The sequence below is a fragment of the Artemia franciscana genome, chromosome 10 (genome assembly GCF_032884065.1).
Source record: "Artemia franciscana chromosome 10, ASM3288406v1, whole genome shotgun sequence".
Classification (NCBI taxonomy): domain Eukaryota; kingdom Metazoa; phylum Arthropoda; class Branchiopoda; order Anostraca; family Artemiidae; genus Artemia; species Artemia franciscana.
The window spans coordinates 22,604,250-22,735,370 of NC_088872.1; the positions used below are offsets into that span (position 1 = coordinate 22,604,250).

General features: G+C 35.7%; 4 protein-coding genes across 7 annotated transcripts in view; 2 read left to right on the plus strand and 2 right to left on the minus strand.

Annotated features, from left to right (window-relative positions):
* Positions 1-7,131: 7,131 nt before the first annotated feature.
* Positions 7,132-29,104, minus strand: LOC136031923 (chromobox protein homolog 1-like). 2 transcript variants are annotated; one of them, XM_065711914.1, is made up of 5 exons: positions 29,009-29,104; positions 18,863-19,010; positions 15,886-16,147; positions 12,356-12,532; positions 7,132-7,317 (listed from the first exon to the last, which is right to left on the minus strand). In XM_065711914.1, the coding sequence occupies exons 2-4, from the start codon at positions 19,000-19,002 to the stop codon at positions 12,371-12,373; spliced, it is 564 nt and encodes a 187-aa protein (XP_065567986.1). In that variant the 5' UTR covers positions 19,003-19,010; positions 29,009-29,104; the 3' UTR covers positions 7,132-7,317; positions 12,356-12,370. The 2 variants fall into 2 exon arrangements, with proteins under 2 accessions (XP_065567986.1, XP_065567985.1); XM_065711913.1 differs by having other exon boundaries at positions 28,916-29,072.
* Positions 29,105-29,220: 116 nt separating this feature from the next.
* On the plus strand, positions 29,221-78,386 carry LOC136031924 (zinc finger CCHC domain-containing protein 24-like). Of its 3 annotated transcripts, none has more exons than XM_065711916.1 (4): positions 29,221-29,347; positions 72,034-72,176; positions 74,160-74,324; positions 76,302-78,386. In XM_065711916.1, the coding sequence occupies exons 2-4, from the start codon at positions 72,108-72,110 to the stop codon at positions 76,410-76,412; spliced, it is 345 nt and encodes a 114-aa protein (XP_065567988.1). In that variant the 5' UTR covers positions 29,221-29,347; positions 72,034-72,107; the 3' UTR covers positions 76,413-78,386. The 3 variants fall into 3 exon arrangements, with proteins under 3 accessions (XP_065567988.1, XP_065567989.1, XP_065567987.1); XM_065711917.1 differs by having other exon boundaries at positions 29,289-29,310; XM_065711915.1 differs by lacking the exon at positions 29,221-29,347 and adding an exon at positions 40,047-40,174.
* Positions 78,387-87,910: 9,524 nt separating this feature from the next.
* LOC136032419 (uncharacterized) lies at positions 87,911-88,414 on the minus strand. The gene has a single exon (XM_065712729.1). The coding sequence runs from the start codon at positions 88,412-88,414 to the stop codon at positions 87,911-87,913; it is 504 nt and encodes a 167-aa protein (XP_065568801.1).
* Positions 88,415-111,158: 22,744 nt separating this feature from the next.
* LOC136032420 (carboxypeptidase A1-like) overlaps positions 111,159-131,121 on the plus strand; it is a 49,184-nt gene continuing 29,221 nt past the window's right edge. Inside the window, exons 1-6 of the mRNA XM_065712730.1 lie at positions 111,159-111,308; positions 112,964-113,173; positions 120,990-121,086; positions 122,831-122,981; positions 124,830-124,987; positions 126,044-126,168. Of these exons, the coding sequence (XP_065568802.1) occupies positions 111,226-111,308; positions 112,964-113,173; positions 120,990-121,086; positions 122,831-122,981; positions 124,830-124,987; positions 126,044-126,168 (824 nt within the window). The 5' untranslated portion in view covers positions 111,159-111,225. The remainder of the gene's footprint in view (positions 111,309-112,963; positions 113,174-120,989; positions 121,087-122,830; positions 122,982-124,829; positions 124,988-126,043; positions 126,169-131,121) is intronic.

The following is a 131,121-nucleotide window of genomic DNA, read 5'->3' on the forward strand; positions in this document are numbered from 1 at the left end:
AGACTGGAAAGCATAAAATGGGTACCTTTATATTCCTCATGGTCGAAAACCCTCAACTGCCGACTTTGAGCACTATGTCTTGAAAAACCTAGGAAACCAGTAGGATGTGTTGACCGCAGTAAGTTTCGTGATTATTTATAAGCTATCTACTGACTAGCAGAACTAACAGATTACTGCAACATCGCAGAGATATTCGATGGCTGAATTCTAGGCTCTTGACCATATCTACGTGCTTTTTATAAATTTGTCTTAATAATCCCATCACAACATGCCATATTGTGTCAAAAATGACACTTTTTTGGTACGATTTCTGAAATTAAAAGCTAGGGGGCATAAAAAGTGCCATTATAATCTTCAAGGTCAAACACCCTAACTCAAGGCACAAATCCTCCACTATCGTGTGTTTCTTCTCCCTGCCCCTATATCAAGTAAAAATAAGAATGAGCTTTTCAGAAAAAAACTACAGATGAAAAAATGGTTTCACTCAAATTCAAAAGTTATTCACAAATAATAGTACAAATTATTTATATTTATCCTACCACTAGAACTTAATTACGCAAGAAAAGCTTCCGAAAATTTGAAAAAGAGCTTGAAATCCTGTTGTGATGTTAGAAATTAATATTTAATCCCTGTTGATTTCTGGAAATATTTCTGGTCTACGCTGTTATTATGAAAGTAAACATTAAATCCCAAAATCAGTAGAATTTATTCTGTATATGAAGGGGGATGTTCGTTCCTCATCCTCCCCCTCGTGGTCGTAAAAACTTTGGAGGAGGCTCTTTAGATCGGGAATTGAGAGTCCTAGTCCTGGAGAAAGAGCTTGAAATCTTGTTGCGCCAATTTTTATTTTTTCTCTCCAGCGAAGCGGGGCACTGAGACATCGTAGGAGTGTCCAACTGTGTAATCAATTGAAGTTTTTGGAACTAAGGGTCCATTTCCCCAACCCTATCAACATGTTTATGAGCTGGTCACTGGTTTTGACATGGCACACAGACCTGTTAACCAGGGCCATTACTTTTTATTTCTTTTTTCGTTTTAACCTTATACTCCTCTTAATACGATTTCAATGATAAGTTTTGCTAAAGTGTTAATTTCCATGAGACAAAACAACGAAAGTATGCTTTCTTATAAAAAGTTCAAAATTCTTTGGAGCATTACTGCAGAAAAATTGAATAAAAATTAGAGTAATTTGCGTTTTTATATTATGTACAATTCTAAAAAAAATTAACGTCCTTAAGTTTTCAAAGTCTCTATATATTTCATATGCAACAATGCTCCGTAAAAAATTGTTTTATTATAAATTCTCAAAGATACCACGGATAATATACTTCTTGGGTTCTGTGTGTGAAAAGTAAAACCAAAACTAATAGACAAACTGAAAAAAACTAAACGGCCCCAACCCACATAATGTGAAAAATGAATTTTACAGAATTATTTCCGTGAGTTATCTTGGTTTTGTGTTTTCATAAAAAGCTAGTCTTTCAGAATTCTACAAATATAGGAGATTGTCATTAGTTGGTTTATTTGAATCACTTTTGCAGACGTATGCTGTACAAACTGCGAAGCAAAAGTTTATTTTTTGCTTCAAGTTTTAGTTTTGTTCTTTAATCTCCATTTATTAATTTCTAATTAATCAAGATCAAGAGAGCAGCAAGGTTCGAATCCAAACACCCAAGTATAGTTGAGCTACTTGAAGCATATGACAAACTAGCGGTTTTATTTATTCGTCAGTTTTTATTTAATTATTTATCGTTCTTATGTTTCAATACCTCTACTCTATTAAATAATAATAATAATTTATTTATAACCCACAAAATACCTTAAACCGTGGAGTAAACATACAAAAAAAAACATAACAGCATAACAACATACAACATAAATAAATTATCTTAATTAAAAAAAAACAGCCAAAGAGGGTCAAAACACCAATCATTTGCTGAGTTTTAAGAAATATATCATTAGATACATGTTTCAGTCGCGAGGGCGCATCAACGATGTCGAATTTAGAAACGATTGTATGATTCCGATACCACTGAGGCAGACGCAGCAAATACTTGCAGTATTTAAAATATCCTGAGCGTATTTTCTTTGTATCCTTCTTGCGAAGGAGGAAAGCAAAACCCGAAAGATAAAAAACAGCAGGGGCACAAAAACTAGAATAAAGACGGCATAGTCCTTTTCGGTTATACCGACCACGATTTGGTGAAATTTTTCCGTAGCCAACCCGCATACTTTTCAGCACGCTGGACGTAATAGCGGAGCAAGTAGACGAAAGTGACGTGGAAAAAGAGAGACCCAACCATTTAATACTTGCTGAACATGGTATAGTTGAAGAACTCAAGGAAAGAGGTGATGCTGGTGGAGGACTCCCAAAACACAAAAACTCACATTTGGAGGCATTAACTGAAAGGCCTACTGTGGATAGTGCGGCTAAAAGCCGGTCAAAGTTGGTAATTAGACTATGTTTTGTCCGGCTAAGATGCAGAACATCATCAGCATATGCAACGTGACTAATGCCTAAATTATCATTGTAAAAAATTGACGGTTGAAGACGTTGGAGACACGAAGCTAAAACACATTCAAATATGCTCGGGGATAACACGGCACCTTGCCTAACGCCTTTTTTAACAGGAATATGCTCCCCTACAGTACCATTCCACTTCACCCTAACTGAAGAATTAGCATACCAATACTTAAGCACGGAAACAATAGAAGGGTTAACACCTGAGGCTGCTACAGAAAACAAAGCATTTGAATGAATTACATTGTCAAAAGCACTAGATATGTCAACAGTCAAACAATACAGGGGACTTATTTGAGCAACAGCTTGTTTCATTAGCCGACCCACAATATCGTGAGCTTGAACGCAGCCCATACCTTTTCTAAAACCAAGCTGGAAGGGCGTAAAATTGCACTTGGAGTTAATGGCCGGTAGCAGTACATATTCAAATAGCTTACTAACAAAACAAGACACAGTGATAGGACGGTAATTAGACCAAGCCCTGGGGTCCTTACCCCTCTTGACTATGGGAGATATACAACCGGACAAAAAACTATCTGGCACAACGGACTGTGCCAAACACATCTGAAACAATAACTGCAAATGCTTCAGCAGTTCAGGACTATCATAAGCAAAAAACTTGAAGCAAAGACCATCACTATCGAGAGACTCAGACTTATTCACTTGCATAAGAGCTCGGAGTATAACACCAGATTCCACCGACAACGCTTGAGATTGGTTAATACGAATTGGGAGGATTGAGTTGACAAGCTTTGTAAAATGATTTTGGAGATTAATATAAAATGAAAGCAAAATATTTTTATAATGAGAAACGAAACCACATAGCCGAAGAGACAAATTAATTGGAGGTGAACACTTTACACTGTTTTTAACATAATCCCAGGATTTCTTGTCACAAGGACCATCCCAGGCATTCAGTCTCGCTCTACGCAGGGAATAATTGTACTCTCGTTTGGGTTTCTGCTTTATTTGATGTACTGAACCAGAAGGAGCACGATCACAGGCTATCCACATACGGAGCCAGAACTTGGCTTTTTGTTTAGCCATCTTCACTTTAGGATCAATTTTCCAAAAGAGATTGCGAGTACCCGTTCGCACGCGCTCAGAGGGGACAGCTTTTTTAGCGGCATAATTTAGACAGAATACTATTTGCTGATAATACGAGTTGATATCTATCCGAGTTGAAGTTGTACGTACAGATGTTTGCAATAAGTGGAAAAGCACCTTAATAGATGATAATAACTGGGACAATATCAATACATAAAGTGGAACATTGGTATTTTCCCAATTTAACTTTGAGAACCACTTGGGAGTTATGTTGTACAGAGCTCGCCATGGAGCAAGATAGTTGGCACGTGATAGGTAAATGATCGTTGTCGATTTTAGAGTCGTCCACATGATCTATTGATGAAAGTAGAGGTGAATCTGACACAATTACATGATCAAGGTTGGAAGTAAGACCACCACGATTGTGAATATAAGTAGATAGAAGATCTTTATCAGCAAGATGGAATCCTCCGGGTAGTGAATCGAGAAAGATTTCAGATCGGTCAGAATTAGATAATAAGTCAGTGTTCATGTCGCAGGCGAAAACCTATTTGGTATTTTGTTTTGAAAGGTCGCTAAGTAGTGTTCGTAGGCGATTACATGCTTGTGAAAAACTAGACGATGACTGCACAGTCTTTTTATTACAGGGGAAATAAATGTTTATAAATGCGGTATCACCACATTTTGCAATAATATCGGCTGAGTCTTATGTCTAAAATAGATGGCCAGACCTCCTGATGGTCTACCACGGGTTTTCTGGGCGGCTCTCAAGAAGGTATAATGGGTCCGAAAACGGTTTAGGCTATCAACATCCACTTTACAGAGAAGGTGCTCCTGTAAACACCCAATATCATTTTCAAGCAACTCATTAATTAGTAGATCCTTGTCTTTTGTACCATTAATATTAAGGGACACAAAGCTAAACGGAGTTTGAGCATTCATTTATTAGCATTGTTGAGAGCCGATCGGAGAACTTTGCATTTCAGACTAAAATTTACGTGTTCCATAGTGTAATTTGCACATTTTGGTGAGGCTTGGCAAGGGTTTTCCTTGGAATTCACATGAGGGCCAGAACATCTGGAACACTTGGGATGTGCTGGTGAGCGGGGACAAGCTCCAATCAGGTGATCCGTACTTTGACAGCGAAAGCATCGAACATGAACACTATTTGTTTAATGAAACATCGGTTCTTCTTTCTTCTTCTTCTCAAAAGCAAAAAGCCGAGGCATAATATCTGCAACTGAGTCAAACCTGGGTTTTGGAAAGCTAGTTTTTCTTTTTTTAAAAATTTTCTTATCAGATTTTATCCATCTTGCATGCATTAATCCATTTACAACGATCGTTCAACGGTTGCAGATTCATATATTAAAACACCAAATAGAGCCGACTCATGAAAAGTGCTGAGAAGGATGACGTGTTGCTTTCGTAAAAAAATTTTAGAATAAGGATTCTGAATTTATATTCAGCCATTTTAGTTCGACTTTTGTTATCAAATTGCTTTCTTTTGGGTACTGTAGAAGCGTAGAAATAATAGTATGTGCTACTAGTATATATAGTATATAGTATATATAATATATATAGTATATAGCTAATAGTATAGGCAGTAGTCATGCACTGGACCCGGATAAGTATCGTTAGAACTTTTGACATCTTTTAGATCTTTTGTTACCACCGAGACCTATTACTTTTTACTTATGCTACCTTGAACTGTGTGTTCGACCGAAATTACGAAAAAAGCTTTAGGTTTAACGCTTTTTACGTTATTTTCCCTTAAGAGGGTAGAGGTTAGTCTGATTTCATGAATTAGGTTTCGCTCTTGTTTCGTTTCTTACTTTTGTCTATAGTTTTTCTGTAATGTGCAAGATTGCCTCATTCTCAGCTCTCAGAGCTTAAATCTGGCTATATTGACATAAAAGACGTGCCTGGATTGTAAATTTGATTGGAAATGTTTGGAAAAGGTTATTTTTTTATTGCAAAACAGTACTAGTTGGCGCTTGTCCTTTACATATTTCATAAATATCGGCTATTACACCTAATTTGGCTACTATGCTCATTTTGCGCCGAAACAACAATAATATGTATTTATTTATTTTTAGCTCGATTCTACTGCATCGTATTAATACAAACAACTTTGTTCATGGTATATAAAACGGACATGACAAGATTAGTGAAGTATAGTGCCAAAGCATTGGCTTTAAGGTGAAAACGAAAATTCCATGTAGACATTTCAGAGTTATATTAGCGACTATTTTGAGAACAAACTTCGGGGATTATAGGCCACCACTATCTCCAATATTTTCAACATATTTAGAACAAATTTGGTTCTAAAAAATCTCCCAAAAATTAACGATTTGTATTTCATGTATTAGCGAATGCTTATTTTTGAAGTGATTCTAGAAAATCTAATTTTCTTTCAGGGAAATTCACTGGAAGCACTGGCATTTATAACCTGTATGGTTTGATCTAGCATATTCACGGCTATTTGTCATTAGGACCACCCACCCAGTGAGACTGTACACAGGGCCATTCAATCAAATCTGGATGGCGCAGTAGTGCCAACATAAAGGTTATAACTGCATCTTCAATTTCATATTACTGTTTAAATCTGAGAAACACTTGAATATTTAGCACGAAAATTTATTGTAGACTTTATTCTACCGAGCTTAAAATAAAGTAATGAGGAACAGAATTTTATCCTCGTCTATATATTATTTATATTTACTACGATTCAAAGTAAAGAAAAACTTCCTCCAAAAAAATAACAATTTTCACGTACAAGGTGTACAGGAGGACTGCATTATTTAGGGCAGGGGTTATTTTCAGAATATAAATGTTCCTTTGGTAAAAAAGGTCTTTAACGCGAGCCCAATTTGACACAAAACAAAGAAAATGACACTAGAGTGAACACAAATAATATTTGTCAGGGCTTTATATAATTGCCCATACGATTTTGAAGGATAACGCTAGATGAATTTGTTTTAATCTGAAACGAATTCGATTTTCCCGTCTTACCAGTTTTCTATGCTATTATTTGTTTACTGTTTCCGACAGTGGCAAGCTCCAAGTATACTTGTCACACATTTTAAGATAATAGCTTAAAATTAGCAGGGGATGGGAAGTAAATGAGTGCTAAAATATTTCCGAACAAAGTATTCTCTTTTTGCATAAGCTTCGAGTTTCTATGATTATTAGTTCTAGTTCGGCGATATTTGGATTCAACAGAATTTAAAACCCCTTTAATGTTGCGAAATAGGATATTATAATCTTTAAAATCAATGCTACAAACTTGTCTTATTGTTACCCTGTTTAAGACATAAACATTGCACAAGTTCAAGTTTTTTACAAAGTTTAATTCAAAGATTTAAATTAACTAAACAAGCTGTTTCATTACAATAGATTTATCTTATAAAAAAATGGCGTTTGTTTATAATTGTGGGAAGAATCCAAATTATTTATACCTTCTCCCTTGTCAAGTCATGAAGAATAACATAAAGAGAGGAGTCTTATATAAAAATTAAAAATAATTGCATTAGCCATAAAAGGATTAAAGGTAGAAAAGGTGATTGATTTTCAAATATATTTTCTTAAAAAATGAAACAGTACTACAACAATGTAATAATCAACTTCACGAGAAATCACACTTTCAGATAAATGCGCATGGCTTTTTTTTAAGAATACACAAAATTACACTGATGATAATAGAGAAGACAAGAAACACTTGGAATGCAAGACGTTCTCATTCGTAGATTCTATAAAAATAAAAACGAAGTAAATGAGTGGCAACTGAGCAAGCAAGCAAATAAGCGAAATGGACGAGAAGAACGAGAGAGAATAAGGAGAAGCAAAAAGAGCAAAAATGTAAACAAATAGTATAGTACACGTCTACTTTAAAGATAACAAACTGTGAAAGTATTACCTACAATTTCTGAATAACATATTGTTATTTTAAATCCTGCATATGCTGATTATTGGGCAAATTTGTTGATATATGCGGTAATATCTACCTTATGTTTTAAAATATGATAAAGTATTTAATAAGAACACAAGTACAAATCATGTATCTTATGACTGAACCTGATGACTGATTTTCTGGGAGTCATATTATTATGTTGAAATCCTTCTTCATACAACATTATGTACACAGAATCTAAGCTATTTACAGAGTATATCGTTGTATGCCGAACAAAATACAGCATGTGAGGTTTTTTCTTTAAACTGAGTAAAAACAATTTCTCTAGTGGGTCTCCTTCCGCTGGTAAAATCTTCTACAAGAGACAGTCCCTAATTAGGACAAAAAGGTCTGGGTTCTTCAAACTGAAGGACTACCTAATGCAGTTGTAGGCAGAATCGCAGCATTGCTAACATTATCCAGTTTTGTTTATATTGTCTGCTTTAACATAAACGGAGAAAACAGAGCTACAACGGTATCAAACAAACACAGAGTAGGAACAATAGGTATTTTTTTTTTCTAAGACAGTGGAATTCAATTCAGTATATATTTTGGCCCTATGTCCATGGACCGTCTTTAGCACAAAACCAGAAAAAAAAAATATATAACTATATATAAACTTACATTCAAATGTGAGAATTAAAACGAATAATGTTTTTAAAAACTTTTTAAAACAGCCCTAGCATCCTTACTTCAATGAAGTTCAACCAGGACTGATAAATAAAATGAGGCAAGCTGCCAAAAAAGCAAAAATCGTTTTGTTCTGTTTTGTTTGAATGAATTTATCCTCTCATATCATTTTATTAATCGGTCCTGGCTGAACTCCGTTGAAATAAGGATGCTAGAGCTGTTTTAAAAAGTTTTTAAAAAGCTTTATTAGTTTTAACTTTCATATTTTGATGTAAGCTTATATATATATATATATATATATATATATATATATATATATATATATATATATATATATATATTTCTGGTGTTGTGCTGAAGACGGCCCTTGGACATAGGGCCGAAATATCCACTGAATTAAATTCCACTGTCTTTAAAAAAAAAAAAAATCCCTATAGTTTCTACTCTGTTTTTGTTTGATATGGAAAGGCAGTGTGGTCTTCGTCGCTATTTTTACTACAGTGGTAGGGAATAATCTTTGTAATGGATGCTATTCTTCAAGGCGCATATACAATATTTGAAAGCAGCCGGCAAACCATTATGACGAATGAGCTTGCAATGAAAGATGGATGAAGAATGAAGCAAATAAGACTGTGAGCTATGAAATCCCAGGGTCAATTGACTACCAATTTGTATTATCCGGGTTTCCTTGAAAGTTGTACATGCTGGATAGATACAGAATTTTTCTTTGCACTGCTGCAATGAGCTGGCTACGACACAACCGACGTGCGCGAACGACGAGTTAGGTTTTCCATAGAAGAAGTGGGGTTTTCTGAGCAAATATTTTAAATTTACGAAGCAGAAATGTTAAAGAAATAAAATTTGTTTTGCCAGACGATCTGAAATATGTTCAGTGAAATTGAATGAACTTAACATTTATAACTAATGTTATCACAAATCCACCATTTCAAATAACAGGTTTTATCAGTTAAGTTCACAAACTTAAATAACTCGAAGTAACAAGAGCTACGAGCTCATATGGCACTTGTGACCAGGCCAGACGAGCTAAGAGCCAAGAGCTCATATGGTATGAGCTCTAACAAAATTCTAAGAATCAATAGATTGATTCAAAAGGAAAATCAGAGGCTTAATGCCGGTCGGGATTTAAAATAAGAGCTCCGAGTCATAATGTCCTTCTAAATGTCAAAGTTAAGATCCGATCACCCACTCATAAGTTATAAATACCTCATTTTTTCTAGTTTTTCCTCCCTCTTTAGCCCCCCAGATGGTCGAATCTGGGAAAACGACTTTATCAAGTCAATTTGTGCAGCTCCCTGATAGGCCTACCAATTTTAATCGTCCTAGCACGTCCGGGAGCACCAAACTCGCCAAAGCGCTGAACCCCGTCACCTAACTCCCCCACAAAGAGCGGATAAAGTCCGGTTACGTCAATCACGTATCTACGACATTTATAAGCGTTTTCCAAGATTTTAGGTATCCCCCTCCCAACTCCCCCCCATGTCACCAGATCCGGTCGGGATTTAAAATAAGAGCCCTGAGATACGATATCCTTCCAAACATCAAATTTCATTAAGATCTGATCAACCGTTCATAAGTTAAAAATACTTAATTTTTTCCGAATTAACCGACCCCCAACTGTCCCCCCCAGATGGTCAAATCGGAAAAACGACTATTTCTAATTTAATCTGGTCCGGTCCCTGATACGCCTGCCAAATTTCATCGTCCTAGCTTACCTGGAAGTGCCTAAAGTAGCAAAACCGGGACTGACAGACAGACAGACCGACAGAATTTGCGATTGCTATATGTCACTTGGTTAATACCAAGTGCCATAAAAACTCAAAACTGTGCATCAATCTACAGTAAATTCCTAAACCAAAAGTAGACGTAAAATGTGCCAGAATTGATTAACGTCATTTTTAGCTTCGTAAACGCTACGTATATCCAATCCTAATATCGGAACACACACCTAAAATCCATGCAGATCATGACCTCACTGAGCAACAATTATAACAGCTAGATCCAGCATAGAAGCCAAACGAATAACACATTAGTCTGTTTAAATCTTTTAAAAGACTTGCTTTAAGAGCTAATATAAAATAACAATGTATAAATAAATGTGGCTATTGTCTACAGTTATTTTAATATGGCGTTTCAAATAAAGTAGAATAGGATACTACCAGCTATAGAGAATGCATACTATTTTTTTTATGTCTTGCCTGTCTTTTATTTAGTTGCTTTCTTGTCTGTAATTAAAAGGAAAACTTTTAATTCTTAGGTTTTTTTTTTAAATCAGCTTATCTTTGTTTTGTTGAATTTGGACATTTTTTCAGGTTTTGAAGAATAATATATTATATAGGACCTTACCATCTATAAAGAACATATTTTCTTCTTTAGAACTTGACACATTTTTGCGTACTCCGATGTTAAAGGGGTGGTGATGTCAATTTCTTACTTGGTTCTGTATCAGCATCTCTTATTTTTTCTTGTTTTTTTGGGGGGGAGGGGGGAGAGGGGACAAAGATTCTTCCGTGCAGGAAGCCATCCCTCCTCAGGATAGTCATCTGAGAAAAAGGCACGATGCCTCTTCTTAATAAATACAGATCCTTCCATGGATCCCCCCATGGCCTCAGAGGACCAAGGATAGTCCTCTGAGAGAAAAGCCAGCGGACTTCTTAAAGCGTTCTATTTCAACCTCTGGGATTTTTTCGTACATTTTTTGGGGGGAGAGGGAAGAAAATTGAGGCTTTTGAGATTTTTGAAATCTTATCAAAATAAACATCCTTCTCTACTTTTATATCTCAAGATATCTTAAATTTTTGATAATTTTACAAGCATCTTTATGGATCCAGGTGCATGCTAACTGTCTACCATTCAGCAGAGGTTCTTATGATAGCTGTTAGAAAAATGAACTGTGTGTCCACTGCTTTGCCATGGTTCATAGGATGGTGTATATTTTCTTTTAAAATGTAGCTGGTTTGAGCATTTAAGGAAAACCTTATTTAATAGCCTGAACTGCCAATGAACTGTTCGTAAGAACGCTTACATCAGGACATATACAAACACAGCTGCAATAGGTAATTTTGCATTGAACACTGTATTTTCGTAAAAACTAGTGAAAGGTATATACTCATGTTGTCTACATGTAATCAAAATAGGAAGCACTTTTTGGATTTTTCTTCCATTAATAAAATCTTTTTTTCGTTGAATTTGGCAATCCATTTCTACATTAAATATTTCAAAACTGATTCAAGTTAATTATTAATACCTCGAGTGAAATCAGATGATGATTCATTTTGCATAAACTGCTTGACGACAGAATCACCAAAATTTATGCGTCTCAAAATTATCGTGAGTTTTATTTTACATAAAATCTTGAGAAAATGGACAAATAAATGATAAAAGGAAGTAACAAATGTGGATTGTTTAGGTTTAGTGATGTGTTTAATCCATCATGTTTATTTATATACTTTTCATCTATAAGTTAAATATCTTTTTATTCTTTTGTTTTTAGAAGTGATATTTTTTTTGTTCGATCCAACCTCTGGAGTGGTCTCCAAAATCAGTTAATTGAAGCACTTGTTATGACCAGAGACAAACGATTTAAATATTTTTTAATGTTAATTTAAAACTAATTCGTCTGTACTGATTGAGTCTAGACCGTTCCTTGAAGAGTAATATATACTAGATATGATAGAAGTAATTTTTTATTTATTTTAACCAGAGAATAAGCAATATACGAACTTTCTAATAAAAAATATTTGCCCCAGGTTTTACTAACTTCTCTTTTTGTCAATTTTTTTCGCTTTCTCTTTATTAAACCTATTCAAAATTTACCTCTTTGAATTGGCTTTCATCCCCTAGCTAAAAAATTTCATTGTGGTTGCCAAATTTTACTTAACCAGTTAAACAAGTGTCTTGAGGCCAAATATTTGGTTTAGTTTTGCTTCGAATTAGGATTAAAATCTTTTTCTGACCAGCAAAAATGTCTCTTTTGATATTATTTTTTTAGATAAGCATTCAGACCTTTAGGAAACTTAGCTTATAATCAGACCAGAATTCACATAGTGATGTTGCTTAGTCATTTTTGCCCGACAAAATTCCTCTTCTTTTGTCAGAACTTGTTTTAATGAAAAAAAAATATTAAAATGAAGCAAGAGAAAATAAAATGCAGCGATGAATAAGTGAGAACAATGGAAGTTAATATTTACCAATCACATGATGTGTCAGGCAACCTGTGTAATTCCGTCCCCTTCTTCAGTTTGCGTATCCCATTTCAGTCTTTCCTCGTAAAATTGTATGATCACTTGAGGACATTTTAAATTGGCCATTCGTGCGGGAACCAAGTCGGCTTCATCGCAACCTCTCCATTTCATCAAAAACATCAACTAAAATTATTACCCAAATCATGACAAAGAAGATTTTTAAGAATAAGGTTAGAATCTACTCTCATTAAAAGAATAGAATATAATTTGTCTCAAACTGTCATTACACTACATTCCAAATACCCCGATGGAGTGTCAAGAACAGAGTAAAGCTCAGTCGTTTACCCATAAACAACAACGCAAAGACATCAGCACATAATTCAAAGACAACAAAAATCAAGATGCATACGAGGGTCGTTCAGAAAGTTAAAAACGTTTTGAAAAGAACGCAATGACTGATATATAACAGTAATGCTCTAATTTCATTCTATATGATGCTTAGGTTACTTCTTAACCTAGCCGTCATTAAAACGTGAGCACTTGTCAAAACTTTGTCCACGTTCTTCTAGTAAAAAGTTTTCTTTCTGTAAACATAGTTGATGCAAAGATATTACTACCACTATGCTTATATTATCAGCACAATCTTAGTACAGAAGAGTTTTTCCCCCTATTTGATTCCGTGGTCTCGGCATTAGGTCCATCACTACTTATCATTATTAGTCTTTCAAGAGGTGAATTCTCTGAACGCATGACATCAGCTTTTATGCAATACCCTCACCAGTTGCATAATCCCATGAAATACATCACTAGGTGGCGACACACAACTTGATCTCTTAAAGAGAACCATTAGCTAGTCTCATCTGTAGCTATTTTTTCCTTAACTGTTTGTAGTTTCGTCCTATTCAAGAACAAAGTGAGCTTCACCTATATCTTCAATAACGCTCTGTTTATAGTGTGGGTGACGTGCATCAGGTATCAAGTACATGGCTTTCTTCGCACTCATCGAAATCCCGGGTGGTAGCTTACCATAGAACATGGCTTAAAAGAAATCAAGGATTCCGTCACATAAAGTTGCAGATATAGAAGCTTGCAAGGAGTTGAATACCCTGATGATTTCTGCTTTGTATGCAGCATCTTTGTCATGAAATTTCTGATTGGGACTGTTGCCTAGCAGATACACACTATGATAGAGGTAGCAGATTGAGACGGATCGTGACCTTTTTCTAGTGCTCGTCCAATAAAGCATGCTGTTTCAAAGCGCAGACGCCTTTGGGAAAGCTAAGGTTTTTACTGCATTTATTACAGGAAATAGAAAACTCAATCACCAATCCTACATCATTCGTTTATCTTTCTGCCACTCGTGCCTTCTTTATTTAACTGGGAGGGGCAAAATGTACAGTTACTCATTGTCTTTCTTAAATAGATTTAGAAGACTTGAAAAACAAGTGGGTCTAAACACAACAGAAAAAACACTGAGTACAAGTTTTTGCCATCAGAATATTTCACCCATGGTATTCTCCTCTTCTCACTCAACATGCTATTAGTTTATTAACTAGCCTTTAAAGAGAAAGAATATATAGGTTGTACCATTGGAATACAAGTTCGAACAAATTCATACTGGTATGGTTCATTTTATGAAGCTACGGGAAATTACCTATCCTTGAACGCTACCACAATATAACCAATCCAACCCGCCCACTCTACAGACAAAGGTTACTCTCTATCCTTGAATGGTGGCACAATTTTGTGCTGTTATTAGCTGCCTATGTTTGAAACAGTTAAAAGACACTTAGGCCAAAGGCAAAGTTCCCGCTGTTTTATTGCTTCTTTCTGAACTGCAACAGCATAGCCAAGAGATCAGTATAATCGAACTTGTGGAGAAGCTATATTATATAAAGAGGGTGTCAAATATATCATGCTTCAGTTTTCAAATACACCCTGCTTCCAAACAGGGAATTTTAGAGACTTTTTGGGGACTCAAGGGACTTGGAAGGGACTTCAGCAAAAACGGACCTTAGGGATTTTTAGGGACTAGTTCCGAGCCCTGCAATAATTTAACTATGGGAAGCTTAATTCATTTTTCCGTTGATAAAGGCTTCCGGATGTGAAGTCGAAATGTATTCTGATTTCTTATTATTTACAGGTTGTTCATTTTTTTTGTCCACTGGTTTGTTTTAAAATATTATTCTACCCGTTTTCTCTATAGTTTTATCTGTTAAATTTGGTAAATGGAATAATAGTATGGGGTAAGAAATTATATAGACACAATTTAAACATTTTCTTCCGTAACACAAAAAGGAGAAGCCAAAATCGTGTATATTTTGAATTATATACCGTCTGATTTATTAAAATCAGACAGCATATAATTCTAGGCCTGTATTTGAAACTTTTCCCGGTGAGGTGGAGAGAGTTCTTTGGACTAATTGCAAAAAAATAAATCCCGTCACCCTTTCTGTGAGCTGATATATCATTATTTGCTCCAGCAGCGTCTGCATTTCCAAAAATAACCTATCTCTTTCGTATCTCCTTTGATTTTTCCAAGTCAAACTATTTTCTACTCGGTGGCTCGGCTTCAAGAAAGAATCATATTTAAGGCAGTTCTTAGAGATCTGGCTATCAGAGTATTTGAGAATGCGACTAAATGATGCCAGTTACTACTTTTAACTACTGTCAAAATTAGAAGACCGTCTTCAAAGATCATCCTGAGCCGTAGACTAGATATTTGGTCAAATAGGTCGATTCTTAGGTGGTACTTCTGGTGTTTGTGTAAGAAATTCTAAGTAATTTTTCATTATTAGATTTAGGGGCTCTGTTTTCCACCCATAAAGGAGGAAACACAGTATCACGGCATCGCAAATCCTCAGCTTAGTCTTCACAGATACTTCAATGTGGTCCCAAAGCATGTAATAAAGATGGAGGAGGACCGTACTCCCCTCGAAATATCATTTTTTTTTAATTTATCCTGAGCATGCTTGCATTTCAAACATGCTTTGTTCTTTTTATGTTTTAACGTATATATCTGTCCTCAAAATTTCCCCTTCCACGAAACAAAATGCTGCACATGTACCTGTTATAGCCTATCAATTATATGAAGAAAAATTTGGATTCTGCAGTAAACTACTACTTTCCTCTACAAACATTGAATATTATTTTCCTTAACCATTCAAAGTGCCAACGTTTCAGGTTGGGTTTCTATGTTATTGCTTCAGACATTAACTATCGTCACAACGATGGCTTTCAGTATTCTCATCTTAGACCGCAGATTTATTTTCCCGTTCCTTTCAATTTATTTCATTTCCGAAAAAGAAACCTTGCACCGTGGCTATTTTAATTTTTACATCTTTACTCCATTCTCCAGTCTCATTAGAATTGTATGCACCTGTGGTAGTAACAATAATGTTACAACACAAAATAATAATAGTGATTATTGTCTAAGCTATAATAAATCGCTTTTATAATTTGGTTTCTACAAAAAAGAATGACTAAACTAAATAAAACCAAAAAAAAGCTTAAAAAGGAAGACAAGCTAGATTTACCTCTCCAGAAGAATCGGTGGCACCAACAACCTTCTCAGCTTCGAGGCCTCGGTCAAACCCTCTCGGCTTTCCATTTTCTTCCGGTACCTTTTTAGGCTTCTTTTTGTCTTCATCTTTCTCTACAGCAATGGATTTCCTTTTCCTTGAAGTTTCTTTTACAGGCAATTCCTCTTTTTTCTTTCGAGTTTCTTCATATTGACTGATGAGTTCGGGACAATCTAGATTCTCAACTGGTTCCCAAGTATTGTCTTCATCCCCAAACCTACATAAAACACATGACAAATGTGTTATCTATACTCCGAAGAAACAAAAAGGTAAAAAAAAAATGGCTATAAGACCCATCATCGTCATTCCTTAACTGTAAATGATACACATAATTTTTCGAATTTAGTAATAATGAAAATTGACTTAGAAGCGTCTTAAAGAGTAGTATATTCAACAAGAGTAAAATCTATCTAATTACTTTCTTTACTTTATATTTCCCAATGATGTTTGGGATACGTGATTCCCCGCTCCTTTTCAAGAAAAATAAAACACAAAAGTCACCCAAAACCCGCTTCAATTCTGTCCATTTCTAGTTTAGGGACCACGTAACATCCCCAGTCTTCGCCGATTACCAGACTCGCAATGAAATTGCGCATTCTTGGAGAAGGCTAAAAAAAATTACATTTGCCTACGTTTTGTTAAGTCTTGCATAACAAAGTCCTGTTTTAAGTACTTTTTTCTCCTCATCTTCGGTATGCCGGTTACCTTAATGTTTCCCAATAAACCTCATTTGAAAGTTTCATTTTATTAACTAGGTCAAATTTCTAGTCAAATATATCCGGAAGCTTCACCTTCATTGCAGAGCCTCTTAGTATATATTTTTTTGTGTGTGTTCTCTGTTTCCTTTCTTTCCCTGTTGGCCAATTCTTCGTTTTAATTGACCATTAACTACGTTCAAAATCCCAGTAAGTTTTACTGACTAAGAACTATATTACATTTCATGTTACTAATTGTTGTCTTGTACTTGCAACTATATATGACATAAAATGCGAATTTGGATTACACAGCGTATAGCCAACAAAGGCCATTTTAATATAAATCTGGTTTTCTTACTAAGCAGCTTTCAAAACCTTACTAATAAATTTCCGCTGGGAAATATAACAAAACTTGGCAATTTCTCTGAGAAACGTAGCTACAAGTAATGAATGAATGGATGAGATGTATTTACCCTTTTTAAACAACATAGAATAATAATGAAGAAGAAAAAAACATAGTAAAATGTGTATACTTCTAAAATATACGTAATAACAAGAAAAGAAATAGTAACCTCAAATAAATCGACTAGAATAAAACAAATAGATTGCACTTCAAGAAAATAACACAAAAAAGTCATGGTACAGATCAAGCTAACTTCCAAATTTTTATTCTGTTTCTCAATAACGGCATATTGACAAGGAGCCCCACATTTTTCTGTTACTCTAAAATCTCTGGCCCAAGCTGAGAGATTAAGAATATACTTACAATACACATAGTAATAAGAACAGATAGCTCTTTTATCCCCTTCCAGTAGAATAGGTCATAAGGGATATAACGACAGAATGTGCAGGATAACAGAAACGCTATGAATGCGTGGAAGTGAAGACAGTTAAGCAACAACTTACTGCCATCAAGGGATCCATAAATCCGCCGAACTTCATCTGCAGAATGTTGAACAAGAACCAAACGAATTGATTCGAGATTTCACTCAAACAGAAGACCCATGTAAGTAATATTATTAGAAGCAATACAATCTTGATTATCAGGCCAAACAGAAGCAGCAGAAGGTTGTTGAAAAATGGTTCAAACAAAAGCATTTTTCTTTTACTCTCAGTAAATGAAAGACAAATCTTAGAACAAGTATTTGACAGTCAAGAAACATTATCCTCAAGACAAGAAAATAATCTGATGGAATTCAGGATATCATCAGCATAATACAGGGGAGAAAGATCTATTCTATAAAAGTAACATCTCTGTAATACAACCTGCTTTAGCTCAACAAAACTATTATTGTACTATCAGATGAATCTAGGAGACGATAGCTCCCTGCCTAATGTCTTTAACTAATGCCCAAAATGACGTTTGATTTTTACCAAAGCAATTACTTACAAACTATTCAGCTTATTGATTACATATCTGTGGCTACTGAAGCAATATAGAACTCCAAAATCCAAATAAGGTAAGTAAGCAACATATTTCAAGAATAGTTTTTAATTTCCAATCTAGTGTTAATGTTGCAATAATGAGGTCCAAAACTAAAGTAAGATAACTATAGAGTCCAACAAATGATGTCAGATTTTTACTTCCATGAGAATTCACCTTTACTGACTATATTTAACGTCACTTAGTATTAGGATCCAGAGGAAACCAAACAGGATTGCAGGGTTGATTTGCATGAAAAAATGAAGAAAACCAAAAACAAGAAATTCAATTTTTATGGAAGTGACCTGGAGGACAATATTATTGAGGCCAGAGCAAACAATCCCAACTGATTATTGAAGTCTTTGAACATTATCAGTCAGTAACACTAGGCCTATGCCAACAATACAACATTTCCAGTTGTTTTAGATTTGACAAGATAATTAAGGTGTTGATTCTAAACTGATTTTCACTACACTCCAAACCAGAGGTTACCCCCCCCCAAAAAAAAAAAAAAAAACTGTGGACAACAGATAGTAAAATGCCAAAAAGACAGTGCCAATGAAATGGTAGCTGGATCTTCACCATTATATTATCTTAGACTAATCTCTGCACATTTTACATTTGCTCTTTGCTTTCTGAATAAAATATTGTTTTTTTTTATTATACTTTTTTAAAAAGCAACTTCTAAAAGGACTCAGAATTGCAGACTAATCTACATTAATAAGGAATAAACTAAAAAGTTCCTAGTGTAATTACAAGATAACAACTAATAACAAATAAACAATGTATCCATACTATCAGTCTGGGAACCTACCCTTTCCATTTGAGTAAGTATTCAACCTTCCCAGCCACTATTCTTCTGTCAACTATCTTTTCAACCGAATAATCCTCTTCTTCAGCTTCAGCTACAGGTGGTTCAACAGGGGGATCTTGAGTACTCTTAGATTTACCCATGGTACTTGCTAAAAATAGAATTCAATATTACTTAACACGTTTTACGCTAATATTCATACATAGATAGTATTTAACCAATAAATATCTTTTCTTTTTTAATTGTGGACTTAGGGTTTGGAGTTGGGTTTAGCTACACCCCATTCTAATTATATTACTATCCTTTCCTAGCCTGAAACCTCTTTTCTGCTCTCCTCTTTAAATTCATTCACGCTTGCACCTCTGCATAGTAGAAGAAGAATTATTCACAAGATTCCGCCTAAAGTTCAATTGACTCCAGACAAATTGGGGCCATAAAATAAACCTTTGGTCGCTGATCCCATCAATCCCTCTGACAACTCCTTATGAATCCTGCCCCTCCTCCCTTTCCCAGTTTAAACTTTACAAGGATGCTATGATTTACACCTTTTCTTTTACTCTTGTCCATGATTACAGTAGCACATTTATCTAACAAGACTGGTACATTTGCTGAAACAGTTGTAATATATTTGAAACAGTGCTATTTTTTTTTTCAAAGAAATATCAGTTGACTCATTAAGACACTCTATTCATCAGTAAACATGAACAGTTCCTATGGGTTTTGATTAACAATTAAATATCAAAATATGACTGCAAATAAAGTTAGCAACTGAAAAGAAAATTCAAATCAAGTGTTCAGAAAACTTTATTATGACCATAGCCTCTTCCATTTCCAAGTGGTTGTTAGGACTGCAGCTCAGTATATCCACCATCAGACTAACAAACGTTGTTCAAGTGCTGTAGCAAAACCCTCAATGATGTCACTTACTTTTACCATTTAAGTGAAAAGACTCTACGCAGGGGACAGCAATGAATGGAAGTCATTCTTTGAACAATTAAATACAAAGCAAGTTTTCTTTACTAAAAGCAAGGAGCAACATTAAATCTTAAAATGAAAAGAAATTATTCTTTATATGAGGGGGATGTCCCCGCCTCAATATCAAAAATATCCAAAAACAAGAAGAGCAATAGGGAATCTTTTTCGTAAGAGAGTGGGATTCTAATTTGAATGCATATTTCAAACACTATGTCCAAGGGCTGTCCTCAGCAAAACCTAAATAAAACAGTTTGTGGTAACAAATCAAACAGTTTGTGGTAACAAACTGTAGTAAGGAGCGACCCTGCTCAATAGTAAACAAAACTTTAAAAAACGGAATTTTGATACCAATAGTTACATCAAAAGAATCGAATTTTTATGTTGATTTTAAATATATACGTTTTATCAAATTTAGTCTTAACCATCAAAAGTTAAGAGCCTGAGAAAATTTGCCTTAATTTGGTGAATAGGGGGGAAACAACCCCCTAAAAGTCACAGAATATTAACGAAAATCACACCATTGCATTCACCACATCAGAGAACCCTACTGTAGAAGTTTCAAGACAGATTACGTGTGTGTGTGTTTTTTTCCAGGAGTGATCGTATCAACCCAAAAGTGAACAAAAAATTGGAGGGCACCTAGGCCCCCTCCCATGCTCATTTTTCCCAAAGTCAATGGGTCAAAATTTTGAGATAGCAATTTTGTTCAGCATAGTCAAAAAACCTAATAACTATGTCGTTGAGGACAATTTACTCCCTCAACGTCCCTGGGGGGGGGGCTGCAAGTTACAAACTTTGACCAGTGTTTACATATAGTGATGATTATTGGGAAGTGTACAGACGTTTTCAGGGGTATTTTTTTTATTGAGGGGGGGTTGAGGGAATGGGATTACTTGGGTTGATCTTTCCATGGGGGAAGAGATTTCATGGATTTCCATGAAGGGGCACAGAATTTTCTAGCATTATTTAAAACGAAAAAAAAAATAAAAAAATGAATATGAAAAAGTTTTTTCAACTGAAAGTAAGGAGCAGCATTAAAACTTAAAACAAAAAGAAATTATGACGCATATGAGGGGGTTCATTTCCTCTTAAATACCTTGCTCTTTGCGTTAAAGTTTTTTCATTGTTTTAAAAAGTAGAGTTATGAGAAAGAGTCCAAATTTAGCCTAAAGAGCAAGGCATCGAGGAGAGAACAACTCCTTTCATATACGGATTAATTTCTGTTCGTTTTAAGTTTTAATGTTGCTCCTTACTTTCAGTTGAAAAAATTTGTTTTTTTTAATATAATCTCTGAACAACATACGACCATTAAAACTAAAATGAAAATCTTTCAAACAGTCCCAGCATCCTTACTTCAGCAAAGTTCAACCACCACTGATAAATACAGTGAGGTGGAACAAGCCAATTCATTGAAATGCAAAAAAAAAACAGAACTGATTAATGACCAATGTTAGAGGTTTTGCAAAAAAATATAGCATATTCACACAAAAGTTTTACTGACAACTCACCAGGATAGGAACCACAGTTATTTTGCAGTTTCCATATCTCCCTGTGAACTTTGTACTCAGAAACTTGCTTGATTTCATTGCATTTGCAGTCTTCTATCAGAGTATTCAACTCAACTTCACTCAATGATTCATATGTGGTACAGATCTTGATAAAGAAAGAATTGACTTCTTGTGCTGATATCTAAATCCCGTCTGTTTTCAGCATCCATAGCTCAGTAATAACAGATTGTCAGGTCATCTTTTTGCAAATCACTATCAAGCAGGGCAGGGGGAGGGCAATTTTCTCAATAGCATGCTTCTTTTTAGCATGTCTACAGACACTGACAAAGTAAAATTCAAAACACACATATATATATATATATATATATATATATATATATATATATATATATATATATATATATATATATATATATTCCAACTTTCTTGTATCCTACACAGAAGGTTACAAGAAAAGGACTCCACAGTGAATAAATGCAGAGTTGAAGGGTCCCAATGACTTGTAAATGACACTTGTGTGTTATTTACAATTTGTTGGCATTCAAGATTGTGATGGTGTTGTTATTCTAGCATAATATTTTTTTTTCTTCTGTACTTTCATTTTTGACTTGTTCTGATTCTTGCTTTCCTTTGTGTTGACAAACAACACAGTTCTTTGTTCTTCACTATCATTTTTTACCCTTTCTGATACTTGCTTTAGCATTTCTACTAACTATACAATTCTTTGTCCTTTACTCTTTTCTTTGACATGTTCTGATTCCTACTATTGCTTGTAATTCTTGCTGCTGATTACCTTCTACCTGCATATTTCTTTGTTCTCTTGGTTGTATATCTTCTAACCATCTTCTAACCACATATTTCTCTGTTCTTCATTTTCATTTTGATTCATTCTCATCCACATTGTTTTATGTCTTGTAACTGCATTTTTTGTTATCTTTATTTTCGTTTTTGGCTTGTTCTAATTGTCATTTTTGCTAATATTCTAACTACATGTCTCTTTGATCTTTGTTTTGGATTATCATTGCTTTAGTGCCTTCTACCTTAGCTGCTTGGATTGGTCTTGCCACTTTTGATGGTCTAGGTTGTTCATGATCACCCATTGTACATTAATATTTCTCAGGCTCTTCTCTTGATCTTGTCTCATTCAATGGTCCAGCTTTTTCATTTTGAGCTTACAGTTTTGTCCCTTTTTGTAGTGTTTTTTTCTTTAGTCTATGTAGAATTCCTAAGTCTCAAGTTGATTTAGCTCTTTATTAAGACCCAAGCACCTTTCAATTTTATCAATCAAGTTGATCAAATCAACTTGAGACTTAGAAATTCTACATGGTGTCAGAAGTGGGATCTTGAACAGCAAAGATGGATGGAGTAACCCCTCCAGCAATCAACTGGGAATCTGAAAATCTTGATGAAGAATGGTCAAAGTTTGAAGAACATGCAAGACTTATGTTTCTAGGCCCTCTCTCTGGTAAATTGGAGAAGATTCAATGTGCCTATCTACTTATATGGATTGGCGAAAAAGGAAGAGACATCTTTAAAACTTTTGACATTGAAGCAGACGATGCAAATAAAATCGAGCCTTACCTTCTGAAATTTCGTGAGTATGCTGCTCCAAAGAAGAACAAAGTATTTTCCAGATATATCTTCCAGAAACGTGACCAGCGTGATGGAGAGACACTTGAGAAATACATCACAGAACTGAAGTTGCTAGTCAAGCCATGCGAATACCATGATCCAAAAGAGATGACCAGAGACAAAATCGTCTGTGGAATCAGAAATCCAAGAATACGAGAGAAACTTCTAGCTGACGGCAACAGCCTAACACTTGAAAGAGCAGTAGAAGTTTGTAGGATCTATGAGACGACCCAAGCACAGCTGAAATCATTTGACAACAATTCCCACCATCCCCCAATCAAACAGGAAGTGGATGTGGTATACCGGAAACAACCAAAACCAGCAGACGCAAGATTAAGAACAAAAGGCACAGAGTGCTACTTCTGTGGAGGAATCTATGGCCCTGGACACAGCTGTCCTGCCAAAGGGAAAACATGCTCAAAGTGCGGAAAATTAAACCACTTTGCAAAAGTGTGCTGCACCAAAGTCGTGAATGCTATCGAAAATGACAAACAGAGCCGAATAGCAGAAACTGCTGAAGAAGATGAAATACTGCTATATGCTGTACAGCAAGATGGGAGTAAGGATGAGGCGTTTGTTCCACTGAAGATCAACAATCAGACTATTGTAAGCTTCAAAATTGATACCGGTGCTCAGGCAAACATCATACCAAAACACTACTTTGATCTCCTTGCTCCAAAACCACTCATACAGCCAACAAAGCAAAAACTCACCAGTTTCTGTGGCTCAACGATCCCAACAGCTGGAACCTGCCTCCTGTCATGCAGCTATAATGGAGCTCCTGAACAGAAACATAGGTTTTTCATAGCTGGAGGAAATTCTGTTCCTATCCTTGGATTCAAGTCTAGCAAAAACATGAACCTGGTGAAACTTGTCCTTAATATAGATGCCTTAGATGACAGCAAGTCAACGCCAGATTTGGAGCCACTCCTTGAACAGTACAAAGAGTTGTTCTCTGGCATTGGGAAAATACAAGGCAAGTACAAGATTCACCTCAAGAAAGGAGTTGTGCCAACAGCATATCCCGCCAGAAAAGTGCCTATTGCATAGCGTGAGAAATTGAAACAAGAGCTGAACAGATTGGAAAGCTTGGGGATAATAGAAAAGGTAAAAGAGCCTATGGAATGGGTCAACTCGATGGTGCTAGTTGAAAAGAAGGATGGCAGTGTGAGACTTTGTATTGATCCAGTAGACCTGAACAAAGCCATAAAGCACCCTCATTACCCAATCCTGACTTTTGAAGATGCCATTGCTGATTTGAGCAGTGCAAAATATTTCTCAAAGCTTGATGCCACCTCAGGGTACTGGTTGCTTGTGCTCTCAAAATCAGCTTCAGACCTCATGACCTTTAATACAATTTATGGCAGATACCATTGGAGATATCCCTCTGGGCTGATATCTGCCCAGGACGAGTTCCAGCGGAAGATGGAAGAGATATGTCAAGGTCTTAAAATACTTGTCAATGACCTACTTATCTATGGAGCCACACAAGAAGAGCACAACAGAAGACTTGCGGACTTGCTCAAAAGAGCTAGACAGAAGGGGGTGAAATTTAATAGATCAAAGTGCCAGATTGCAGTCCAGTCAGTCTGCTACTTTGGCCACATCATCAGCAATGCTGGCATCAAACCAGACCCCGAGAAACTCCGTGCTATCAACGAGATGCCTACTCCAAAATCGAAGGAGGAACTGCAGACTCTCCTTGGAATGCTAAACTTTCTCTCAAGGTACATCCCAAACCTGGCAACACAGAACCAACCATTAAGGGATCTGATTAAAGCTAACAAGTTCGAATGGAAAGAGCTCCACACTACATGTCTCAACCAGCTCAAAGAGTCCATAGTAACCAACCTGGCTTTCTTTGACAGCTCCAGCCCAACCCTTGAGCTAAAAGTTGATGCCTCAAAACATGGACTAGGGGCACAAATATCCGCGAATGGCAAAATCTTTGCTTACACATTAAGATTACTGAGTAAATCCAAACAGAACTACTCACAGCTAGAAAAGGAACTCTTTGCCATAGTCTATGGCTGCCCTCATTACCACCACTACCTATACGGAAGGAAAGTACAAGTCATCACAGATCATTGACCACTCGAATCTATACTAATCAAACCCCCCATACAGCACCACCAAGGATTCAACGCCTGATGATGTACATAGAGCTGTATGACTTGACTTTCAAGTACCAAGCCAGTACAGAAATCCCTGTCACAGATGCACTCTCAAGACTACATCTTCCAGACATTGATGAAGAATTACACAAAGAGATCGAAATCTTTGTACATTCGTTTGTAAAATCCATACCCGCCACGGGCAGCAGACTGGAGGAGATCAAACAGGAGACCTTGACAGATCACAGACTCCAAGTGCTGAAGAGGGTCATCTTGGAGGGATGGCCTGACAACAAGAGACAATGCCCAAACACCATAGTCCAATACTGGAGTATTCGCCAAGATCTCTCAATGCATGATGACCTGATCTTCAAAGGTTCAAGAATTGTCATTCCTACCAGTCTAAGAGACAACGTATTAAAGGGACTGCATTCCACTCATTTGGGCACTGAAAAAAAAAACAAGCAAAGAGCCCAATGATCATTTACTGGCCAGGTATCAGAAAAGACACTGAAAGGTTTATCCAAAGATGTGATGCCTGCACTAACACAATGTTGAACAATCAAAAAGAGCCAATGATTCCCACGCCGATCCCATCACTACCATGGCAGCATGTGGGATGTGATTTGTTTGAATGGAATGGGAAGCAATATGCAATAACAGTTGACTATTACAGCCACTATTTTGAGGTGGACAACCTAACCTCCACCACCACTTCTCATGTGGTCACAAAACTGAAAGGACACTTTGCTTGCCATGGAATACCAGCAATTCTCACTTCTGATAACAGGCCACAGTTCAGTTCCAGCAAATTCAGGCTATTCACAGAAAACTGGGGCATTGAACAACAAACGTCTAGCCCTTATCACCCTACAGCAAACGGGCTTGTTGAGAAATGCGTGCAAACCTGTAAGAGAATCTTGAACAAGTCCAAGATCAGTGGACAGGACCCATACATCAGTATCCTAGAATACCAGAACACGCCCGTAGATGGTATGGCAGTACCAGCCCAGCTGCTCATGAGCCGACAGCTGCAATCAGTCCTCCCTGTCACGCAGAAGCATCTAGAGAAGAACATCGTGTCCAAAGCAACCTTTCAGACACACAGAGAGAAATCAAGAGTGCAACAGAAGGAGTACTACAACAGGACCGCTAAATCCCTACCCAAAATTCAGGTAGGGTCAAGAGTGAGTGTCCAAATGACACCCAGCAGTCCTTGGAAGAGGAACCATTGTTGAAGTGTGCCTGCAGCTGCAATCCTACACAATTGCTACTGACAACAGATCAATGCTCCAATGCTACAGGGTCAGACTCTCCCATAGGAATTCTACAGTCTATCCTGATTAATTGTTGCTTTCACATAGTTTTTTTTTATATTGATTTTAGCTTGGAAAATGATCACTCTCCACAAGCAGTGTTTACTGAAACTGTTAATAACATTTCACAATTTTGAAAATCAATTGTACATTTTGATGCTGGTGCTGGGCCTTTCAAATATGGGGCCTAATTGTTCCAATTGCATTTGCAGAAAAGAGGGCTTTGAGGGAGAAGGGGGGCTAGTTGCTCTTCATCACTCTTGACTCTTAAAAGGGAGTTAAAACTTTCAACTTCAATCAAATGAGTCTCCATTAAGGTTTTTACAACCACCTCTTCGATAAAAACATTATATGCCCTCAGTGCATAACTTACAAACCCTACCCCTAGGCTATTGAGGTTTGTTTCAACCCCAAAGGCCTTTCTATATGATCTTTGGACTATTTTAAATAGAATGACTATCTCAAAATTTCAGTTACACACATTTTGGGAAAAGGGCAGTTGAGGGAGAGGGACTAGTGTGCTAGTTACCCTCCAATCACTTTTGACTATTAAAAAGGGAACAGAACTTCCAATTTCCAATCAAATGTATTCCCTACAAAGTTTATACAACTATAGCTTCCATAAAAACCTTATAGAACAATAATGGGCAACTAGTACAACTTATAGCCCTTGTTCTGAAGGCTGTGGATGGTTCTTCTCTAGACATAATCACCAGACATTTCAAATATGCTGAACAAAGTGGCTCTATCAAAATTTTGATTAGATCTCTTTGGGGAAATGATGGGTGTGGGTGAAAAGGCTGGTTGCCCTCCAATCACTTTTGACTCTTAAAAAGGGCACTTAAACTTTCAATTAATTGAACCCTTTTCAAAGTTTCTACAGCAACTACTTCTATACAAAAGTCCCTTAGTCAAAAGAAGAAAAAACCAAATAAATAGATACTACATTGTAACCTTATTGCTCTATAATTAGGCAGTGCTATTGCACAGCCTGTGATAAGACAAGACAGGATCTGTTCTCTGTAATTTGTCTATAAGCTTCTTAAATATATAAAAGCCTTATGGTTCCTGCTGCTCTATTTATGGCATGGCTAAACATAAATTTAGGTATTGAAATTAAAATCAAAAGGGTAAGACAAATTGGTGAATTGTGTAAACTGGCAACATAAAATCTAGCCCTAGTGAGAATAAGAACCTTTACCCATTTTGATGATTATTGGGGGTGTATGTACATACTATTTTTTTCTTGCACAATACTTAAGATTTTTTCTTTCCAATGGTTCAAATAAAGTCTTTGCATTCATATTCATTCCTGAAAGGAGCATTGGATTTGTAAAAATAAAAAAAAAATCCAATTTTGGTATTTCTGATTAAATAGTAGGCACATAGTTGAGTTTTATATTATTAAACCAAAAAAAAAAAAAACTGAAACTAAGGATTAATATCAAATAGTAACAAAAGCTCTAAAAAACATAATTTTTATAACAATAGCTACAACAAAAGAATTAGCTTTCTATATTGATTTCAAATTAATAAACATCATTAAGTTTAAAGGTACCCATCAAAAGCTACAAGTCTGAGAAAACTTTCTTGATTTTTAAAACAGTTTTGCATAGATATTTTGGCTTCAATTCACTAAAAATTAGGGAGGAGATACAAGGTACTTTTGAAAATTTAAGGGGAGGGGATTAGTTTTTTTTTCTTTATTTTTCTAATATATATCAAAAATAAGCTTCAATGGAAACAGTTTGGAAGAGTGAAATTGGGTGAACAATCAGCAAAAAATGAATTGAAAACAAGGTACTAAACAATTAAAACCTAAAAAAATTCTACATACAAGAGAAACTGTCTGCAGGGGGGGGTGGGGGGGGGGGGTAAGGCATCAAAATTTAAATCTCACCTTAAGCAAAAACATATCCTAGATCTGGCTCTATTGTGAATTAAGAATTGTTATTTTAAAATATTTTGTTCTCAGCACTCCCAATTTCAGAATTATACAAAATGTATCCTTTAAATCAAGCACTAAACTAATAGACAAACCATCAGTCCAGCAATCATAGGCTTGTAGATCACATCCAAGTTTAGGAATTTAATATTTTCTGATGGAATGTTGGTTTGAATTGAAATATGTGTCTATGGTTAGGCACAGCCCAAGTACTTGGCATAAGCCTACTAGGCCTACCCTGTATAGTCTGAATACTTTGAAATTTTTCTAGGTCTTACAAGGCCTAGTTAAGAAGCATAGGAGCAGAGTTGTTCCTAGGGTTGGTGGCATCCAAATAAAAATTAATTTCAGCCCCCCTCCCAACTCAAATAGGCTATGAGTAAAAAATCAAATCAAAGGTAAAATTTGTTCAAAGTAGGCAATACCCCAGCCACAGTGCCGGGGGCAGCTTCCCCTCTTAGCTCAGACTGAACTAAGCTATACCACAGTTGTAACTGAGCCATTCAAACAAGAAAAATTACTGTAGCCTACTTTCAGCAATTAACCTAGGATTAGACAAGAATTACAATTGGTGCTGTGGTTCCACTTCACTAAAGAAAGACAGATAAGCAGGAATGGGGAAAAGAGTAGGTTGAGATTTGAAAAGAATAAAATTTCACGTTATTGAATGTAGATCTTTAGTTTTTGTTGAAGCCTTTAGAATTTATTCAAATAATGATAATGTAGAAAAATCCCCGTGTTCTTTTACTTGTCCGATTACTTATCTGATTAATCCAAATGTTTTATGAGACCGTACATGACGTCAGAGGTTACTCGGATTACCCCCTCGAACACTCAGGATTACTTGTCCGTGGGCTTGCACTTTCTAATCCCGAAAAAAAACTAGTGACTCAATGTTACATATTTTTTTAAATGGATAAACATGTGAAATCGTTAAGTCTAAAGAAAAGACAAGGAAACTGTAAATAGTGGCAATAATCTTAGCTTTTCAGTGACCTGTAATTAATCTTATGCATATTCCTTAGGATCTAAAGGGTTTTTGGTGTTTTAGGCCCGTCTTGCATAGGCTAAGCTTCATAAGGAGTCAGAAGAAAGTTTTTTGGTTATTAAAAAGGTTGGTTCTTAGGAAGGTAGCTATCACACTAGTGAGTTAGTCAAATATTACTATATCTAACAGGCCTAGTTTCTAAACCATCCTATAATTTTTAGTTGAAAAAAATTTAGAATGATTAGGCCAATACCTATAGCCTTTTGTATAATCTATATTTGTTGAGATTGCCATTTAAACTGGACTTTTTAGGTAAAGTAGGGGTAAAATTTTACTTTGGCTACTTTTGGCTATCTTGGAAAGAGGTTAGGCTAGGAAAATGAAACTTTCAGGGATGTGTCTACAGGCTAAAGTATGTCACGGGAAGGCATTTTGAAGTACCTACTTCTACTTCTTTTCTCTCTAGAGGGTGCTGAAATTTTTGGGTGCCTTATTTTTTGGTTATCAGTTTCTTTTTCTCTGGCCTTAGTTCTGAAAAGACAATTCCTGTTGATTGAGCAGAACTTTAAGCCATAACACTATTTTTTTCTAATTTTAGAAATAATCTTTTATGCCACCTCATTATAGGTTAAATATATGGCTTATATTATTTATTCTCCATGAATTTTTGTTGTATTTGATTTCATTGATGTCAGTTGCTTTCTGTTAAAAATACATTTATTTTTTTACATCAAGCTTCTTCTTTTGTGAAAAAATTTGAACTTTTTTTTCTTCTTACATGTTGTATAAATGTAAAGGAATACCTGGCCCTTCATTTCATAGATTCAACTAAAAGTCTTTGAGGCATCTTATATCAAAATACATCTGACACATTTTAATTGTTTTTTTTTTTTAGATGACATAGGACACCATTAAAGTTTTGCATTTGCTTTACTAAAAATTGTCCTAAAAAGTGCCAAGTTTAGAGAAATATGTTAATATTCTTCTTGCTGATCAGTATAATTGTTTTAAAATTCCTTCTGTATAAAGCATTTTAGAGATATTCTGAGCCAACCATGGGTATATTGTTGTCACATATGATTTTTCTCAAAAGGGCTGGTGAAAAACAAATAGAACATATAATTTCTCTTTTTTTTTATTATTTCAAGACTAGAATATCACATAACTAAGCATTCATATTGCTGATTGTATATTAAGTAAATATAATCCCTGATGGAGTTTTGTTGATACCGGTCTTAAAATTTATTTGTCTAAGTAAAATACATATTGTTTGTGGGACAGCAGTGAAAAATGAGAGCAACTATGACTTGAGTTGTTTTTTTTTTAATATTTTCTTTTTCCAAATAATTTTAGTTTTCTGATGACATTTGTGTTCCTTCCTAAGTGGCTGACACTCTAGTTTGAGAATCCTTTATCCAAAATGCATAGGTTTAATTCCTGGCATTAACAGTTTTTTGGTTTGGGACAAAGGTCATTGATGTGACTCTGTAAGTTCAGCCAGAATTGGCCCAAACTTAACTGGTTACCTAGAGAAATCTGGGGTCAGTAAGCAGGAAGGGTATGCAAAAGCATAGGATGACTGGCCCCTAGCTTCCTATTGCACTTCCTGGCTAAAGGATCACCTGGTCCTTTACTGGGCTTCTGACTTAGCCATAGAAGCTTTCTTTTAAACCCATTAAATATAAGTACAAAGGGAGAAATGCCAGTAAGGTGGTCCTTCCTTTTCAATGAATTGATGATGTAAAGACAAGAGTGTAGGTCTTAATAGGTGGCTGGTGAATGTTTTGCAAGGTTTAAAAACTTAGGGCAATTGCTCAGGTATATTCGTCGTTATAATTAATTTTAGAGGTCTGTGTGGCTGAATTCCACATTTGGTTACAGTACATTTCCAAGCAGCACACGGGCGCTGAAACTGCGTTTTACTAAGAATATTCGACCGCTGTGCTGCCAAAACCCACATTTTTTCTTATGCAACACGAAGTGATTCGGGGGGGGGGGGCAAGATGGAGTTCATGCCCACCCCAAAATTTGGCCCAAATGGCGCGTCTGGGTCAAAGAGTATAGATAATTTTTTTGAGGATAAGTTAAACACTACTATATGTGTCCAGATGAATTATCAGAACTGGCAGCCTATTGCTAGGTCACACTACTGTGAATCCTTGACTAATAGATTAAGTGAGAAGTATTTCAGATCAAAATAGAAGGGGGGGGGGGGCACATCTCCTAATCCTCCTATATTTATGCTCCAATATGGGTGTTGCATGGGTGGAAGCTCTGGTTTCATTTCTTCGCCATCAATTAAACTTCATGTTTGTTGATTTGGGAACACTTTCAAAATGGTTTGTTAAAAGAAGAATTAAAGAAAAAAAACTTGCTCCTTAAAGACAGTATTGAGACGCTGTTTCTGCTTAAAACTGCAATTTCCCCTCGACAAATCAATGTTTTACTTTAAGTTCGCCATGTATACGCTTTGGGTCAAAACGCTAGTTACCTTCGGCTTACCTGCCTACGATTAGGTCTGTATCATTGACTGATCCAGCTGTTTAAAGTTGTTTAATTTTAATTTTGTTACATTAGCTGTTGAGTCATCGTCAGGTCATTAGTTTTTATTTTTGCGGTGCATTTTCTTATGCCCCCTTTATCCTGGTCTCTTCTCTTATTTTTTGTAACTGGGCTATAAATGAATATATGTATATAATGCCTATTATTATTATTTGCTATAAGAATTTGACTCTGTCAATCATCAAGGGATTGGCAAAAATACATTGCTAATGATGGCGAAATTTTGTCACGACATTGAATTATTACTTATCATTATCGATGAAATGAGCATGCCTTACGGTGTTGTTGCTTACAAATCACTTTCCAGGACAGAAAATAAATTTCCATTCAATGAAACTTGTGGCATGCACTATAAAGATCAACGTCCTAAAATTTCATGTTTTCAATCTCCTTATTTGTTTGCACTGGTTTATCAGAATTCAAGTGAATCCGGACACTACGGTAGGTAGTTGAAAATCCATTCCCTATGTTCCCTTAGGCCAATTTACTTAACACGTTAAATATCAAGCAGATCTTAGCACTTTGTGTAAAATTCCGAGAAGGTGAGTATCCTACTACTACTACTAACAACTCACCATAGCACCAAGTTGCAAAAGGCCAACACAGCTACGTACGCTCTTCCTCCATCCCAACCTATTGAAAGCCTCCCTCTTTACACCCTCCCAAGAAGTTCCCAATTCAAGAAATTATTCTTGCCTAAGGAAAAGCAATGATCCCGGATACTCTTCTCAAGTCTACACCGAAGTGTTTAAGCCGGCTTAGAACCAGACAGCAAGAAGTCCTTGGGACCTCCAGTATGAATGGAGGTTTTGTGCAATCCTGGGCCAATCTTTGTCACAACATGGTTTCCAGCAGTAAGCGTTGCTCTTCTATCAATAAGAGTTGAAATACTGCACAGACAGACCCAAACCTATTACCTCCGACTCATTATATACACCCAAGCCCAGAGGAATTATCCATTAATCAAGATCCCTGTGCGAATGATGTGTCATTTCTAGGCTATAATTTCCTCGAGAGACACCATTCCTCAAAAGGGAATAGAGTTAACCACAAGGTCCCCAGTCTTGCAGGTACCCTGCAAGGGTCGAAGCAGCCCTTTGCAGAGGGCGTTGTCCATAGATCTGGTTCTTATGCCCTTCCGCAGTTGTTCTCCTGTAGAGAATCCTCCAACGATGGTGTTCTGCATCACCATGCAATTTAACCCATTACTGGGAGAAGGTTTGTAACTCATGGGACGCGTGGACACGCTGGTGGGCCCTGTTGAGTGTATATTTGAGGGGTATTCTTCCTCCTCCGCCTGTATTTATAGCCCCGGGCGAAGGTGTCTCAGTTTCTATTATGGACCCGCAGGGACAAGGCCCCCCTTGGTCACTGCCTCCTATTGAGGTACCCTACATATCTGTCGGATGGTCCACTATCGCCACTTGGGGATATACTGAGTAGCTTGGGGGTGGCCCCTGAAATCTACGGTTCACTGGCTCACTTAAAGCTATAAGATTTGACCATTGGTATTTTCGAGGCTTTCAAAAACCGATGTTGTCATGTCGAATTCTAGAATTTTATAATTCATAATCATAATAATAATAAAAAAAATTCATTTTAACTTTTCAAAAGAAGACTGAACTAAATTTGTCCATAAGATTTCGCATTCCCCGTCGTTATTATTAGTAGTTTATTTTGTTACGTGGAACTTTTTAGGATGTTTATTATTCAGCAGTCTTTCATTTTTAATGTTTAACCCTAAAACGACAATTCAACTATCGTTCGAAAGCTTTAGCTTTATTCATCCATCCCATTTATTCATCATCAAGCTTTAGCTTTACTCTTCAAGAAGATTTTGCTTTATTCATCCATCGAATTTCATTTTTGAAATTCTTTTTTTAGATTAAACAATATTTCGAGAATAAGTCGAAAATAATTGAAAAAATTTCCTAATTTTTAAGTATTTTTAGAACACTTGAAGCTTATGTTCCAAGTCTTTGTCTATTTTACTTAGACTTGAATAATCTCTACCATACATATTTCATTTTACTGAAGGACACCACAGATTTTTTTAAGAAAAAGGGCAAAACTAAGAAATTCTGTAGAATTCTGTGCACCCACGCTGTTTATTCTTGACTAGCTTCTTCTAAATAAAGTAACTAAAGTTTGTTTATACAGCAGTATAATAATTATACCAAACAAGGCAATTTGATAACAGCGGCGGTTGGAATTTTAATGATGAATAAAAAAAAATCTAATCAGGGACATGACTAATACCCCACAAGTTGTGCAGTATTTATCCTACTTGCCTTATCAGCAGACGAAATATTTTTTAAGAGTCACGATGTCCTTCTAAATATCAAAATTTTTTACCTAATTTTTTATAATTTTTCCTCTCCCTTTAGCCCCCCAGATGGTTGAATCTGGGAAAACGACTATATCGAGTCAAATTGTGCAGCTCTCTTACACGCCTACCAATTTTCATCGTCCTAGCACGTCCAGAAGCACCAAACTCGCCAAATCACTGAACCCCTCCCCCCAATTCCCCTAAAGAGAGCAAATCCAGTACGGGTCTGTCAATCACATATCAAGGACATTTGCTTATACCAAGCTTCATCGCGATTTCTCCACTCCGAGTGTTTTCCAAGATTTCCCCCTCTAATTCCCTCCAATGTCAAAAGATCTGGTCGGGATTTGAAATAAGAGCTCTGAGACATGAATTCCTTCTAAATATCAAATTTCATTAAGATCCGATCACCTATTCGTAAGATAAAAATACCCCAATTTTCACGTTTTCCAAGAATTCCGGTTTCCCCCTCCAACTCCCCCCAATGTTACAGGATCTGGTTGGAGTTTAAAATTAGAGCTTTAAAGCACAAGATCCTTCTAAATATCAAATTTCATTAAGATCCGGTCACCCTTTCGTAAGTTACAAATACCTCATTTTTCAAAATTACCCCCCCCCCAACTCCACCAAAGAGAGCAAATCAAGTCCGGTTATGTCAGTCACGTATCTTAGACAGGTTTCTATTCTTCCCATCCAGTTTCATCCTGATCTCACCGCTTTAAGTATTTTCTAATATTTCAGGTCCCCCTCCCCAACTGCCCCCCCCCCAATTACGCTTGATCCGGTTGAGCTTTAAAATAAGAGATCTGAGGTACGTTGTCCTTCCAAATATGGAATTTCATGAAGATCTGATCACTCCTTCGTAAGTTAAAATACGTCATTTTTTCTAATTTTTCAGAATTAACCCCCCCCCCCAATAGAGCGCATCCGTTCCAATTATGTAAATCACGTATCTAAGACTTCTGCTTGTTTTTCCCACTAAGTTTAATCCCGACCCCTCCAATCTAGCTTTCCATGATTTTAGGTTCCCCGACCCCAAACTCCCCCCAATGTCACCAGATCCGGTCGGGATTTAAAGTAAGAGCTTTGAGACACAATATCCTTTGTTGATATTGTTGGTTAAATTCAAACAAGCAAAGGACATTTCCTTTTCAGTTTTCTCATCTGTCTCTTTTATGGACTTAGACAAATTGACCTCTGAGAAGGTGAGTATGCCTCTGAAAACCGTCATTGTCGTTGTTCTTTTCATCCTTTCAAACAGAGCATGGAAAAAGAGATACTGTCGTCCTTTCTACGGAAATATTCGTAGTGTAGCATATTGTCTGGAGGGACCATAGGTTCTCTTTGTGCCTTAAAAACTCATACAAATTTCACATGGTCCCGCTTCAAGCAAGGTGCAACTTGCCAACGTTTCTGCTAAAAAAAGAAGAAAATGTGTGGCTGGCAAGTACATACGGAGGATTTTTTTTTGGTGAGATCCACTAACAGTTTTTTCTTGATTATTTGAATAAGAAATATATATATATATATTGATGAAAATTTAGACTTAGGGGGGCAGAACCCCCTTTTGTGTATCAATGGCGGTGAGAGTATAAGGGGAACATATTGTTATTTACCTTAAAGCTTGTAGATTGAAAGTCAACAATTTTGGTTTAGACAAAGTGAAATATTTCTATATTTCCCCTTAAAAGTAAGAAATGCGAGGGAAACAGAGAGTCTATTGTCCACTTTTGTCTTTGAGTCATAGAGGTTACAAGTCCTTGCATGATTTTGGTTGAAACAGGATGCAACATACCTGACAGTAATAAAAAGCTGACGGGGGTTTTAAAGGGCTTCTGGGTCCTTTTGGTTCTCTATTCATGCCAATTGTGAATCCTCCTTTGATTCCAGCTGGAAGAAAGTAACCATGCCTATGTTTTTTTATGAAAAAGTTTGCTGGGGGATCAATGAATATTTATATTTAACTATTGAATGACGTTACAAGTGGCGAACGAAATCTTGAATCTGTTCTTTGTCTAAAAGCAAAGACTAGTAAGATAAATAAGGGTCACTCAACATAGGCAAACATGATAGTTATAAAATGAAAGGGAAATATCCTACGGTACTCTGCCGGTCGAAAAAACATTAATATTGTAAACTGTAGTAGAGCAGCCCTGAGAATTGGAATTTTGCCAACTTCGTTTTCAAATCCAATAATTGATGTACAAAATATAAATATGGATGTACAAAGTTGCCTGCAGTTGTAAAAAAGACTATGCAGTAATAAAATTCATAACTCATTCCCAAAATAAATAGTCAAAGACCCCAAAGCTTAGGATATTATAAAGGACAATTTTCTTGCAGAATAGTTTAAAAGGAAGCCTGAATACTAATGATGATACTTATGTATATTATCCACCACAATGTTGTTCTGATCCGTTGTAAAACCGGTTTCTCTGTGTGCATTCGGAGATAATTAGCTTAGCTCCAGTAAGACGTATGAAAACAAAGAAAGGGAATAAAAAATGAAAAGAGAAAAACAAATAGGTGAAAAAACGAGGATCTTATCAGCCAGTAGCTAAATATGAAAAACAAGCAAATATTTCAACAAGGAACTCCGCCAAGTCGTCCTCAGTGCTCAAAAAAAAGAACAAAGAAAAAAACAACAGCAAAATCTAACCTTTTTAAGTGAACTACACGAGAGGAAGAAAGACACTGACTCAACCAACAAAAACCAAGTTTAAATCAATGAAAGAGAAGTTACCAATTAGATTGAATAAGTATCCTTTGCCTTGCAACAGATTTCGCTTGTCTACAATTTCGGTTTTCATTAGATATGCGGACAGGTTGCCTTAAATTAGACTGGGCGAAAGTATTCATAGAGTCTTTTAATATAAAATTATTATAAATTGGGCTTAAGGAAATATCTCCCGTGTCTCTATTTATAGCCAAATTTCTGTTTATATGTTTTTTTTTATCTCAATTGCCTCTTTAAAAGATTGCGGTAGACCATTTACGGTAGATATTAAATTTGCCTCTTCAAAAAGAACTAAATGGGCAGGATTTTCGTATATATGCTGGGCCAGAGCTTAATCAAAGTTGTCATTTTTATTTTCCAATCTCAGGGACTTATCTATTGAAATTTTGTGTTCTTGCAACCGTTCCCCTAGTTGTTGATTGGTCCTTCCAATGTAAAATTTTCCACATGAACAGGGGACTCTGTAGACACCACTACCTAGTATAGGGTCCGTTTATCCTTTCCCGAGTTGAAAAAATGTTCAACTTTTTGTTCAGTTTTGAAAGAAACAGAGAGATTATGTTTTTTTTTAATTTTTCCAAGTTTGTCGCTGAGTTTCCAGACGTACGGTAATGTAGTGAAAGTTTTTTTCTCAATTGCCAGTGTACCTGAATCAAGGGGGACGGGCTTCCTGTTTTCCTGTTTTATCTTTTTTAATCGTCTATCTATTATATTTTCAATGAGGTTGATTGGGTAGCCATTGCAGAATAGAATATCTTTAACATAATCTAACTCGGATTTTACATGATTACGTGAACATATTTTTAGAACCCTGTCGACTAAAGAAATTACTACCCCTCTTTTTACACAAGGAGGGTGATTTGACGAGAAATGTAGATACCGATCATTATGGGTTGGCTTTCTATATATAGAAAAATCCAGACAAGGAATATTTTTTATAATTAAAACATCCAAGAAAGGGAGCTTTCCTGAATCTTCCAGTTCTATTGTAAATTGAAGATTTGAATCAAAAGAATTCAAATGTGCCAAAAAATCTTTTAGAGAGTCCTGACCATGTTCCCAAACAGCAAGACTATCATCAACGAAACGAAACCAGAGAGAGTGTTTTAAGGGGAAACTATTCAAAGCAGACTGTTCTATGAAATTTCATGTAAAAATTTGCCAAAAAAAGAGACAAAAAAGTGCCCATGGGCAGGCCCTTGACCTGAAGGGAAATTTTTTCTCGAAACCTAAAATATAAAGAGAACTTGTTGCAAAGACATACAAGCGTCATTATTGTGTCAATTTCCAAGGTTTCTGCCCAAGTAGAATGTTCCTCTAATTTTCTTTGTAAGGCCTGTTCATATTTATGGACATCGCATGAAGTGTACATGGAAATTGCATCAAAACTAGATAAGACAGTTTTTTCTGTTATACTATGATTTTTCAGCTTCTCAACAAGATCTATGGAATTTTTTATATAAGATTTCTGTGTTGTTAGAAGGTACTTGAAAATTGTAGCTAAGAATTTTCCTACGCCTGTAGCTGGAGAGCTATAACATGCTACAATAGGACGCAACGGAGTATCCTTCTTATGAATTTTGGGTAGACCATAAAATTTTGGGGCTGAACAACCTTTTGGGTAAAATTTTCTGTACATTTCAGGGGTAATTAGTCTATTGTCTTTTAAAATTTCTAATTCTTTTCTCAACTGCTTGGTGTATTTATCTGTGGGATCAGTTTTTATTTCTTTATAAGTATTTTTATCCAATAAAAGGCTATTTATTTTATTTTGATAATCTGCTGAATCCATAATCACAACTGTGTTTCCTTTGTCCACTCTTGTAATTACTGTATTTTTATCTTTTTTCAATTTTTGGAGGATTTTAATTTCATCCTTTGATTGAGTTGTAAGCGACAATGACGGCTTATAATCAAGAATACTCTTTACTATTTCTCCTCTTAGTAGGTCTGGATTTTCAACTTCACCATGAGAACTAAAAATACCGGACTCCACACTCGTAATAATTTCTGATATATTTACGTGTGTCTGAGCCATTGCAAATTTAGGTCCTTTTGATAGAATACTTAGCTCCTTGGGTGTGAAAATCTTGGAGGATAGATTTTCCAAAGGAGAGCTAGGACAAAATCTAGTAAGGAAAATCCGTGTTTGTTGAAAATGTTGAAATTCGAGTTTCGAAAATTTTTCTTATAAGTGGGTTTTCGCTAAATTAAAAACGTGTCGGAAAGACCTTTGTGAGACATCTAAAATTTGGAGAAAATCCGGAACGGATAAAGTCTGATGTAATAAAGATTTGAAATTAGATATTTTATTACTAAGGACATATCTTTTGAGTCTATAGTCTTTTAAAATATGTGTTAGAGTTTTGAAACTCATTCAAAAAAACCCATATTTTTTTTGTTTTTTATAGCAAGTTTTAGGTGCTTGTCTTCAGGACCGAGTCGGGCGCTAACTCTGTCATTAGTTCCAAGCCATTGACAGAGGGTCACGATTTTTTTTTTTTTTTAATGTAATTGTGAAGAAATTTAGAACTCTGAAAAAAAACATAGAAATTATTAGGGTACGTGCGTATTGCATCGACCACACTCAAGATGTGAAGTTAGAATTATACAAAAAATATGATGAAAGCATAATACTTAAGTAACAAAGGTATGGGAACTAGAATAGAGAATTATGGAAATCAGGCTGCCCAGAACGCATTATATTAAAAATCAAACCTAACCAACTCTATATATTAAGTATTTAATTAAATAGACCTGCATAGTAGTTATCTTACTCGAGCTTGACGTAAATACGTTCTGAGACCATACTGGCTATGCATGACGTATAAATATTGACGTAAATATTGCAACACACATAATTTCAAATTTTTTCTAGGATAACGAAATTTCATATAAAACTCCATTTCCCCCTTCTCTCATGCTTCAAAAACAAAAAAGTTATTAAATTACTTCAACTAAAGGTAAAAGCAGCACCTGATAAAAGTTGTCATCCCCTCGTAGATAATTTTCTGTTTTAGTTTCAGATTTCACGTTCACAAAATGGTGATACAGGAAATGCAAGGTTTGATAAATGTTACGACTTAAAATAAGTCGTCATCGAAATAAGCGTAGCAATCTATTTGTTTGTTGTAGTTGGAGTATAGAATTTTAAATTTAGTAACTTTAGTTGATAACGAGACTCCGAGGTATTTATTTGTCTGAAAAAGGTAGGATGTTCGAAATTGAAACAAATTGTACAAAGAAGTAGGCTTATGTCCCTTGGAATAGGCTACATATAAATTTTCATAGGCAGCGTAATAGCTTTGCCTAAGTAAAGAGCGATGGTGGCACAATGTGTTATTATTATTATTTTTTTTTACACCAGGAAACTTCGTATCGAAAGAGCTATCGCACAAACTTCGAAAAGGGCTTATTCGACTAGACATTGAAAGGGCCAGTGCCCTTTTTAATAGTTGAAAGTGATTGGAGGGTGACTAAACCCCTCCCACGTCAACCATTTCCTGAACACATCCAGTGAAAAATTTGAGATTGCGAACGAAACTGAACGAAATTCAACGAAACTGAAAGATCTGGAAATTATACATTTGAGAATGACACCCCCCCCCGCCTTTGCTCTCAGGGCAAGGGCTGTAAGTTATACCCTGGGGGCACATAAGGTATATATAGAAGGGGTGGTCGTATAACCCTTGGAGGGAGCACATTGGATTGGTGATCAGAAGTTCTAGTCTTTTGTTTAAGATTCATAGTGATCAGAGGGTAGATATCCCCTCCCCACACCTCGTATTTTCTCGAAATAATCTGATTATAAAGTTGAGATAGCCATTTTTTGTCGTAGAAACTTCGAAAAGGGCTCACTCAATTGAAAATTGAAAGGGCCAGTTCCCGTTCGAATAGTCTAAACTGACTGGAGGGCAACTAATCCCCTTCCCACGCCCACCATTTTCGCAAACACATCCAATAAAAATTTTGAGGTAGCCATTTTTTTCGACGTAATTGAAAGACCCGGAAATTAATTCTTTGAAGATGGCAATCCCCCCCCCCCCCCGCAGCCCTCAGGGCAAGAGTTGTAAGTTATGCCCTTGGGGCAAATAAAGTATATGTAGAAGGGTTATCGTATGAACTTCGGATGGGACTCATTGGATTCGTAATCCTAAGTTCTAGTGTCCTTTTTAAGACTCGAAGCGATCGGAAGGTGGATATCCCCCATCACATCTCGTAGCTTCCCGAAATGCATCAGATATAAATTTTGAGTTGGAAATTTGTTGTCTTAGAAACTTCAAAAACAGCTCATTCGATTGGATATTGAATTGTGAGATAGGCATTTGTTCAACATAATTGAAGGGACCGGAAATTATGTTTTTAAGGATTACAACCCCTACCCCCCAACAGCCCTCCGGGAAAGATAAGCTATAACCTGGGGCCATATAAGGTATGTTTAGAAATGAGGATTTTATAAAAACTTCGGAGGGGGCTCGTTGAACTGATAATCAGAAGTTCTAGTGCCCTTTTTACGATTCAGAGTGATCGGAGGGTGGATAACCCCACCCATCCCAACCTTATGTTTTCCCGTAATGCATCTGATAGAATTTTTGAGATAGCCATATGCTGTCAATGAAACTTCGAAAAAAGCTCATCCGATTGGAAATTGAAAAGGCTAGTGCCCTCTTTATTGGTCAATTTGATTGACAGGGCAACAAGCCCCCCCTCCACGCCCACCAATTCCCAAAACATATCTAATCAAAACATCGAGATAGCCATTTTGTTCATTGCAGTTGAAAGGTATGGAAATTATGTCTTTGACAACCCCCATACCTTCTCAAAACTAGAACACAATTTGCACTTAACTGAAAAAAAAAAATGGCCGTGGATATTGAGTTAGTATTCATATACTAATATATATTCGTTAAAGTTTTAATAATTTGTAATTTACTAAAGTTAAAATAACTAAATATTTTAAATGTATTTTGTTTATTTAAATCATAAAATAAATAATTGATTAAACACAAAACGAGCAAAAATTAACATGAGTAGGGCTGACAACCCCCATACCTTCTCAAAACTAGAACACATTTTGCACTTTTCTGAAAAAAAATGGCCGTGGATTGTCAGTTAAGTATACATATACTGATATATATTCCTTAAAGTTTTAATAATTTTTAATTTATTAAAGTTAAAAAATTAAAACATTTTAAATATATTTTGTTTATTTAAATCATAAAATAAATAACCGATTTAAACACAAAACGAGCAAAAATTAGCATGAGTAGGCCTGACTTCTCAAGACCAGAACATAATTTGCACTTTACTGAAAGCAAAATAAATTTAAAATGCTTTCGCTTTGTTTGTACTTGTTTAAAATGTGTTTATTATATATATGAAGGGATAAGTTCTCCCTCTTGCGCTACAATTCCAGCGAAAGTTTATGATGCCTTTTTTAAAAGTAACAAGAGATGGAGGGCAAGTAGCCCTTCTCCCAAGCCCATTCCTATTCCAAACGCGTCCAGTCAAAATTTTGAGGCATCCGTTTTGTTCAGCATAATAAAAAAGTCCAGCAACTGCGTTTTTAGGGATATTAGGCATGTCAGCCCCCCCCCCAATTATGCAATTGGCCCATTATACTTTAAAAATAAATGTTTATTTAAAAATAAATCGAAATTCATTGTTTTATAATGTTTGCTAATAAGATACTTTAGCAATATATCGAGAACTAGGGGGGGGGGAGGTTAACTTAAAAATTTTGGGGATACTACTATTAGTACTTCTGCTCTTACAGTTTAAATAAATATAAAAAGTGTAAGTGTGTCCAGGTTTTAACAGCATAGAATATTTTGGGAATGATTCTAAGTTTTATTTTTCAGGTCAATTTCAGAAGCTATAAAATTAAATTAAAAAATACTGTTTGTGTCAGGATTATAAATTGTTGAAAAAGTCTCTCCAACATGCAAATAGCCACCCATTCTATGGATTCTTATAGAAGAAAGCTGAAAAGATATACAATATTTTTTATTCCATGAAGAAGACCATGTGAATAAAAGACGAACAGAAATTAATTTAAAAACTTCTTCCGCGAGACAAGTTTTTCAAAGAAAAGTAAAGAGCTCCTTTAAGCCAAGAATGAGTTAAAATTAAATCAAATAATCTTCCAAGCGTAAAATTACCACAAATCACTATCAATAAATAAATGAAACTCAAAACGAACAGAAACTACAATAAATAGCCGAGTAAAACTCAAAACGAGCAAAAATTAACATGAGTAGGGCTGGTAACCCCTATGCCTTCTCAAGACCAGAACACAATTTGCGCTTTACTGAAAATAAAATACGTATGGAATGTTTTCACCTTTCTTACTCTCATTAATAAAAATAAACAAAAACCTTAACGAAGAAATGTAAAAAGGTGTTTTTTTTTAATTGACCATACTTCCGTTGTCGTAATCAATTTATACGTATCAGCCACTTTTAATAATTGGTCTCAATAATTATCTTGCATAATTGGGGGGGGGGAGGTAAACAAAGTGGAGCTGCATTCAAAATGTATAAACTACAATTATTCTGCAAAGTATGAATCAAGGATTGCTTTCTTAATATGTTTCCTTCTCAGCGGTACCTAATCTAGGGTTATGCCAAAATGTCTCCCCAAAAGGGGAGATAAAGCAATTGATTTAAATTTTGAGATAGCCAGTCTGTTTAAAATTATTGGAATTAAGTCTATTGACCTTCCCAGCCTTAGAGGTAGTGATGCCGCACGGTGGCACATTCGATCTTAAGAATATGCAGAGCCCATACAAAATGAACGGGTAGAATGGAAATTATCTGTAAATTTTCTGATTAACTCACTAGTGAGAAAGCTAAGAATTAGGCATACCCTTAGAATAAGAATTTTATCCTGATTCCAAATGTAACATTCACTTGAGTTGGAGAAGAACTTTACTCCAACCATCCAAATATGCATATATATATATATATATATATATATATATATATATATATATATATATATATATATATAAACTGAGATGTATATACGTACTGAATCTCCGTAAGACACTCTTTTCTTCAAATTGATTTAACAGTTTGTCAAAATAGTAGAAAATTCATTATATATGAATAATTCAGGGAATATATTTTGCAAATTAGGGTGGGGGAGATACAGCAATTTCCCAAAGCAAGTGAATGCTATATTTGGATTCAGGATGAAATTCTGATTCAAAAGATATATCTATTCTTATGGCACTAGGTATCAACCAAGTGACATATAGCAATCCCAAATTCTGTCGGTTTGTCGGTCTGTCTGTCGGTCCCGGTTTTGCTACTTTAGGCACTTCCAGGTAAGCTAGGACGATGAAATTTGGCAGGCGTATCAGGGACCGAACCAGATTCAATTAGAAATAGTCGTTTTCCCGATTTGACTACCTGGGGGGGGAGTGGGGGTCCTGTTGATTCGGAAAAAATAGAAAAATTGAAGTATTTTTAACTTACGAACGGTTGATCAGATCTTAATGAAATTCGATATTTGGAAGAATATCGCGTCTCAAAGCTGTTATTTTAAATCCCGACCGGATCTGGTGATATTGGGGGTGGGGTGGGGATGGGGAAACCTAAAATCTTAACTTGTGCTAAAAGCACAAGTCCTAGATACATGATTGACATAACCGGAACGGATCCGCTCTCTTTGGGGTAGTTGGGGGGGGGTTAATTCTGAAAAATTAGAAAAAATGAGGTATTTTTAACTTACGAACGGGTGATCGGATCTCAATAAAATTTGATATTTAGTAGGATATCGTGTCTCAAAGCTCTTTTTTAAATCCCGACCGGATCTAGTGACATTGGGGGGGAGTTTGGGGTAGGGGAACCAAAAATCGTGGAAAACGCTTAGATTGGAGGGATCGGGATGAAACGTGGCGGGAAAATTAAGCAGAAGTGTTAGATACGTGACTTACATAATTGGAACGAATCCGCTCAATGGGGGGGGGGGGTTAATTATGAAAAAAATAGAAAAAATGCCGTATTTTTAACTTACGAAGGAGTGATCGGATCTTCACGAAACTCCACATTTAGAAGGACCTCGTAACTCAGATCTCTTATTTTAAATCTCAACCGGATCCAGCGTCATCGGTGGAGGGCAGTTGGGGAGGGGTCGGAAATCTTAGAAAGTACTTAAAGCGGAGAGATCAGGATGAAACTGGATGGGAAGAATAAAAACCTGTCTAAGATCCGTGACTGACATAACCGGACCGGATCTGCTCTCTTTGGTGGAGTTTGTAATTTTGAATATTGAGGTATTTGTAACTTACGAACGGGTGACCAGATCTTAATGAAATTTGATATTTAGAAGGATCTTGTACTTTAAAGCCGTAATTAAAATTCTGACCAGATCCTGTGACGTTGGGGGGAGTTGGAGGGGGAAACCTGAATTCTTGAAAAACGTGAAAATTGGGGTATTTTTATCTTACGAATAGGTGATCGGATCTTAATGAAACTTGATATAATGAAAAGAGAAATCACCAATGCTACAGCACAAACACACACAGAAAAAAAAAAAAAAAAAAAAAAAAAAAAAAAAAAAAGGAGACAGAAGGAGAAAAGGAAGACTGTTTTCCTAAATTAGTGATTAATATAGACCAGCACTTGAATGAGGCCTTAACCCTACTCATCCATACAATCACATAGGTCAAACAGCATAGCCACACACAATCAACCATAAAGAATAATCCATGGACAGGCAGTCATGTCGTCAATAAGTATAAGTCGTCATTTACCAAACAATAGAAAAAATAATATAGACAAATAATTCAGAGGCAACACCCAACATAAGGGCTCATCAGGAGAATACACTGGCCTATATAGGGTTTCGCCACTCTAAATTCTCTACCCAGCACAGTGTTGTGGCTACCACAGAATATCGATGGCATCCCCGTGTCAGGTATCACCCCCAAAATACATGCCTATGAAAAAAAGAAAAAAACAGCAAATGTAAAACAACCAAGTAAAACCAAAAACAAGCTTATCCTGTTAATATATCCCTCCTTTTAGCAACAATAGGTAAACTAAATATTATAAATTTTACCAAATCACAAATATTAACACATTGCAAAAAACCTGATAGAAGGATCTTATGTCTCAGGTACTCCATTTTCGACTCGAATTGGATCCGGGGACATAGGGGGTTGGAGGAGGGAAACAGAAATCTTGGAAAACATTTAGGGTGGAGAGATCGGGATAAAACTTGATGGGAAAAATAAGCACAAGTTCTAGATACGTGATTGACATAATTGGAACGGATCCGTTCTCTTTGGAGGAGCTGGGGGGTGTTAATTTGGAAAAATTGGAAAACTTGAGGTATTTTGAACTTAAGAACGGGTGACCGGATTTTAATGAAATTCGATATTTAGAAGGATTTCATTTCTCAGAGCTATTATTTCAAATCCTGGCCAGATCTGTTGACATTTGGGGGAGTTGGAGGGGGAAATCGGAAATCTTGGAAAAGGCTTGGAGTGGAGGAATCGGGATGAAGCTTGGTGAATAGAATAATCAAATGTACTTGATATGTGATTGACGTAACCGTACTGGATTTGCTCTCTTTGGGGGAGTTGGGAGAAGGGGTTCAGTGATTTGGCGAGTTTGGTGCTTCTGGACTTGCTAGGACAATGAAAATCGGTAGGCGGGTCAGGGAGCTGCACAAATTGACTTGATAAAGTCGTTTTCCCAGATTCGACCATCTAGGGGGGGGGGGCTAAAAGGAGAGGAAAAATTAGAAAAAATGAGGTATTCATAACTTACGATTGAGTGACATGATCTTAATGAATTTTGATGTTTAGAAGGACATCGTGACTAATAGCTCTTATTCTAAATCCTGACCGGCATTAAGCCTCTGATCTTCCTTTTAAATCAATCTATTGATTCTTAGAATTTTGTTTTGGTGGGTCATGGGCAGGACGTGCAACCTTCAGCTAACTACACTTTAGAGCCTGAATAAAATTGAAATAAATATTTTTAAAAAAATCTATGTGAATGACATAACACTCAAATGCATCTATAGAGCAAAAAAAAATATAGTACAGTATAGCAGTGACGTTATACACTGTATAAAATATGTTGTATTCAGTCACTTTCATTAGTATAAATTCAGTCATTTCATTAGTATAAATAGGCAAAGAAGAAGATCAAAAAGAAAATACCAAGTTGGTGGTATTTTACTAGCACCAATTCACAAAAATGGATGGGGGGGGGGAGTAATTTTAATTTTCCAATTTTTATGAAGATACAAACAACAGAACAAGATTGAGCAAACATAATAAAAGTAGTGGGTACCGTCAATTTTCCTGTTTCAATAAACTGTCGACTAAATCATCCAAATCCAGTGTCTCCTCATTTTCAATGGCCATGATCATGCGATTACTGAGTCTGTCATTTCCCATTGTCGATCCCAGATAATCCTTCAGACGCTTTAATGCCGAGAAAAATCGTGCGTTACTGGCAGTCTCACTGGTAAAATAACTACTAGCCTCTTTAGTTTTGGCCCTGCGGTATAGGCAATTGGGCGGTCGGATAAAATTCCGATATCTTGAAGTATATCCATTTTAAAAGTGTCCCATTTTAAAAGATGCAGTTTTACAAGAGAAATCTGGGATTCTAGGGCATGATGGTCAACATGAAATATGATACTGACATACTACCCTTTCAACTCTTGAAAATTCGAGAAAATCAGGATTTGAAGATTAAAAGGCTGATAAAGCGTTTAGCAAAAGCCTATAATGCATGAAGCGTTCTTGTGAAATGGAAAATCACCTCAATGTATAGAAATTTACCGGATTCTGATTGAACTGGCTCGTTAAATTTGCGTTCAACCCTTGTTGAATTTGAAAGAGTCGTTGAGACGAGTAAAAATGGCTTAACTTATCTTGTTCTGAGCACTAGTTTTGATTTTCGGAGACTCTGATTCCTGGATATCGTGTAATGTCGAGAGTTCTTAATCTTTTTGCTGAAGTTTTATTTTTTATCTTTTCTCAGCTCTTGGAGTGTTGCATTTGTCCCAGAAATCGTTGTAAGCGCCTTATATTAGACAAATATCTGTTTTAAGTTGTTCTTACAAACAGTATAAAATAATATAGAAAGTAATATAGGAAACACAGGTTTTGGACCTTCTAACTCATCCATTCAATTTACATAATTTTCAGTCTTTTTTCCATCATTTTAATATCAATTATTGCACATTTTTACAATTTTCCATCCTCCATTCAACAAGAAAACAGGTCCTTGGAAATCAAATTTGGTCTTATTTTCAAACATTTCACAATGTGAATACGGGTTCTAGATCATCTTATCAATTTACCCTCTTTTCAATTGAATTCACACAATTTTAAATTAAAATTTTCGTCCTTTTTATTGTTTCCCATCCTGAGCTATAAGATCAAAACACGTCTTATGAAATAATCGTTTAATTATATTCCATTTTCCCTAGACTACCGATAAAATCTAATAATTTAATATTTAGTGGATAGTTCGATATCAATGTCTAAATATTCTATTTTACTTTTTTTCTTTTAATAACCTTTAAAATCCTACCTTTATCTAATTTCTTAATTTCTATTCAAGATCAGCTGCTTCAGAATCAAAACACTTAGGGGCAAATGGATTAACCATTTCACCTTTAAAATCAATAGTAATAACGAGCTTATTTCCATATTTAGTTGTAACATATTTAATTATGCAAACGTGTATTCCATTCCAATGTCTAAATCATCTTTCCTAATTGTTTGATTATGTTTAATTGCCATTTTCATTTCGCTTAAAAGTTTCTTCATTTACTAATAGCTAATTCTATTAAACAAAATTTCAAATTGAAAACAATTTATATATTAACATATAATTTGTTATCAATGACTTCCATGATTTGATTTCCTTTCTTTTAATCAATTCTGGCTTCATTCCCAAGAGATTCTGTTATTCAGAGTTCTGGGAACAAATCCAAACACGAATTACCATGAAACATCACCAGCAGACTTTCAAATGTAACACTAAAAGAATAAATAAAGTTTCTCTGCAGCCCGAGAATGGCCAAGCTGGCTAAGTGGTCGAATAATCAATGGTTGCTATCCAACAATTCGACTCTCACATTTGCTTTGTGTAGCAGTTGACGATGTCAAAACGATCGAACCAGAGGGGCCCAGATCAAGTAGTAAGAAGCAGCCATTTGGGGTTTCCTCAGACCCCAGGCTGAGATCACCAACACAAAAAAGATTTATAACAGCCTGAGAAAGGGGTTTTGCAAAAACTTAAAATTTTATTTTTATTTAATTATAATTTAATTATAATATTTTTATTGAAAATGTAAAGAATTTATTGAAATAAAAAATGAAAATGTATAACAGCCTGTTTTTTTTTTGCAGAGAAGCATACTAAATGTGCCATCTTTGTTTGAGCTGTGAAAAGAAACTAGCCTTATTTATTTACCCATAGTGTTTTTGTTGTTTGGTCAGGCAATTATATTCAATTGCTGCTTGGTTTGTTTGAGTGAATAAATTTTTCTTTTACTTCTCAGTTGTTGGTTAGTACCCCTCGTTGGCAGTTCAAATTTGTTCGGATTTTGTGAAAATCACGGATATTAGCGATAAACTAACATTATTGTTTGTTAGGTATTTTATTTGGATTCTTTTAACTTTTTTCTTTTATTTAATTTTTTGGCGGTTTTCTTTCCTTGATTTTTTTGTACTTTCTACGCTTGTTTTTTGGTTTTTATCTTTTTTTTCCTTGAACATATTATTTTTTTTTTGCGTTGAAGAAGAGAAGCTGTTGGTCTCTCAAAATATTCGCTTTCTGTGTTTTCTTCAGTATTTTCATTTGTCCGTTAAAAATCCCATTTTTGAACATTTTTTTTTTCTGTACGTTATGGCAAGCCAATGTGGTTTAAGAAATTATTTTCCATGGTCTTTCCAAAACAACTATTATTCATAGGTTGAAAGAAATCTTTATCGAAATCATTTGTTCCGTTATGTCGTATTTTTGTATTATGATTGATATTTTCTTTAAAAGTGGGTGACTCATTAAATGCTAGTATTCTATGTGTTTTTTTTCCAGCACTAAGCCATGTTTTCAGTAAGATTGTAAATGCTTATAATACACAGCATAATTTATTTTATTATTTAAAGTTGCACTTCGTTTATATTGAATATGTTCAGGAGTTAGATGTAAAGTTCTATGTAAATTGTGTAACTTTCTTGGATATGCTAGATTAGCTTCGTATATAGCTCCTACACTATCCTTATTCATTTCTGAATAAACGTAATCTTCTAACTGTTGGTAAGAGTCTGAGGTGCTGTTTTCTTTTAGATGAATGGATATATTAATAAAGGTAAATTCTGTGACCTTGCCAAACCATATAATTATTAGCATCTAAATACATAAAATACTTTGACGGAGATATGTATTTCTTGATTGAAAAACGAATAAAATGCGGTGTATCTCAGTGTATGAAAAGATGTGCAAAAGAAAATCGTAAATAAATGAAAAACTTAAAAAAAACTTTAGATTATTTGATGTATTTAGATGCCAATAATTTATATGGCTGGGCAATGTCACAAAGTTTACCTGAAAAAGACTTAGCATTTGTTAACATATCCGACTCTGTAGGAGAAAATATTTCCTCAGATTATTACTAACACATGTCCAATAAGAAATTAATAAGGATTATGTGGGATTTAATTTATGAAGTTAATTTAGAATACCCAAGGCAATTAAATGCTCTTTAATGAAGATTTATTTCTAGGCTCCGAATATTATGAGTACAAACTATTTAGAACTCTACAAAAAAAAAGAATTATATTTTTCACTCTTAAAAGACTATTTAAAAGAAAATATATCCTTAGATTACTTCCAACCATTAAAACAACTTGTCCAATCAGAAATGAAAAAGGATAATGTGGGAGTAATTTATTAAGTTGATTTAGAATACCCAAGGCTATTACATACCCTACACAAAGATTTACTTCTAGCTTCTGAGTGTTATGAGTACAAATTATGTACAACTATACACAAAAAAACACTCAAAATATTACTTTCATTTATTTCTTAGAGAATTAGTACCTGATAACGGTATTTTTGATTCAGCGGATAATTTTATATCATTTTATAAAGCAATAACTGTCAATGAAACCCAATACGAAATGCATTTCATAGATTCACTCAGTTTTATGGCTTCATCGTTAGATCGGCTTTCTAAATTTAGTTAAATGTGAATATAAAATAAACTGCAATTGTTCAAGAAATAGATTCAATTAGCCTCCTGATGTATTTCAAAATACTGAAGAATTCAAAGAAATAATACAGAAAGGGATATACCCCTATAAATGTATTGATCGCTATTAAAGAATAAAAGACGCAAATTTACCTTCAATAGACAAGTTTTATTCTACATTAACAGGAACAAATATTTCTAAAGAACAATATGAAAGAGCACACACTATTTTGAAGCTATTTAAACGTAAAACACTGTTAGATTTTACACTAAATTAAACCTAAAAAGTGATGTTTTAATTTTATCAGATGCCATACAAAATTTTAGTAATGTATGTTTAAACAGTTATAAACTACATTCTCTGCACTTCTTCTCAGCACAAAGAATAACATTAGAAGCTTTTCTCAAACACTCTAAAGCTAAATTCTATTATTTTGGGACGAAGATATGTATTTCTTGATTGAAAAACGAATAAAATGCGGTGTATCTCAGTGTATGAAAAGACGTGCAAAAGAAAATCGTAAATAAATAAAAAACTTCAAAAAAAACTTTAGATTATTTGATGTATTTAGATGCCAATAATTTATATGGCTGGGCAATGTCACAAAGTTTCCCTGAAAAAGACTTAGCATTTGTTAATATATCCGACTCTTTAGAAGAAAATATTTCCTTAGATTATTACTAACACATGTCCCATTAGAAATGAATAAGGATTATGTGGGATTTAATTTATGAAGTTAATTTAGAATACCCAAGGCAATTAAATGCTCTTGAATAAAGATTTATTTCTAGGCTCCCAGCATTATGAGTACAAATTATTTAGAACTCTACAAAAAAAGAATTATGTTTTTCACTCTTAAAAGACTATTTAAAAGAAAATATTTCCTTAGATTACTTCCAACCATTAAAACAACTTGTCCAATCAGAAATGAAAAAGGATAATGTGGGAGTAGTTTATTAAGTTGATATAGAATACCCAAGGCAATTATACCCTACGAAAATGATTTACTTCTAGCTTCTGAGTATTGTGAGTACAAATTATGTTCAACTCTACACAAAAAAAAAACGAATTATGTTGTTCACCTAAAAAATTTAGTTTTATCTAAAGCAAGGTTTAGTACTGAGAAAATGTATATAGACTACTAGCATTCACAGAAGAAGACTATTTAAAAGGTTTTGTCAATCATAATCCTAAAATAGGTCAAAAAGAAAGGAATGATTTTGAAAAAGACTTATTTAAACTTATAAATTATGCATGTTTTGGAAAGAATATGGAAAATGTCAGAAAAAGACCAAATATTGAAATAATTACAAGTGATGAACAAAGACAAAAAAGTGTTAAAAAACCAAAATTTATTTCTGAAATCATGTTTGGCGATACATTTGCAATAGCTGGAAGGGGTAATTCAAAAATAAAATTAGATAAACCTATTTACATTGGATTTACACATGGACACTGACAGGCTTTTCTATCATTCAAGATCCGAATACTTTTACCAAGATATAAAACATGATTTAAATGGTCAATTTGATAGTTCAGATTATAAGAATGATAAACCCTATGCATTTCTTCAATAAAATATAAAAATCATAGGACTAATGAAGGATGTGATGGATGTTAAGATATTATCTCAGTTTGTTGATTTAAGATCCAAGGTATATGCCTATCTAAAAGAATATATTGACGACACCAAAGCAAACAAAAGACTATAAGGTATTAAAACTAGAATCGTAAATAGTAAAATAACATTGCAAAACTATATGGACGTACTATTTGGAAAGATGGAAAGCTTGTCGGAAATCTTGTATAATTTAAGAGCAAACAAGCATATAATGATCCTAGAAAAACTGAATAAAAAAGCTGTAGATCCAAATGTCACGAAAAAAAATGCCAGAAGATAAAGTAAGCACAGTACCTGGGAGTTTAAACCCTTGAAGCTATAAACAAGTTAAAGTATTATTAAGCTAATTACGGTAGTACAGTTCAGCTAGTTAGGTATAAAAGTTAAGCTTAATAATTAAACTTATGCTATAAGCTTCAAATCCATAAGCTTTTTGTAACAGTAAAAGATCAGAAACAATTGAAGATTTATTCGTGAAAGGTAGGAAACTAGATACATCAATGATATACATATCCCACAGCTATTTAGATACACCTTAAGTTATACGATTAAACTGTAACTATTTTGCACTTTTAATTGATGTAATCCAAAAGAAATTTATAGAATCATACAAAACCCTGAATCTGACTTGAAAAAAGTAAAATTTATCAACTACTTTAATGAAGTGACAAAGAATCATGGATTTTTGCTAATTGATTTGAAAACAAAAGACGAATCTCTCAAGTCCAGAAAAAACTTAGTCATTCACTTAATAAAGTTTGCGCATACTAAATGAATACGTTTGGCAGCTTAGGTAGTAAATATCAGAAATATACAAGAAACAAAGTCAGATTACTGGAAGATAACAATAATATCATTTACAGGGTAAGCGCTTAATTATTTTAGGTAATGCAAAATCAGACAATGACGGTATTACTTTACAAATTGTGCAAATTATTTTAAATTATTTCAAGGGTGAAGTTTTTAACCAACAAATTAGTATTTAATTGGATATCTCAAAAGATTAACTGAAATTTATCAATCACCTGATAATATGTTGACTAGATTCGGGGGTGAAGGATCATTCATAAGAAATAGTTTAAATATAACAAAAGATGTAAATATGGAAAATAGAAGAATTAAGAATGTTGCAAACCCAGAAAATAGTGCAGATGCATTTAATTTTTCAACATTAAACGATTTCAAACAAGAAATTATTAAAGATCAAATTCTGAACAATCTGAAATTAAGCGAAGATATTAGCAAGTATACTAAAATTTATCCATCACCATACAATATACTGACAAAAAACTACTAATAAAAATACCTTAAAAGTAGCAAAAGAAAATATTAGAGCACAAAATAAAAGAATTAGAAACATCAAAAACCCAAAAATGTGCAGATGCAGTTAATTTTTCAACGTTTCGAAGGGCTTTATGCAGTTATCTCATCGTTTTGACGATTTCGAAAACGTTATAATAAATATACTTGAAAAGCATCCCGATGAAGTATTTTAAAAGAGAATGGAAGGAAGGTTGAAGTAAAATAAATCATATTAAATTTTGGCCCTTTTTAAGAACATCCTGAACAACACTTAAGACTGAAAGCAAAATCAGCGTCCCCTAGTTACCACACTTTGGGATGCCTTGACAGGGTGTGTCTTTTTTAGACACATGGGAACTAGTACATTTAAGACATTTTATAGCTTGGTTGCAATTTTCTGCTATGTGAAGCGGTGATTGACACTTGTGACAGCAACGAGGAGACCATATATATTCAGTTACTTTGAATATCGTATCCCATTTTCAAGCCCAACCTACTAATAAAATTGCATTAATTTAATTTAAATTGCATTAAAGAGTGCAATAGTGTCTTGGAAAGATATTTACACTGAAGTCGAGCTGTTAATCCTTTTTGCATCAACAACAACATTGTAACCAATAAACAGCTCCTCTTCCCAAGGTTTGTCTACGCCTTTCACAATTCCAAGGAATTTTTAGTCCTTAAGTCTGGCGTCACAGTTAGTTAGCACAAAAGAAGTAGCATCACAAAAATCTTTTGCTGCAGTAGTGTCAATCCGAACGAAAAGTATATCACCCGAGGCCTTGACACTATGAAAAGCTTCAGAACCGCGTATTTTGGTAATTGAATCCTTACGCTTAATTTGATTGTCCAAATAAATCAGGATTTTCGAAATGACGAAAGTAGCTTGATTTTCAACGGGTTTGCCGCGACTTTTTCTCTAATAAACGTTAACGTGCTATCAAATTTGGATATTTTGGATGCAAGCTGAGAACAAGCATTGACTGGAAGAAGTTGATTTTCAGTAGGTGAAATAACTACAAAAGTTGGAACCAGAGAATCACCGCTACTGTCACATCTACGAAACAAGTCAATCGTGTTCTTTAAGTGTCTATGAGAAGTATTTTCACAAACTCTCCTGGACGCTATTTTTCTCTTTGCCCCTAGGCCCTGAAGTTCAAGCTTTGCGTCTTTTCTCAGCTTTTCCGATAAAAAAAAAACCCGTGACATGGGTACAAATCAAATCTTCTTTAATTATTTTCTTTAAGTTGTTCTGCAGAAAGTTCAGAACAGGAGAATGAATCAATAAACAGGAAATACCATCATTCATTATACACCACCATGGAAATCCTCACAGACACAGGTATATAAAATTTCTTGTAATGAAGTTTCTCCATTTTCCTTCCAAATTTTGACCACAAAAAAGACTAAACTTTGTGGTTGCTTTTTACTTGTTGTTTAGTTACGGATTCACAACAACAAAAAAGATAAACTGACTAGCTGACACTTAGTTTTGACTGAATCCCAGGTTGTTTCTTCAGGCATCGGGTTTAAAGCGCATATTCAGCGGGTTCATTTTTTTCGACAAAACATGTTTTCAGGTTCTCTGTGTTCAACCCATTAAAACTTTAAAGAGTTTTCATCTTATATGTTCTGATGACATCATTAGAGACGTGGTCAGAGAGATGCAGGCCAAGAATAAAGCGCAGACACTTGTGGTGGAAGACGTTCAGGTCATTAGCTTCTCCAGCTCTGAAGGGTCACTTTTTGCAACCATAAAGAAGTATAGAGACGACCAACGTATTATGTATCCGGAGTTTTGTTTGAAGAGAGATTTCATTTCGTAGCCAGAGAAACTTCCGAAGTTGAATGAATGATGCCCAGACTGTGGAGATGCAGCTTTGTATATCATTCAGAGCTTCGCCTTAGGGATTTAAAAGGAAGTCTAGATTTTTGAAATTCTGGACCTCCGCGATTGGGATGCGCTTTAATGTGATCAGACTTTCATCTAGCCCAGAGGTGTGCATTGATTTTATTTTCGATTGGCTGATTTTTAGTCCAGTAGCAAGGGATTTAGCAACAATGTCGTCTTTTAGTAGCTGTCCTTCTGTTACAGACTCAGCCAAGATATCTACATCATCGGTGTAATCAAGGTATGTTACTGGTAGTGTCGGACTGATTGCCACACCTTTGTATTTGTCAAGGGTCTTCATGATTTGGTCGATGACAAAAATAAAATGGGTGATAAGCACAATCCTGTCGCACTTCTTTGCTAATTGATAGTCCTTTAGAGATTTCTCCGTCTGCTCTGAAAATTGCCCCCGTTTCCTTGTAATAACCCTTAACTAAACGGACAGTTTTTTTCCGGCACTCCATCATTCCTCATCACATCCCAGATAGCGTTTCTCTCCACCGAGCTAAATGCCGTTACAAAGTCGATAAAAACTTTTATTGTTTCCTGCTGGTGTACAAGGCGGTGTTCCGGGATCTGTCTCAGGCTAAAAATATCGTTTCTAACATTTCTGAGCCTGTTTATTACTATCATTGTTAAAAATTTTGCAGAAATCGGTATCAAGGAAATTCGTCTATAATTTGTAAAATTAGCTCAATCCTCTTTCTTAAATACAGGAATTATTAGAGGGGTCTTTCACTCCTCAGGAATGTATTCATTGACCCAGACATCCGTGAGTAAGTTGTGGTGCTCATCGATAGCCGCTTCTGGAAGGGGTTTGAGAAATTCAGCTGGTAATTCCTCAATGCCAGGGATTTTATTAATTTTAATAGTTTTATGGCATGGATATTTTACTTTCTGCTTGGGGGGGGGATATTGCAATCTTCATACACGGATGGTTACTCGGAATTGTCGTGGGATGGATTAGGTTGTCAGTGATAATTTTCTAGTGGGTGAAGGAGCTCTTGAAAGTGAGTACGCCATTTTTCAATACGATCTTCTTTGCACGTTAGGAGCTTATTGTCCTTACTAAATAGCGTGGGGGTAGATCTTTGCTTCTTTTTCTTGGTTGATTCACCTTGGAGCTGGTAGAGTTTCCGTGAATTATTGCGTGTAGCAGCTTTTTCTATTTCATAGGCTATATTAGACCAATATGCTTGTTTATCTGCCTTACAAATGTGTGAAAATCTCTGCGGAGTGCTTTAAAAGAAGCAGGGTGTATGTCGGTAATTTGTTTCTTCCTTAAAGAGAGTTCTATTGTCTTTTGTGAAATCCATCTTTTGGGTTTTTATCCCTTACTCCGAGAATTTTTGTGGCTGCCTCTTTCACTTGATTTCGGACCTTGTTCCAGCACTTTTCTTTATTTAGCAATAGTTTAAAATATTCTGCCTTGGTCATGGCTCTTGTCTCGGTCTCAGAAATTGCTTTATTGATCTGAAGTTCTCAGTCATTATCTTGCAACGCCGAAAAAAAAGTTTGCAAGTTTGAGCATAAAGGTCTTTTTCAATTTCAAGGAGTTTGAGTTTCTCTATGTCTAGGATCCGTCTAGGTGCAGATATATTTTTGGAGCTGAGTCTGAATCTAACTTTTGATTTTAGTAAAAAATGGTCGGATTCACTTTTTGATCCAGTTTCCGCCCCTCTGTATTTTCTCAAGTCTTCAATCATTGACTTCCAGCGACGAGAACGAGTAAATAGTCACTTTGGGTGCGAGTTTAACCATCCCGAGATCTCCGAGTATAAGTGTGGAGCGGATTTTATTAAAACCATGTATTAGCCACACGGAGACTATTTAGCATAGCAAACATGAAACGTCTAACTCCGTTAATAAAACGGTCACCCAAACCGTGGTTGCTAATGGCCCATTCAGAATTGTTTAATCTCGTGCCAATCGTGGCATTGAAGTTACCATCGATTACGAGGATGTCTTAGTGAGGAATTTTGTTCAGAGTCGATTGGAGGTCGGCATAGAATTTGTCTTTCAAATGGTCAGGGGTATGACGAATAGGGGCATATACAGATAGTATTGTCAGATTACTATTCTGACCTTTAAACGGGCCATCACAATTCTGTCAGACACTGCTTCATAGTCTATGAGTCCTGATGCGATCTTAGGTGTCATGATTATTCCCACTCCTGCGAGGCCAAATCCATCCACTGGGCCAGAATTGAACAAATTGCCCTTATACTCGAAGGGGCTATTAAGTCAATTATTGTACGTCCATTTAATCTTGTCCCTAAAGCACAGAGTATGTATGGGTTATACAAAAAAAAATCTTCAGCTACGTTAGTGAACATTTGATGGTACAGAGGTTCCAGCAGCCAACATTCAGGCCTTGCCTCCTTGATAAGGTAGTTGGTAGCTCTGTTTTCGACGAGGTTGACAGCCTTGACGCATCGCTGTAAGCTGGGAATGCCGTAGCCAAATTCTGTCTCATATTAGGCATATTCGACATAGTTTTGTATGTTTCTTGGGTATGATTAACCGCAGGGGCCCCAGTCCTACGGACCACCTAGGGCATCGCTTCGCTTATATATATATATATATATATATATATATATATATATATATATTCCTTAATGTTTCGATAATGTTTAATTTATCAGGGTTAAAAAAGTTAAATCATTTTAAACATTTTTTAAATTTTATTTAAATCAAACAATATATAATCGAGTCAAACTCAAAATGAGTAAAAATTAACATGAGTTGGGTTGAAAACATATATATATATATATATATATATATATATATATATATATATATATATATATATATATATATATATATATATATATGTAAACATATATATATATATATATATATATATATATATATATATATATATATATATATATATATATATATTCAAAATGAAACTCAAAATGAGTAAAAATTAACATGAGTTGGGTTGAAAACATATATATATATATATATATATATATATATATATATATATATATATATATATATTCATTAATGTTTCGATAATGTTTAATTTATCAGGGTTAAAAAAGTTAAATCATTTTAAACATTTTTTAAATTTTATTTAAATCAAACAATATATAATCGAGTCAAACTCAAAATGAGTAAAAATTAACATGAGTTGGGTTGAAAACCCCCATACCTTCTTCAGACCAGAATATAATTTGCATTTTATTGACAAAAATACATTTCAGTGTTTTCAATTTTTATTTACTTGTTTAAATCGTTTTTACTAGATATATGAAGGGGAAAGTCCTCCCCCTTGCTCTCCAATTACAGTGCGAGTATCTGATACCCTTTTTAAGAGTAACAAGAGATCGGAGGGCAAGCAGTACTTCTCTCAAGTCTGTTCATTTTCTAAGCGCATCCAGTCAAACTTTTGTGACACCCATTTTGTTCAGAATATTAGAATAATAGTCTTAGAGATATTAGGCATGTCAATCGCTAATAGTACTGATTCTTATAGACAAAAACTGAAAAGATAGACCTCAGTTTTACTGGCCATCACGAGCTATTGGTCTTCGTTCGCTGTATTTTCTATTTTCAGGGCAGTAGACGGAGCAATGATGCCTATCTGATCTACATACGGCACATCTCATTTTCTTTGGACAGGGAGAAGCCTTCGGACTATCATGCCCCACCACCCCACAATGGGAGCAAACTTTAGAGTTTGGACAATTCTTTGCCAGGTGACCATCAGCTTGTTGGCATTGATAGCATATACGCGGAATAACAAGATATAATTCGATTAGGAGCCTTTCGTACCCCAGCTTAGGGGGATTTGTTAAAGCACATTGTAAGTCTGCGTCCGAAGGGAAATATAGCCTAAAAGGTCGACTTATCCCGCAGTGTTCGGATTTCTAACAATTCTTCACTAAATCTGTGAGCGAGACTTCGAATGCCTCGGGAACGCATTTAATAATGCCCACAAATTCTTTGGCCTTCACTTTGACTGACATATTCGCGTCAATATTTTCAGCGAACCTGCAATCCTTTCAGCTTTATTTGAGCAGTTAACTAGAACACGAAGCTCAGACTTTCCTCGGCGGATATTAATATCACCAGATTGTCCCAGACCAGCCGCCTATTCGATTACATTTTTACTTGTTTCGTGAGATGATCAGGCTTTCGGTGGATTTCTTACTATTACTGCATATAACGGGGGAGCAGGTACAGGCTTCTCATCAGTAGAAAGAGATGGGAGGGCTGAGCAGTTGCACAATCCATAAAATTGTCCAGCCTTCAGCATATTTTGTTAGCCGCAGAAGTATGCAAGCTCCAACTAACTCAGACGGTGCTGGGACTTCTTGTGGGTCATAAATAAGAAACTTTGGGAGCTGCTGCTTTTCCTTGCTACACTTGTGCAGCATTTTGCCAATATATATAACATTATCTTCATGGTTTACATGCTTGATGCATCGCTCGTCAGGTACTTCCTCCTAATGCAACGTATTTTTGGCGACATTAATATCATCGTGACTGAAAAATTCGCAACATGATTTCACTATCTTTTCGAATTTCACTCCAACTTTCATAGATCGTTCAACAAAATTCAAAACAGGACTGTGTAAGAATCAAATTGACATTTGACTGACACAGAGCCCTGCCTCGGGGCAAACAATATCCTTTGCCCTAGATGAGCACTCGTCAGAGATGGTTTAATGATGTTCATAAATCCCGGTTTTATATGTTTTCACTTGAACTCTGAAACGACTATAAATCCCGCAGCAAATAAAATCTGTGGGAAGTGCGTATGCTCGAATCACCAATCCCAAGCAATATAAGGATTTAAAAAAAAATCCAGCCGGTATTACGGCACTTGATGTTCGCTGTCGCTCCCTTCTGCACAGTCTATCTCATGACAATGCAAGAGAAACGGCTTGGTACACCAAAATTGAATCCGATTTAAATGGATTAACTAATTATTCAAGATATAAATAAATGTTCTGAAACTAGGACAGTGGACCACAAAACGTTTAATCCGTATCAAATGGTCTTTAAATTGTCACTTAAGGTGGATCTCCGAGGTTTGAAGCCAATGCTATTTTCCTATAGCAGTGGAATGCGTATTAACAACAGACACGAGCAGATTCTTTGATGAAAAAATTACTGTGGCTTCATTGAAAGCTTTAACATGAATAGGCCGAACAAATTTGCATTTTTTTTCTTTAGAGCTTCATAAGAAATTAATTAGTGGGGACACCTCTAATTTTTAAAAGTAGCAATAAAATTACTTTTAGAAGATGTAGAGAATTGTAAAGTAGCCTCTCGATTTGCCACAAGATTTCAAAATTTTTGGCCGTGAATTTTTTTTTTTATTATCATCAGTTTCGTTTAAAATTTGCCATTTAAGATATTCTTCCTTTACTGTTTAAAAGGGTTGTACTAATCATATAGCCTTGATTTTTGTGTCATTTTGTAGATCTTATGCCGACAAATAATCCCAAAGATTCTTAAGTTTGTAGTTATAACAGATGATTTTTAGCAATAATTCTTAGTATTCAAGATTTCCTCTTTTCTCATTGGCTTAAGCACTCCTTGAGGGGTTATCCAGAATATCATTAAGAATGTTGACATCTCCATAGCATTAAGACCAGATTTAAAAACAAGTTGAAAACATGTATAATTGGCAACAACACCTTGAGGCAATATCATTTTAACACCATACGAATTGGAATTTGTTAGGTTACAAAGCAGATAACAGTTTGGCTTTAAAAGTAAAGAAACACCAATTGTAGGCCTATAAAATGTATGAACATTATTTTTAAAAAGAATATTATTCTTAAAAACACATCATTTTAAACATTATTGGCCTTTCAAAGTAAAGAAATACCGATTGTAGACCTATAAAATGTATGAACATTATTCTTAAAAACACATTATTTTAAACATTATTGGCCTTTAAAAGTAAGGAAACACTGATTGTAGGCCTATAAAATGTATGAACATAATTTTTAAAAAGAACATTATTCTTAAAAACACATTATTTTAAACATTATTGGCCTATAAAAGTAAAGAAACATCGATTGTAGGCCTATAAAATGTATGAATATTATTTTTAAAAAGAACGTTATTCTTTAAAACACATTATTTTAGACATTATTGGCTCTTAAAAGTAAAGAAACGCTGATTGTAGGCCTATAAAACATACGAACATTATTTTTTTTAATCTAAAGTTGCAGGATATTCGTCCATTTTAGTTCCACGGGATCTCATTTTATTCCTAATAGTGCCGTATCTGAGAATATTTTGGTTTTTCCCCATCATCTCATATAGTTGATGATTTATAGGCTCGTTCAAAAATGACTGATTACCCCGATTTGGAACCGGGGTAATCATATACTTTGCTTTACGGAGTAATGCATATACTTATGAAATTAATGTAATTTAAAGTGATATGTTCCTGAAGGTACATAATAAACATTAGGCACCCTTGCCCTGGGGTCATAAATACAGGCAAGGGAGGAAGGAAACCCCTTAGGGGTATTTAATAAATTTTTGAAACTACTTACATTTATATACTATTCATACATATGGCACTTGTGACAAGGTCAAGAAGAGCCAAGAGCTCATATGATATGAGCTCTAGCAAAATTCTAAGAATCAATAGATTGCTTTAAAAGGAAAATCAGAGGCTTAATGCTGGTCGGGATTTAAAATAAGAGCTTTGAGATACAAGGTACTTCTAAATATCAAAATTCATTAAGATCCGATCGCCCACTCGTAAGTTAAAAATACCTCAATTTTTCAAATTTTTCCTCTCCCTTCAGCCCTCCAGATGGTCAAATCGGAGAAAACAACTGTAGCAAGTCAATTAGTGCAGCTCCCTGACATGCCTACCAATTGTATCGTCCTAGCACGTCCAGAAGCACTAAACTCACCAAAGCACTGAACCACACCACCTAACTCCCCCAAAGAAAACGGATCCAGTCCGGTTACGTCAATTACGTATCTACGCCGTTTATAAGCGTTTTCCAAGATTTCCAGTTTCCCCCTCCAATTCCGCCCCAATGTCAAAAGATCTGGTCGGGATTTGAAAGAAGAGCTCTGAGACCTGAGTTTCTTCTAATTATAAAATTTTATTAAGGTCTGGTCAACCATTCTTAAGTTAAAAACACCTCAATTTTACTAAATTTTCCACATTAACAACTTCTAGCTCCCTCAAAGAGAACGGATCCGTACCAGTAATGCCGGTGCCCCCCCCCCTAATGACACTGAATCTGGTAGGGATTTAAAATGAGAGGTCTGAGTTTCGAGGTCCTTCTAAATATGAAATTTCATAAAGGTACGATCACTCTTTCATAAGTTAAAATACCTAATTTTTCTATTTTTTTAGAATTAACCCTCCCTCCCCAACTCCCCCAAAGAGAGTAAATCTGTTCCGGTTATGTCAATCAGGTTTCTTGGACTTGTACTTATTTTTACCACCAAGTTTTATTCCGACCCCTGTACTCTAAGCATTTTCCAAGATTTTAGGTCCCCCCCCAACTTCCGCATCACCGGATCCGGTCGGTATTTAAAATAAGAGCTCTGAGACGTGATATCCTTCCAAATATCAAATTTCTATAAGATCCAATCTCTCCTTCGTCAGTTGAAAATACCTTATTTTTTTAAATTTTTCAGAATTAACCATCCTCCTCCCAACTCCCCCGAAGAGATCAGATCCGTTCCAGTTATGTCAATCTCATATCTAGGATTTATGATTATTTTTACCACCAAGTTTCATCCCGATCCTTCCACTCTAAGCGTTTTCCATGATTTTAGGTTCCCCTCCCATCTTCCCCCCAATGTCACCAGATCCGGTCAGAATTTAAAATAAGAGCTATGAGACACGATATCGTTCCAAACATCAAATTTCATTGGTGTCTGATGACTCTTTCCTAAGTTAAAAATGCCTCATTTTTTCTATTTTTTCAGATTTAACCCCCCCCCCCCCAACTCCCCCAAAGAGAGCGGATCCATTCTGGTTATGTCAAGCGCGTATCTAGGACTTGTGATTACTTTTCCCATCAGGTTTCATCCTGATCCCTCGACTCTAAGCGTTTTCCAAGATTTTAGGTTCCCCCCTCAATTCCCCCAATGTCACCGGATCCAGTTGGGATTTGAAATAAAAACTCTGAGAAGCAACATTATTTCAAGCATCGAATTTCGTTAAGATCCCGTCACCCGTTCGTAAGTTAAAAATATTTCATTTTTCTATTAACCGAAATTTTTCTGAAATATTACCGACCCCTGAAAAAATATTATTTTTCCGAATTAGCCGGTCCCCATTCCCCCCCCCCCCCCAGATGGTCAGATCGGGAAAATGACTATTTCCAATTTAATCTGGTCCGCTCCCTGATACGCCTGCCAAATTTAGCTGTCCTAGCTTACCTGGAAGTGCCTAAAGTAGCAAATAAATCTCAACGTAATTAGAGTTTATTTATCAACATGGTTTGGACTTCGACAGAATGCTGAAATTTCTCAAGTAGAATTTACTTACTAATATTTATATGCTATTCACCAACACTAATAGTTAACCTATAATAGTCTACTATTCAAACAACCCTAATAGGTTAAGGTTAACAATACTGCTACTGATACATTATGACCCCTAAACAATCTCTATACTATTCGCATGTCAATGCTCTTCACATGTCAATGGAAAATCCACTTTCAGTGTCGGACCAAGTAATTTTCTCACACCACTGTCTTCTGGCTCCAAAGTCCGTTTCATTCCGCGATTTGCTGCAGCCCGGACTAAGGCAGGCTCTCTAAGTGGCATGTTCCTAATCAATCGCGAGTCTAGTATCTCCGGAAGTAAACAATAGCTCCAAAACTCCTGAAGCTTTGGTAATATGGACAAAAAATACTCTTTTGATCTCGGAATAGTTAAAATTTCCACATCATGCTCATGGTGATATACCACCAAGTGACATTCTTCTTGATTGGTGATTTCTAGCTGACCTTGAATTTGAGCATAGTATTTGTGATTTTTCTTTAACTCCAATTTTGAATTGTGTGACCAAAGGAAAAAGTTCTTTACCAATCCTTTTTGGGATGCCACTTCCCTTATGGTCATTCCTCTGGGAATATTATGGACAGTCTTCACTTCAACTGGTGTGCCGTTTTCTAAGCGACCATCAAGAGAAGCTCCAAGAAACTGGATATTTGGATGAATGAGTAGTCCCATTTGATCTCCTTTTATTAATGATACTCCCTCTCTCTGCTCGTACGCCGTCAGTGCAATAGCCTCCAGTTGAATTCCCCTAAGCATTGGAATAGATTTGAAATTAGAATTAATTCGGATATTCTTGACTATTGGTGCGGTTGGAGTATTTTTTTTTGCGAGAAGCTATTCTATGAAAATAAGTGGCAGTAATCCTTTTGCTCCTCTCAAATATCCAGTTATCATTTTGCCCCTTTGTGTTTACGTAGATCTCCTGCAGTTTGTCTCCATCCAGATTCATATTTTTTGCAACATAATCAGCCTTTGCGATTTCAAATTCCTCTGGATTCATATCAGGCTTGTTGAAATTTGGTCCGTAATTTTGATCGCCTTTAGGCAAACTCTGATTCTCTTTCTTTTTGGCCAGATATCTCCCACCCATGGTTGCGTAATATCTTTTCTGATTTTTTTTTGTCCGTTTCCGAAGATTAGAAGTTTTCACCGTGTATTCTTTTGTTATTTTGCAAGGACTGTAGCCAAATGTTTTTTTCCATGTAGAAGATTGTCATTTCGGGCCCAAGGAGTAGGATAGGCTTGCTCCACTTATTCTAGCATGGTATGACCAACGTTTCGAGCGGCTTATTTGTTTTTCGCCGAGGAATTTCACTGCAACAGACATATAATTCTCGGCAAGATTGGTCGTTGTATCGTTTCTTAATAAGTCCGCTTTTTTACAAATATTTTCCACGCCAGCTTTTACATCCTCCAAAATAGTTTTCGGAAGGTTATTATAGCGGTTCTCCACAGTTTCTAAGACCCCATTCTTTTTGGCACAGCCAGAATCACACTGTTTATGATTACCAAACACATGTTCTGGGCCTCTTCGTAAGAGTTGTCTTAGATTTTCGGCAGACCCACCATCAGCCGAGTTTTTTTTTATTGCACCTCGTAGATTTTTGGCTAGCTTTAGAATTATGTCATTTGAAAGAAATTTGCTGTGCATCCCTTTTTTTGTCTTCACAACATTATGGAGGTATTTCGTATAGTTCTTGGTCACGTGATTGGCACATTCTTCTTTTTGGATATATGACCCGTATGAAACACTTTGTCTTAGCTTGTAAAAAACACTAGAATCGCCGTCTCCGATGTATTGTAAATACTGAAGGTTATACATGGCTTCACTTTGGCGAAAACCTTCAACAAGAATGTCGGTTTCCATGCTCTTTGAGGGACCATTGTAGTGCATAAAGCAAACATGATCTTTCACTTTCTGGTTTGCCTTCTTTGAGCTGAAGCAGAGGTAACAATATTTGTTTCTTATTCCTACATATAATAATTTTTTTGTAAAGGCATCAATGATTACCCCAACACAACCTTTTGCAGTATAATCGTGTCTTTTGCTGCGTTTATTCCAGCCGCCATTACAGATGACCTTAGTTCAGAAAAAATCGTTGATAAACCTGTCCTCTTGAATGGCTAATTTCAGGGATTCACGACCATTTTCTTCTAAGACATCTGATAGTGCATCCATCCATGCGTTACCAACTAAGCGTTCTAAATTCATAAACGTTTTCGGATTCATATTTTTTATTCCTAATACACTTAATAATTCGTTCAAAGATGCGTAGCCTCCTCCGGTCCCCATGATACCCCATACAGCTTTCACGTTCACGTTGCCTCGTAAATTGTTGATCTTCTCTTTTTTGTTACCTAATATCTGTTCACTGAAATTTGTTAGGTATTCTTTTACAGTAGTGAGGGGGGCTTCCGGCTCACCCTCTACTCGCCTTTTCCAGCCACAATCTTGGCAGATAATGACGAGCTTTGTTTGGAGTCCAGTGTTTTTAATTTCTTTCACGCGAAGCTTTGATTTCCCGTCCTTGCAATTGAACTGATGTTTTATTGCTTCTATAAACTCACTAAGCAGATGACGCAAGTTGACTATACAATTTACATCTGGAATTCCAGACAAATCGATTCCAAAGCTTTCTCCTGGCGAACCAAAATCGCAAGAGCTACCAGATGCCGCATTTTTACTAACCGTAGAATCATCTATAATAGTTAAAGCCGGATTCGGAGTTTCGGAAAGCCTGGAACAATTTGGAGACACTGGAAATTTTTCTTGTCCTGGTAAACTTTCTCGTTCGGGCAAGTTTTTCTTCCTGAAAAAAAAGAGTCAAGAGCTCATATGGCACTTATGACGAGGTCGGAAGAGCCAAGAGCTCATATGGTATGAGCTCTAGCAAAATTCTAAGAATCAATGGATTGATTGAAAAGGAAAATCAGAGAATTAATGCCGGTCGGGATTTAAAATAAGAGCTCTAAGACACCAGGTCCTTCTAAATATCAAATTTCATTAAGATCTCATCACCCACTGGTAAGTTAAACATACCTCATTTTTTTTTATTTTTCCTCTCCCTTCAGCCCCCCAGATGGTCAAATCGGGGGGAAAACGACTTTATCAAGTCAGTTTGTGCAGGTCCCTGACATGCCAGCCAATCTTTATTGCCCTAGCACGTCCAGAAGCACCGAACTCGCCAAAGCACTAGATCCCCCTAACTCCCCCAAAGAGAGTGGATCCAGTCCGGTTACGTCAATCACGTATCTACGATATTTGCTTATTCTACCCACCAAGTTTTATCCCGATCTCTTCACTATAATCATTTTCCAAGATTTTCGGTTTCCCCCTACAACTCCGCCTACTGTCATCGGATCTGGTCGGGATTCGTAATAAGAGTGCTGAAGCACAAGATCCTTCTAAATATCAAGTTTCATTAAGATCTGATCACCAGTTCATAAATTACAAATACCTCATTTTTCTAATTTTTTAGAATTACCCCCCCCCCAACTCTCCCAAAGAGTGCGGATCCGGTTCAGTTATGTCAGTCACGTATCTTAAATGTGTGCTTATTCTTTTCACCAAATTTCATCGTGACCTTTCCACTCTAAGTGATTTCCAAGATTTCCGGTCCCCCCCACAACTCCTCCCAATGAAACTGGATTCAGCCAGATCTAAAATAAAAGATCTGAGTTGCAAGATCCTTCTAAATATAAGATTTCATTAAGATTCGATCACTCCTTCGTAACTTAAAAATACCTGATTTTTTTGAATTAACCGTCCCTCCCCCCCCCACAGATGGTCGAATCGGATAAATGACTATTTCTAATTTAATCTTGTCCGGTTATCATTTTTTAAAATTAACCCTCCCCCCAACTTCTCCAAAGAGAGCGGACCCGTTCCAGTTATGTCAATCACGTATCTAGGATTTGTGCTCATTTTCCCACCAAGTTTCATCCCGTCTTTTTTTCCGAATTAACCGTCTTCCCACTCCCCCAGATGATCGAATTGGGGAAACGACTATTTCTAATTTAATCTAGTCTGGTTCCTGATACGCCTGCCAAATTTCATCGTCCTAGCTTATCTAGAAGTGCCAAACTAGCAAAACAGGGAAAGACAGACAGACCGACAGAATTTGCGATCACTATATGTAACTTCATGAATACAAAGTGCCACAAAAGCTTGCCAATACCACAGAAATTTACGAAACTTTTTCTAAGACCTTTTAAGCCCTGAAAGCAAGAGATAAATTAGGGTCTAACTCGGTGTCTTCAAGTATCGCCCCGATGTACGAACAATTAGCTACAACTGAAGCCCAGCTGGAGAAAATAAAAGTCATCTGCTGGAAAATTTAACCAAAAAAGTTACTGAAAAGTTAAATGACCCAAATTCATTGAACAAAGAAGGTACTGAAATGATAATCAGCCAGGTTTATGAATCAATCACGCTCGAGTTTAATCCAAAGTTAGCAAAATTGAGCAGGCTCTTGTTAGTCTGAGATTTCAAATTGAAAATTTGGAGGAGAGAATCGGTCGAATAGAAAAAAAGCTTGATAATTATGATCAGGAGTCCATGCTTGACAGCCTTGTATTTCATGGGGTAAAGTAGTTACCTGGTGTAGACACTCATACGACAATATCTAACATTATAAATAGCAAAATGTCTGTGCTGGGCCCTTTACTTTATTTAGTTTATGTGAACAAGATGCGCGTTTATCTAAAGGATACATATATTGCTAACAGTATTTGCAAAATCCGCAGATGATTTAATAGTAAAAGCTCATATTACTCTCAAAAGATTAGAGATGTTTACAAGTTTAAGTTTGCTGTGCGTGAACGTAAAGAAAAATTCTTACTGACATTCTGTGGAGTGGGTGATTCTGTTGATGTAAGTAGTAAAGTTCTATTAGGTGAAAAGCCTATTTTACAAGTTGAGTCACTGCGGTACCTCGGCTTCCATATTGATTCAAATCTATCGTGGAAGCATCATAGCGATATTATCTCCACCAAAGTTGCACGTGGAGTTGGCATCATCAAAAGATTGAAGCATATTCTGCCGGAATGTACTCTTTGCACGACATATTTTGCAATAATCTACCCATATATCATACGGATGTTTAGTTTGGAGCAGCAATTTTATGTTAATTACAAGCTAAATGGCTTTCTCATAGTTTTGATTGGACGATTTCGCTAAAAAAAAGGGGGTGGGAAAGGAGGCATAGTTACCTCCAAATTTTTGGTTACTTAAAAATACAACAAGATTTTTTTATTTTATTTTTACAAACGGTTTTGTTAGTAATAAACATACGTACCTTACGAATTAGCTTATGTAACGAACTTATATATTTGTGTATTTTTATTACGTATATGAAGGAGTTTGCCCCCTCGTCAATACCTTGTTCCTTACACTAAATTTTGTTGCTTGAATTTTGTCCCAGATCTTTCAGAATGACCCTTGAATCACAAAGGCCGTAGAATAACTAATTGAAGTTACGAAAAATACTTTAGCGTAAAGAGCAAGGTATTGTGGAAGAGACAAACCCCCTTATTTAAGTAATATTTTATGTTCGTTTTAAGTTTTAATGTTGATCATTACTTCCAGTTGAAAAAAAAATATTTTCTCATTTTCTTTTTAGATGCTAGAAAATCCTGCGACCCAGTCATGGAAATTCTCTTCCCTCATGAAAAATTCCTCCATGGAAAGATCCTCCCACGTAACCTGCCCCTCGCCCCGACCCACCTTAACCCCAACACAAAAAAGTCCCCCTGAAAACGTCTGTACACTTCATAATAACAACTACTATGCGTAAACAATGGTCTAAGTTTATAAGTTGCCGCCCCTCCCCCGGGAACTGAGGTGGATTTAGTCACCCCCAAAGACATATTTATTAGGTTTTTGACTGAGTTAAACAGAATGGTTATCTCAAAATTTTTATCCGGTGATCTTGGAGAAAAATGTGCGTTGGAGGGGGCCATGGTGCCCTTCAGTTTTTCAGTCACTTGAAAAGGACACTATAACTTTTAATTTACGTTAGAATGAACCCTCTTGCGACATTCTAGGACAACTAGGTCGATACAATCACCCCTGAGGAAAAAAACTACAAAGAAAAAACAAAAAATACGCACCCGTTATCTGTCTTCTGGCAAAAATACAAAATTCCACCTTTTTTATGATTGGGGCTTGAAACTTCTACAGTAGGGTTCTCGGATACGCTGACTCTGATGGTGTGATTTTGTTAAGATTATGTGACTTTTAGAGGGTATTTCCGCCTATTTTCTAAAATAAGGCACATTTTCTCAGGTTCGTAACTTTTGACCGGTAAGACTAAACTTGATGAAACTTATATATTTAAAATCAGCATTAAAATGCAATTCTTTTGATGTAACTATTTGTATCAAAACTTCTTTTTTTAGAGTTCAGGTTACTATTGAGCCCCTTCGCTCTATACTACAGTTCGTTACCACGAACTGTTTGAAAATGTAACTTGTACATGAATAAAAGTAATATATTCTACTATAATGTTGGAATAGAACTTACCAATGTCTTAGGTTTCCCCATCCTTTATTTGTTCTTATTTTTTTTCTGCCCATTGTGAAAATTCAAATGCTAAACTGTTATCTGACTGGTAACCAAATTTCAATGGTCAGCTGCTACCAATTAGACATGTGAAAAAAATTTAAATTCCCTTTAAATCCGGTCGCAATATCTCAAAGAAGTCAACAGAGTTTAAATATTCTGGTACAACCCTCAAGAGAGCAATTAAGCCAATGAGAAAGGAGAAAATCTCATTGCGTATTTCAATGCTACAGGAAATAGAATTTGCTTTCAACCTCGGAGAATGACCTTAAATAAAGTCCAGGGACGGTTGTTCGACCAATTATGTATTGGTGACGTGACACAGTAAATTGTATAGGTCAGGACCTATAATCCTTTGCCAAAGATTGTGAAATTTGACAAACCAAGATTAAATCAACTTAAAAAGCTTACTGGTTTGCTAATGGAATATCCAATTCAGTAAAAGTGTTTTCACTTTGAACTCTGAATCAAGACTGCATATTATTATATTATTACTGGATATTCTTGTTCATTTGATTAAGATACTGTAACATCTTTTAATTATATATTTGTAATTTAATAAGGGCAGGAGGATAATTGGTAGTTTTGTTGGATAAATGCGAGGTAAGGTTGTTTCTGAGAGTAGGAGCAGTGGCCACACTGCGTATTATGTTTAAAAGGTAACAATTGAGGATCTCAGCGTCCAGGAATAAATTGAGTATTGTTGTCATTTGTAATTTAGTTTCTGAATTGATAATAAATCCATTAATTGATTGATTGAAAAAATAGATAAATGAAACTCAAAATGAACAGAAATTTCAATAAATAGCTCAGTCAAACTCAAAGCGAGCAAAAAGTAACGCGAATAAGGCTGACAATCCCTATGCCTTCTCAAGACCAGAACACAATTAGCGTCAAGGCTATCAAAATTTGTGATTACATCTTTTCCATTTCAGTCTGGACTCAGAGGACGGTATTCTGCTGAAAAGCACTAACAGCTTAACTGCAAAGAAGAGAATACATCTTGAATATGACTCAGAGAGCCGAGAACGATACTATTGAATCAATTATTTCGGGTACAAGTAACTTGGATCTTGGGGTTAGCTTTTTGACACTATTATATTAATTTTTTCTTAAGAATTGTGCTTTTTAAATTTAATTATTTTCAAAAACTGTTTTTCGGAAAGTTTTCTAAAAAAAGAAGTTTATAAAGTACAATATTATTTCAAACAGTGTATCTTTATTTTTGTATTTACATCGTTTCCATTATTATTTAAATTTGTATTTATATACAAGATCATTTATTTACAAACACACACACACACACATAAACAAACACCTACACACATATACACACACATACACATACACACACACACACATAAACACGCACATACACCCACACATAGACATAAACATACACACATACACATGCACATACACACCCACATATACACACACACATACAAACACACACATACACATAGATAGATAGATAAATAGATAGATAGATAGATTTATTCACACGAAAAGCCCAATTGGGCCATGGTGACATACACAAAACAAGTGAAAAAAAATATACAGCAACAAATTTAGACTGAAAAGACATTAAACTAATTATTTAAGAAAGCATCACGATACCTCATACCTACCCGGACGAACTTTCCAATATTGTTAATTGTTAAGTAACACCTACTTCTCAAAAGGCCTACACATACACACACACATATACACATACACACATGCATACGTACATAGAAACACACACACACATACACACCAGTCATAATATTTTCCAGTCGTAAAACTACCACAGATCACCAGCAATAAATAAATAAAACTAAAAACGAATAAAAATTACAATAAATAACCGAGTCGAACTCAAAACAAGCAAAAATTAACACGATTAGGGCTGACAAGCCTCATGCCTTCTCAAGACAAGAACAAAATTTGAACTTTACTGAATAAATGACCTAGCATTGTCAGTTTAATATACATATACTGATATTTATTCCTTGAAGTTTCAATAGTATTTCATTTATTAAAGTAAAAAGTGTGAAATTATTTAAACTGTATTTTATTTTCAGCAAAGTGCAAATTATGTTCTGGTCTTGAGAAGATTTGGGGGTTGTACTTCACATGCTCACAGTTTGTTCTGATTTTTCAACATCTACTTAAATATTCCTTAAAAGGATCACTATAATACCCTTAGCTTGCGTAATAGCAATAATCGAATCATGCTCGTAATACCTTGGATTTCTTCAACATCGCCTTCAACCCACGCTGACAGTTTCAACTTAATACCATATTGATGCATTTCTGATAATCCTCTTGACGACGTGTGTGGGCGTTTAGGGTTTCGAGTAAGTTCCACAGTTTCAGTACATTCCATTTTTTTGTTTATACCCTTAGTTTTAATAGCAGCAGTAGTAGTAGTAGAGGCAGTAGTGGTTGTAAAAGTAGCAGTAGCAGTAGTATGAGTAGAAAAAGTTGCATTAGGATGCAAATATTTTCTTTTGGTTAGTTCAACATCCCCCACAACAACCCATGCTAATTTCAACTCCCACCGAACGTGGGCAAAACGTCACAATAATATATTTTTGTAGTGCGTCTTGTTCCACTATAGCTCTGATGGTACAGTAAACAATGGGCCACAAGGAACACTAGGTCTAACTAACCAAAGTGGTCGGCTCAACAGTAACACCTTCCTAAAACCTTTTAAGAATTTCGTGAAACATACGAAATCGGACGAAACTTGCCCCATTCTTCTACTTTTGGATAACCACGAGGGCCATTTGCATCCACAGGCTATTAGCTATGTCAATAGAGCAAGGGCAACTCAATAACGCTGTTTACGTCCCCTCTTCACAGCTGACATAGGCTACAACCCTTGTATGTAGGAATCCTAGGCTTTTTCAAGTCTGCACATCAAAATAAATTTATTGAATGGCTGAATACCAGCCCAGTGCTGTGAATTTCAACATAACAAATGGTAGTTTTTGTGTGTGTTTTTTTTTGTCTGCCTTAGTCTGTCTCTATGTTAGTAGTATTCGGTATAATTTGGCTCGTCTTTTTAATACAGGATCGTTCGAAAAGTCAAAATCTTACCCCCTATCAAGGCAAAAGACGGGTTTTTGGCGAGTTCAGATGTCCAGAATGTAATCGAAAATGGATGTCAGGGAATTCTTGGGCAAACTGTGGACAAGATTGTACTGACTGCAAAATTAAAGTCTATCCTCACAAACAGGTTGGTTATTATGCCAAAATTCTCTTAGAAATTAATTAATATATTTTCTAGTGTTCGTTCACTCAGAGCACAGGCTCAGAACAGTCTGCAAATGTTTTAAATAAAGAAACAAGTTTTCCAAATGAAATTGAAGAGCAATATAAAACCTAAAACAGCCAAAATTCTTCTGTGTATAACACAGCTCCCAATATTTACACATAAATTGTGCATTTTTGAGTGCAATAAATATTACCAATCGGTAATGGGAAGAATTTTCTTTATCTGTTACTTTTCGAAACATTTGAAAGGAAAATTAAATATTTAAAGGAAATGCAAATCATAAGTATCATAAATATCGTGTCATAAGCATTATGCGTAAAATAAGCCTTTTACTCTTGAGTCCTTGTGCAAACTTAAAGGAATTTTAGCGCTTGAATACAAATTTAGTTTTTATTTGTAATTTGAATACAAATTAGTTACTATAAACTGTCTAATCGAGGTTTGTCTCATATATTGAGGAGGCTGTCCCTCCCCCCCCTCAGATCCTCTTTGTCTGTGTCCAAGGTAAATATTCTTATAATAATGCTTTTTCAACAATAATCATCCCTGAAAAAAGTGCACGCCTTGAAATATTTCATGGGTGATTAGGGGGGGGGGGGGTCAATGTCCCATATATATGTCTGAAGTTTATATGGTACGATTGAAGTTGCAGTTATTATTTGAGTGTACACCCTTCTGTAAGGATTTATAATAGTGCAGTCTAGCAATGATTTGTAATAGAGCATACATTGAAACTGCATTTTGTTTATATTTTGGTTTACATCTTCAAGATTTCAGGGAGCAGGGGGGGGGGGGGAGGTCTTTGAGCAAATATTTTTGATATGGGGACCCTTTCACCTATACACATACTATCTCGTTTGGTACGTATAAATATATTAATCTAATTTAGTATTTTAAAATTAAAATGTTTCTGCTATAAGTGGAGGAGCTGTCACTCCATCAAACCCATATTGCAGGCTCAAGCCCAAATCATTCCTTAGAACGAAGTGATGCCTGCTGACCATATATGAATTTTCTTTGACCTTTGGTTTGGTGCTATTACCACTGGAAAAAAACCAAAAAGAAGACAGGGGACATTTTCCTTTTTTTTGCCAACAAATTGTTTAATAATTAAAGGCCGCAGTGAAGAAAAAAAATATTTCTCTCAGTTAAATACAAAAACAGGACACATGAATAAAATACAAAAATAATGCTAACTGGGTAAAAAAAAAGGACCAAAGAAAGGATAAACTTGAAAAGAGTAGGTCAAAGGCCGTTTTCAGGGGGGGTGGCTATCGGGTTTTAACCCTTACCCATCCAAATTTTTTGTCCGACTCATAAAAACATAACGAAATGTATCAAAACAAATTTTTGATGCCTTTTTAAAAGTTTTTTGTAAAGTTTTTCTTTTTGCGTGTACAACATGTTTAAAACTGACTTTACGATCTTATGAAGATGAATGGTAGTGCTGAGTTGGAGGAAAATCATTAGTGCATATATACAGACATCCTGCAAGTTCAATTAGAAATAAATTAATGACGTTATCTGAAAATCTTAGAGGTATTTCGGAATGGAATGGGATATGTGAAATGGGGACGGAAGTGATGTATACATATTGCCATTCTACATAACTGCCATAAGGATTACCTTTCGTATTAAAGTCGAAGGAGATAAGATTGAGTTTTTCCACATAGTTGCGTTTAAAATCTACGTAGTAGGCTAGTCAAATTACCAACAAATTTATCTGTATATATTGATACATTAAGTAGAGCTTTTAAAAATCTAAAAAAGAAACGGAGTAACGAAAGTACCTTAGAATCCTAAACTTAAAATAGGCTGGGAATTAGAGCAAAATTCAAGGTACGCTACCTATCAAATTTGTTTGACTGATCATATCAATTCGACTGATTAGATTGAACTGACCATATATATCAGATAACTGTTCAAATTTGTTTATAGAGACCTTTGGAAAAACCAGACGGACTCGATGTTTCTGACCCATCTAAAGCGCACCCGCAGCATCTTTGCCAAAAGTGCCGGGCACTTGGATACAATTGTAGAAGGAAGTAGTAATAGATAATGGTGATTTATTCATGTCCTAAGAGTGTAAAGTATAACTTGTTGCTTTATATTCTTTTCTTTCTTTGTTTTACCCCACCAACTTCGCTCGGTTTGTTTTCCTTTTCTAAGAAATTTAACAAAATTTGATACTCCAAACCGGTGAACTTTTGTTGCATTAAAGCAGTGGAATTCTACTCTTCCTTTCTACTTTCTTTAAAAGGCTGAACAACTTATGTCGAGACTCAAATGATATAGTTTATTTTTGAAGCTAGCGATCCTGAGATAAAAATAAACATTATTAATGAAAAAACTTTCCATTATATTAATTAGCGTTAAAAACTTATCTTTATTGATCTTATTGCTAAATTTTTCTTCTTTAAATTTAAAGTCGGCACTATTAATTGCTAGTTTTGAATGAAAAGATACTTTCAAATACTAGATTTTATGTTGTTATATGACAAAGTTGCCTCAGAAAAGTTTAAAGATGTAACAAAAGGGATGTAAATGAAATATGTATGACTTGGGTCATAACGGAGATTTTTCTAGAAAAACAAGGCAGATGCGCACATTTCAAAAACAAATAAGAATCCTGACTTTTTTTTTAAAGGTTAGCCTCCTATTACTTTAAACTTTCCTTCAAAATGACGTTACACAATAAAACAACAACATTTTGGATCTTTAAAAGTTTACGCTGGCATTTATTATGTTCCTAAGTTGCTCGTTTTGTAGATTGGGCGTTTTGTAGAGAACGATATTCCTTATATACTGAAAAAGAACCTTGTGACATGAACGTCAATCGAAATTATGCATTGGTTATGCGTGTTTTTTTGGCACGATACAGCCTGGATAATTCAACTTTTTGTTAAAGTGGTGATAAGAACCCAGCCTGTTATATGTTTGCTAAAGGTGTATTTCTATCCAACCAATTAAAAAGATGTGTTGAATCGATTGATTTGTATAGGAGTCATTTGTGTTGTGTCCGAGTGTCCCCTCTTATTCCCAGAGCTTTGGACTACATCTAGTTTTTGGTGAAAAATTGTCAAGGACAATTTTCGGAGTCTGCTTTAGACGCTGCTAAGGAGGGGTCAAGAATGGGTCAAAGGCTTTGATCAAGCGCTTTCTTTTTTTTAAGTTGAGAAAGACTGGAAAACATTTTACGGTTTTTTCTTAGACACATACCTGGTTCATCTATTTTTTTTTTAACACAAGTTGATTTCAAGACATTTGAAAATCAAAAAAGTTGACTACCCTAATGTATGCCGGTAATTTTATTTGTAAGAGATGTTTGAGCAAAAAACCTTTTTCTTGTGAGAATGAGTAATAAGACAAAAAAAATTTTATTTTACGCTTTCGACTGCTATTAACCCGACTTCTCTACAAGAAAGCTTTAGCTTTAACCCTTCATAGACACAGAAAACACAACTTGATATAAGTCGCTCCGATTTTTAATCATTTCTTCAAGTATACCAATAATATGTAAGTCATTTTCAAAATAAAAAAAGTGTACATATTTTGATAGCCAGATAATATAAAGAAATATGGGTTTAACAAATTTATGAAGTCTACCAGTTAGAAGAATATATGGGCTATTAGATTAGAATTAAGAAAAAGTCGTAGAATACCTTTTGAATTACCGCTGTTCAACTGATATTTAATCTGGAAGTTCAGTTTTTCAGGAATTTTGGGTTTATTATATTAACGCAGGTATTATTTGTGTTAACAGCCTGGAGTGTCTGTTTAGATTTTGTTGTTTCTTTTTTATTTGCTGCTCTATTTGGAATGCTCGTCTGTTATATTACTTACAGTTTAATGTTTAAATCTACTTTTTTTTGTTGGAAGAATTTTAACAAGAACAAGTAAGTTTAAAAATTTTCTGCTCTAATTAGAATACCAGTCTGTTATGTTACTTTCAGTTTGATGTTTAAATACACCTTCGTTTGTTGGAAGAAGTTTTGCAAAAATAAAAAATAGTCGAGATTTTAACTATTTGAATTTGAGTGTACTCAGGATTAGTGATTGATAGATTCTCTGAGAAAAATATCTACCATTAACTTTGTAGTTAAGAAGGCACGTAATGAATGGATCTATAGCTGTTAATCAACCAGTCACGCAAAACACTGAAAATACTATTAGTACTAATCATACTCATTGTAGTACGAATTTGCCTGAGGTCTACACAGTGCAAAGCCTTATCAGTTTCTGGCTATATTCAATTGATGAGGGCTGGCACTTTTTGAGAGAAAAAGCCTTCCGGTGGGCAGGACTGAGTTGCAATAGCCAGAGATTTCACGTGTGGATTTATTCAGTCGGTTCTCACAAAGTCAAAACGGATAATTTAAACATTGACCTTAACGCCCGTTTGATCCACATCATATTGAATTAAAGTTACACATTCTCAAAAGCTTGAGCTATGCGCTCCTTGATTTCGACTTAATGTATTCTATAATGATTTAGAATTCTTTCTCCCTATTTGGGGAATATTTATCAAATAAATTCCTTCAATCCTACAAGAAAAATATGATCGTTTCCAAAGGAAACCTACGAGTTTTTGAAGCAACTTGACAGAAAATGAGGGCTATAGCAAAAGACAATAACACTATCAACCTTAAAAATCTTTATTATTGTTCTTAAATCATCGAATAATTTTAGACGAAACCGGACTGAAATTCCTTCCAGTCTAGTCTTTAAAACTCTTTGTTGTTGGTTTTTATATGAATTAAATAGAAACCTAATTTTTTAAACGGAACAGAAATTACTTTAAAGAAAAGAACCAAAATTACTCTGTAAATAAAGGGCGTTGCCCCTTCTTCTCTATTTTACCCCTAAAATGTTTAGAATGTTCAAACAAGGTCAATTGGAATAGAATAAGAAGTAGTTTTCTTAATATCTGAAGGATACAATTGCTTACGGAAGGGTAGTTTCTTTAAACAATGAAACTTTCTACAGAAGTGTTTCAAAAGGTGAACGTTAAATAAAATACTTGCAACTATTCATTAACTATATTTTTGGGCTCATAAATTCTTTCAGTAAAGCACTACGAGGCTTTAGCATAAAGAGCAGGGATGTATGAGGAGGGGCAGCAGCCCTCCTCAAATAGGGAACAATTTTTGCTTGTTTTAAATCTCAACATCACCATTTGTTTTTATTTGATGTCAATTCATTTCTAATATATAATTCGGTTTAGTATAAATGTAAGGGGTCTTCCACCCGAACTACCTTTTGCCTTTATGGTAAAGTCTGACTCTTGCGTGAGGATGCTTCAAAATGATAATCAGCCATAATGGTAAAGTATGACTCTTTCGTTAAAGTGCTTCAAAAATGGACATCAGCAAAGAAAAAAAATATACCCTATAATATATGACTACCCATTTAATGTTTCAATCAGTTTTCAGGAAGTGTAGTTTGTATTTGAGGAGAAGTAGGCGGGAAAACACAAAACCTGGAGAATGCCCCCTCCTTACTCTTCCACATTGGTGCAGGTAAGCATATGACGTTGTATTCATTACAAAAAGCAACAGCGCAACAAAAAACTAAATAAAAAGTGGTTAGTCAATGAGTATGTCATCAATATAAGTTAAATGAAATAAAAAAGAAGCCTAAAATGCCCTGCAATTTTCAATGTCATCCATGCTTATTCTGCTAAGTGTCCCCATCAAAAGCTCATTTAAATGTGTTTTACTACACACTACGACTATTTCTGCAATAATAGGTGATCCGTCCTCTGCCCACATCCATGTTAAATACTTAGCCCGAAGAATTTATTCCAAATGACAGGATACTAGAAGCTATATACCATCTCTACATTGATAGGAAGAAACTTGTAAAATTTTTACATCAATTTATTGATTCATTGAAACCCAATCACATAACAAAAAGTCAAGCATGAGCAATTAATGATATAAGCACCTACAAAAAATTCAAGCATACCAATTAAATAATAAGGACAGTTATAAGCTAGTAAGACAATTTTCTTTGTCCTCTTTCCTCCAGCAGGCTTAGAGGCTGAGCCTCTTTTGCTCCTTAACAAGTCTACCATAACTTGTTGTGTGCCTGGTTGTCAATTCAGCTAGTTGAGTGAGTTGGGCTGGAAATTTCACAATAAATGATGTTCTAAAATAATCTGGTGGAATTGTAATTCTTTCTGAAGATGTGCCTGTAAGAAGAGAAGACATCTTGGACACTTTTGGTTTTGTAGATGGGCAACAAAGCCTTTTCCGATCCATCTGGAGAAGCTGGTGAAGGCTCCTGTTTCACCGTTGTATTACTTTGTTGGTCCTTGCTCTCATATTTCTGGTAAGAAGATGAGTTTTTGTTTTTGTCTCTAATATGTTTTCTGCTGTGTCTGTGCATATTTCCACTGTGCTTGAATGATGTACGATTGTTGATCATATTTTTTTTAACGACTTCACGACACTCAAAAATTCTACAACAACAATAAAAGTAGCAACGTCACATCCCAGGGTAAAGTCAATACGAATATTAAATCAAAAAGATATCCTGAGTATTTAAGGCTACAGTCAAAGCTGTCAAAATATTTACCAAAGGCTTTTTGTGTACCAAAATGAACTCATTTTGGTACACAAAACCAGTGCCTAGAAGAATATATATCCAATGTATACAAAAGGAAAAAGGATGGGTTTTTCTTGATTTATGGTAGCCTTAAAGGATTCTGGAGGCAAAGCTGCCATACCACCTCTTCCTTCATTAAGAAGTACATCGCGCCCAAGGGATGCTAATCCACTATCAAGTAGTATTTCATCGACTTCAGGGAGTGTTGGAAGTACTAAGCAAAAAAACAGACAAGGATATTATACAATGTCTAGTATTAGTACTAACGCTCTTTCAGCTGCATTTGGCTATGATCAGAAAACGAAACCGAAAACAGAAGATGAGTATTTTAAATCCGATGTAGAAGATAAGCCTACCTACCAGCTTGCACCTGGAAGTCCAGGTGACGCCAAAATGGTTCAAATGGCTTGGACTCTCAGGAAGACCCATTGGATGCTTTTATGGAAGGCATAAACGTCAAAGCGAAGTATGAAATGCAGGTTGCCAAAGAAGGTGGAGGCAAAAAGACAAAACGAGACTTGAAAGGAATTCTTGATGATATTGAAATGGAAGACGCCAAAGAATCTTATTACAAGTATATGGCCGAGAACCCAACTCTTTCTTCTGCGGACGACACCTCAGATACGGAGATAGAATATGACGCTGAAGGCAATCCTATAATTCCTACCAAATCAAAGCATATTGACCCATTGCCACGCATAGATCATTCTAAAGTAGAATACCTCCCCTTTGAGGAAATTTTTATTTCGAACCAGACAAGTCTTACAAGCGCTGAGTTTACCGAGATCATGCGTAAAAACGGGATACAGCTTCTACACTCACCGCCATACCATCCGAATTCAAACGGCGTGGCAGAACGCGCAGTACGCACGTTTAAAGACCAAATAAAAAATTTGGTAGTTCAAAAGAACCGTTGAATGTACTCCTTACAAATTTTCTTTTCCATTATCGTGGTACTCCACATTCTGTTAAGGGTATATCCCCAGCACGGCTATTTCTCGGAAGAGAGCTGAGAAATAGGCTGGATCTACTTAAGCCTACATCGGTTACCGATCACAAGGAAAAAAGCAAACCTACTGTAGGGCCGCGAAAATATAACGTAGGATACGCAGTTCTGGTTCGGGACTATGCAAACCCTGATCGCCCAGTTTGGGTTCAAGGTGTCATTCTGTTACGGGTATATCCCCAGCACGGTTATTTCTCGAAAGAGAGCTGAGAAATAGGCTGGATCTACTGGAGCCTACATCGGTTACAGATCACAAGGAAAAAAGCAAACCTACTGTAGGGCCGCAAAAATATAACGTAGGAGACGCAGTTCTGGTTCGGGACTATGAAAACCCTGATCGTCCAGTTTGGGTTCAAGGTGTTATTTTGAAGTGTGTTACGTCTATTATTTTCTTGTGAAAGTTAATAACTTTATTTATCTTGTGAAAGCTAATAATGTTTGGAAGCACCATATTGATCAAATGCGGGATTGTACTATTAAAGATCGGCCAGTTGATATTGATTGGTAAACTTTGGTTGAATGTCCGTCGGCCGAAAGAGGCACGACCATTTTGACCGTTGAGTTAAGGTTTCAAGTTTTTTGAACCTCTGTTCCACGAGTTCTCTTGTTATTTCTGCCGTCTTTCTCTGGAGTCTGAAAATGATAAAAGTTTGAGCAATCTTTGGTTCCAGGGGTTTTGGAAGTACAGGACGAATAATTCTTAGTTATCTGTTCATAGGCAAATGAACTGGGGATGCCAGTTCATCAACTAGTGTGTTTCTGTACATCTTATTTATAGTTTGGATTGACTTGTAACTGACTTTGACCATTAAATACTTGCATTATAAAGTACTTAGACTACCGTTTCAAAGTATATGTTGTCATTGACGGTGTCGAAGGTTTTTGGGTCAATACCCGTCCATCCACGAGAATTATGAACTCTTTTAATGAAAACTGATGCTCAGTGTGGGCATGAAGGGTCTTTGGTTGCCATATCTGGCAAAATAGGCTTTTACATTTTTTAATCACTATTAGTGAGGTGCGTTTAGTAAGCATGTCTACCTCTATAAATCTGCTGAAGAAGTCAGCAGTGACCAAATGTTCGTTTCCCAAAAAAACGAAGATGTTAGTTCCAATGCGTTAAATTGTGTTTTTGGGAATGGGGTAGGTTATCATGGTTCCTTTTATTTGTTATGGGCCATAGTAGGTTCTAACTGTGTTCTCTATATCTTTTGTCACGCGGGCCCAGAATTCAATTAGTTGGAATTGAGAATGAAATCGGACAGTATGTATTAAAACATAGATGGCGCTAAGCATTTCATACTTCTCAAAAACAAAATAAAAATATCACTAGTGTCTCAGTCCATAAACCATTTTTGAGGCATACTCTGTTTCTTGAGAGAAATTGAATAAGAAAATAAGTTTTTTCAATTAAAAGTAAGGAGTAACATTATAACTCAAAAACGAGGAGAAATATATACTCATATGAGCTGGGTTGCCCCTCCTCAATGCCTTGCTCTTCACTCTAGAGTTCTATAGTACTTAAAAAAAAGCTGCTTATTGTTCTAATTAACCGATCCTTGTTTTCTGGGGCGTTTTGAAGACCTAGGATAAAAATTCAATAAATCTTGCTCCCTTCCACGGAAAGATTGACTAGATAGTCTCAATCCCGTTGAAAATGTACCCTGGATAATTACCATCAACATCACCACATGTAAAATTGAGTCGGCAAAGAGAAATTTAGACAAATATAAATCTTGAACAGGAATTCTGGAAATTTCCCAAGTCCAAAATTTTCCTTGAAAAGCTCAAGCCCTGGAAACTTTATTCCCCATATAAAATTCTCCCCATGGAAAATTTCCCAGCAGAAAATTCACCCTCCCCACTCGAAAAATGTATGCATACTTCTCAATAACAATTACTATACATAAATAGTGGGCAAATTTCTTAACTTGAAGATCTTTCCCCTAGGATTATTGGGGGTCATTTTATCTCTGAAGGCATAGTTGTTGTACCTTTCAACCATGTTGAATAAAATGGCTCCCTCAAATTTTTGATAAAACTGATTGGAAAAAAGGGGATGGGAGGAGGTCTAGCTCTCCTCCAGTCTTTTCGTTCCACTTAAGAAAAAGACACTAGAACTTTTAATTTTCGTTCGAGTAAGTCCTCTCCCGATATTTCAGGACCACTGGTTCGAAGCAATCACCGCTGGGGAAAACAAAATACAAAAAAACATACAAATAAACTCGCATCTGTGATTTTATTTTTTTGGCCAAAATTGCAAAATTCCACTTTTTTAAGATGGGAACTTAAAACCTCTACAATAGGGTTCTCTGATACGCTGAATCTGATGGTGTAATTTTCATTAAGATTGAATATTTTAGTTTCCTCCTTTTTTTGTAAATCAGGCAAATGTTCTCTAGCTCGAAGCCTTTGAGGGGTAAAACTAAACTTATTGAAGATATATCAATTCTTTTGATATATCTCTGTGTTGAGCCAAGTCGCTCCTTACTTAGAGTTCGTTACCACAAGCTGTTGGAAAGAAATCTTACGGAACCGACTTGATCACAGAGGTCAAGAATAGTCAATGAACTAAAAAAAGGGTCTAACGATCGGAGGAGGATTGAAGCACAGAACTATTTATCTTCAAAAGAAGAGATTAAATATTAAGTCAAATTATGTACATTAATGGTTTAGAAGTATTGCATCTAGGACAGATAGTGTAGAGCAATGACGTTACTATAATGAGTGCCACTTGAGATGAATGCTGAAAGTCCTTTTTCAGTAATGAATAAATAGCCACCCTCTGTCCTTTCCTTAAAACAGACTATTTTAGAAAATGGTAGGTGTCGTATTAATATTATTTAATTTTATACATTTTTTTATGCAAGCATGATAGTTAGAAAAGAGTAAAACAATTATTTATACCAATAATAGAACATAATAATTGCTTCAAATACGTCTATGACACTCTGAGATAAAAATAAATAAATGCTCTTAACTTTAGGTTTGTGATTCACTGTGCGTGGGACCTTTCTTTTGAAGGCTTACTCTCCTTCCTCAGCCTGGACCACTTCTGGCGTGACGTTTCTTTGCGTGACCCTTTTGACTGTTGGGGTTGGAGAGAATGATAGGCATGGGGTAAGAAGGACAAATACATCAGCGGAGCGTCGGTATGAGGGATGACGGGTATTTTTAATTGGGTTGGGAGTGTGAGAATCGGAATAAGTTAGTGTTTTGGATAGAGTGTGGGATTGGAGGTGAAGGTGGTCGCAAAGTATGAGACTTGCAGCTGTGGTTAGGTGTTGGTCTAAAGGCTAACGGTCTAAAACTTCACTTCCTTGGCTTTTAGGGAGGAGAATTCCTTAAAAGTGACATCAAAGTTAATTTCATCAGTAATTTCATCCCCTATTGACAGCAAAGCGAGGATTGTAAACTTATAATTCTTCATTAGTTTAAGCTGCAAAAAAACTTATTTCATGACTAGCTACACTTATTCCCATGGCTAAAAACGGTTGCAATATGATTGTTATTTTAGAAATATGTATGTTAAGACAGTATAACTGGATAATTTCCAAACGTTCAAAAGGCTCTCAGTCAAGAACTTTTTGTTGTCTGGTCTTAAGAAGCATTGATGTAATTGTGAAGCAATCATCTTTCAATTTAGAGTTCATCATTGCTTGCGTCCTCGTATGCGGGTCCTCAAGATCACTCAGGTCCTGAAGATCCCACGGTCATTTGCTTCCTTCAACTTTGAAATAAGGAGTTTTACTGGGATTTGAAGGTGGCTGTAATTTCACAGTGGATACGTTTTGCAACAAATCTTGGACAGGAGAACTTGAGGGTTTTAATTTAGCGAATTCAAATTTGGGACCAAAAACTCTTCTTCTTGATCCTGACCACCCTCTATCACATCGTTTTTAACGGTTGTTTTGGTGTCTTCACAAATTGGAGCTCAGTTTTCGGCGGTCGTAATATGTTTTAGAAGTGATTCTCTGCTCTTTTTTGTACTTTTCGTCTCCTCTCCGTGCTGCCCCCTGGAAAGTACTGCCCAGAGTGGTCCGCATACCCCTTGGTTATACCACTGGTGTGTGGTATCTGTCTTAGACATGTCTTACTTGACTTACTTTGACTTAATCCTCCTGCCGAAAGGCTTCCGGCGTCGAGAGTGATGCTACATGGAGCCTCCATTTAGACCGGTCTCTTGCAAGGATGTGGAAGTCCTCCTGAATATTTGCCATGACTAAGAAAGCGCTTGTCGTGTCCTACCCTCTGGTTGAGTGACCATCTCTTGGGCGTTTCACGGGACACGGGCGTTTCACGGGACGGCGCAACACGGGATCAAAGTCAAAAATCGTCCGTGCGGGAGTGTCGGGGGCATGTGAAGGAGATGTCCATACCAGCGTAGTGTTCGTTGGGCGAGTGTGACTGAGAAGGGCGCTTGAGCAGTTAACGCCAGGAGGTTCTCGTTGCTAACAAAATCGTGCCTTCAATGTAGTCCTTCAATGCGGTGATCTTGCGCATCTTGTATATGCGCATCTTGGTCCTACGGCTGATGGAAGGTTTCCTCCTAAGTTTACTTAGTCTTCCCACTACTGCTGAGGCTTTGGAAATTCGGTGCATTAGGTCTTTGAGGATTGATTTGTGATTTGAGAGGATAGAGCCAAGGTATGTAAATTCGTCAACAATCTCAGCTGGTTTGTCACTGACCATTAGGACTGGCGGGGGACGCGGTAAGTTACGGGGTTTAACAAACATCACTTTTGTCTTCTGCCAATTAATTGACAGCCCTATTTTTAAGGCTTCATTAGCAAGGATCTGTAGGGCTTCTGTGAGCTTCGACGGTGAATCGGAGACAAGAGAAAGCAAGGTCATCGGCATAGTCAGCGTCTGAAAGTACTCTATCACTGCAATGCAACCCAAACTGGAGGTAGTTTATGATCCAAGTCATAATGTAGTGGAAGACACAATTAAATAGCTCTGTTGTAGCACCACAGCCCTAACGGACTCCAATATTGATTTCAAAAGATGGGCTACGTCTGCCATTGACTTTCACGCTGCTCTCAGTCCCTTCGTGGAGCCACTCAGAAAGGTTACAGTACTTCGCTGGTGCTCCTATTATTTTCAGTATGAGCCAGAGTGATTGCTGGTCGACAAAATCGAAAGCAGCCATGAAATCCACAAAGGCAACATATGCTTTTTGTTGAAATTCTCGAGTCTTTTCTATCAGCTACCGGATTGTGAATGTTTGCTCCACGGTAGACCTTCCTGGCATGAAGCCAGCCTGTTGGATTCCTCGTTGGCTTCTGAGGAAATTGGTAAAGCGGTTCAAGAGGGTCATAACGAAGAGCTTCCAGGGCACAGAGAGGAGTGTGATGCCACGATAGTTGGAGCAGATTCTGCGACTGCCTTTCCGTTTTCAGAGAGGCAGAATGATGCCCGCTCGCCAGTCTTTTGGAATCCATTCTGTACGGAATACTATGGAGAACAGTACTTGGAGCCAGAGAAGGGTCGCTGCCCCACCATATTTCAGCAGTTCTGCAGGGATACCACAGATTCCCAGGGCTCGGTTGTTTTTCATCCGCTTCAGAGATTTCAGGATTTATGAAGAGGTGAGTGGGTGTTGCACAATTTCATACGGGGCGTCAGGGTTGTTAGATGCAACTTGAGGAAGGTCAGGATCAGGCTTACTAACACAGTCCAGGTTTAGAAGTGAAGAGAAGTGATCCTTCCAGGCAGACAGTTGAGCGCTCTTGTAAGTGAGAATACTTTCATCATTAGATGTGATAGGGCCTAGGGAGGATAGCTTTCCATCTGTAAGATCCAAAAGTTGTTTGTATGGACCGCATGTGTCATCCTTTCTGGCGGCCTCCTCGATATCGGCGGCATTTTTCTCGGTGAAGAGGTTTCTGTCTCTGTGGAGGAATTTATTTCTTACGCCATTTAGACGTCTTCAGGTAACCAAGTCCTTCGCTAGGCGTGCTTTGCGACGCTGTTCAATAGCATCTAGAGTTTCCTGCGATATCCAGGACTTTTTTCTGGGTTTCAGATGGCCTATAGTACTTTCGACCGAAAGCAATACGCCGTCTTTGAATAGTCGCCATGCTTCTTCAGATTCTGAAATCTGACCAAGACAGTCAAAACGGTTTGAGATGGTGACAGCATTAACCTGGCGCGTGTTGGAGTTTGCGAGATTGTTCAGGTCTAATTTGGGGGGACGGTGATCACTTTTCTGGGCTTTCAGGTGTAGTCTAAGGTTAGAGACGACAAGCCTGTGGTCGCTGCTTCCCAATTCTGCACTCCTGTAAGTTTCGAAATTAGTTATAGAGGAACGCCAGCGTCGGGATACAATTATGTAGCCTAACATATTTCTTGTTCGCCCGTCATTGCTGTACCAGGTATATTTGTAAACCTCTTTCCTTTGAAAAAGGGTGTTGGTGATTACGAGATTGTGCATGTTGCACAGCTGAAGGAGCCCTAGCCCATTGTCGTTCAAGCAGTCGGGTGTTACAGGTCCTAGAACACTGTTCCAAATGCCATCTGTATCTCTGACAGTGCCGTTGAAGTCACCAAAAAGGGTTAAAACATCGTGAGGGAATACTTTTGCTAGGATGCTAGACAGCTGGGTATAAAAACGATCTTTCATCTCATCTGAGGCTTGGTTTGTTGGAGCGTAGCAGACAATGATGGTCTATTTTCCATGTTTGTGCTGAATTTGCGCTTTTAGTATCCTGTCTGATATTTGCTCGTAAGACATGCCTCTACGGGAAATGCATGTGAAAGGTACATTGGTAAAGTGGATGAAAAAAAAAATGATTTCAGGAAATAGGTTACCTTTACCTACAATTGTGATTCTGGTTATTCACAGTGTAAACTCTCTTGATTGCAGGTCTCTTTGAATTTTCTATTCGATGAAAGAAAAGGAACTATGTTCTTTAAAAGAATTAATAAAATTTGATTATAAGGTAACAATAAAAGTTGATTTAGCAACAATTAAGAATACTTCAAACGTCGCTCTTTAATTAAAATAAAAAAAAGTACTATGGGTGCTAATCATGCGTTTGGAGAGCATAAACATTCCCCTAATGTCTATCGACAGTTTGTAAAAAAAAGGTAAGTGGTAAAAGGTTGGAAACGGCTGAAGTAAAAAAAAAAAATCTTCTGCAACTAGAATATCATTAAGGATAAGATAAAAGCAGCCATTACGGAGACAATGAGGAGAAACCTCATTGTCGGAAGAGATTTTCCGTATTTTTTCCAAGTTTCAGACACCATGTTAAAAAGTTACATAGCCTTGCGGAGTAGGAAAGAGTATCAGGTAAAACTACGAATAAGTCTGGCAGCCAAAGACAACGCGCTTGTGATTAACCTTCCTGTTCTAGGCTGGACCCCTCTGAGTTCAAAGACCAAGTTATCTCCGAGCCTGTAGAATCCTGAAGACCTAGAAATAAAACACAAAAAAAATTGATTCACATGTTTCAAAACGATCACCCCAAGCTTACTTTGACAAAGAACTGAAAAGACTACAAGCAGCAAAGACAACAAGCTACAAGAGTACAAGCAGCAAACCAGTGCCCATTTTAATAGAACCATCTAGTGAGGTAAGCGTAGGAAAAGGTCTCTACGAAAATTTGCTTTTTAGACAGAACCAGAATGCCGATGAGTCTAAATAGATATTTTATATTAGCGTCCACCAATAATAAAGAAATATGGTGGAGTACTAAAAGAAAATAAAGAACAGCACGAAAAACAAGACTTGGAGAAGCAATGATTAGACTATACACACTATATACATTCTTTGCTCGCAGATAACATGCAACGGCACGAAATCCTAAAGGTTCTCAAGTGCGCCTTCTCTAGCATTACTTTTCAAGTTTTCCACAACTTCATGTGGGTTGGGAATTCGATACTTCTTCAAGAGAAATGAATCTCTCTTAAAGAGCGCATACGATTCAAAACTTCAAATATTTATAAAAAGGGTACCAAAAGGGACTAAAATTTGCTGATTGTAAAAATACATCAGCGGGGCAAGTTTGCCGTAATTGACTCGCAGGCCTGCACAAAGGTATCAAGGCAAAGAGTTCTTGTTGTTTTCTTGTCTATACCATATCGAAGACCTAAATATTGAAGCAATGAAGACGGTGCAGTAGTACCGCCATCTACTGAACCAGTCGTTGCAAATGAATCCCGTTTTGTTGGGTTGAACACCGGAAATTCGGTTTTCTGAGCATTAACTTATAGACTAATAACACTATAACCAGACACAAGCTAACTTAAATTATCCTGCAATACACTTAAAGAAAAACTCAACATAAGTAAATCATCAGTATAGCTTATTAGACTGAAATCACAAAGATTAGGCTTAACACAGCAGGAATTTGTTTTGTAACCTTAGATGTCAAATTACTCAATAATATCGGACTTAAAGCCAAACTTCGTCCAAGTCCTCTGTTAGGTTTAACTGGCACGCTAAGTCTGTCAAATGTAATAGAAATATCAATACTAGACAAATAAACATACATCTTAAGCGATTAGAATTTCGATAGAATACTGCTTAGGAGTTTTTGGACGTAGGGGAAGCTAATAGGTTGTCGAAACACAAACTGTCTGTGGTTTATCCCAAACTTAAATATAACTTGGCTGAAAACCAGTCTTTCCAACAATTTACTCAACGTACTTGAAACGGTAATTGCCCTATATCTTTCGCAGTCATTTTAATTTTTCCCTGTCATGAGGATAGCCCTCAGGGCAATGGTTGTAAGTTATGCCCTGGGTTATACAAGGTATATCTAGAAATAATGATAATAAAAACTTCAACACAGGATCATTTGATTGGAAATCAGATGTTCTAGTGCCCATACACCCCCCCCTAAGCCTCTTACTTTCCCGCAATCAATCTGATAAACAGTTTGAGGTGGTCATTTGCTGTCGAAGAAAATTTGAAAAAAGCTCATTCGATTGGAAATTGAAAAAGCTAGTGCTCTTTTTAAAAGTTGAAAGTGACTAGAGGGCAGCTAGCCCCCCTACCATGCCCAAAATTTCTCCAAACACATCCAATCAAAATTTTGAGGTAACCATTTTTTTTTTCAACGTAATTGAAAAGTTTGGAGATTATGTCTTTGAGAATCAGAAGTTCTATTGCATTTTTTAAGACTGAGAGTGATCGGAGGGTGGGTATCCCCCCAACCCCCTTATTTCACCGAAATGCATCTGATAGAAATTTCAATATGACCATTTGTTGTCGTAGAAACTTTGAAAACATACCATTCGATTGGAAATTGAAAGATCCAGTGCCCCTTTTAATAGTCAAAAGTCATTGGAAGGTAACTACCCCCCTCCCAAGCCAATAATTTTCCAAACACATTTAATCAAAATTTTGAGATGCTATTTTGTTCAAGGTAATTTTAAGATCCGAATATTATGTCTTTGAGGATAACAACCACCCCACAGCCCTCAGGTAAAGGGTTATAAGCTATGCCCCAGGGGTATATAAGGTATGTATAGAAAGGATGATCGTACAACCTTGGGATGGATTCGTTTGATTGGTAATCACTGCTTCTAGTGCCTGTTTTAAGATTCTGAGAGATCGGAGGGTGGATACCCACCCTCACCTCCTTTTTTCCCGAAAAGCATCTGATAGAAATTTTGAGATAGAAACTTGTTGGCGCTTAATATTACGCAGTGGACTCATTTGATTGGTAGTCACAGCTTTTATTGCCTGTTTTAAGATTCTGAGAGATCGGAGTGTGGACACCCGCCCTCATCTCCTTTTTTCCCGAGAAACATCTGATAGAAATTTTGGTATGGGCACTTGCTGTCGGTTAAAACTTCGAAAACAGCTCATTCGAATAGAATTTGAAAGAACCAGTGCCCATTTTAATAGCTGAAAGTGAATGGAGGGCAAAAAACCCTCTTCTCACGTGCACCATTTCCCCAAACAAATCTAATCAAAATTTTGAGATAGCCATCTTGTTCAACATAATTGAAAGGTCCAGAAATTATGTCTTTGATGAAGAAAACTCCCTCTCCCCACAGGCATCAAGGGAAGGATTTTAAATTATACCGTGGGGGCATAAAAGGTACATATAGAAAGGGTGATCGTATAAACTTTGGATGTGGCTCATAGGATTGTTAAACAGAAATTCTAGTGTCCTTTTTAAGATTCAGAGTGATCAGAGGGTGGTTACTCTCCCTCACACCTCGGGTTTTCTTGAAATTCATCTGATAGAAATTTTGAGATGGCAATTTGTTGTCGTAAAAACTTCAAAAACAGCTAATTCGATTAGAAACTGAAAGGGCCAGTACCGTTTTTAATAGTTGAAAGATGTTGGAGGGCAAAAATCCCCCTCCCACGCTTACCATTTCCCCAAACACATCCAATCAAAATTTTTAGATAGCAATTTTGTTCAGCGTAATTGAAAAGTCCAGAAATTATGTCTTTGAGGATGACAATCCCCCCGATTTCTTGTCGTAGAAACTTCAAAAGCAGCTTATTCGGTTGGAAATCGAAAGGTCCAGCGCCGTTTTTAACAGTCGATTGGAGATCAATAAGTGATTCGAGGTCAACTAATTCTCCACGCCCATCAATTCCCAAAACACACCTAATTAAAATTTTGATACAGCCATTTTGTTCAGTGTAGTTGAAAGTTCTGGAAATTATGTCTTTGAGAACTTCCATACCTTCTCAAGACCAGAACATCATTTTTAGATATATAAAGGTGAATTCCCTCCCTTGCACTCCAATTACAGTGCAAGTGTCTGGTGCCCTTTTTAAGAGTAACAAGAGATTGGAGGCAAGTAGCCCTTCTCTCAAGCCCATTCAATTCTGAGACAGCCATTTTGTTCAGCATAGTTGAACGGTCCAGAAACTTTGTCCTTAGGCATATTTGGCATGTCATCCCCCACAATTGTGTAATTGGTCCCCTGTAAAACTGAGCTTCTCGTCTTCGGTTCGTCTCAACAACCTTCCGTTACTATCAATGTTGGCCCAAAAACTATTTCTGCATCGTCCTCTCTGAAATATTTAGGTCTCCCGTTTGGGTCAAATGTTAAAAATACCAAAAGACTCGTTATCTCAGCGCTGAAAGAAAAGCTTAGAAAATCGTACGGGCTGCTTGCTCGAGTTAAAGTCCAGCTTCACAAAATAACACTTGGACAGACTTTACAACGTTTTTTTTTGCATCGCATGTCTTTTTCATGGTCCCTTTGTGGAGTTTTTTTTTTTTTTTTACAATATCTGAGCGGAAGAAAATTTGATCTTTATTCTTCCGTTTTTGAAAATATCTTCTGCAATTTGCCGCTCTAGACTAGGCAACCGGTAAGTTTCGAGTAGATAAGGCGTTTTCGATAATTCCACAAAAATGGACCAGCCTGTGGATAGGTTCTACAAGCGTTGAGAAAATATTGTCGACTTTCCACTTAATTGTTTAGCTTAATTATAACGCGAGTAGCTGAGATATTGTTTGATTTTCTTTTGTGGGTTTTTTCTTGTTTATTGTTTCCATTTTATGTTATTTTGCTGTATTTTTGTACTCCTTTAAGTGCATTTTATCTATGTAGAGAGGTTTTAAGTAAATTATTATTATTACTATTATTATTAGTATTATTATGCTTTCAAACTAAATCTTGCTTTAAAATAAATAAAAAAGCATTGTGTTTATGGTTGCCGATAAGTTACCTCAGCAATATATCGAGAACAACTTGGATACAACTATTACTACGTCTGCTCTTACAATTTAAATAAATAAAAAGACTTTAAGCGTATCTCGGTTGTTCAAGAGCATAGACAGAATCTTTTTGGAATGATATTAAGTTTTATATTTCAGTTCAACTTCAGAAGCTATAAAATTAAATTAAAATTGATACTGCTTGTGTCAGGATTAAAATTGCTGAAAAAGTTTCTCCAACATACAAATAGCAACCTATACTTCAAGATCTTATAGAAAAAGCTGAAAAGGTGAATGATAGTCTTATGATGTTTGCAGCAGTAGCTGCAACCTAGTAAAGAGCGAACCAAAGCCCATAGTATCCAAAGATTAAAAAAGGTCTTTTAAAAAACTTGAAAAAAAAGAATGCCATCTGACACTTACTCAGGAATGGTAAATATTATTTCGGTTCGTCTTAAAAGTAAAAGTTTGCTGCTAAAAGAAATATATGGTAATTTCAAAAAAAGCCCGAAACCTCTTGAAAATGGAATCAGATAAAACAGAAAAGTGAACAATTGGAATCAGTATTGTCAAAAAAGTAAAGAAAGTTATAGCTCCCCTCCTTGAACAACAAGGAAAATCACTTTTTTGCATCGGTAGCACTGATCTGTCTCCCGTTTTTTTTTTTTTTTTTTTTTTTTTTCGTTTTTTTTTCAGTTGGCCTATTGGGCTACCAAAACGTCATAGATAGATGGTGATTGGCTCATTCAAAAGCTATTTCTCATATCCAAGTGCTTTTTATAAATTCATCCATCTCCAAGTGCAATATGCCACTAAAATAGCAGGTTTTTTTTACCATTTCTTAAAGGGTGACACTACCAGGCTATCAGAATATCGTAGACAGATTTTTTATAGCTCATATAAAAGATATTGCAGATATCTACGTTCTTCTTATAAATTTAGTCCTCTGAAAGCCCCAAATGGCCCTAAAAATGGCAATTTTTGTGTCATATCTCCAGTCAAAAATCTGGGGCTATTAGGCTAACAGAACTTATAAGAATGACTTTAAATGGCTCATTTGAAAGCTATTGCTCATATCTATTTTTTTTATCGATTCTACCATTCCCAAGTGCAATATCGCACTGAAAACAACACTTCTGTTGCCACTTTAAAGTTGAAAAGGTCTGAAGTACAAAACAAGTATTATTATAATAGTTACGTTCTAGAACCTATAACTGGAGGTTTACAAGAACCCCTTCCGTGCACTCCCCATCCTAGTCCCCTCAGTAAGTTTCATAAGCTGTCTGCTCATCAGTAAGCTACTGAAACATTAGCAGCCTACCACACCATCGTAGATAGATGTTTAATGGCTCAATTAAAAGCTATCGCTTATATTTACTAGGTTTTTACAAATTCTAACATCTATTAGTTTTTAAAGATTTCAATGTTAATTAGTTTCTGGGGAGAGTCCGTAATGAACTCTTTGTCACGGTTGAAGCATTAGCTGCAATCCAGTACAGAGTGAACCACAGCCCATAGTAACTAAAACTTAAAAAACATTGAGACGGTCTTTTTTTTTTTCTTCTTTTTTTCCAGGCCTGGCGGGCTACTAAAAAATCATAGAGAGATACTTCAAAGCTCATTCAAAGGTTGTATCTCATATGTACGTGGTTTATATAAAGCCCACCGCCTGCAAAAAAAATTAATTTTTTCTACGTTCTTCCTATAAATTCCACCATCTGCAAGTTTCAAATCGCACTAATAACGGCTTTTTAGTTGACATGTCTCCAGTGGAAAAGCTGGGACAAAATGAGCTACCAGAACTTTTTCAGAGTAATGGTTAATGGCTCATTTGAAAACTTCTGCTCGTATCTACACGCTTTTTATTAGTTCTACGATTCGTAAGTGAGATACAGCACTGAAGACAACACTTTTGGTACCAATCCTTAAGAGGAAAATCTTTAAAGTATAAAACGGTATCATTGTATTAATCATGGTCCAAAACCTTTGACTAGAGGTTTGCAAGAACACCTCCTACATTTCCCTCCTCCAGGCCTTCTTAATAAGCTACGCAATTAAAGACCTACAGACAACAGTATATTAAATTACTTTATTAGAGGTGTGATTCTGTTAGTACAGCGGTGGACTTCAAATTAGATTGTCATGCATTTGATTCTAGCTTGGAATTTTTTTTCAATGTTGATTTGTTCTTTCTTATGATTACTTGTCAGATAATCCACTATTTTTGCAAATGTGATGCACTCATTTTTTAAAAAGTATATACCAGGAAGGCACATTTAAACCTATTGTTCATATCTACGTGCTTTTTATCAGTTTTACCATTAATAAGTGCCATATAGCATTAAAAACAGCACTTTTGGAGGCACTTCTTATGTATATGAGTTTGGAAGCATGTAACAGTAGCATTGCAATAATAAGGGTCCAAAGGCCTTAACTGGAGGTTTATACGAACCCTTCACATACAGTTCCCATCCAAACCCTCTTAGTAAGTTTCATAAATTACCTACTAATCTTAAAATAAAAGATTATTTCAAAGACGAAATAATTAAAATTAAAAACTTTTCGACTAAAATTATATGAAAAATTAAGCTTGAATGATCAACAGTTTTGAATTGAACCTTCAAACTGCACTCTGTAATGAAGCCCATGTCTAGTTATAACGGCGGTAATTGAGGGGAAGGACATCCTTTCCCCCTTAGTTTTTGCTCCTGCCTAGCTTTTGAAAAACACCTTTTTTTGGTCATTTCATTGGAAAAGGCACCTTTTTTGTTTGAAAAAAAAATGGGAGAAACAACCAAAAGTGCACTTTGTGGGAATATGCTATCAAGTCAAATTTATTAAAACCGATTATGTATAAATATAAGCTTTTAAATGAGCCATTAAACAGGTTTCTATTGTTACAGTAGCCTTCTAGTTTCTGCCTCAAGCCCTGTCTTCATTATGGCTTTTTCAGGCGAAGTCGGCCGAGCAAAACCGGCCTTTTGCTCATCGAAACACAAAAGTTCCTGAAAATCATGCATTGTTTTGTGAAGCATGGATAATAAGCTTGGTGTTATAGACTGAAAGGTTTTCGTAGCTGCCAAAGTTGTCTACAGTCTTTTCTAAAGATGTGTTATCTCCCCTAGATTGGTGATAATTAGAAATTATATCAAAAATAAGATTTCAACTGAAACTAAGGGGTGACATTAAAACCTAGAACGAACATACATTATTATGTATCAATAAAAAAGCTCATGGCAGGGTTGTTCCTACATTAGATTTTAATAAAAAACGAACCAAGATTAGTTTAAAAAAACAGAGTTTTTCCTGGGGAAGTAAAGAGCGAAGTTGAACCTTAAAAGGGACAGACATTATTACTTCATAGTCTATCTAATATATATCAATGAATCTAGTACAAACAAACCAACTAATTATGCTTCCCTTTGCTTTTAGGATTATAGAAAACTAGCGCTATACTGAAACCACAAAGTAATATAGGAGTTTTGGCACAGTAAAGGAAAACCAATTAAGATCGCTTTTCACTGAATAAAAATATTAGAAATCCATTTTAAGATTAATCCCTTTTAAGATAAAGCAACAATCCATTTTAGAACAGTTACTTTATTTTTATTATTTTTTTTTAAATTTGGTTTCACTTCTGCAAAATGACTCAGTTCAATGACTGACTCTCGTCTTGGGTCCGAAATGGACATGTCATGTTTAGTTTGTAGATAAGTTCGAAGCAAAGCCGTCTTGATTGTATTAGGACTATAGACTAGCCTTAGATTTTTTATCAGAGCTTGAAATTCACTGTTGTACAGAGAGAAACAACAGGATTTCCAGAGCTCATATTATGCCTTATTTGGTCTTCATTTCACGTAATACTAAGGCATATATCTTACAATTTAAGACTGTATATTACTCACTATTGGTATTATAGCTGGACTAAAATGCTACCTGATAAATCAATCCGATATTTGTGTATGCTTTTCAATTACTTTTTGGCTGTTAAAAAATATTTGATTTTACACGTATGTTTTAAAGATGAATTGCATACTGAAAGTTACTGATGTCATAACAGGTTTAAGACTATGAAAAGCTTAATAGATTCATTTATTGTTGTCTGGCTAAATCCTCACGGTTGACTCCCAAATCAGTATTCCTGTTTTTATACTTGACTTTTGCGTTTTCAGTAAAGCGCTAGTTTTCTATAATCCTAAAGAATAGGGAAACATAACTAGTTGATTAATTTGTACTAGATTTATTGTTATATATTATACTAGCTGTTGGGGTGGCGCTTCGCGCCCCCCCCCCCCAAGCCCCCCCGCGCGCGTAAGTCGTTACGCGCCATATTAGTTACGCGCCATTGTAGTTGTGTCCCTATGTCCCACCTGTGAATATAGATGTATATATATATATATATATATATATATATATATATATATATATATATATATATATATATATATGTTTTTAACTACGTAAAACTTGCGAATATACAACATTCTTTGCTGTCCCATTGTCTGTGCATATAAATAGATTGTCAGGTTTACCGACTCTTGAACATGCAACATATAATGGTCCATGGGAAAACAATCCGTATTCAGATCTATACCTCATGATTCTAATGATTGCCCTTGAGCTTTGTTGATGGTGATTGCTAATCGACCATTCCCTGAGTCGCCATCGTCATTTATATATCCCCCTGTGCACCCCGGCGTCCACTTTGTAGTTATGTCCCTGTGTCCCGGTCGTCATTTATATTCCCTGTGTCCCGGTCGTCATTTGTGTCCCGGTGTTCCAGTCTGTGATTTCTCTTTGAGTGTCCCGGGCTTCATTTATATTCCTTGTGTCCCGGTCGTCATTTATATCCCCCTGTGCCCCCCGGCGTCCCCATTGTAGTTGTGTCCCTGTGTCCCGGTCGTCATTTATATTCCCTGTGTCCCGGTCGTCATTTGTATCCCGGTGTCCCGGTCTGTATATACATTCGTTTTTTAGTTTTGTTTTTCTCCTTTATTTTTTTCCTTTTTTCTTTTTTTTCTTTTTTAGTTTATTTAGATTTTTAGATTTTTTAGTTTTTTTATTAGTTTTTAGTTTTTTTGTAGTTTTTACCATTTTTTTAGTTTTTTTAGTTTTTTTTTTTTACTTATGTCCTGGTCGTCATTTATACTCCCTGTGTCCCGGTCGTCATTTGTGTCTCGGTGCTTTGTTGATTGCTAATTTATATTATATTTATATTTATATTTTTTATATTTATTAATATTTTTTTAGTTTTCTTTTTCTCTTATTTTTCAGTTTTTTCCTTTTTTTTAGTTTTTTCTTTTTTAGTTTTTAGTTTTTTTTTGTTTTTTACCTTTTTTTAGTTTTTTTAGTTTTTTTAGTTTTTTAGCTTTTTTAGTTTTTTTATTAGTTTTTAGTTTTTTTTTAGTTTTTGCCTTTTTTTAGTTTTTTCAGTTTTTTTAGTTTTTAGTTTTTTACCTTTTTTTAGTTTTTTTAGTTTTTTAGCTTTTTTAGTTTTTTTTCTTTTTAGTTTTTTTTTGTAGTTTTTACCTTTTTTAGTTTTTTTTCTTCTTTTGTATTAGTGTGAAATAATTCAGACGTCATATGCGGACAAACACGACGTCACTCGACAGACAGACAGACAGACATAACCCACAAACAACTTATTTTTATATATATTTATTCATATTTTTTTAGTTTTCTTTTTCTCTTTTATTTTTCAGTTTTTTCCTTTTTTTTAGTTTTTTTCTTTTTTAGTTTTTAGTTTTTTTTAGTTTTTTACCTTTTTTAGTTTTTTTTAGTTTTTTTAGTTTTTTAGCTTTTTTAGTTTTTTTATTAGTTTTTATTTTTTTTTGTAGTTTTTGCCTTTTTTTATTTTTTTCAGTTTTTTTTAGTTATTAGATTTTTACCTTTTTTTAGTTTTTTTTAGTTTTTTAGCTTTTTTAGTTTTTTTTTCTTTTTAGTTTTTTTTGTAGTTTTTACCTTTTTTAGTTTTTTTCTTCTTTTTTATTAGTGTGAAATAATTCAGACGTCATATGCGAACAAACATGACGTCACCTGATCCATCCACAGATCCACACACAGACAACTTATTTTTATATATATAGATAGATGGGCTGTGAAGTAATAATTTTTGTCTGTTTTAAGTTTCGACTTCGCTCTTTACTTCCCTCAGAAAAACTTTGCTTTTTTAAATTAATGTCAAAAACAACGAACTGAAATTAAATTAATATTTTTTTTCAACGAGATAAGTTTTTCAAATAAAAGTAAAGAGCTCAATTAAACCAAGAATTAGAAAAAAAAGTCAAATAATCTCCCAAGTGTAAAACTACCACAAATCACTGTCAATGAAACTAATGACGAAAAATTAAATGAAACTCAAAACAAACAGAAATTACAACAAATAGCTGAGTTAAACGCGAAACGAGGAAATATTAACATAAGTGGCGGGAATAACCCCCATGCCTTCTGAAGACCACACAATTTGCGCTTTACAGAAAACAAATTATGTTTGAAATGCTCTCACATATCTAACTTTCATAAATAAAAAATTATCAAAGCCTTAAAGAACAAATGTCAGTGTATGTCAATTAAACTTACAATTCAAGGACATTTTTTTTTCTTTTAGTAAAGCGCAAATTATGCTTTCAGTCCGAGTGGTCGCTCAAGGAGCAATGGACGGGTGAAAATTCACAGAATGAATGCAAGAGAGACAGCGAGGTGCCGTTAATCTCAAATTTTATTTCACAGAATCAACAACTTTAAGCAGCGGCGGATCCAGGATTTTCTTCAGCGAGAGGTGCATAATAGGTTGCTTCGATAAACATGCGAACAGAAAAAATACTTGCAATTTAAAGGGAACTTCAACAATTAAGAGTCGTAGGTAGGTATTGGAAATGGTCGTAAGTTAAATCTATATTCTGGTGAAGGTTAAAGCACTAATAAATCTGTTGAAATATACGATATTTAACATTTCCTGTATAATTTTTAGCCTTTACACTTCTGACCATATAACGAGTGAGTATTGCCAAAACTTGGTATTGTCAAAAAAAGGTCTTGGACCATCTTTTTGATTCATGCATTCCTTGTGACTATTTGTATAGGTCAAACCATTTAGCATGTCTCCTAACTACATGGCATCGACTAGTAATTATGATGGTAATGAAGAGTGGGAAATGAGGATTAAGATACAACTCGTATTCTTCAATGCAAGTATCTCATTTAATATTCTCAGCACTAAAGATTAACTGCTTTGTTAAAAAAAGATGAGAGCTTGCAATATGTTGGCTCAATATTAGATTTTAAAGTTTGAATATCAGGTACGGAGCATAAATTTTGAGGCAGGAACACATTCAGTGAAAAATACTTTGACGCAACGACTTTATTGACGCATTGGAAAATAGGTCGGCCATGTAGGAAATAATGTAATCTAGTCCTGTAACATAAACAGCTCTTTTTCAATAAAGGGGGACATCATCTTGGTTATCTTGTGAGACAGTGCGGTAATTTGATTGATCAGTTTGTTTTTCCATTCTTGGAATGCAAATAGTCACGTCCATAGCTTCCACAGCTTTCTCTGCACTTTCAAATAAATCTGGAAAACCTCATCATACTTTTCCCTCTTTTTATTTAAAAGCTTTAGGGTTTTCGATGTATATTCTGTGGCTGAAAATAAATCCAATATTTACATCTGAAGTAATCTGCTTAGTGCAAGAGTTGTGTCAGTTGTATCACTCAAACAATAAACAGTAATAATAAAGTCGCTGGTTTATGAACTTGTCGCTTTTGTCTATGAACAACTGTCACGCCATAAAGACACGATTCTAAGTGCTTCAACTATTTTAGGCACATCATCTCTGAATCGCAATATATTTTTGTGACGTTCAACCCAGCAAGTTTCGCAGCAACCTTGTACATGATGACCTAAAACATTTTGAAGGATAAAATTTCGTTTTTCCTATGCACTTAAAAAAAGCTTGCAACTTCTTTAATACTACCTACAGCATTCCTGACATATTAGCTTTTCTTGCACTTGGGAACCGATAGATTAAGAGCATGATTTTTGCATCTTCAAAGGCAGCTTCTTTTAGCTACTTTTTGGAAACCTGATACTGCCTCTCGCATTTCAGAATTGTTAACACTGTATCCTGCGCAGCTTATGCTAGTACAATTGTCAGCAACTAATCCTAAGTCTTTCATTATCTTGAGCACGTATGTGACGCATCCGTGGCTTCGTCAAATATCACACTGTAAAATTCAGCTTTGTGGATTCCTGTTTTTATAGTACTTACAATATCTTCAGTGCAACATTGTATCCGGTCATTTGTCATCATCCTGCTAATATACACCAGCCCCTCCACTACGTTAGGGGAGGCACGAAAACCCCTCCCCCATCAATTCCCACCACTGTTTTACGTCAAGATAAAGGAGACAGTCAGACAAAGCCTGGCAGAAGCAGTGAGGAAACAAAAGGCTCTTTACGACCAAAATTCGTCTGAGGAAAATCTATCACAGGGCAGTAGGGTGGTGGTTCTTCTTCCACCAAACACTGCCAGGATGAAAAAGCAGTGGCAGGGTCCTGCACAGTGGTGACACGACTGGGCGAGTTAAGTTTTAAGTTCTTTGGTTTCGTAGAGAAAAAGAAAACCAATGTTCTTCATGTTAACTTACTGCGAAAATTCCATTAAAGGAATAGATTCTTTAGCTCAGTTTTTTTCTCAAGGAGAGGGGTACGGGGAGGAAACACCACCCAGAATTCCAATTTTAGACTTCCAGGATGAAGACTCTACCCCCAATATAAATCCGAACCTGTCTGAGGGGGACAAAAGGAAAATAGGAGTTAATACTGAACAGTGGCTGCGAAGTAATCTCGGGGGAACATGGACAAACCACCATAATTGAGCTCAGAATTCCCCTATATTGAGGGCAACAGCGTAAACACGAACTTCATTAACAGGAAATCTGAGCAATCTTTGATGTAGGAGGAATTCATCCATTGTCTAGAAGCTGGGCTAGTCAGGTGGTAATCGTCCCTAAGAAAGACGGGTCGGTTCGATTCCACTCGAATTATCTGGTGCTGAACAAGATTAAAAGAAAATATAACATCTCCCCAATTTCGTTGACAAACTTGTTGACTGGGTCAGGTCAGGATGCTATATATAGACTATAGATTGCTTGAAAGGGTATTGGCAAATTGTTGTGCAGCATGGGTCTATAGGGAAAACCTTATTCTTTACGATCAGTGGATATATGAATTTGTATAGCTCGCTTTTGGGCTCAGGGACAGTGGGACTAGATTCCAAAGTTTCGTCAATAGAATGCGCAGAGGCGCTGAGCATTTCTGTCAAGTTTTTATCGATGGTATTTACGCATTTTTGAATAGCCTGGAAAAGCACTTGTAGTAGGTCTTTCGAATACTTCCAGATGCGGGGATAAAGGACAATCCAATAATATATATATATATATATATATATATATATATATATATATATATATATATATATATATATATCTATATATATAAAAATAAGTTGTCTGTCTGTGGATGTGTGGATGGATGTGTGGATGGATGTGTCAGGTGACGTCACCTGAAAAAACTGGATTAGGTGACGTCAAAACTGAAAAAACTAAAAAAAGGCAAAAACTACAAAAAAAAACTAAAAACTAATAAAAAAAATAAAAAAGCTAAAAAACTAAAAAAACTATAAAGGTAAAAACCAATAAAAAACTAAAAAAAAACTGAAAAAACTAAAAAAAGGCAAAAACTACAAAAAAAAACTAAAAACTAATAAAAAAAGTAAAAAAGCTAAAAAACTAAAAAAACTAAAAAAACTAAAAAAAGGTAAAAAACTAAAAAAAATAAAAAATAAAAAAAAACTAAAAAAAAGGAAAAAACTGAAAAATAAGCTAAAATAAAGGTAAAAACCAATAAAAAACTAAAAAAAAAAGGAAAAAACTAATAAATGACGACACTCAAAGAGAAAGCGACCAGGACAAAAAACTAAAAAAAAAGGCAAAAACTACAAAAAAACTAAAAACTAATAAAAAAAATAAAAAAGCTAAAAAACTAAAAAAACTAAAAAAAGGTAAAAAACTAAAAAAACTAAAAACTAAAAAAAAACTAAAAAAGGTAAAAACTAAAAGAACTAAAAAAGAAAAAAATAAATGACGACACTCAAAGAGAAAGCGACCAGGACAAAAGGAATGTTCGATTAGCAATCAACAAAGCACCGGGACACAGGGAGTATAAATGACGACCAGGACACAAGTAAAAAAAAAAATTAACAAAACTAAAAAGAAGGTAAAAACTACAAAAAAACTAAAAAGAAAAAAAAACTAAAAACTAATAAAAAAACTAAAAAATCTAAAAATCTAAATAAACTAAAAAAGAAAAAAAAAGGAAAAAAATAAAGGAGAAAAACAAAACTAAAAAACGAATGTATATACAGACCGGTACACCGGGATACAAATGACGACCGGGACACAGGGAATATAAATAACGACCGGGACACAGGGACACAACTACAACGGGGACACCGGGGGAAACAGGGGGATATAAATGACGACCGGGACAAAAAAACTAAAAAGAAATAAAAACTAAAAACTAATAAAAAAAACTAAAAAATCTAAAAATCTAAATAAGCTAAAAAAGAAAAAAAAAGGAAAAAAATAAAGGAGAAAAACAAAACTAAAAAACGAATGTATATACAGACCGGGACACCGGGATACAAATGATGACCGGGACGCGGGACACAGGGAATATAAATGACGACCGGGACACAGGGACACAACTACAACGGGGACACCGGGGGAAACAGGGGGATAACCTGACAATCTATTTATATGCAAAGACAATGGGACAGCAAAGAATGTTGTATATTCGCAAGTTTTACGTAGTTAAAACCATATATATATATATATATCTATATTCACAGGTGGGACATAGGGACACAACTACAATGGCGCGTAACTATTATGGCGCGTAACGACTTACGCGCGCGGGGGGGCTTGGGGGGGGCGCGAAGCGCCCCCACCAACTAGGTGCTGGGGTGGCGCGAAGCGCCACCCCAACAGCTAGTATATATATATATATATATATATATATATTTTCAGGAGTGGGCTTGTCCCGCTAGAACTGCCTAGGAGTCATAAAACCAAGATAATCACGAAACATCCCATTGTCCCTGATGAAAGGCGTCTTAATACCAAAATTACGACGGGTAGAAAGGCATCATTAAGAAGTCATCTTTTAAAAAAATCATTTCTGACCGGGGATACATAAAAATGTTGAAAACCTGATGAAATATGGGTGTAATATCTGCAACTTAGATGCTACTAGAGTTCCAAAGGCTTTGGGGACCAACTTCACAATAGGATTAAATTGCAAGGGTACCAGTAATGAGGGTGGTACAGGGAGGTTTAAAGGGGCTCATAGAAACGAATTTGAATAAATTATTAGACATGTAAATGTTGAAAGCGGAACAAACGAAGCTAGGTATGCTAGCCAAGAGGTTGGACTTATGCCTACTAACGGGTGCCGAAGATAAAACTAATGCACCCGTGTTACCGTCTGGCCCTTCAAAGTTTGACTGGGGTTACGATATGACCCAGGTAACTCGGATTCAGATTATGATAGCAAAGGACTGGACAATAGATTAGGAGGGCTAGGTGATTTCCCGAAACCACTGTTTAGTCCGGGGTACTGCATTTGTGAGACCCCCAAATCAGTGTAGGCGAGCGGAGAGCGGTGCAAGGAAAAATTTATCCCTGAATGAATTACATATAGGCCTACCGGTAGTTAGCTATTCTTCAATTTTTATATCCTCAACATATAAATCTAATTTTAATCTTTTGTCTTGTTGAGCATAGGGATATTTGTCGAGGAAGCTTAGTTTGATTCATTACAATCGCCTTACCACAAATGCTTGGCTTAATTATTCAGGTACCGTATTTAGAGGGCAACCAATAAAGCCTCTACCAGAAAGACCTGTTGGCTAATTTTGTTATCATTAAATTCTAAAATTTAGCCCTGAAGTACTTTGAATTCTATCCTTTAGACCAAAAAATTGGCATTTAACCATGAAGGAGAAATCCTTTAAAAATTTGAATGTTTTAATCCATAGTCTTGAAGTCTTTGCAGTTCATCCATTGAAATCCTGAAAACTACAAACGGAGACTCGAAAGATTCTAATGAACGACAAGTATTGCATAAATTTACAACTTATTATCAACTCATTTAACATGACTTCTTACTTTTTGTAAGGTATGTCTAGCTTGTTTTTTTATCCTTTTTTGTGTCAAAATTACAGAAAAAAAAGATAAGAGACAATCATTTTCATAATATTACTTATCAAAAAGTAAATACTGCTCGTGGGATCTTTGACCTTCAAAAATTAGTGCAATATATCAAAATCATGTGAAACTTATTGGGCAATAAGAAAAGCAAATACTCTATTTATTTCTAATGAATTGTTGAACAGAATCACCTGGTGGCAAGGAAATCACGATGTACTAGGTCAAAGTATTATACCAGAAACATACTGTTAACAGTCGCTAGCACCATGATTTTTATTCTTCTTTCCCTATTTCAATTAAAGTTGGTCTAAAAAAAACGCTTTATAAAAGTAATAGTTGGGGATTCACTTTATTTGAAACAAATAGGCTACAAGGCCTAAGAAGAATGAAACATCACGACAAAAAAAAATGAACTTTTACGCTAGCAACAAAGAATAGCAGGAAAGTGCGGCCTGATACGAGACAAAAAATAAAATCAGAAATTAAATTATAAATCAAGTAACAAAATTTAGTAGTCGATGACTGACCTATCACTTTCGTTTTTTTTTGTACTTTACTTATTCATCACTTAGGTATCCATAAGAACTGGTGAAGCAAATATATGGCGATACAGGAGACCATGGAACATATATTAGCTTTATTAGTTTTGGTGAATATTTTCAGGTAAAGCATAGCATGCTAAATTTGTGGCAGCGTTACAATATTGTAAAGATTGCCAAGGTAAAAAGTGTTGAAACAAAATTTCTCAATAAATTTTAAGGAAGGAGGCAGATATCTGGATAAAAATTTGGGTCAGTCAGGAGTATACGAGCGTGTGCATGAAGGTGCCCCAATAATCCTTTTCTTAGGCAGCGCAACAGTGCTGCCTAAGTAAGGAACGATGTGGACAGGATGTATTATTAATTTATTCTTTTTTTGGAGGGAGGGCTTAGACCAGGGCACGTCATATCGAAGGAGTTGCTGTAGGAACTTCGAAAAGGGCTCATTCAAATGAAAATTGAAAGGGCTAGTGCCATTTTTAATGGTCGAAAGTGATCGGAAGGCAACTAATAGCCCTCCCACGCCCCCCATTTCCCAAAAATATCCAATCAAAATTTTGACATAGCCATTTTGATCAACGTATTTGAAAGGTCCGAAAATTATGCCTTTGAGGATGAGCCCTCCCCCCTCACAGAGACCTCAGGGTATGGGTTGTAAGTGCAAGCAAGGTTTACATAGAAAGGGTGATCGCATAAATTTTGAAGAGTAGCCTACTCTAGTACTCTTTTTAAAATTTAGAGTGATCAGGGGGGGGGGGTTTACCCCCTCCACACTTCGTATTTTCCCGAAATTCTACTTAAAGAAATTTTGAGACGGCCATTCGATGTCGTAGAAACTTAAAAAAGCCCATTTGATTAAAAACTGAAAGGGCCTTTTTTAACAGTCAAAAGTGATTGAAGATCAACAAGTCCCCCCCCCTACACCCATCAATTCCCAAAACATATCTAATCAAAATTTTGATATACTCATTTTGTTCGGCGTAGTTAAAAGGTCTCGGAATCATTTCTTTGAGGATGACATCCCCCCAGAGCCCTCAGCACAAGGGTTATAAGCTATGCCCCGAGGGTATATAAGATTTTTATGGAGAGGTTGGCCGTATAAACTCCGGAGGGGACTCATTTGAATGAAATTCAGGCTCATTCAATTGGAAATTGAAGGGGCTAGTGCCTCATTTTAAGATCCAAAGTGATTGGAGGGTGTATAGCCTCCCTCTCACACCTCGTTTTTCCAAAAAATCAATCTGATAGAAATTCTGAGATGGCCATTTTTTGTGGTAGAAACTTTAAAAAAAAGCCCATTTGATTAGAAACTGAAAGGGCCTTTTTAACAGTCAAAAGTGATTGAAGGGCAACAAGTCCCCCCACATCCATCAGTTCCCAAAACACATCTAATCATTTTGAAACAGTCATTTTGTTTGGCATAGTTGAAAGGTCTTGGAATTATGTCTTTTAGGATGATATCCCCCAAGAGCCCTTGGCACAGGGGTTATAAGTAATGCCCTGAGGGTATATAAGATTTTTATGGAAAGGGTGGTCGTATAAATTCGGAGGGGACTCATTTGACTGAAAATTGGGTGTTCTACTTCTCATTTTAAGATTCAAAGTGATTGGGGGTAGCCCCCTCCCTATGTTTTATTTTCCACAAATGCATCCGATAAAAATTTTGAGATAGATATTTGTTTAAAGAAGTCCAAAGATCATATAATAAGGTCTTTAGCGTGGACACAATCCCCTAGAGTCTTGGAGTAAGGGTTGTAAGCTATGCCCCAGTGGCATATAAGGCCTTATGGAAGGGGTGGTTGTGTGAACTTTAGAAGAGGCTCATCTGATTTTAAATGTATAGTTTTAGTTCCCTTTTAAAAGTCAAACATGATGAAGAGTAACTAGCCTCCCTCCCTGACATCCTCTTTTCCCAAAAAATATTCACTTAAAATTGTGAGATAGCCATTTTGTTACCAATAGTCCAAAAATTATATAACAATGTCTGAAGGATGGACACAATCCCCCAGAGCCCATGGGCAAGAGTTGTAGGTTATGCCCAGGGCATATCAGGTTTTTGTGGAACGGGTAGCTTTATATACCTTTGATCGGTTTGAGCTCATTTGATTGGAAGTTGGAAATTTTAATTCCCTTTTTATGAGTCAAAAGTGAATAGACATAGTATCACTAAGATGGTTTTCAATCGTCCCATGGGTACCAATTTTTTCTTCCTTTAATGACTTCAGATAACAAAGAAGGTTAAGGGCGATCCCCCTCAGGGCAAGACACAAGTCCCTGTTATGTAATAGGGAAGGCTTGCTTTTGGTTGTTACATAATAGGGTCTGTTCACTTCCGGTTGATACGTAATAGGACATGTTAGAGTCCACTAGTCAAGCGGGCAAGTTTTTATTTTCATTTTTCTTCAAGGTGTTTTTAAAGACGTTTCAAGACTTTAGTAAGACATTTTCCTTCAAGACATTTTTCAGGATATCCTTGGTTGTTATGTAATAGTGGAATGTTTACTTGTGTTAAGAATGACGTGATTTCACGTGACAATCTAGACTTCAGGGGCCCGTGTGGAAATCCCAGCTTGTAAATGAGGAGGACATACGCCTGGGATGTTGATTAATGACAATGTACATGTGGGATGTTACGCAATGAAGATGCACACTCGGGTGTTACAAAATACTTTAAGAGATTTTTTCATGTTTTTTTTTTAGATTTCAATTTCTTTCATCACTTTTTCTTGGAACCTTTCTAGCCTAAAGATTTGAATCGCTTAGATAATTCCAAACAAAACATTTATCTGTCAAAAGCTACTGGTCTGAGAAAAATTTGGCTAAAATAAGACAATATGACGCATGAAAACTAAAACCCTGACAAAAACTAAAATATTGCTGTACAAATGATCACTAAAAACAAAGAATCGGATTACAATAGTACTTGAAATAGAAGGCTCACTCGTAGGGTATAAAGGTGTTAACGTGAGCCAGCACTAGCGGAATGGCTTATGACATAGATATTTACAGGGAAGGGACCCCTCGAGATTTCTCAGCTTAGCCAAAGAAATGAAGCTTTCCTGTGGCCTGTAGAAAATCTCCCATGGCTTATAAGCTTCAAGCCAGACTCTTATTAACCTTATACTGGAATCAATTTTATTTACAAGCCAGGAGTTGAATTTGATAACAAATCACGTGGCAAATTATGCAGCAACAGAATGAGGGGACCTGTTTTAGATACGAAAACCAGCATAAAAAATGACAACATGAAAAGTGTCTTTTGGCTTTTATTCTGGAAGAGATTCAGAAGCATCGATAGTTAATTGTATGGATGCAAACCAATCTATTTTGCTTCTTCATACGGTGGAGTCATCCTATCAATAAGTGTTAGAGATGGAATAGCACAGCACTGAAATGCGTCGTAGCGATCGCCCCCCAGATCGTTCGTGACTGAAACAAATTAATAAGTAGGAGAGTAAATTTGCTGACATGTTATTTGAACTTTACTGAACTTAGATTACTTCCAAGAAATGGTATATGGGGATTGTGTACTACTTTTTAACATGTCTGAGAAAAAAACTGGGGTAATACACCACCGACAGTATTAACAGATAAATGTTCAGCATACGTCTCTGCTCTACTTCAAAATGCATCTTGATTGTTGGTTGGCTCTTACAGGAGTAGCTCAAGGTCCTGAAGTGATAAGACCATCCTCGTTAGTCTTTAATCGCAATGCGTTTAGCACAAATTATAATAAGAGGTGGAATGCCTTGGAATAATTGAGGTTTTACCAGATATCGCATTCTCCTAATAGAATTGGAAACAGAAGATGTCACTCTGAGAAGTGCGCTAAGGTTTGAACCAGTCGAACCATTTGTTCAAAGTGAGAACTCCGGCTGTATTTGAGCTCATATAACAATCACTTTAACAAATTTTCTCCTAAAATCATATTAATTTATTTGTTACCGTGAACATCCGCAATTGGTGAATGACGACATTCAACGGTAAATGTCCAAAATACTTTTTTTTTCTCCTTGGATTTAGTCAGTGTTGCCAGTCCACCTTTTCAATTTTATGCAAGGTTTGATGGTGACAGGTTAGGTAGGGTTAGGTTAGGTCTTTAACCAATTTCTGAGGTCTATAAGTTAATTTAACCTAACCTAACTTTAACTTTTACCATCAAAGCTTGCACGAGACTGAAAAGGCTGATTTGCAAATCTAATTGAATTCAAGTAGAGAAAAAAGAACTTGAAGCATTCACCAGTGAATGTCAATATTAACCAGATTTCGGATATATATATATATATATATATATATATATATATATATATATATATATATATATATATATATATATATATATATATATATATATATATATATATATATATATATATATATATATAAAGGAGTCTTCAAGATAATTCTGTGCTAATTTTAGAATTGTCATGCATCTCCTTCTTGGCTCAAGTTTAAAAGGGTTAATTATTCTAAAGATCGGAAAAATTATCGGCCAAAAATATGAAAAAGATTAGAAACGTAAATATTTAAGGAATATAAATCGTATTTTACCGTAATGTTTATTGGTATTGATATAAGAATTCATTTTTATTGCTCCAAAATAAAATTATTATATGTCTATTGATAGACATGGAACTTAGAACTTCTTTTATCAGGGAATATCCTAAAACAAAACAAAAAAAATATATTCCCGTTGTTTGTTTTGATTTATTGAGATTACATCTGAAAACTTTCCTTATCAAAATATTTTCTTATAAAACTGGGTGTAATAAGCCTGAAAATTAGTAAAAATGAAGTTACTTGGACTTGTATTTTTATTTTTAGCAGCAGTTTCTGCTGTTCCTGCTAAAACAGGAGTAAAATCGTACGAAGGGCAAGTAAAACTTTTTCAATAACTTTTGGATTGGCTTGTCATTTTTATTGAATATTTCTGTTTGAACTTCTTTTCAAGTATTTATTTTATTTCATTATATTTTCTGTGCATCTTACTATGCGTGGATTTATACATTTACCAAATCATTTCGATACAGAGACAGATACATGATTTACGGATCTGTTAATGGTGAAGTTCAATAAGTAAATTTCCTGTAATCATTAGTTGCTGGATTTCCTGTAAGCAACAAAAATTTAGGCGGTTTGTAATCGTAAATGTTTGTAAATCAGTAAATTAAAAAAAAACAGATCATTTTTTCAATTGAAAGTAAATAGCGACATTCAATTTCTAACAATCATATATTAATCAGTTTTTAAGGGGTGCTGTCCCCCTTTGCCCTCTACTCTTTATGGTAAAGTTTTATAATGATATATTAAAAATTTTTATTAGTACACCTGTGCTTGATGAGTAATTATTAAATCATTAATGGTAACAAATGCAACGAAAAAAAGAAACAAGTTCAAGCGGGTTTTAGGAGGGGCAGTCCCCTTTCTATACGGAATATTCTTTTTTTAATTTTAATGTCAATATTTACTTTCATGTGAAAAGGGTCCTGTTTGTTTTACTTTAGTTCAATTTATTTTTGTTTTTAAACTATATCCTTGATGTCGCCAAATGCAAGGAGAGCAAACAAACCACTTAAACCCAACTTTTTAAATGAAATTTAATTCTTTAGAATAATGCTTCGCTAAAAGAGCTTATTTAGCGCACTTGGTTTTTGGAATAAAGTGTTTATGTCCCAATTTCGGCTTCCGCAATAAGCGAGGAGGTGTTGCGTCAGCTCAAAAGTGATCTAGATCTTTAAGTAATTAGTCAATTCAATGTTTATTTAATAAATTAGGCCCACCAAGTATTAAATCTTGATATTTATTCTCTGGGAAAAAAGAAAGTTCGTATTTTGCCGATAACGGTGCTAAAATCCTATTTCGTCGATACCACTTGTCAAAGTAAGCTTTGCTATTTTGTTTTTCTTTTAATATGAGTTTTTCCATGGACGCTGGTACAGGGTCTAGGTGATCAATTCTCCCGGGAAACAAAAGATATTAAAAACTTATAAAGTTAGGAAAATGATAAATCTTTCCATTTAAATTCCGAAATTTGATCCACTTCAATAATTTTTGTTCTAGTCAAACGACAATAAGAAATAACGAAAAAGGAAAAAAAATAGAAGAAAAATAAGAACAAACAAAATACAGAAAAAAAACTAGCCAGGATCATAAAGCTCAAACAGCTTTTGCAGTTTTGGTAATGAGAGGCCTACAATATGGGCAGATAAAGCCTTAATAGACTCAGTATCTGTTGCCAATAGGCACTGACGAAACGAAATTTAAGTTGGTATGTGGAGTAAATGGATTTTGTCAGGGGGTGGGACTGGGTTTGAATTGTTTCGAGGCAGAAATGTCATATTTTCTCCAAAATCATATACTCTTGAACGTTTGGATATTTTTCGTCTTCTTTTGGACAAAGGGGCAGAGAACTCCGATGCAGTTCCCACTGGGTGCCTTGGCGGCCCAATATACGTAAAATACAAATATCAAAAATACTTTTTCAAGTATGTGCTAGGTGTTATATCAATTTTTATCCTTTCATTTCAGGTACAAAGTTTTCAGAGCTTTACCGAGCGAGGAATATCAACTGGCAGAATTATTGAAACTGCAAGATGTACAATCCTATGATTTTTGGTCAGAAATCAGCAAACATCAACCGGTTGATATTATGGCTACCCCTGAATCAATTAGCGAGTTAGAAGCCTTTTTCAAAAGTCACAATATTGGGTATACAACCTTTATGGAAGATGTTGAAAAGTAAGTGTATATTGACTTCAAGATCTGTTTTAGTCCATGTTTCACCATTCGCATGTGAGTCCAAAGGACTTGGTGATCATGTGTCAATCCAATGATACGGTGAGACTCCAGGCGGCTAAGTCTACTAGGCTTAGGTTTCACTTGTTCGCCTGTCAGTCCAAGCTAATTCAGTCCCAGACTTTGCATACAATACCAGTGGACATTGTCCGCCACGCATCAATCCAAAATCAATCCAATTCTTTCATCCCTTAGTTCTGCCTTAGGTATAATTTATGGACGGATGATAGATAGACTCATCTATCAAAAAATGAGCTGACATTATTTTTATACAATCCTAATTAGGGTTTATAACAGATCTGCCTCTCATTCAATCGGAGTATTTGTCTTGGCTTTTCTACATTTAGCCATGGCTTGATGACCACAACTACTTCATTTTAATGCAAAATTAACGGAGTCCTAAAAAATGCCTAAAACGCCTAAAAAATGTTGAACACCAAAAAAGCTTGTTAGCGTAGTCATGGTTGGATTACTACACTAAGGTGGTTTAAATAGGAGTACATTCAACACTGAGCAATCGTAATGAATAAGACACTAACAAGCGAATTTCTGCCATTAACAGAGCAAATAACAGAGCAAAAGTAAAAACTGGGTACATAGTCATCTGTTCGCAGGAAATCCAAAAGTCTAAAAACACTTGAGAACAAGGACCAAGGGGTTTCAATTTTCTTTTGCATTTTTATCAAATCATTTATACCACTAGTATGGGTTTGAAGAAGGAAAAGAGTTAAGGCAATCTAGCTTCCCCAAGACACCATGTGTCAAAACAAACTTTGAATTCTACGGAAGAATAAACTATAAAGCTAAAATATCTTATTGGGGTATCCTTTTCTTTTTTACAATTTTTATGGTTTGTCTTTAATTGAAACTGAGCTCTTATTTACGATTTTTCGGAATTGTATAAGTTGTTTTATTTTCCAAAATTGTATAAAAAATGTTCGAAACGTAGATTTTTCATTTTTTTTGCTTAAGTTGTGATAAAAATTCGTTTTTTTGAAAGTTCTAACATAATCTTATTCCATGTGATGCTACCACTACTACTAACAGCTCACTGGAGCACCAAGCCACCTGAGACCCGCACAGCTACACACGCTTCTTCTCCAATCCAATCTTCTTAAAGCCTCCTTCTTTACACACTCTAAGAAAGTTCCAATTTTCCTGATATTTTTCCTTTCAACCTCCTCTTACCCTATTCGGGGACGACCTGATTTAAGTTCATCCCTAAAAAAAATTGCTAAAACGGACTATCTTTAGCAATTTGTAATCCTTCATCTGCAGAACGTGCCCTAGGAATTCCAACTTTTCTCTCATTATAGCCCTAGAAAGCGGAACTGAACCACATTTTTCATATGTCTAATTGTTGGAAATACGGTTACTCAGACAGGTACCAAAAGCAACCCGTTGACAATTTCTCTGGCAAACATCTAACAAATACCCCTCGTTCTTTCGGAATGCCCACGATTCACAACTATATTCGATCACTGTCATCAGTGTGGCTTACACTGTAGCTTTCACCCCCTTGCTTGATTCCTGCCTCTATACAAAACCAGCTAGTAACCTCATTTTCTGCATTAGCGTCAGCAATGTTATTCTTGTACATAACACTAATGTCTTTAGTAAATAGCTTGTCAAACTCCCTCCTACCTTCCGGTAAAATACTAGCTCCCTTCATAAAAATAATTTAATACCTAATCATAATAATAATAAAAAATATTAGTGGTTTATCGACCAAACAACATAACTTTTATTAGATTTATTTAAAAAAAACTTTTTCCACAAGAACGGTTTTGCAAAGAAAAATAATGGGCTCCATTAAGCCAAAAATGATCAAAAATTAAGTCAAATAATCTTCCAGGTGTAAAACTACCACAAACGACCATCAATAAATAAATGAAACCTAAACCGAAGAGAAATTACAATAAACAGCCAAGTCAAACTCAAAGCAAGCAAAAGTTAACATGACTATGACTGATAACCCCCTTGCCTTCTCAAGTACAAAATTTGAACTTTATTGAAGAGAAAAAACAACAGATAAATGACCGTTCATTGTCAGTTTAATTGACATATACTGACATTTATTCCTTAAGAGTTTGATAATTGTTTATTTATGAAAGTAAAAAGGTGAAAACATTCCAAGTGTATTTTGTTTTCAGTAAAGCGCAAATTGTGTTCTGGTCTTGAGAAGGCAGAATTTTGATCGAATTTTGCCCGATAAGTTTCAACTTAATGCCCCAGTCGTTCTTGATATATTGCTGAGGTGTCTTAATGGCATTCATAAACACAATGCCTTTTGATTTATTTTAAAGTAAGATTTAGTTTCAAAGCATAATGGGCCAATTGCATAATTGTGGGAGATTGGAATGCCTAATATCCCTATAGACATAGATGCTGGACCGTTCTAATATGCTGAACAAAATGTCTGTCTCAAAAATTTGACTAGGTCCGCTTAGAAAATGAATGGGCTTCGGAAAAGGGCTGCTTGGCCTCCAATCTCTTGTTACTCTTAAAAATGGCACCAAACACTCGTGCTGTAATTGGAGTGCAAGGGGGAGGACTTCCCCAATCATTTGTTTAGTAAAAATGTTTAAACAAGTAAAAATAAGGCTAAATCATTTTAAATGTATTTTGTTTTCCGTAAAGTGCAAATTAGGTTCTGGTCTTGAGAAGGTATGGGGGTTATCAAAGACAAAACTTCAACTTTCCAGAACTTTCAACTACACTGAACGAAACAGCTATCACAAAATTTTGATTAGATGTGTTTTACGAATTGATGGCTGTGGGGGGAGGGGTTGTTGCCTTCCGATCCCCTTTGAATAATAAAAAAGGCACTAGTTCTTTCAATTTCCAGTCGAATGAGCCTATTTCGATGTTTCTACGACAAAAATTGGACATCTCAAAATTTTTTATCAGATATATTTCGAGAAAATATGAGGTGTGGGCCCCGAGGGCTTTTGGGGGTTTTCATCCTAGAAAGACATAATTTCTTGACCTTTCTATTAATGTGAACAAAAGTGCTATCTAAAAATTTTGATTTGGTGTGTTTGGAAATAGTGGGTGTGGGAGGGGGGGTTAGAAATAGCACTGGCCCTTTCAATTTCCAAACGAATGAGCTGTTTTCGAAGTTTCTTCGCTAACAAATGGCCATATCAAAATTTCTATCTGATACATGTCGGAGAAACCCGAAGTGGGGAGGGGGGAGGATCCACCCTTTGATCACTCTGAGTCTTAGAAAGGCCACTAGAATTTCTGGGTACCAACCCAATGAGCCCTTTCTGAAGCTTATGCGACCACCATTTCTATATGTACCTTAAAAAGGACTATTAAAAAGGCACTTTCCCTCCAATTTCAATATCGAAGTTTCTACAACAACGAATGGCCATCTCAGAATTTTTTCAGTTGTATTTTGGGAAAATATGAGGGTTGGAGAGGGGGGTTCCACCCTCTGATCACTTTGAGTCTTAAAAAGGGCACTAGAAGTTCTGATTACCTACCCAATGAGCCTCCTCCAAAGTTTATATGATCATCCTTTCTATGTATACATCATATGCCCCCAGGGTACAACTCTCAACCCTTGCCATAAGGGCTGGTGGGGAGGTTGTCATCCTCAAATACATAATATTCGGAGCTTTCAACTAAGTTGAACAAAATGGCTATCTCAAAATGTTGAGTGGATGTTTTTTGGGAAATGTTGGGCGTGGGAGGGCGGTTAGTTGCCCTGCGATAATTTTCGATTGTTAAAAAAGGCGCTAGTCCATTCATTTTCCAATTGAGCGAGCACTTTTCAAAGTTTCTGCGACAACTCCTTCGATGCAAAGTGCCCTGGTCTAAACAAATAAATAAATAATACATTGTGCCCACACCACTCTTTACTTAAGCAGTGCTATTGCGCTGCCTGTGATGGCTCATGCTGATTGTTGCTGTCTGTACTTGATGTATAGATATACTGAATTACATACACTACAAAGGAAGCGATTATTATTGCACGAATTTCACAAATCTTTTTATGACCTGCTAAAACATTGTTGATTTTTGAAACTTCCTCCCCTATAAAGCTTTTGCGTCCCCCCAGAGGGTCATTCTCAATACTTTGAGAGCCTCTAATAGATTTATCTGGTATTCCATACAAGGAGAGAACCTTCACCAAAGCTATTCTATCTCATAATCTATAAGACAAAATGGGTCTGATGACGCTGGCACTTACCAATTATTATTCTAGAATGAAAATATGGTCAATGAATCCTCTCCCCTTCCTAAAACCAAACTATTCTCCTGTTGAAATTTTATCTACAGCATCTCTAAGTCGAAAAAGCTATCATCGTACCAAATAATTTGCTTCCAACAGAAGACAATCGGATACCTCTATAAATACATTACTCATTCTTATTACCTTTTCTTGTCTCTAATTGTAACCCTGTTCTTATCTTGAGCTAGGTCAAGTTCAGATTGACTGTTCCCTCTGAATTTTTATCTTTCAAATGTAATAGTAAATAATTTTTTTCACCTTGCATAATAGAATTTTACTATTATGCTGCGTGGTTTCCTCTTCCAAATCTTCATCTGCATAGTTTACATTCTAATTCCTTCTCTACTTTCCTTCTATTCCTCTTATTTTCATATATATCTATAACTTAAATAGCTCTTGTAAAAGCCCATCTTCCTCTCAATTAAACTTAAAACAGCTTCACTAATATTCTCAGCCGCGTTCCTAACTTTCCTCCCTAATACACCATCTGGGCCTTCACGAATTATTTTTCTAAAATTATTTCATCCATCTTCAAGATTTTCAAATTTTAGACTCTCCAGTTTAGTATCACAGTGGGTATAATATTTAAACAAAGCAGTAGAGAAAAAAAACCATTCAACCGTAAATAATGAAAATTTCGAATAGTTCGACTCTACGTCCGAATTAAGCTAAATTAAACAGAACATGCAAAGGAAAAATATAACTTTCTTCTTTATGTTTTGTGTTTAATTTAGCTTCATTCACTTTTTTCAGTCGATAAAGCTCCATGACATGGAGTCGAAATATTCGGATTTTTATCAAAACAGTTCGTGGTAACGAACTTCAAGTAAAGATCGATGCGGCTCAATAGTAACCGAAACTCTATGAAATACGGTCTTGATAACAATAAATACATCAAAGCAATTGAATTGTGGTGTTTTTTCAAAATATATGAAATTCATTAAAGGTGCCAATCAAAAGTTACGAGCCTTAGAAAATTTGCTCAAGTTGTAGAAAAAGCGAAACACATCAAACACCTAAGACCCCCAAAGGATCAAATGATCTTAATGAAAATCATACTCAGATTCAGATTCGACATATGAGAGAACCCCACTGTAGAGATTTAAAACTCCTTTGTGCAAAAATTTGGAATTTTGCATTTTTGTCAGATGAAAGATCACGGATACGTGTTTATCTGTTCTTTGTTTGTCTTTTTGTGTTTCCCAGGGGTGAATCTATCGAACCTGTGAACCTAGAAGATTGGGACGGGCTCATTTGATTGAGAATCAAAAGTTCTAGTGTCCTTTTCAGTGACCGGAAATATTGGAGGGCAGCTGACTTCCATCCGACGCCTCTTTTTCCTCAAGTTTGGCCGATCAAAATTTTAAGACAGCCATTTTATTCAGCACAGTCGAACGACCGAATAACTATGTCTTTCAGAATAATTTGACCCCCGCAGGCCCGGGGAAGGGCTGAAAGCTATGGACTTTTGCAAGTGTTTACGTATAGTATTGATTATTGGGATATATACAGACATTTTCCGAGGGAAGGGAGATGTTCTGTCGGGAGAGGTATTTTGTAGGGCAGAATTTTTAGCTGGGAGGGAAGTTTCTTGGAGTGAACTTTCCAGAGGAAAATTTGCGAGAATTCATATACATAATTTACTTATTTCCTGCGGGAGAAACTCTCCATGGGTAAATATCACTAGAAATAATTATCCATAGGGAAATTTTCTACGCGAGAAACTTTCCATTGAAGGATGGGGGGTCTGTAAGAATTTTTCAGAGACGGTTGCTTTCCGGTATGAATTGAAAAATGATGAGAAATTAAATAAAATCTAGTATTTCTTTTTTCGATTTAGAGTATGCCAAGGAGAATTTTCCAGGCAGAATCGTGAGCAAGGAACCTTCTTGTGGGAATTTAGAGCAATGGTGAAATTGTATGGAGGTAATTTCTCGGGGGAAGCATTTTACATAGGGAGCTTTTCATTGAGAAATTTGTCATGGGGGGGGATTCCCATGGAGGCGGAGTTGGGCTTTACACTATTTTTTGAAAAATGGTCAGAAATTAAATTAAAAAACAAAGTTTTTTCGACTGAAAATAAGGAGCAGCATTAAAACTTAAAATTGACAGAAAGTATTCCGTTTATGAGGGGAGTGCGTTTTCCTCAATATCCCATGTTTTACGCTAAAATTAGGCCATGTGTCAAAGTTCTTAAAGAACCATTCTGAAACACAAGGAACGCTTAATTAGAATAACTAACTTTTATAAAAAATGCTTAAAACTTTAGTGTGGCTGATGGTTTGCACTTTTTAGTCACAAAATGAGCTACTAGCCTTCCATTATCAATCCTTTCAGATCTTGAGCAAGACTTATCATTTTCCTTACTCATTTTGAGCCTTACTCCCTGCCTATGCACCCTGTCCTTCCTGCCTGAGGAAATAAATTTTATGTCATCTAATTTCAAGATTCCTACCTCTGGAATACGAGTATCTGGAAGTCCTAATGCGTCCAGCATCTAAATTCATCAGTCAAAATGTACGTCAGTAAAATAAATATAGTTTTTTTTTTAACTTTGTAACATTCTAAATTGCAATTTTAGCATTATTTATATTATTGAAAGTCCTACGGTCCCGAAAAAGGAATAGCCCCAAATACTAAAGCAGGAGGGGACCAACGCATCTGCCCAAGTCTGCTTGAAGCACTCATGCCGGGTTAGAACTGGGCAGCAAGAAGTCCGTGGGATCTCCAGTATGAAAGTAGGTCAATAAGAAAGTTTTTATTTCACCAGCTATTATTTTAAACGGTCTTGATAATGAATAACTATTATTTACCCCGTGTCATATCAATTTCAAAGCAATTATTTTTTATACATTAGCGTTTTCCCAAATTTATCTTCAGCTACACTTTCTAATCAGTCATACGACACGATAAAAGTGGACTAAAAAAAGTTAAAAAAATCAAAGATACAAATAAAGATGCAAACCACTTGAACATTGAACTTAAAGGCATTACAAATTTGATAAAAATGGTCAGACATTAATCAAAAGGCTGGAAGTCCCGATGAGGATTCAGTACCTTCTATACATTTTTCTAAGCCCAGTATCCTCCTGAAATTGTTCAAAAAATATAAATTTCACCAAAATATTTACTAGTTTTGTAGTCAGCAACAACTAATTGATTCATTTTAAGCTTTATCCTCTTCAAACTATCCTCTTTCAACTAGGATGAGAAAAGTAACCTAGGTTTGATTTAGAAAGAATACTTTAATATTTTTTTTCACAACTTCACACTTTTCATTACGCAAGGTTAGTCCTTTTGAAAGTTTAAATGCTTTATCTTACCATTTTAATAAATTAAATAAATTTATGAATTTAACCCTTAAGAAATATAAAAGAAACAATAAATCTGTTCTGCAGCAAAAAAACTGACAAAGAATGTTTTATGTACGAGCCTGTCCTACTTAGTTTTTAGAGGCTCTAAACAAAATAAATTATTGGTTTTGCTTTTTACTTATAGTGTTTAATGTTATTTTAGAAAAATACAAGACTCTGCTGTGAAATCAAACGTCAAAAGTGAAATTGGCTCGCCCCGATACAGTCTAAACTGGGATGACTACTACCGTTTGGACGTGGTAAGTACCCTTCCAATTAGAAGTCATTTTCTTATTTAACTATTTCTTGTATACGGCATATATCCTATTTTTAGTGGCTTATTTCAATGTTGTTCGAAATAATACTTCAGTTTTATTTTGTTTTATTCTTCGCTCACTGACAACCTTCCACGGTTCCTTAGTGGCAGTATTATTACTGGGCAATTCGAGCCTGTTGTATCTTCCCTGTAGTTTATTAAACGTACTAAAATTAAAAAAATATTCTAATTAAAGTTAATATCAAGGTTAAACTTGATGTCTCGACATCTGGGAATAAAATTAAAGGCAAAGACAGATCTGGCATTTCTACGCAGAGCTTCAGGAGGAATCAAACTTTTTCAAGAGACAAACATATTACGTTGGCTGAGATTCTAGGTCTTGGCGAAACCCTTGGCTCTAGTAAGCCCCATATCTCTCGCGAACGACACCTAAAACTGCTATTCTTCCCTCAAATGACACCGTTTGATTGTTACCAAGTATGCTACTACCGACAGGAAAAAATTGGGTCACATCTCATAATACGATTTTCTTTGATTTTTAGAGAGAAGGACTGTAACTCCTCGGCTAAATGTTTTTAGCCTTTCGGCAATGACGGTGGCGCTTTTTTTTCTGTCTGGTATTATTTTAAATAGGGGTTTCAGGCTCCTTTTCAGAATGTATTCTGGTTAATAGATATTGAGATATTGGATTCTGTGATTTGAGTGTCCTAGACGTGAATGTTAGGAAAGTAAATGATTTTCTTAGGTTCTGAGAGTTCAGGGTGCATGTTTAAAAATTAATGTTACGACGATTACGTCACTTAAACTGGGAATAAATGAAAGTGAAGAGGTAATGTCGAGTAACTGAAGGTCGATCCAGTGGATAGCCTGTTTAACCTTGTTAGCATTATTGGTACAGATGATGGATGCAGTGAAGACGTGAAAGGTAAATAAGCCATGGCCCGGGATGTTTTTTCACAGTTGAAAAAAGTTAGAAGGAGTAGAAAGGTAAGTTTGCAAACCAATATTAGAGTACTCGGTGATAAAAGTGGACATATATGGTTCTAAAACGAGATCACTGTTTTGGCAAGACAAAGGAAGGTTTGTTAGATGTTTTCCAGGAGAATTTTCTATGAATTTTTTTGGGTACCTGTTTGACCCGTCATACATCAAACGGTAAGCTATACGAAAAATTTGTCTCTTCGCCAATTTTTAGGGCTGTCATTGGAGAAAGGTTGAGGTTGTTAGGACAAGTTTTGTAGATGAAGTATGACAGATTGCCAAAGCTCGTCCTTTTTTGTCAACCATCTAGGGCCAAACAAAAAGCAGGATATCTCCGAATATTGCGGGTAAAGGTCGTAAGAAAGGATTTAAAAGACATTGGAACTTGTTGGTATGGTGTAAAGAGAAGAGCTTCGAATAGAATGTAATGAAGGAGGATCGAGCACAGCTGCGTTGATCTAAGGTTCCTTGGTGCGACACTAAGTTGTTCTTTGTAGTATTCAGTTTCTAGTAAATTCAGGTCTTTTTTCTTGAACTATGGGGTAAAATAATTCTTTATCCAAAATGTGTACAAATGGTAGCCTCTTGAGATATTATTTGCTATTTTTACTTTTCAATAGCCGTCGCCAAATTCTTTATTCGTTCGTGTTCATTTCGTTTGATTGAAAGTACTGAATAATTTTTTTTTTTCCATAGGATACCTTACTAAATGAATAAAGCCAAACAAAAATACTTTCCTTTTTCAGATCTACGAATTCTTTTATTCCCTTGCTGCAGATTTTCCAAATCTCATTGAGGTCCAAACTATTGGCACTAGCTACGAAGGAAGAGATATCATTATGGCTAAGGTATCATCTGGAGGAGGTGGAACAAAGCCAGCTATGTTTGTCGATGGAAGTACGTCTATTTATTTTTTCTTATCAAGTAAATTAAATAGCATTAATTGGTCAGATTGTTACCTTTGGAATCGATTGATAACTCAACAAACACTCAACTCCTTTTGAACAGACTAACGTTTATGCAGCATATTCCGAACAATGCGGGGAACGGTAAAACATCCTGGGAGGGGGAATTGAAAATGAAACAAATGTAATTGAATACATTAGACATTACAACACATTATGAAGAAAATTTTTTCATCGTGAGGACTTGGAAGAGTAGCTAAAACCTTGTCTCCTAAAAAATACAAAAACATGAACCACTCCATATAAAAATGTCCCCATAAAAGATCAAAATAAAATTGCAAAGGAAGCAATTAGGGTATTTAGAAATTGAATTAAAAGCGACATCAAGTAATGTTTTAACTTTCTATCCTGTCAAGTAATTTTAAAAACTAAAAATTGTTTTACTGATTTTGTTGCTCACATTGTTTTTGTGCTCGCTTCTCAACAACATCGGTTTGTGATGCTAAATAAATTAAATTTAAAATTGAACATCCGTATCAATAAAAAAAGCAAAATCTACACTTTTTGTATGGCCTAGAGCTACGCTTAAAACAAAAGGAAAATATATTAAAATAGGGGTAATTTTTCAATAAGAGAATATGTAATTAAAAATAAAGAGAAAACCTTTTATTTTAGTAACAGTAATAAAAGCAGAGATATTACAGCCACACATGTGAAAACCTTTATCATAAGGTAAAATCAGTAAAAGAACGCAAATAAATAAATCTGACATAAACAAAGCGCATAAAAAGGGGGAAACAAAAACTCCACAAAAAAAGCAAAATGAAAAGAAAAGAGAAAAAAATATCATTTTAAAACCATTCAATCCTAAATTTTGACTGATTACAAACACTCAAAGCTAGGCCAAGTAAGTAGGACGGAACTGGTCTATCTGATAATTGAAACTAACAAGATGAGTTAGTCCATTTATTGGAATAACTTACACATTCCATAGATTAAAATAAATGTAATTATTTACTGCCTTAGAAAACTTTCATTGTATTGGCTTTGAACAATTTACAGGATCCATTTATTTGCCACTCTAGCCGAAGTTGTTCGACCTTTCCTTAAGTTTGGATCATTTTGAATTTTAATTTTAAGAACCTTAAGAGCCTTCCATGGTTACATAACATACATACATATCTTTCGACAAGACAGCATAAAACGCGAAATCTTTGAGGAATTGCTTCTCTGGATATCATATTTTGGCTTGAAGAGTTCAGATGTCTTGAATGGGGACAACAGAAGATTTTTGCAAATGAAAAGATGAAAAATCATAGAACTTACTATTTATGGACACAGTATTTACACAGTAGTTTTTCTGGAAGGGTAGATGACCTACTTCAGATTTGTCTTGGCATGGAGCTGTGATTCCTTTTTGTTGTTATTGAGACTGCTTGTTTTGGACTAAGATACAACTATGTGGGTACACATTTTTGGCCTGCACATGCATTTTGAAGGGTTTATTTAAGATGGAAATATTATGAAAACTCTGTTTCCTGGAAAAGCTAAAATTATAGAGCTTAGTACCTCTTTGTTCCTAATTTGTGCTGATCCTGCATTTCTGAAAGGACCGCACTCACTTACCTTAAGCAATTTCGTTTTCATATTTGCATAAGAAAATAATCTAAATTATGAAGCTTTCATTCAAAGGCTTAGCTGTGATTCTATTTTGCGTAGGGTTCAACTCTTTACGGCGAGTGTGAAAACTATTTTAATATAATTTTCCAAATTTGTCCAGTCTCCAGCCTCCTGAATATACTAATGGTTTTCTTGTGGTTTATAACAATTTTATTTCTAGCTTTCCATGCCCGGGAATGGATCAGCCCTGCTACACTGACCTTCGCTGTCAGAGAACTTGTAGAGAATTATGCAGCTCATCCTGAATTGGTGGATAATATCGATTGGTTCTTTGTCCCTGTTGTTAATCCAGATGGCTACGAATATACTTTCACTAATGTAAGTGTTTTATTCCTATTTCTAATTCAACGGTTCGTTTTCAATGGGGACTTTAGTCTTTTTGGTCTAGTAAATCATGAAAGAGTACATGATTTTTATTTTGTTTTAAGTTTTTTTCTTTTTTTCTTTTTAGTTTTTTTCTTGTTTTTAGCTTTTTTCTTTTTTTCTTTTTATTTTTTCTTTGTTTTCCTTTCAGTTTTTTTCTGTCTTTTCTTTTTTAGTACAAATAGACAGACAAAAGAACAGACAAACAGTATATTTTTATATATTGTTAGTTATTTGTTTTAGTACAGACGTACCGACAAACAAACAAACAGACGGACAAACAATATATTTTTATATAGATAGATTTTAGTTTTTTCTTTTTTACTTGTTTTTTCCTGTTTTTTAGTTTTTAGTTTTTAACTGTTTATGCAGTTTAATGTATGTTTATACTAACGTCTTTTCAAAAATATTTGATTATTGAAGCTAGTCCGATCTTTAACAATAATATGTACTAAGCTTGAATCTTTTCGTTTTCTTTTTTAAGGTTTTTGAATTGTTGTAATCCCTTGTCAAAATATCGAATCATCATTTGTAAATTTTAGTTTTTTTTGGGGCCTTTCTACCGACATTATATGATTGGTTGCGTTCAAACCTATGAGCTTTATCACGTAGCGAGTGAATTTTATCTTACAAAAAAAAAAAACAATTTTCAATTTTTAAAGTATAAGGCTTTTGAATTGTTGTAATCCCTTGTTAAAATATATACAAATATTTTTGTAATGACCAGTTTTTTGCTCTTTCCACAATTTAATGTCTTTTCATGCTAAGTCTGTTCAAAGATATTTGATTATTGAAGATAATTGTTCCAAAATTAAGGCTCTTAACGAATTTTCTCAGACTTCTGATGTATCTGGATTGTTTTTCTTAAGCGAGAATATCACAAGATACAAACTTGCTCAATAAAATATAGAGCCGTTTTCGAGAAGAAAGAAATAATTGTTGCTGGTTTATGAAGATAGTAAAAATGCATAGATTCTCTGCATGCCATTCATACTCTTTTTTGGCTTTCAGGATAGACTTTGGCGGAAAACAAGAGCACCAACACAAGGAACATGTACTGGAACTGATCCAAACCGCAACTGGGATTTCCATTGGTCAGGTAAGGAAACACAAATCCTTACTAAAGAGAAAGAACTGCTTTACTAAGAACCTAGTTATTTAAATATACATTATGCCGACATGTCTTATATCTGAAAAAAGAAGAAAATCAAACCTTCATAAGAGAAAACTTTTAAGTATCAGTTTTTCCATAGAAGAATTTTGTGTTGACATTTGGTTATCTTACAAACGACAGGTTTCACTGAAATTCAAAGTGTTCACATGTTAAATTTGTTTTAACTGAAACTCACTGCAAAATAAATATTTTTGGAGAGATATAAAAAATATTCCCCAAAACTAACACTCCACGCGATTTCATTTGCTTATTTCCCTTTTGAATTCATTTGAATCAATTTCAAATCATAAGATACTTCGTTTTCAATATCTTCCTTTCCTTAGCAGCCCGTATTTTTTATCAATTGTGGAAACTGCACGTTTTCATATCACTTCCAATGGTTTGGTCAAAATACTTTAAATAAAACCTGTGAACCATTAGGACACCTGTATTTGAGACAATAAATGAACGAAAATCAAGGGGAAGCTTAAAGCTGTCACTTAGCGTAGAAGTACAGTAAATCATGCAGTGTAAATCATAGGCAGTGCAAAAGCGATGCCTAAGTAAAGAGCGATGTGGGCACAATGTATTATTTATTTATTTTTTAGTTTAGACTAGGGCACTTCGTATCGAAGAAGTTGTCACAGAAACTTCAAAAAGGGCTGATTTAATCGGAAATTGAAGGAGCTAGTTCTCTTTTTAATAGTCAAAGGTGATCATTGGGCAACTAACCCCCTCTTATGCCCACCAATTCTCCGAACACATCCAATAAAATTTGAGAAAGCTATTTTATTCAATGTAGTTGGAAAGTTCATAAATTATGTATTTAAGGATGAAAATCCCACCTACAGCCCTCAAGCCAATGGTTGTAAGTTACGGTCTGGGGGCAAATAAGGTATATACAGAAAGGGTGATCGTATAAACTTTGGAGAAGGATCATTGGAATAATAATCAGAAGCTCTATTGCCCTTTTTAAAATTGAGAGTTTTCGGAGGGTGAATACCCCCACCCAGACCTCGTATTTTCCTGAAATGCATCCGATAGAAATTTTGAGATGGCAGTTTGTTGTCATAGAAACTTAAAAAGAGCTTTTCCGGTTAAAAATTTAAAAGAGAGAGTGCTCTTTTTAATAGTTAAAAGTGATAGGATGGCATCAAGCCCCCTCCCATGCACATCATTTTTCCAAACACATCCCATCAAAATTTCTAGATACCCATTTTTTTCGACGGAACTGAAAAGTACGGAAAATATGTCTTTGAGGATAACAACCCCCCCCCCCCAAGATCTCATGATAAGGTGTGTAAGTCTTGCCCTATGGGTATATAAAGTATAGATAGAAGGGATCATCGTATAAACTTCACAGGGGGCTGAATGGACTGATCAGAGCTTCTGGTGCCTTTTAAAGATTCAAAGTTATCAGAGGTTTGATCCCCCCCCCCTACCTCGTATTTTTCCAAAATACATTTGATGAAAATTTTGAAATGGTCATTTGTTGCCGTAGAAACTTGAAAAACAGTTCATTCAATTGGAAATTGAAAGGAGCAGTGCCCTTTTTAATAGTCAAAAGTGATTGTTGAGCAACACATCCCCCTTCCATGCCCACCATATCTGACCACCACATCAACACATCTGATCAAAATTTTGAAATAGCCATTTTTTCAAAGTAATCGAAAGATCCGGAAATTATGTCTTTGAGGATGAAATCCCTACCACATCCCTCAGGTTAAGGGTTTCAAGTTATGCTCTTGGGGCCTATAAGGTGCATATAGAAAGGGTGATCGTATAAACTTTGGAAGGGCTCATTGGATTGTTAATAATAAGTTCTAGTGCCCTTTTTAAAATTCAAGGTGATCGAAGGGTGGATACCGTCCCCGACACTTCGGGTTTTCCCGAAATGCTTCTTATAGAAATTTAGAGATGGCCATTTACTGTAGTAGAAACGTCAAAAAAAAACCAGCTCATTCGATCGGAAATTGAAGGGTCTGTGCCATTTTTAATGGTCGAAAGTAGTTGGAGGGCAACTAACCCCCCTCACATGTACACCATTTACTCAAACACATCCAATCAAAATTTAGAGACAGCAATTTTGTTCTACGTAAATGAAAGGCTTGGAAATTATACCCTAGAGGATGAAAACTCCCTCCCCCACAGTCCCAAGGGCCTGGGATATAAGTTATGCCCTGGGGTTACAAGGTATATATAGAAAGGATAATCGTATAAACTTCGGAGTGTGGTCATCAGATTCGTAATGAGAGCTTCGAGTGCCCTTTTAAGATTTAGAGTGATCGGAGGGTGGATATCCCCCTTCCCAAACCTTGCATTTTCCTGAAATAAATGTGATAGAAATCTTGAGATAGCCATTTGTTGTCGTAAAAACTTCAAAATAGCTCATTCGATAAGAAATTGAAAGGGCTAGTGTCCTTTTTAATGCTCAAAAGTGATTGGAGGGTAACTAACCAGCTCCCACACCCACCACTTTCCAAACACAATCTAATCAAAATTTTGCAATAGCCATTTTGTTCAACGTAATTGAAGGGTCAGGAAATAATTTCTTTAAGAATGACAACCCCCCCCTCCACACAGTCTTTGGGGCAAGGGTTTTAAGCTATGCCCTTCAGGCTTATGAAGTACATATAGGAATGGCGGCCGTATAAACTTTGGAGAGGACTCATTGAATTAGTAATTCGAAGTTCTAGTACCCTATTCAAGATTCAGACTCGTCAAAAGGTGGATACCGTCCCCTGTACCTCAGGTTTTCCCAAAATGCATCTGATAGAAATTTTTAGATGACAATTTGCTGTAGTAGAGACTTCGGAAACAGCTCATTTGATTGGACATTGAAAAGACCGGTGCCGTGTTCAATATTCCAAAGGGATGGGAGGGTAAATGACCCACCTCTCACGCCCACCAGTTCCCTAAGCACATCCAGTGAAAATTTTGAGATAACCATTTTGTTAAACATAATTGAAAGGTGCAAAAATTATATCTTTGAGTATGACAACCCTCCTCCTCCCCCACAGAATGCAAGGTATGGTTCTACGGAGGGGGAATCAGAGGGGTATTCTCCCCCCTAGAACTTCAAATTTACGCTAGATATGGCTTAAAAAGCAGATGGTTCGAGAGGGAGATGTTTGAAAGAGCAGTTGAAAAAAGGTAGATGGTTAAAAAATCTGGAAATCAACAGCTGGAATGACAGAATAAAAGTCAAGCAAGAAGCAATTATCCGTAATGTCTTGGAAAAATTAATTTCTAATCCATGAAGATGAATGCTGAAGCTTTTTGATGACTTATGATTTTTGGTGATTACTTATTAATAAAGATCTCATATGTACGATAGAACCTACTGACAATGTGAGGTTTTGTGAACTGCCAATATAGCTTTAACTCTACCCTCCCTTCATCACAGAATCGGCTGCCCCTACCTTCCCCTTAGAGAAGAAGTGACGTATACCCATGCTCAGGTAGGGCTGTAAGTTATACCCTGAGGTAATATAAGGTATATATAGAAAGGATGATCGTATAAAATTCGGAGGGGGCTCATTGGACTCATAGTCAGAACTTCCAGTGCCCTTGTAAAGATTCAGAGTGATCACTGGGTGAATATCCCCCCAATCTCTTTTTTTCTCGAAATGCATCTGAAGGAAAATTTGAGGTAGCCATTAGTTGCCGTAAAAACTTCAAAAATAGCTCATTCGGTTTGAAATTGAAAAGGCCACTGTCCTTTTTAATAGTTGAAAGTGATTTTAGGGCAACTGACACCCCTCACACGCCAGCATTTCCCCAAACATATCCAATTAAAATTCTGAGATAGGCATTTTGTTCAACGTAATTGAAGGGGCTGGAAAGTATGTCTTTGAGGATGACAACTTCCCCTCCTCACAGCCCTCAGGGTAAGGGTTTTCAATTATGTCCTGATGGCCTATAATATAGAAAGGGTGATGGTGTAAATTTTGGAGGGGGCTCTGAATTGGTAATCAGAAGTTCTAGTGTCCTTTGAAAGATTCAGAGTGACCAGAAGGTAAATACCTTCCCACACCTCATATTACCTTGAAATGCATCTGATAGGAATTTTGAGATGGCCTTCTTTCGTAGAAACTTCAAAGAAGGCTAACTCGATTGAAAATTGAAAGGACTAGTGCTGTATTATTATTAATAAATTATTGAAGGGCTACAAGCTTCCCTTCACTCCTGTCAATTCAAAAAACATATTTAATCAAAATTTTAAGCTAGACGTTTTGTTTAGCGTAGTTGAAAGTTCTGGAAATGATGTCTTTGACAACCCCCATACTTTCTTAAGACCAAAACATAATTTGCACTTTATTGCAAACAAAATATATTTAAAATGTTTTCACTTTGTTTTTACTTTTAAAAAATGTAATTACTACATATATGAAGGGAGAAGTCCTCCCCCTGGCACTTCTATTTCAGCGAGAATGTCCGGTGTCCTTCTTAAGAGTAACAGAGATTGGAGAAGCAGCCTTTCTTTCAAACCCATTCATTTTCCAAACGCATCCAGTCAAAATTTTGAGACAGCTATTTTATTCAGCATTGTAGAATGGTCCAGCAACTATGTCTTTAGGGATATTAGGCATGTCAGTCCCCCACAATCATGCAATCAGCCCATTAGGCTTTAAACCTAAATGTTACTTTAAAATAAATCAAAAGGCCTTTTGATCATGGTTGCCAATAAGACACTTCATCAATATGTCGAGAACAACTGGGGGTATTAAGTTGAAAGTTTTAGGGATAATACCGTTACTTCTTCTGCTCTTACAATGTAAATAAATAAAAAGAGTGTAAGTGTATCCAAGTTGTCAAAGAGCATAGATAGAATCTTTTGGGAATGAGATTAAGTTTCATTTTTCAGGTCAACTTCAGAAGCTACAAAATTAAATTAAAAATTATATTGTTTGTGTCAGGGTTAAAAATTGTTGAA

Bases quoted from the DNA above. Each gene is read 5' to 3' on its own strand.
- LOC136031923 (XM_065711914.1), bottom strand. From the start codon at position 19,002: ATGGGTAAATCTAAGAGTACTCAAGATCCCCCTGTTGAACCACCTGTA. The intron at 16,148-18,862 runs GTAGGTTCCCAG...TGTTTTATGTAG, and splicing joins TACTTACTCAAATGGAAAGG to GTTTGGGGATGAAGACAATA. The intron at 12,533-15,885 runs GTAAATCTAGCT...TAATAATTTTAG, and splicing joins CCACCGATTCTTCTGGAGAG to TTGATGTTTTTGATGAAATG.
- LOC136032419 (XM_065712729.1), bottom strand. From the start codon at position 88,414: ATGCACAATCTCGTAATCACCAACACCCTTTTTCAAAGGAAAGAGGTT.
- LOC136031924 (XM_065711916.1), top strand. From the start codon at position 72,108: ATGACTCAGAGAGCCGAGAACGATACTATTGAATCAATTATTTCGGGT. The intron at 72,177-74,159 runs GTTAGCTTTTTG...TTTTTAATACAG, and splicing joins CAAGTAACTTGGATCTTGGG to GATCGTTCGAAAAGTCAAAA. The intron at 74,325-76,301 runs GTTGGTTATTAT...ATTTGTTTATAG, and splicing joins AAGTCTATCCTCACAAACAG to AGACCTTTGGAAAAACCAGA.